Here is a 136,652-nt window from a genome sequence, read left to right on the forward strand (position 1 = left end):
AGGCAAGTGCAGAGCTGGGATTCCAATCTGATTCAGGGGCAAAATGGCAGCGTCCTTCAAGTCTCTGTTGACCCTTCCTCCCAATGACGCCGGCAGAGGCTTCCCCCAGACCTCCCATCTGCTTGAACCTGTGGGGTCCTGAGGCCTCCTGGAGGATGGCAATCCCTCCTCCTAGGCTCTGGGTCTGGCCAGGCAGGACCCCTCCACACTTCATTCCAGAGGCGTTTTCTGTTTACTGTAGCCAGAAGTGCCCTGGCAGGTGTATGAAGCAGAGGTAAGGGGTTGAGATTTGCATGGGAGGGTCGTCTGGCCTCCCCATCAGGCTCCCAGTTTGTGGGGTTTCCCAACAAAGTCTTGGAGACCACCTGCTTCCTCCTCTCCCCCGGTCCATGGACACAGAGGGACCCACAGAGGCAGATGGGCATGCCCAAAGCCACACATGGGGGCCAGGCCTGGAATGGATCCGTGTCAGGGGCCAGGGAGGGTGCTGGGGACACACACACACACACACACACACACACACACACGGATGGGGAGCTGCTTTGCATGTTCTTTGTTTGCTAAACAAAGCCACGCCAATATTAGGAATTTGGCCACTTCTGCAGCAGGGCGGGGGTGAGAAAGAGAAGCCGGGCTCCACGACGACGACGACAGACAGACACACACGTTTCTTCATCCGCGGGGGTTCCGGAGCTCCCTTCCACCGAGCCCCCCGTGGTGTGGGGGCTGGGGGACAGTGGAGGCCGGAACCCCGTTTGCACGTTGCTGAGAAAGGGGGCCAGTGCGGGCAGGTGAAACTTGCTTCCTGTCCCAGGGGAGAGAGATTCAGCCCCGTGTGGAGGGGCCTGGGGGTCGTTGGGGGGTTGGGGGCTGCTCCGCAGATGCGCTGAGCCTAAGAGCCACGCCGCTGCCCCTTCCAAAGTCCGCACCCTCGCACAAGCCCAGGGCTGTGGCAGGCAGGGCCGCGTTCCCCGGAGAAGGCTCAGGAACCAGCACTTTGCCCGCCGTGAGCTCCCCGTCGAAGTCCTGTCTCCTTCGGGACCCGGGCTGCGCTCCTCGCACTGGGCTGGGGGCCGCTCAGCTGGCGCAGGGGGGCACCCCCCTCACCTCCTGTGCCTGCAGGGGAGCTCCCCCCACCCCCCCGGGCCCATCCTCCACCCGCCATCCTCTTCTGCCGCCTACCCGCTCGGAAATTTCCACGCCTGAGTCACAGCGTGTGAACTGGAGGACACTGTCCAGCCCTGTGAAGGCCGCCCACGGCTTCCCTTTGCCACCTACGGGGACAGGAGCCCAGAGAGGGGAGGCCACGGCCCAAGTCTATTAGCCACGATAGCGCACAAAATCCAGCCTAGTGGCCCCCGGGGCTGTGGGATTGATTACACAACCCTAGGGGGGCTCTGTTTACGTAGAATACTGTGCACATCGTGGCCTCTGAAGTTATTTGGTGACCGCTGCCCTGGCCCCGCTGCTGAAAGGCGGGTGGGCGTGGCCGGGGCACGGGACACTTCAGGACGCCCTCAGCAACTCCACACAGAGCGCCGATCTACTCGAAAGTAAGTAACAAAATTAGTGTTAGCATAGTTTACTTTTTTACTTTTTAAATTTTTTAAATGGTTATTTATTTTTCAGAGACAGACAGAGCACAGGTGGGGGAGGAACAGAGAGAGAGGGAGACACAGACTCCGAAGCAGGCTCCAGGCTCCGAGCCGTCAGCACAGAGCCCGACGCGGGGCTCGAACCCACGAACCACGAGATCGACACCCGAGCCGAAGTCGGACGCTTAACCGACGGAGCCCCCCAGGCGCCCCAACGATCTTAAAATATTTTAATATTGAAACAAACCAGCCACGTTAGGGAACAGAATGCAACACCAGGATTAATTTTCGGATAAAATGTCGTGTTAGCGATGGTAACTTCGGGCCACATCTAGCCCCTACGCTGGGCAGTTCCCGTGGACGTGACCACATCCCACACGGCAGCCAGGCCCTGCCAGCCCTGGGACCAGGGCCCCAGAAGGACAAACTGGGAGATGCCCAACGGAGCCCTCCATGGAAATTACTGATAAGGATGTAAATGTGTCTCCCGGGGTCAGCCCAGAATTCTTGTGTGGCTGACTTGGCCCCAACCTGTCCCGGCTGGTCCCCACCTGCCCCCACCCAGGGTGAAGTGCACTGGCCTGGAAGGAACAGATGGGCCAAGGTGAGGAGGCAGGGTGCTGGGGCAGTGGAGAAAGTGGAAGGATCTAGAAGAATAGGACCTATTCCGAACATTCCCAAGAAACCAAAGGGACTTCCCTCCAGCCCCTCAAGAATCAACCCCCAGCCCCTCACCATCATGACCTAGCCTTCGCCGCCCTAGATGGGCTCCCACTCAGTGTGGGCACATACTACCCCAGAGGGAAGGGGCAGGACCAATAAAGGGAAAGGAGTGGGCAGGGAATTGAGGAGACAGGATCAGAGAAAGAAGATCTGGGCTGGCCAGAGGCATATGAAGCCAGCTGGTCACCAGCAGTAGGACAGAGACTGGTGTGGGCTAGGGACAGTGTAAGGGGCCCAAGACCCACAAGAATCTTCTAAAGGCACGGGAGACCTTGACTGCTCAGGAGACCAGGGCAGGAGCTCAAGACAGCTCAGCTGAGCTTTAGAAAGAGGATTCGGTGGGGGGCGCCTGGGTGGCTCAGTCGGTTAAGCATCCGACTTCGGCTCAGGTCATGATCTCGCGGTTTGTGGGTTCGAACCCTGCGTCGGGCTCCATGCTGACAGCTCGGAGCCTGGAGCCTGCTTCCGATTCTGTGTCTCTTTCTCTCTCTGCCCCTTCACCTGCTTGCACTCTCTCTCTCTCTCAAAAATCAATAAACATCAAAAATTAAAAAAAATAAGACGTTCCGGTGGGTGTCTGGTGTGGCCTGGGGAGCTCATCAGTGGGGTGCTGATGCCCAGGCTGGTCAGAGAGGAGAGGGCTCCCCGAGAAGGAGGGAAGGACACACAGAAGAATAGCCAGGTCATTCCAAGCCACCTTCCTGGAATTCTAGACAAGCAGCAAGGTCTTTCCCCCAAAAAGGCCTTTAGAGAATTCTTGACGCCTTGTACACGAGCCTTTGCCCACACCTCTGCCTGGAACACCCACTTCCCTCCCGGGAACTGTCTCTCAGCCTGAAACCTGGCTCAAGTGCATTAAAGCTGTCAGCCACGTGTGCTCACCCCAGGACCTTCCATTTCACTCCCAGGAGTTTATGTTAAAGAAATGGTTGTGGGGGCGCCCGGGGGGCTCAGTCAGTTAAGCGTCCAACTCTTGGTTTGGTCTCACAAGGTTTCCTGGGTTCGAGCCCCACGTCGGGCTCCGCGCTGACAGCCCAGAGCCTGCTTGGGATTCTCTCTCTCCCCCTCTCTCTCTGCCCTGCCCCTGCTCTCTCTCTCTCTCTCTCTCTCTCTCTCTCCAAATAAATAAATAAGCTTTAAAAAATGAAAAAAAAAAAAAAACTAGTTGTGGATGGTCACACAGATTAGCTCCCAGAGCATCTTCTGAAGCCCACTGGTGATAGAAAAGAAAAACAAAGTGAGGTTTCCTTAGTCGGATTAGTCGCAGTGTCCTAATCTCCGACGAGAGGAGATGGGCTAAGTGAGCAGTGGGGCATCCAGACAATGGACGTCGTACGGCCATTAGAAGGAGCCCCCGCATGCCCCGCGAGGCCTGACCAGAAGGGTCCTCGGGGCTGCGGCGGAATGGAAAGCCTGTTCTAGCATAGGCTGCCGGTTCCGTGAAAACAGCACAGCGTGCACCTGCGGCTCCTCAAAGACACGGAGCTGAAGAAAATCCGCCCCACCACTGGTGACAGCTCTTTCTGGGGGCTGGGAAGGACGGCTGGACCGCCCGCCCTCTCGGCGCTGCCTCTAAAAGCAAGGAGACTTGGACTGGTTGTGCGTGTGGACTTTTCCAGCTTGAGGAGGAGATCGATTTTGCGGAATGGAGGTGTCGACACAGGAAGCCGGTCATGATCCCTGAAGTGAGAGAGCGGTTTAAAAATCAGTATGCTCCCTCCGATTCCATTTTGTCCCTCACACGCACGGAAGGAAGCTGGGGAGGAGAGGGGACGGCGTTATCGACAGCCGCTCTTGCTGAGCAAAGGGATCTGTGGATATTTTCTCCCTGTATTTTTCGGCGTGTGTGTTTCATTTCTCGGCAGTGGGCGCGCATGATAACATTATCGCTGCCGTTAAGAAAGGCGCTTCCATCGCTCAAACATCATTTCCCTGCTTTGAGGTTTGCCTTGTTGCACCTCTGCCCCCCACCCTGCTGCCCACCCTGCAGGCTCCCCGTCGCCGGACAGGTCCTTTTCTCCTTTACGAGTGTGGGAGGGCTGGCCCCCGGCTCCGCAGCCCTGGGAGCCCCCTCCCAGCAGGCACTGGGTCCAATCCCTTGCGTCCCGGCCCCCCACAAGGTCTCGACTTGAGGCTCCCCTGTGGCAGGCGGGGTGGGACCCCTAAGGGGAGGCCCCTGGCTTGGGAGTGGTGGGGCGGACCCCGGACGCGCAGCGCTTCCTCTTGGCCTTGGCGATGGGCCGGACCCTCCCACGCGCCTCCCTGGCGTCCAGCTCTGAATGGGCCCCAGCCGGGAGCCAGGCGGGCCCCGGGGGTTTTGACGCTGGGGACCAGCTGCAGGAAAGCAGGAGGAGGGAAATCTGAGGCAGGGGCATGTGCCGAGCGGCCGGGGCTCAGGTTTAGCCTGATAAGTTTATCACGCGGTGCCGGCTGCCAACCGTCGGCTCGGAGCAGGCCAGCGGGCCTGGCTGGGTAGGAGCGCGCTCCCAGCCGATAGCGCCTTCCAAGTGTTATCAAAGGCCCGGTGGCCCAGGGAGCGGGAGAAACGGAGCGGGACGGAGGGAGAAAGAGACCTGCAACCATTTCACCCCAACGACAAGAGCCAGGGAGGGAGAGGGCCCCCGAGGTGCCTTGGCGGGGCGGGGGGCTCGACATCCCAGCTACGCCAGCAAACACAGTTAGGAATTAGCCTCGTGCAGGCTGGACAAGCCCACTTCTCCCTCGTCACGGATGCTGCCGGAGGCCCTTCTGCAAGGCCTCAAGAAAAAGTCTCCTTTTCTGGAAGGTTCTTCACCCCCGAACACGTGAGGGAACCGGGGGTGGTATTTCTCCACCATTCTTGAGAGTGAGAGTCAGACTCAGTCTAGCCCCCCAAACGCCCAGCCTGGGGACCGGTCATCCCCCTGGAACCACCACTCAGGACTCAAATGCCTCATCCTCCCTGCCTCTCGCGAATGAGGAAACGGGGTCTCAGTGAGTGCAGACGAGGGGCAGGGGGACCAGGACTGGGGGACGGGAGGGACGAGAGGCTGAGGCCTGGTGACCCCCCCCACCGCCATGTTGGGAGGGAAGAAACGCTCGTGGCCACTAAGGGGAAGTCGCTCCCCAGCTGGTGCTGCTCCGGGCCACGGCACAGGGGTGCAGACAGACTGACTTCGGCTGTGAAAGCACCTGTCGGGGACCAGGGACACCCCGAGGTCCACAGGGCTATAACTGGGGGGCGGGCGTGGCATCACAGTAGATTTAAAAATTCCCTTTTCTAGGCTTTTTCTTTCTGCGTTTTCCGTGAAAGAAAACAGGGGACAGCTGTGCTCCCGAGAGCCCACATGACAGCCCAGGCCCGTGACCTTCCAGAGGCACATGCTACAGGCCAGGCACCATCTAGGCCGGCGGGGAAGCTGACACAAGGCCCGCCCTCACTGGGGACACGGAGGAGAAACAGAACAGGGAGGCGGGGACATGGGGGTAAGCCGGTTCCCCGGGTGGCCAGGGTGGGCCTCATTGACAGGGCTAATTGTTCCCTTCCTCAAGAGGGAAGTGGGGAAGGAGAGAGCCCCAGACAGAGTCAGGAGGCTGGGGCATCAGTCTGGCCCCTGCTTGGCCAGGTAACTTTCAGGCACTGCCCTCTGGGCCTCTGTTTCTCTTGTCTGTAACAACACCTGTGGTCTTTAGAACTCTCTAGATCCTGTCTGCAGGCTCCAGGGTCCCAGATGTCACATCATCAACTCTTGAATGCCGGGATAGAGAGCTGGGGGTGGTACCCGGCGGCTTGGGGGGCCTGCGGTGTGCACGGACGCAGGGCGAGCGTCCGCACACGGGGCGCGGCTTCAGACGGAGGAGGCCTGGGAAGTGGTTCCTGACACGTTCCTGCGACTTAGGCCTCTGCCGCGAGTGTCTCACACTTACTGAACTCAGAAGTGCAAGCACTTTACAGGAAGGAACCCTTCGAGGGAGGCGTCATCATCCCTGAGTTCCTGGGGAGGAAACAGAGGCGAGGCCGGAGAGGCGAAGCGACGTGCAGGCACCCCGGCCATCACCGGGGCCAGCCCTCGGGGACCCCTCTCAGCCCTGAGCCGCCGCTGTGCACAAATACAGTTGTCGTCCTTGCTGAAGGCTCTGACTTTGGAGCCCGGGCTTCCAGGCTGGCACCCGGGGCCCGGCGTCCTCCCTGCCGTCGCATGGCGGGCTGACCTGGGCTCGCGGGGCCGCCCCTGCGGACAGCTGGAGCCACAGACACCAGAGCGAAGCTCGGAGCTATTTCTGCAAAGGGTGACTTGGGACTTCCTCCCAGATCTCTTAAAAATAAAGGGGTTATCGTGGCCCTCAGGCTCCTTCCTCCACACGAGTGAACCCTGACATGATTTCTGGGGAAGGCCTGAGCCCCCGGGCCTCCCTCGGCCCAGCGAGGACTTATCTCTGAGCTCAGTTGGGCAGCAGGAAGGGAGGGAGGCGACCACCGCGGGCAGCTCTTCCTGCCCCAGAAGCCCCTTTTGGGAGCAGCGGGGGATGTGGCCACTGACTCAGGGGCGTCAATCACCCCTCTGCCCCGGCCTGCGGTTGCCCACCAGACTCTGAGGGGAATCAGAAATCAGGGAGCAGAGAGCATTCTGGGGAAGTTCCAGCACATCCAGCCCGGCCTCTGCTCCAGACCCTCCCACTGCATCCAGCAGGACCCCTGTCTCTGTCTATGGCCCAGCATCAATGCTGGTGGCACATCTGTCTCCACTAGACTGCCAGCCCCTGTGGGCACCTGAAGACCGGCCCCTCCCTGCAGGAAGAGTGAGGGGCAAGGTGGAGGGACCAGGTAGGCCCAGGCTGGGGCCACCTCTCCCTGCCACCGGGTAGGCTGTGCGGCAGAGAGAGGGGCCAGGGGCCCGCCCACACCCTCGGGGGATCTCCTCCCCACTGCCGGTCTCAGACTTTCAGTCCCAATAGAGGGCAACTCTCAGGGTCCTGAGGAGCGAACCCCAAGACTCCGTTCCACAAGCATTTGTAGGGTGTCCACTCCGGGCTGGGCCCTGGTGGGGCAAGAGAAAAGGCAACTAGGGGACGGTCAGAGGCTGAGGGGCCACCAAGCCCAGCCCTGGGGCCAGAGAAGTCTTCTTGGAGGAAGCAGACATGTGAGAGACAAAAGGAATTTGATCTGTCAAAAGTGAAAAGAGCTGCCCCAAGCCAAGGAAACAGTAGTACAAAGGCCCTGGGGAGACAAAGGCCTCGGGTTGGCCCCTAGCGACACTCTCAACCTGCTGGGGGCCACCCAGTGCCCCCCTTGGGCCGCCAGAGGCCAATGCGTAAAGCCAGGGTGACTTAGAGGGTCCCGGGAGCCGTCCTGTGGGGGCTCAGCGCCCAGCCACATTCGCCCTGCCTCACCGTTGGCACTCGTGGTCCCTGACATCCAGTCCCCAGTGGCTCACAGAGTGCCCCCCCCCCCCCCCCCCGCAGCCCAGTCCCCCTCTGGACTCCTTTGGGAGGGAGATTCAGGCTTCCAGAGCTGAGTGTCCCCAAGGCACTCTGCAGAGGCCAACAATCTTAGCTGGAAACCGTCAGGGTTCGGGGTTTCCTCCTGGCCGGCTCCCCAGCGCCCCTCATCTCAGCCTCAGACTTATCACTGCCCTCCAGCTGTCTCGCCCCCAAGCCCCCTCCAACCACCTCCCCCAGATGATTCAGCAAATCTTCCCTCGCTGGGGGGAAAACAAGGGTGAAAAAAATCACAATGTCAGATTACAAAGCCCCAACCGTAGGGCAGGCCCCTGGCAGGGAGATAAGGGTCCCCCACTCCGGCCCTCAAAGCCCCTCGGGTAGATAAACCTTCTAAAGCAGCAGCCGGCTGCTGCAGGTGCCGGGGGCAGAGACCCGGCCTCGGCCTCGAGGAAGTGTGGCTGAGAGAGACAGGTCGCTGGGTGGCCCTGCAGGGCCCAGGGCCCCGGGCCCCGGACAAAGAGGAAGCACCCACGACCGGTGTTGCCATCACGCCCCTCGCCTGGAAGGGAGAAAGAGAAGGGCGGGGGCTTTCTCAGAAAGTTCACTGGGAGGGTACCCACAAATGCCCTCCACCCCGGGTGGCCCTCTGCCAGTGCGGCCTGCAAAACATGCTACATGCAGGGCCCAGCTGTGCTGAGGAAATGGAGGCACCAGGCCTCACGGGAGCCTAGGGCAGCTGGGTTGCCATTGACAGGCCCGGAGCCTCCTCTGGGGAGGGCAGGGCAAGGCCAAAGTCGGCTCAGCCACGTCAGCCTTGGAGACCTCTTCAGGGGCAGTCCTGGCTCTCCAGGCTTGAGTCGGGCCAGACCGGGGCGTCCCTGGGGCCTCAACTCCATATCCAGAGACCTCTGGACGTGGGGAGGAGGCTGGGGAAAGTGAGGCCACCCGGCCTCCCTCCGCCAGCACAGACAGCGGGCTAGACAATGGGTTTGCAGTTAGGCCTTGTGCAGGGCTCTGTCACCCAAGGCAAGTCCCTTCTCGGCTCTGGGCCCATTGCTTGTCTGTAAAATGAGAATGATAATAAAATTCACCGTCAGAGCTGTCCTGGGGAGTCCGTGGGCACACGTCCAGCACGAGTGGCCCCAGCCAGTCTCGGGTCTCTGTTTCCACGGCTGGGGGATCAGCATCTGGTTGGAATAGGAATGACTCGGGGACAAGTGCTCACACGGTGCTTGGCACACAGGGCCAAGTGTCCAGCTATCCAAGCGTCTGGCTACCTCCCCTGCTTTATCTGGGGAAGTTTGCGGAGGTCATTTGTCAGGGGACGGCGAGGCTGGCTAGCGGGCATCTGTGACACAGAGAGCTTTCCAGGTGCAGGCCTGATCCCCAGGGCCCTCTGCCTATTTTTTTTTTTTTTTTAAACGCTTATTGATTTTTGAGAGACAGGAAGAGACAGAGCATGAGCAGGGGAGGAGCAGAGAGAGGGAGACACAGAATCCGAAGCAGGCTCCAGGCTCCGAGCCGTCAGCACAGAGCCCGACGCGGGGCTCGAACCCACAGACCGTGAGATCATGACCTGAGCCGAAGTCGGACGCTCAACCGACTGAGCCACCCAGGGGCCCCCGTTACGTATGTTTTAACGCCAGAAACAAAGCTGGTGGTTGCAGGGTGGCCTTGGTATTTGCTGAACAGAGGCTCGGGAACCAGAGCCCGGCCCCAAATGGCTCGCAGTCCGTGGAGAGGCCCCTCCAGGCGGGCCAACAGAGCAAGGGGGCCCTGCTCTGGGCTGGAGCAGGGAGGGAGCTGCGGGGAGACCAGCTTCTCTTGGGGGTCAGCAGCTGAGTACTGAGCAGGGAGCAGCACCGGAGTCCCCGCGTCCTTCTCCTCTTTCTGCCAGACTGGCTTTGCCTGCCTCTGGGCCTCCTGGAGCGCTGTTCCCGCTGCCCGGGAGGGGGTCCCCTCAGTTCTTCACCAGACTCGCGCTTTCTTCATTCCACCCCCATTGTACCCTGTGAGAGACATGCCTCATAGTTACAGACACCCAGCAATGGCCCCATCTGGATGCCGATCACAACTGTCACTAAATAGCTACGCGTGCCACTGACCGAGCACAGTCTATGCGGTCTCGTAGCGTCCCAGCACTTAGCGAAGAAATACTTTCAGTGGGTGGGTGGATGGGTGGGCAAGCAAATTCATGGGCCTGGCCCTCCACCCCCCCCCCCCCCAACCAAAGGGGCTGATGCACAATGAGTGCCTCAAAGCTTGAGACAGGTAAGGCTGGGGGTGAAGGGACACTTCCTAATCCTTTGCCCCTCAACCTGAGCCTGTGTGGGTTGTGGACCTATCCCTCCCGCCCCCATGTCAACGAGAGGATACCGAGGACCCAGCCCAGGGCTGCACCTGGAGGGCAGCATCTCCACCCTTGGGGAAGACAGAAGAACCCTCTCAACCCGCCAGCTGATCTGATCGGCCAAACGGCACCCTCTGTCCACGCTAAGCACTTCGCGCGTAGATAGCGTAAGGGGGCCACATATCCCTCCCGGCAGTGGCACTGAGGCACAGGCTTGTCCAAAGTAGAACTTTAAAGAACCTCTTCCCCGTCCTTCTAAGCTGAAGGCAAGCCCTGCCCACGGAATTGAGGGGCGTCCTGATTCTGCTGCTCTCTCCTGGGACGCGCAGGTCTGGCTGTTGTGTCTCCCCCTTCACCTCCCTGCGCCCCCTCGCCCTTTCTTGCCCTGCTCTCCTCGCTCCCCACCTTCTTCCTTCCTCCCTGTATGTATGTGACCGCATGGGTCATCCCTCCCTGCTTCTCAGGGTCCCTGACCCCCTAGACTGGCCAGGCTCGGGGCGGACCCCCTTCACTTGCTGAGGTGTTCCTCTGCTCGTCCTCACCCGATTAGGTGTCTGTCTGCCCGTGAAACTGGCCAAGGAGACCCAGCCCCCAACAGTCAGGCCGGGGTACCGCACGTGGGGGGCTTTTCAAAGTGTGAGGCAGACACCCCTTCTCAGAGGTCACCCCCAGCTGGAGGGGAAGGGAGAGCAAAGGCAAGGAGGCCTGGGGACGGGGGCCAGGAATTGGGGGGTTGGGGTGGGCAAAATGTGTGTGGTTGGAAGGAGGCAGGAGAGCCAGGGGGAGCCGGACCCCCAGACGCTCCATCAATAGGGATCCACGCCAGGTACTGAGGCGGCCGGCGGGGAGGGACTGGATATGCGATCCAGGGGAAACAGCGCCCCCTGGCTTCTGCAGGGAGAAGGTGGTGCCGCCCTGAGGTTGAGGGAGGTGAGGCTGTCCAAGGGGGGGGGGGGTCCCCGCAGCCCCTCAAGATGAAGCTGCCTCCAGGTCTAGGGAACCCTAGCAGGCGGGTGCTGGGGAGTGCCCCGTGACCCGGACACAGCCTCCTGGCCTCACCCGGAGACAGATTACAAAGGGCGCAGGCCCTGATGGGGAGCCATTTGGTGACGTCCCACAAAATCACAGGTGCACGTGCCCTTTGACCCAGCAATCTCTTACGGACCTCCAGCCCGTGTGTGAGAAACGACACACAGCAGTGATTCATTGCTACGCTGTTATTTGCAAAAGGTTGGAAACAACCTAAGTATCCCTCAAAGAGGGTCAGTGGAATAAATCATGGGCCAACCTTACAGTGGAATAGTGGGCGTCTGTTCAGAAAAATGAGGAAGCGCTGTGTGAATTGATGTGGAGTCATTTCCATGATATATTGCCAAGTGAAAAAGGAAGATACGGAGGGGAGTGTAGAGCGAGCTACCATTTGTGGTCAACTAATTTATAGTTGACTTTAACAGATCGAGGAGTCCTATTATCTCTCCAGGGAAGCCAGTAAAAGTATGTGCAACTATTTATTAGGGGGGAAAACAGAACAATAGCCCATTTGTGGGTTAGCTGTTCACATTTTAAAGGGGGTGGAGACTACATATATATATGTATATACATATACACATATGCATATACAATTTTGCTTACAACCATGCAGATTATTTCCAGAGAGATAAACGAGAAACTGATAACATCGGTCACCTCGAGAGAAAAGATGATCTTAGTGATTGGAGAAAGGAGTTGGGAGCTGGCTTTTCCTTGTAGGTTTTGGTGTCTCGGAGTTTGAACGATGCGTATTATTGCCCAACCTCCTGGAGGAAAAATGTCAGGGGCCAGTTAGAAGCTGTTCACAGGGCTAACGCTGAGAGATGATGTGAGCTGAATGGGGTGATAGAAGCGGTGGGAGACGATGGACCCCTGATTTAGGGGATGGAGTGGACCACGTGGCAGCGGACGGACTGGGGGACCAGGGAGCGTGGGGAACCCACGGTGACACCCAAATTGCTGGTGTTTCCATTGCTGAGAAGGGAATCCTGAAGGAGGAAGTTGGGGGGAAAGAGGTTTGTGGAGAGACAGAGGAATCCAATTTGGGTATCATCTGTCTCTTCTCTCCTTGACTGTCCAGGACCCCCTCCGCCTCCTTCGTGGAGAAATTTCCCCCCGTGGGTGGTCTGGGGGGGGGGGGAGGGCAGTTTCGAGCACCACCCTGGGCTTGCCTACCTCCCGGAGCCCTTGGGCCCCGGTCTGGTTTCCCTGCCCCGTTGGTGGGGTGACTCACTACAAAGAGAACCAGAAAATTCTTGGGGTGATTGGAATATTCTCTGTCGCGACTGGGGTGGTGATTGCATTCGCATATTTGTGACTATACTGAACTACTTAAACCGGGTCTGTTTCATTGCATATAAATTATACCCCCAGACAGCTGATTTAGAAGCACGTATGTGTTTTTAATATAGAATACTTACACATTATATATTTTTATATGCAATATATTAAAACTATGTGCATATTACGACAGGATGACAATAGCGTAAAAGGCAAGAGGGGTCTGAATGGGTCTTTGCGTTCCTAAGGCAGTGGGAAAAGTATCAATTTACACTTGGCTTTCATAGAACAAGGATTCACACCACAATCTCTACAGTGACCAGGAAAAGTGTGCCCAACTATTTAATAGAGGGAAAACAGAATAATAAACCATAATGAGTATAAAAGAGGAAGTGAAAGGGGACGGGAAGACACGGAACAGGCAGGACAAATAAAAAAAATAGGAATATAAAAGATGTACACCCAAATTGATCAGCATTGCATTAAATATAAAACCATTAAACACTCCAGTCCAAAGACCAAGGATCCTGGGAGGAAGACCAGAGCTATATCCTGTTTACAAAGACACACAAAATCTAAGCAAGCAGAGAGACCGGAAGTGATAGAAAAGGATATATACCAGGGAAACACTAACCAAAACACATCTCCCGTAGTGATGTCAGTATCACACGATTCAGACCTTCCTAGAGAGGAAGAGAAACATTTCGGGACGGCTGCAGGGCCGTTGCTAAGTTTGTACACACACCGCAGCGCGGACCTCAATTAGAAACAAAATCGGGGCGCCTGGCTGGCTCGGTCAGTTGAGTCCCAGACTCCCGATCTCAGCTCGGGTCTTGATCTCAGAGTTGTGAGTTCTACTCACATGCTGGGTGTGGAGCCTGCTTAAAAAGAATAGAAAAAGAAAGAAACAAAGCAAGATTGACAAATCTGAGAGGAGAATAGGCGAGGTCACGAGTGCAGTGGGAGGTGGTAACACTTCTCTTATAGACTGAGCAGACTCACACACACGTGTGCACGCATGCGCCCCGGGAAGGATCGGGGACATCGTACCTGACACGTTCTTTTTGGATGGACCTGGAACACTTCACAAGGCTGACCATAAAACAAGTCCCAATAAATTTCATTTTAAAAGATTTATTATTTATTCTGGGGAGAAGGGGCAGAGAGAGGGGGAAACAGAGGATCTGAAGTGGAATCCGTGCTGATGGCAGAGAGCCCGATGTGGGGCTCGAACCCATGAACTGTGAGATCATGGCCCGAGCCCAAATCAAAAGTTGGGCGCTTAACCCACTGAGCCACCACCCAGGTGCCCCTGTATTATCACATTTTGATAAAGAACTTCCACTCAAGTGTTGACGAGAACCACCTTCTCTGCCTCCCATCATTTTTAAAATGTGGTGACACGCACATGACATTAAAGTTACCATCTTCACCACTGAAAAAAAAATGTTTTTAAGTTTATTTACTGATTTGCAGAGAGAGAAAGTGCAAGTTGGGGAGGCGCACAGAGAGAGAGAGGGAGAGAGCATCCCGAGCAGTGCTCTACACTGTCAGTGCACAGCCCGATGCGGGGCTCGCACTCAGGAACCATGAGATCACGACCTGAGCTGAAGTTGGACGCTTACCCACCCAGATGCCCCCATCTTAACCATTTTTAAGGGCACAGTTCGGTAGCGTTAAGTACACGCACAGCGTTGTGCAGCCATCACCACCGTCAGAACCTTTTCATCTTGCAAACTGAAACCCTAGATCCATGAAACACTAGCTCCCCACTCGCTCTCCTCCCACAGCCCCTGGCAGCCAATGATCTACTCTCTGGATCTATGAACTCGACTGTTCTAGGTACTTCAGGTCAGTGGAATTAGACAGCTTTGGTCTTTTTGTCACTGGCTTCTTTCACATGGCAGAACATTCCCAGGGTTCGTTGATGTTGTAGCACGTGGCAGAATTTCCTTGCTTTTTTAAGGCTAATGTTCCATCGTAGGGGTGGACCACATTTTGCTCACCCATCATCTGTTGATGGACACTTGGATTGCTTCTGCACTTTGGACGTTTAAAAAGAATTTTTTTTAACATGTATTCATTTTTGAAAGACAGAGAGAGACAGAACGCAAATGGGGGAGGGCTGGACAGAGACGGAGACACAGAATCCGAAGCAGGCTCCAGGCTCCGAGCTGTCAGCACGGAGCCCGATGCGGGACTCGAACCCACAGACCGCGAGATTATGACCTGAGCCAAAGTTGGACGCTCAACCGACTGAGCCACCCAGGAGCCCCTCTGCTTTTTTTTTTTTCTTTAAAGGTTATTTATTTTGAGAGGCAGAGAGCACGAGCAGGGGAGGAACAGAGAGAGAGAGGGAGAGAGAGAATCCCAACCAGGGATTCTGTCAGTGCAGAGCCTGATTCAAGGCTCAAACTCATGAACCGTGAGATCATGACCTAAGCCGAAATCAAGAGGCGGACGGACACTTAACTGACTGAGCCACCCTGGTGCCCCATTCAAGACTCTGCTTTTAATTCCTTTGGGGCCCCTGGATGACTCAGTCACTTAGGCATCTGACTTCAGCTCAGGTCATGATCTCACAGTTCATGAGTTCGAGCCCCACATCAGGCTCTGTGCTGACAACTCAGAGCCTGGAGCCTTCGGATTCTGTGTCTTCCTCTCTCTCTGCCCCTGCCTGCCTCAAAAAGAAATAAAACTTTAAAAAGCTGAATTCCTTCGGATATTTACTCAGAAGTGGGATTGTGGATTATATGGTCATTTGACATTTAATTTTTTGAGACCCTGCCATACTTCCGCCCACAGTGGCTGCACATTTTCCATTCCTCTGCTGGAATCTTCCAGACTGGCTTCTGGCTCTGACTGCTAGACTACCTTTGGCCCTGGACCTTCATATCACAACACACCAGGTAGGTGTCACGTAAGGTGTAGAGTGTGTATGCCTGGAAGCCATTCCTACATAGGACGGCCGGCGACAGATGAACTGTACCCAGATGCGACTACGGACCACACATATGTATTCCAGGCAATCCACACTGAACGTACTCCCAACGGGACTTCCCCTTTGTCAAGTCCCTTAAGTACCTGTGACCATTTCAATGCCTCCCAACACAAGGGCAAGTGGGATGGAGGGCAGGGTAGGTAGAAAGAGACAGTAGTCTTAACCGATTGCAGTTAAAATATCTTACTGTTTTATTTTTTATAAAAACAAACGCCCACGTGAACACAATGATAAGGCACCTCCCCAGAGCCTTGCGAAAAGGTACCTGCAATCGAGGGGCCCTGATGTCTCCCATCCGGGTGCTAACCAGGCCCGACCTTGCTTAGCTTCCAAGATCAGACCTGATCCCGCCCGTTCAGGGTGGTATGGCCATAGACCCTGATATTTAAATTTTATTAGTGTCATTGTAAATTTGCCTCTGCCTGGCACATTTGTGAAACTATTTAACTTGGCAACCTAAACTCCATTTATGAACGACCTTTGAAGTTCAGTCCTGTATTTAATTTTGCTTTGGGATGACAAGCTGCCTAGGGAGGGGAAGGCTCCTGGCGACAGTGGGTCCCACTTTCAGCTGAAAAGAAAACTGAAGCCTCTGAATAAACCCCACTTCCCGGGTCCCCATCGGTTGCAGCGGTGGGATTGCGCCGGGAAATTCCTGGACTGGGGAGCGCGTGCAAGGGTGTAGAAGGGGCGTGGCCTCCCTGCGGTCGGACGTGATCGGAAGCTGCTGACCCCGGCTCAGCACAGGACTCCTGGGAAGCTCTGTTCCCTGCGCTCACAGCCCATCTCCCCTTCTTCCGGGTGTCATGGGCACCGATGACCACCAGGTGGCGACGTTGCCTGAGAGGACGCTCTGTCGCCATCGGGTGGTCAAAAGTGAACACTACTCCTTCTCTCCAATTCTAAGGGCGTAGGGAGAATCCAGCCCCCGCTGGAGAGGAGTTTAAACACCTGTGCGCTTCCCAGACTGACCCAGCGGCCCGGAAAGGAATATTGATTCGGGGGCCCACCGAAAACATTTTCCAAAGCTCTCCATGCCCTTCGCTAACACAGAATCAATAACCTCCCAAGCCCAGGGCTCCCCGTAGAAGGGGCTCCCCAGCCAGGACTCAGTATTGACTCATGGGTACCAAACGCATGGGAGTCTGATATAACACACCAATTTATTGATTTACAATTGTAGGGAGGGGTTCCATCCATATGCCATTTAGCGTCTCCCTTCTGGAAAATGGAACAAACCACCAGAAAACTGCTTGGTGAGCACGGAATGAGAACAAAAGGACGCGAAAACCTTGAAGGAAATTGCATCTCAAGGCGTGAACAAATGTGGAGGATTGTCCCAGCCTCACTGCGCTGAATCTTCTTTGGTGATAGCAAATGCACCAGTTCCTGCCAGAGAGGCAGGTCAGGGCTCTCACATGCAGGGGCCTTTCTTTCATTTTAGGGGACTCCTGGCTGGGTCTTCCAATTATAATATAAGGACATATATTTCACACCCAGCTTACACGTTTTTCTTTTTAAAATACATTTAATGGCCTTTGCAGCCGTTTATGCAGCCTCCTTACATCCTCTAGAGCAATGAAGTAAATCTCCGTTTAAGAATCATTTCAGAAACCTAGGGTACCCACATCCAAGGGGTCCCCTGCCTTTTTTTTTTTTTTTAAATTCCTCCTAATATTCGCGAATCCAGCCCCTTCTTCCCATTCTCACTGCCACTTCCCTGGCCCCGGGCAGCATCTCTTGCCTGGATTATGCAGCGTCTCAGTGGGTTTATCTGAGCGGGCTTCTGCCCTCTCTGATCCATTGTCTACACCACAGCTAGAGTCTTTTACATGCACAAGTCAGATCAAGCCACTCCCGGTATAAAACCCTTCAACGCTTCAACATCGCACTCAGAAAGAGCCGACAGGTTGGACGCACACATTTTTAGGCTCTGTCTGGCATATGTCGACCTCTGACCCCTCCCTCAATGTCCCCCAGTCTGCTCCCTACAGTTTTGTCCTCTGTCACTTCCTGGAATGGGCCATGCCCCTCGCTTCAGGGTCTCCCACAGGGCCGCTCACTTCATGCTCCGCTCTGTTTGGTTCTGAGTAGTTCCCAGCACACGGTAGGCGCTTAATATCTACGAAACGAGGGACTTCACGCCGCTTTCCGACCCGAGCTCCGGGGTTTTTCTGTGCGTGGACGTGAGGAGAGCTTTCAAAGCGCAATGTCTTCACGCTGGCACTTCCAGGTCCACCTCCCCCCGCCGCCGGAGACTCCTCCCCGGAACAGCCGGCAGGAGCGGGCACCGGACCCCACGAAAACCCCTCCGCGCTCGGGTCCGGAAATCTACTCAGCGCAGGGACTGTCCGTCGCCGGAAGGCGGGCCGGAAGTCTGCCTCGGGCCCGCCCCCTAGCCTTCATTGGAAGGAGCCCTAGGAAGGGGCGGGGACCCGGCCCAGTTCTGGCTCTTCATTGGGTGAAACCTAAGAGCTAGTAGAAGGGGCGGAAGCTGGCTTCCCCCTGACGCTTCATTGGCTAAAAGCGAGAACTGGGCGGTGTCTTACAGTCCGAGTCCCTCTTGGGTTGCTGGGAGCGGCAAACCGTCGTCCCGCCCCTCGGGGTACTCTCATCATTTTAAACACAGAATTGAGGACCAGGCGGTCAATCACCCCGAAACCTTGGGGCCTCCCCTCGGGCCTTTGCTCCCAGAGGCCTCGAGTCTCGCTAAGCCCAGGGATGTAGAGAGACGCGAGCAGCGAGGGAACCCGGAACAATTCTTTGGCGGAACCACTGCGAGAGGCCCCTAGGAACGCGTGGAGGGCCGGACCGCGACGAGCCGGACCAGACGTGCAGGGATGGCGGCGGCGGACGCGGGGCCAGGGACCGCGGTCCCCGTGGACCTGCGGCGCGAGCGACGCATGGTGTGCGTGGAGTACCCAGGCGTGGTGCGCGACGTGTCCAAGATGCTGCCGACTCTGGGCGGCGAGGAGGGCGTCTCCCGGGTGAGAAGCTGGGGTGGGAGGGGGAATCGCGCGGGGGGGGGGGGGGGGGGCGGAGTCGCGGGACCTCGGCGGGAGGGACCGCCCAGGGAAGTGTGGTTTCCTTGGTAACGGCGCTTGAGCAGGGCGCTGGGCGGCCAGTGGGCGGGGACTTGCCTTGGAGTGGCGGGAGCGACGGGAGACCCCGAGAGGGGCGGGGTGTCCTTTCCGTCCCCTCCTCCCGGGAGCCGCAGCCTCGGCGGCGCAGCCCGAGCGCAGCTCAGCTGCAGCCCCCGCGGTGTGCTGGGCTGCCCTGTCCTCATTCACAGAGAAGACCCAAGCGTCGCGGATCAAGACCGCTGGCCAACGGGACAGGGGATGAAGTGTGTGGTTAGGGTTAAAGATAGTAATGGCTAGCAACTTCTTCGGTATCAGGCTCAGTTCCAGGTGCTTTACTGACATCTGATCCAAATTAGAACCCTGCCCAGTAGCCACTGACGTCCGCATTTTGCAAGGAAACCGAGGCAATTTGTTCAAGGTCTGCAGGAAAATAAGGGAGCTGGGATGAATTCTTGCCTTGTGCAAGGCTCCGGGGAAGTGCTTTTCCGTGCACCAAATATTGACATGTCTCTTCTGTAGAGAGTCCTTCTCTGCCCTAATTAAAGTGGCCTTAGTAGTTCATACCTGCCTCTTCAATCTGAATTGCAGTCTGAAATTGTGTTTTAACGCGTTTATTGTCCGTCTTGGTCGCTTGGCTCTGAGACTGTAAACTGCATGAGAGCAGGACTTGGTCTCTCTTGTTTACTTCTATAGTCCTAACATCCATAACAGTGCCTTCTTCCAAAATACTTGTCAGATACGTGATTGAATCCTCACAACAATCCAGGGAGTTAGGTACCATCATTCTCACTTTTCAGATAAAGATACCAGGTAAGAAAGGCTGGGTCAAAAAACTCCCGCGTGGTGCAGTGGGGGTTTGAACTCATGCATTTCTGCCCTCTGAAGTCTGAACTCTTACCTTCTGCTTCCTCCTCCTTAATGAATATTGAAAACCTGTCATTAAGCACAGGATGCCATAGAGGCTGTTAGTCACGTTTTGCTGTTTGATCCTGATTTATTGACTTTAGTGTGGTACTGACAGAATCCTTACTGTCAGTGACCTCAGGGATATTTGTACCCAACTACAGTGAGAGCCTTTGAGAAGACACTGGTCATTGGTTCATTCTGTCAGTGCTTCTTGTGCATGTCCTCTGCCAGATCCATGTCTGGGGTTATTCCCAGCCTCGTGGTCTCATAGGCCAGTGTTTGGCGAGAAGGGATTCCTGAGGGTTGGGCCTCCTTTTAACCTTCTTTCCCTCCACGTTTCCTGAGCACCTCCCAAGGGCCAGGCTGTGTCCTTAGTGTTGGGGAGCCAGCAAACTAGCGAGCAGATGCTCTGGGCTCAGTGAGCATCATTGGTGTTTTCACGCGCACACGGCTGACACTACTCTTACCCTCTGTGGGCGACACGTGCCGAGTGGTTACCATGACTTAGCAGACTGAGTGTGCTGCATACGTCTGCATACAGCAGTCCTGCGAGGGGGTGCTGTTAGTACCTCGTTTTAAGGAGAAGGAACCAAGACCTCAAAAGGAGGAGTGATACTTAGCCATACTTGTGCTCGTTCCTAGTTGATTCCATTTCCTTTGGACCTGGAAACATTTGCACGGAAGCCTGAAGAGCAGGACCCTTTGGAGCAGGTAGTTCCTAGAGTAGGAAGGTCAAGACAAGCCACTCCCCCTGCCAACCTCAGTTCCTCCGTGGTAAACTCAGGGATGAGAAGACACCCGCACCCCCCCCCCCCCCCCCCCCCCGCCGCAGTCTTGCTGGGAGAGGTGCATGACTGCCCACACCAAACAGGCATCTGCGAGGTGATGGCTTCACTTAACTGGTAGTTATTATCTCCAACTTTCCAGCCTCTCAGAAGGGAGAGACGATCCTCATTTTCTCTCCTACATAAAAAACAGATACCCGGGTTTGAAAAATGGGTCTTCTGAGAACTAAAAGCTCTGAACGAAACATCAGCCTCCTAGCCCTTCCCTCGTCAGCTGGGTCACCGTCAGGCTTTTGTTGAGACAGGAGCAGCTCCCTGCCAGCTGCTTAGGCGGGCACTGCTTCACTGTCTTCCTTGGCCTTTGCCACAGATCTACGCAGACCCCACCAAGAGGCTGGAGCTGTACTTCCGGCCCAAGGACCCTTACTGCCACCCGGTATGCGCCAACCGCTTCAGTACCAGCAGCCTGCTGCTGCGGATCAGGAGGAAGACGAAGCGACAGAGGGCGGTGCCGGGTCCTGGGGCCCACCCCGAGGTCACATTCGACATAGAGATGCTTGGCATCATCTCCACCATTTATAAATTTCAAGGTAACTGCAGCTTACCGCGTTGGCTTATTTCAGGACCTGTGCCCACACTCCTGCAGGTACTCTGTGGCTCATCCACACAGTGAAGAGGGCCATATATGCTCAGGAATCGGGTGGGGCATGAGCGGAGCGGGACGGTGCAGGCCGTGGACTGTGGGCTCACTGCTGTTCCACCTTCTGCATTCTTAAGAAGAGCTCGATTCTATGAGTAATCCCTTAATCTTTAAGGCCACTGTGTAGGGCCGAATAAAGCTGGTTAGCAGGCCTCCAATTTTTGACGCTCAGGGTTTTGGAAACTTCCCTAAGGCTTGACCCCCTGCCGGTCTTGCCTCTTGTCTGAAGCCTTCCCAGATCACCTCGGCCCCTTGGGACCTCAGGTTCCTTTGAACTCTTGGCCAATTGGGTGTGTCCCGTGGGGCCCTCAATCCGGTTTGCTACCCATAGGGAGCCCCAGTGAGGAGGCAATAAGGGATGGGATGAGGAGGGCAAGTGAGGAACAGCAAGTCTGTTTGGGTGGGTAGCTTGGCTTCCCTCAGCCTCGGGCTCTCGTCCGAACAGTGTGGGGCCCTGGTTCCTTAGGCCCGCGTGGAGGGTCCGGGTCGGGGGCGCCGTGAAGGGGCTGGTTCGTACACACCGGAGGCACTTGGCAGGTTACTAGCCGAGCCTTAGGAACGTGTGGTTGTAGCTGCAGTTCTAGGAGAGAATCTGACCAGAATAAAGATTGAGAAGGAAGAGGGGGCTAGAAAGTGGCAAGAAACGAAACCAGGGCCTGGGACCCCTGCGTTGGGCATTTTGAACGTCAGTCTTTCCGGTGGAACGTGGTAGTCACCGAAGAGGGCCGTCCTTCCTGGGGCAGGGTCTTCCGTGATTCATCTTCTGTCTGTGTACTTGAGCCAGCACCCCTCGGCTCAGTGCGCGTCCCAGACAGCAGCACCGCCCCACCTGGGAGCTCGTGGGAGGCACAGCATCCCGCAGCCTTCGGCAGGGTCCCCCGTGAGGCGTGTGCACGTTACGTTTCAGGAAGCACTGACCCAGACCGTAGCCTCGCGTCCCACATAAGCCCTCAGCCCCTCCGCGTGAGTCCAGGTGCGCGGAGTCAAGTGCACAGAAGTTTCCGGAAGGGTGTCCTTTCGGCCCCCGCCAGCGTTGCCTGGCAACACCCACCGCACGGCTCCCTCGACGCCTGCCGAGAAGACGTGGGTGTGGGTGCGTAGCAGCTGCCAGTTCCTGGGAGGGGGTAAGAGGGTGTCTGCCATCTGGCCCCCTCTCTTTCCAGGAATGTCCGACTTCCAGTACTTGGCTGTGCACACGGAGGCGGGCGGCAGGTGCGTGTCTATGTATGACAAAGTGCTCATGCTAAAGCCTGAGAAGGAGAGTTTCTTCCACCAGGAGCTGCCGCTCTACATCCCCCCGCCCATCTTCTCTCGGCTGGACACCCCGGTGGACTATTTCTACCGACCGGAGACACAGCACCGGTAAGCCCCACCCCCACCCCCACGACGGCATCAGGGTTCAGAGCAAGGGCCCTGCGGTCACAGGGCCTGGGTCTGAGGCTCACCTCTGCCACTCGCGGGTCAGGCAGCCAGCACTGCCGGCTTCGCTCAAGCCCGTGGCTCCAGTGCCTCGAGACACAGAGCAGCCGGTGACCGTGCCCCAGCTGGAGGCCTCGCTCCGAACTCCCCGCACCATGGAGAGTGAATCAGGATGTCACCCTCAGCCTTGAAGTCCCATCCCCAAAAGCATGAAACACTTAGAAGGGTGAGTGCCTGGCAGAGTTTGGTAGAATAAGCAAGCGACCAGTCCATTCGTAGGGAGGTGGCTAATGGAATCACAGCCCTTCTGTGCCAGGGAGCACCACGTGGCCTCAGACAGCAGGCTCGTGGGCTGACGTGGCACTTGCCCAGGGTACCTCGCTCTGTGAAGAAAGCAGGCGTAGGAGCACGTTCTATAGCATGAAAGTAAGCTGTGGTATGATCATAGAAATCTAGAAAGATCTGGAAGATTGGGCCCAGAGCAGTTGTCTCTAGAAGGTGAGAGAAATGTTCTTTCCTCACTAACTCTTGCCATCAACAAGCACTGACTGCCTGTTGTGGCCCGGGGCGCTCCTCGGAGCCTGCGTCGTCAGCCGAGAACAGCACAGCACATAGGAAGGAGGTCCTGTGCTGGGCGGGGCCGGGAGCTGGATGGAACACAAGCAGATGGTGAGCGAGCAAGGGGCCCGTGGCCTGGTGCACGTCTCAGAGGAGATCAAAGGGGTGTGGGTCATAAGGGGCAGTGAGGGGGCTGAGGGCTGGGGGCCCCCAGAGGGGCTGACATTTGAAACAAACCTGGGCGATGACACAGCTGGGTAGGTGAAGATCCGGGGAAAACATTCTAGAACAGAGGATTGGCACATGCAGAGTGGTCGCAGAGTGAGCCTGGACGCGTGGTAGGGGTGAGAGTCTCATGGGCCATGGTAAGGGGCCTAGATTTGGTCCGAAGGAGAAGGTATGTTCTCTGCCTTTAACAAAATACGGAGAGTTCCAGACATAGCCCAAAGTAGTGAGAATTGTCTAGTGGAGGCCGGGCTACGGTAGCAGCTTCAGCGGCTGGCACCGGTCCGCTGCTTGCCCGAGCTCGAGCCCCGGCCCGGCAGCGCGGCCTCGAGAACGCACCCTGCGTGCCTCCTGCGGGGAAGGGCTTGTTTTCTTACACGACCCTGCTGAACCTGCCGCTCTGTCACCAGAGCGAGGAGCCTTCCATGTTCCCCAGCACCTTCCGGCACCGGTCCGCTCGCAGTCTCCCCAGCCAGAAGCGGGCCACGCGGCAGCCTCTTCGCGGCCCTCGGCCTGTTGGATCCGCAGCCCCCACTCCCTCCTGACCGCAGGAGCAAGTGGTGGTTAGATGGGCAAAACGTGACAGAAACGTGGAAGCGGAAAGGGTCAGCCGCGCCCTCCCGGCCCGCAACCCTCCACATGGGATGATGGAGTTTTCCGTGTGTGTGCTCTAGTCGGCTGTCCTCGGCACAGGAGTTTTAGGGGAGAGACCATGTGCATATTTCTGAAATGTTCTGATTATTTTTATCCCACAAGCATTTTACTCTCAGAGTCGGAGACGGACAAAATACACAGAAGGAGAAGATAGGCCCTCTGCACTGCTGGCCCTGGCTGGCAGTGGCTGAGTCACCCTCTGTCCCCTAGGGCCAGTAGGCAGCTGCTCTGAAGCTTCTGACGGGGTGATAAGGGAGGAAGGCTGGCCGCCATGTGGTTTATCGATTTTCCAGCAAATGGAAAGAACCTGCCTTTCTTCCCAGGGCCCCCATCGATCTTCCTGCCCTGCTGGCCCCTCTGTGGGTCCAGGGAGGTCCGGCTTCCTACAGGACGACGGGCAGAGGAAGGCTGGCCTGACGGGGGTCCCTCGTCCTTGAGGAAGTTAGCAGGGAGTCCTTTCCCTGTGCTGACGGGCCCCGGCGGGCAGCCGTTCCTTGCTGTGCTCTGGCGGCGGGCTGCCAGGGCTGGAGTGAGCCGCCACCCGTGCCTTCCCTCTTGGGGGTGGTCGGGGTCTCGAGGGGTAGCCTTGAAAAGCGGGCAGTGTTGTACCTGTTCAGGATGATTCCTAATGGAGTCATGTTACAAAAAAAGGCACAGACTTGCTCCCGTCTTTGTAATTGTGTTTTCCAGTGTGAAAAATCACTCTGTTCCTTGTAAGTATACAGATGGTTTGTACTCGTGTAGAAAATGAAGGTAAAATGGAAACAAATTTAAAAGGTAGTGATCACCTGAATGAAAACCTGTGACGTCCAGGCACACTTTAAAATGCATTTCAGAAGAATCTCGGGGTTTGGGGTGAGGTACGGATGCGATGGCAGTCACTGTTGGAGCTCGTGATGGATTGTGGGGCTTCTGGAGGCTGTTCTCCCTGCTTTCGCCTAGGCCTGACATTCGTGACCTCCCCCTCAGTGACAGCCGGGCCTGGTGCCCAACGAGAGACCTGAGCAGACGTGGCGTCAGAATGCTCACTCGCTTCCAGCCTCTGTGCTGTATGATGGTAGTTCGGTAACGTCCGTCTTCCCTGCACCTGCCTGTTGCAGAGATGCTTCTGGGCCGAACGTGCTCTTTCGGAGGGAGGCAGGACAGGCGTCACCGGGCCCCTGGCCAGCCTCCCCGGGTGGGAGTCCCGGCTCTGTCCGCACGAGCTCTGACTCCAGGCGGCTTTCTGGCTGCTGTCGGTTACCTCGTAGGAAATTGGTTCCTTCCTCGTGGAATTGTTTTGGGGTTAAATAAGCGAATCATAAAAGCGTGGCTGTTGCCTGACAGCTGATCAGCCGTGTCCTGAGTGGCCGCGCCTTTCCCTGACCTCCCTGCTCCGCCTGACGGGCAGGCGGCTGGCGGCTGGCGTCACAGCCCGGGGGGCTCCCTGCCTGGTCCGGTCAGGCCCGTGCCTGGGGTCTCCTCGGCACCCGGGCCCACGCCAGCTCTCTCTGCCCCAGGGAAGGCTACAACAACCCGCCCGTCTCAGGCGAGAACCTGATCGGCCTGAGCAGGGCCCGGCGCCCCCACAATGCCATCTTCGTCAACTTTGAGGAGGACGAGGTGCCCGTGCGGCCCCTGGAGGCTGCGGTGCAGACGTGGAGGAGGATCTCCACCAACCCGGTGGACCGGAAGGTGGAGGAGGAGCTGAGGAAGGTGAGCTCGGGGCGGCCTCTGCATGGACCACCCCCCGGGAACCCGGCCGGGCCCCCCCTCCGTCCCTCATCATTTTGCCTTCGGCTGTGCTGACTTTTTAAAACCGGTTCGTCGGCACGTGGGAGCTTTTCACCTCCAGATGTCACACGTCAAAGCCATGACGGCACAAGCCAGTTCCTTGGGGGCGCTAAGCAATCGGTACCTCGTCTGCTTGTGACTTCACAGTGGAGCCCGGGTTTGGGAAGCTTTCGCTCATGCATCGTTGGAGCAAGAAACCACATGGAGCACCTCCTGTGCTTCATCCCCAGCATGCTGGAGGGGACTGAGTGGCCTTCTGCCCGTCCCCTGGCTGGCAGGTCCTGGGAAAGCCGTGGGGCCTCTCACTCCTGCCTCTACAGGCACAGACGGCAGGTTCTCAGTGAGACCACGTTGCTGCTGGCCGAGGCTCACCTCTTCCCTTGCCGAAGCAGACTGTTCCCTTGGGGTTTTTTTCTTAAAGAGACTGTGTGGACACCTTTCTAGCGGTCACTGGTCGCTGGAGGCGGTACCTGGGGGACCGCTGTCCGAGGCCCTTCCGTGTTCTCTGGACACAGTCCAATCCACAGCCTGGCGTAGGGCGCTTCCGGCCCTGGCCCTGCCATGCACCAGCCACACTGGCCTCCTGCGGTCCTCTCTTGGGCCCGGCCGTCCGCTTCGGCCTTTACGATAGCCCAGCTCAGGCTCCACCCTCTAGGCTGGAGCTGCTTGGGGTCCCAGGACACTGGCGTGTCCCCCTCTTGGCCCTGCCCTGGCTTCTTTGTTCATCTGCCTCCCCCACTGCCCTGTGAGCTGCATGAGGACAGAGACCGTGTCTCTCGTGGTCATTTCCGGACACGGAAGTCTGGAGGTCCTGCAGCCACACCTGACCTGTGCTGGGTGTGCGGGGCTCCACTTGTGAAGGCAGGGACAGTGAGTGGGTGCGGCCGGGCCCAAAGGCTGCCGTGTGCTTGTCAGCAGCCGCTCTCTGCCAGCTCCTCCCCCAAAGGGTCTGCTGGGGGCTAGGCCAGTCCGGAGAGGCAGAGCCGGTGGGGGGGAGGGGCGGGAGGCTGCTGGTGCTCATCCCAGTCTCTGCCTTGACCCCCCCCCCCCCCCCCCCCAGCTGTTTGAAATCCGTCCCATCTGGTCACGTAACGCTGTCAAGGCCAACATCAGCGTCCACCCTGACAAGCTCAAGGTTCTGCTGCCCTTCGTGGCCTATTACATGGTGAGTGTCTGCCCAGCCTGGCACCTTGGGTCCCGCCAGGATTGCCCTGATCTCTGCTGTGACCTCCCAGAGCCACGGCAAAGCTGGCGGCTCGGTCCTGGTGCCCCCGGGAGGCCTGTTACAGCCCCAGGCAGGTCCCCTACAGCCTCCTCAGCAATGCTAGCCGTCCCTCGGCGATTTTAGGATTAGAGAGTAATCGCATAACTTGTGAATAAAGGGATTGTATGCTTTTAAACGATCTCACGTCGAGAACCTTCTAAGGACCAGGCGCTGGGTTAAATGCCGTGTACTTGTTACATCCTTTGTTCCTCCCTGGGGGGTGGCAACAGGAGTCCCTTCTTCCTCTGAGGCAGAGCCAAGGCTCAGAGAGGTGCCTCGATGTGCCAGGGTCCTGTAGCCAGCACGTGACACAGCCACTGGGACCCCAGCCTGTTGGGCTGCAGAGACCAGGCTCCGTAACCGCAGGGCCCCCAGCCTTGGCTCATTCTACCCGGGCAGAGTGGGGTGGGGGTGGGGCAGACCCACCTTGGACTCGGTCCAGGAGGGCACAGAGATGAGGTGTCATTACTGAGGTTGCCAAAGGTGCCGGAGGAAGGCGTCCTACCTGCCGAGGGTCCCCACATGGAGCACTGGGAGGCAAGCCTGAGATGTGACCATAACGGCGATGACAGATGGGGCACAAAGAAGGCTCATCCCTCCTGTGCTTGGACCCCAGACTTCAGAGAGCGGCTGTCTGTCTTTTAGCATAGGCTTTCTAGACATAGGGCTTCAGGAGTACTGTTTGGGGACAGTATATCCTGTCCATTAGGATGGCAGTAACATTTATTGGGCACTTACTATGTGCCAGGCGCCGTGGTGAAGGCTCCCGGGTCATCATCTCATTTAATCCTCACAGAAACAATGGAAAAGGGGGCTCCTGTCCTCTCGAACAGGAAGACCAAGTGGCCTGCCCAAGGTGACAGAGCTGCACCCGGCAGAACAGGGGTGGGGTTCCAGGGCTGTGTCCCCAACTCATGTCCCCCCAGGCCTACATCTCTGAGGGAGCCAGGGACCAGCCTTGGCCCCACCCCACACTCCCGCCTTTTGTCCCCAGATAACAGGCCCCTGGAGAAGCCTGTGGATCCGATACGGGTATGATCCCCGAAAAAACCCAGATGCCAAAATTTATCAAGTCCTTGACTTCCGAATCCGTTGTGGAATGAAATACGGTAAAAATTACTAACGCCTTGGTTTTCTTTCTCTCTCTCAATGTCTTTTTTTCTACAGCATTCTCTTCTGTGATGGGAATGTATCCCTATGGCGAAGATAAAAGAGCCTTTTCCTCCTGGGTGAGATCTCTGCAGAATAGCAGAGAGATGGGGATCCCAGCCTGGGTCCCAGCTCCACCATTGGCCTTCGAGCCGCTAAACTTGTTATTCGTGCACTCGGTCCCTCCACCTGTTCTGGTTCCTGCGGTGGGGGCCGGGCACCCAATACCGCCTGGTCCCCAGGCCTGCAGTGAGGCAGCGCACACAGGGCGCCAGCACGCAGTCCCGTGTGGTTGGTGCCGTAAGGGTGGCCGCTGGGGCCTGGGGCCTGGGGGCCTGGAGTCCCCTTCTCAGGAGCCGGCCCCAGCGAACCCTGGTGCGCGACTAGCGCAAAGCCACTTCTGATGGCCAGGAGGGCCCTGCACCCGCATGCACCCGACACGCCCTTCCTCGTCCGCAGGTTACGCCCCGAGTGATATGCCTGTCAAGGCCAAGCGCAGCACCTACAACTACAGCCTCCCCATCACTGTCAAAAAGATGCGTAAGTGCCCCGGCTCGCCCTGTGGATCAGGCTGATTTGCCCTCACGGAGACGCGGAGGGAGGTGGGCATCAGCATGCCGGGGTGGGGTGGGGTGGGGTACGGTGGGGCTTCCCAAGGGGCCAGCGCTCCGGGCGGGGTGGGGAGAAACGTCCTCCCGGATTCCAAAGTATTGTTGCTGTCCCCTTGCAGCCAGCCAGCTCGTCACCATGCACGACCTGAAGCAGGGCCTGGGCCCGTCAGGGACAGGTGGCACGCGGAAATCGACCTCTAACAAGTACAAGCTCAAGGTGGGTGCCCCTGAGCCCCAAAGGAGAGCATCTGCCTGCCCGGTTGGGGGTGCGGTGGACCGTGGAGAGGAGGCACCCCCCTCGTGCAGGCCAGACGCGCGCACACACCCTCGCACATACGCTCATCTCCCGGGTCGAGGCCACCAGGAGGGGCTTTGACCGAGGCAGCTCTTCCCACTTGGTGCCTCTGCACAGCTCCCAGCTTCCAGGATGGCCTTGGGGAGCACAGTGAGAGCTCAGGGTGTGAGCCGCCCAGCCCCGGGGGCCTCGACCATCTGGGCAAAGAGGCAGTGGCCGGTGTCAGCGGGGAGCGCAACACCGGCAGTGTGCGTGGCTGCCCTTCGTGAGCCTGTGGCCGCCACCTGGACCGGCCCAGCGGGGCGGGTGCCCACACGCACGCGGGGCCACGGCAGACCACCTGGCCCCGCTGTGGGGGGCTCACGGGCTTACGGCGTCCTTGGCTCACCGGACGTGGGATTCCGTGGGCCTCCCGCCCACTCGGGCTGCTGGGAGTTGCACCCCCGGCCTCGGCTCAGCTGTCTCGTAGGGGACACGTGCCAGGGGCATGTGCAGCAGAGGGGGGGAGGGCGGGCAGCGTGCAGGGCAGCAGAACGGGACCGGTTGGTAGGAGGCGGTGAGGGATGAGGGCGCACCGCGAGGGCCCGCGAAGCTGGCACGACAGCCCGCGCCATACCGCGGCCGGCCACGCAGGCGGCTCATGGTCGCGGGGGCCGGGGGACCCCTCCTGGGGAGTCGGAGCCTCTGCGCGCCTACTCCCGGCCTCTGGCCTGTCTGCGCCGCCTGAGTCCAGGGGAAGAGCCGGGCCCGCCGGGTGTGGACTGGCCGGGGCGAGCTCTGACCCACCTTCCCGCCCTGTCCTCTCCCCAGGACTCGGTCTACGTCTTCCGGGAGGGGGCCCTGCCACCCTATCGCCAGATGTTCTACCAGTTATGTGACCTGAATGTGGAAGAGTACGTACGTGAAGGGGCCCTGAGACGCCAGGGTGAGGAGGGCGGGGCTCGGGACCAAGGTGTCCCGAAGCTGTTCCGCTCGGGGCGGTGGGCACCACGGGGCTCCTGCGTCAGCCTGGCGGCCGCCGGGGACCATTTCCGGGGTCCGCCTGGGCCGCACCTCTGAGCTGCGGTGCCGGGCTGGGCGCCAACGTGTCTTGTGGTTGAGTCTTGGGCCTCTCCCTCCTCTGCCCCCGTGGAGGTCTAGGACCCGGTGCCCGATCCTCCCCAGCGGACCAGAATCCCAGGAGCCTTTCACCCAGTTCTTATGGTGTTTAAAGAAGGGGTGGGGGGAGCTGGGATGGGAAGAGACGGGAGCACGTCAGACACGGCCTGAAATCTGGTGAGGGCCGGGGGTTCTCACAGGACAGCATGCGCGGCCGCATCCCGCTTTGTGCGCACCTTGGGGTCGGGGGCCACGCCGGTTAAGGACCTTGGCTGGGAGTGTCCAGCGTCCCATGGGTGTTCGGTCCTGTGCTCACGCCCCCGCGCGGCCGTCCCAGTGCTGTTTTTCCAGGCACGGCCCCACCTCTGCCAAACCCTTAACGGCACCTGTGGGCAGAAAGCCCACCCGAGACGCCGTGTCCTGACCCCCAGGTTACAGAGAATCATTCACCGCAACGACGGGGCCGAGAACTGCTGCACAGAGCGAGATGGCTGGTGCCTCCCCAAGACCAGTGACAACCTGAGGGACACCATGTCCCTCATGATCCGGCAGACCATCCGCTCCAAGAGGCCTGGTGAGAGCCGATCGGGGTAAAGGGATGCCCCGCTCTGGGGACAGAGCAAGTCTCCCTAGCGGACCCATCCCCCAAGAAATTGCACCCGGGTGGAATCGTCCCACCCCCCGCCAGGAGCCGGTCCCCCGGCCTGCCCGCCAGGTCTCCACGGGTGGGAGTCACGGTGCTCAGCCTGGGGGCTAAGGCAGGAGACGGGCCCGGAAGACCGGGCTGGAGCAGGGCTGGTGCTGCCATCGGAGCCACCGCTTTGTGCCCTGACACCACCCTCCCTCTTCCAGCCACGTGTGGGCACATTTGGCCTGTCTTCTTGCACTCGGAGAGCAGGGGCAGTGGGTGTGGGTGGGGGTGAGGAAGAGGAGTGGGCGCTCCTGGTCTGCGGGTGTGATGAGGGGCGGGGGAGAGTGAGCACGGCTTCCTCCCGGACCATCTGTGCTCCACGGAGCTGATGGGAGCAAGGGTCTCAGCCCCGTTTGGGACACGGCCTCTCGGAGAATCCTCCCGAGGCCGCGGACCTTCTTCCCAGAGAAAAGCACTCACACAAAATGTCCTGTGCATTCTCGGGGTCCCTTGGACCCGTGAAGCCACCTAGCCTCCTCCGGGGGGAAGTGGTTTTCAAAGCCGTTGGCCTCGTACTCCCCTGAAGCGCTTGTAAAACCGCAGAGTGCTGGTCCCCCAGCCACCCGCGCCCCCCCAGAGCGGCTTCCCCAGGGCTTGAGCCCAGCCGCCCATAAGTGTCAGTAGGCCTCCAGGAGCCTGATTGCTGGTCTGGAGGTTGGGTCCACCAGTAGCTGGGCTGGGGGACACCGGGGAAGCCTGTGCTGGGACATACACGGCCTTGTCTCCCGGCCCCAGCTCTCTTCTCCAGCCCGACCAAGGCTGATGGTGGGAAAGAACAGCTGACCTACGAGTCTGGGGAAGACGAGGACGAGGAGGAGGAGGAGGAGGACTTCAAGCCATCCGACGGCAGTGAGAACGAGATGGAGACCGAGATTCTGGACTACGTGTGACGTAGACCTACAGCCACGGCTGGGCCTCCTTGATCAGACGAGACTGGTAACGGTGCCAGGACAAGCCGTGGCTCCCCAGTGTTGCCCACAGCAACCAGAATGGCCCTAGGAGACCCCTCAGAGGAAAGCTGGGACCCTGGCACTGGGTGCTATTGACCCTGGTCCTGCCCATCTGCCCCAGACACCTGCTGCTCCGGGATGCCCTCTGGCCCGGGGCGCCTGGGGACACCTCCAGAGCTTGTGACCTGGCTCTGTGCAGCCGTGAGCCAGCCCGGTGTCCAATGGGCTGAGCCGATGGCCACCACCTCTCTATGGCTGAGAACAGCTGGCGGTGGAGACGATGTGGCCTGAAGATGCTGCTCTTGCCTTGGAGGTTATGGCCGATGGCGGTCCTGGCGTGAGGAAGCTATTCTGCGGTCACAGATGGGCGAAGACAGCCCTTGCATTTGGATCCCATCCTCCTGGGGCCCAGCTGGAATCGTCCCGATCAAATACACTTTCCCAAGGAGTCTTGGTGTCTCAGTGGCGGGGGGGCGGATTGGAGCCACGGTGGAATTTCCTCTGGAGATCGGGTGAGCGCGGCTCAAGTACGTATGCGTCAGGCCTGTTCTTGAGAGGCTCGCGAGGAAACCGACCCTGTTGCCTCTGAGCTCCCTGCTGTGTAGCCAGAGGGGGTGCGCGTTCCTGGTGGGGCCGAGGCTGCCCTCCCTGGGGGGCACTCCCACCCGTGCCGTTGGGCGGCCGGGCCACCGTGCTGCAGGGATGCGCCCAGTTGCCCCCTCCACCAGCCTGCAGACCGGGCCACCTGGTGTGACAAGTCCCTAAGTCACTTTGACTCTAAAGTCAGGTGCCTCAGTCTGCTGACCAGGCTCCTGGGCAGTCCCCTCGGATGACAGATCACGAGCCCCAGTGGCTCACAGTTGGCCTAAAGTGGCCAGTCCTGGGAACCTGCCTTCTGGAGGAGAAGCTGGCCAGGCGGACTGCCCCAGAGGGCCCCACTCCCTGCTGCTGGGGACCAGGAGGGGCCCCCTCCCCCCCTCTCGGAATAATTGCCTGTGGAACACGTTCTCGGAATAGCCGGACAAAAGGCACAAGTTAACAAATACGTTTCCTTGTCCTGGGGCAGCACCCGAGCCCTTTGCACCCGTGTCCTCATGCTGCCCAGCTGAAGCCACGCTAGTCCCGGCCTGGCCCGCACAGCCCCTTCCCCGTGTCCCGACTCCTCCCACCTGCAGCTGCCCAACCCCCCCCCCCCCACCTCTCCCCACCCCTCTCCAGCCTGTCGTCCACTCTGCGTCCCAAAAGGTTTGGGTCTGGTGGACAGGCAGGCTTGGTGACAGCAGCAGGCATGATGTCAGGGGGGCCGTGGCCTGTGTCAGAAACACCGGCTCCCGGGCAGCACAGGGCCCGCTGGGGCCCGGTCTGAGGGGCTGTTGGCCTGACAGGGCTCTGGCTGTCCCCTGGCTCCTGAATGGGCCCCCGTCACTGGAGGTGGTTGTGCAGCAGAGCCTGAACATCCTCCGTGAGCAGTGACTCCGCAGGCGGCCAAACTCAGAGGCACAGTCTTCAGGCCTTGTCCATGGTGGCCTTCCCACTTAGTAACCTTCTCTGACTACCGAAGTCCTACATGGTCACAGGAAACGGTAGTGGCTGTGTTTTCTATTGCCACCTACCTCTGCTCTGTTTTCTCCCCCTCCCCGGCTCTCTGATCTGTCCCTTCCCTTGTCCGTCGGTTGGTCTCTGTCTCTGCTTGGCTTTGCTCCAGGGTCTTTGCCTGGCCCATTTCTGGGGCCAGAAAGCCCAGCGTTTCCTTTTCCTTAGGGAAGCCCTCAAGGCTGGGCTGGAGCCCCACTTCCCGCTTCCCGTGGGCCACCTGAGCCTCTGGTCTTCCCGTCCCAGGACTTGTGCTGAACGTGGGGATCCTACCCCAAGGGCAGGATCACCTACGTTGCTCCGGGTCCCCGCCCCCAGTGGGCCTTTGGTGACAAGAGTCAGCCACACCCACCTGTGTCCCAGAAGTCCCATGCCCGGTCCCCTACAAACTCCTGTTGAGCTGGGGCTGGGGGGCAGGCGGGCCGTGGAGACCAAGCATGCCCATTTCTCTGAGGGTAAACCAAGCCCTTGTGAAGAAATGAGCCAGAATGCAGGGCAGTGGGCCCCCAGCCAAGCCGAAGGCCTTGCGGCCGTCTACCCAGTACCACCTGCGTCTGCTCCCAGGTAGGCAGTGACCTGCACAGGTGCGCTGTGGGCACCAGGGCATTCGGAGCAGCCAGCCCTGGGAAAGACAGACTGTCCCTGCACCCGTGTGCGTGCGTGTGTGTGTGTGTGTGTGTGCACGCGCGCGCGCGTGTGTGTCCCCTACTGTGTGACCTTGGCCCAGCCTGAGGCTGGCTGGAAACAACAGCTGTCTCAGCCCCAGGTACGCTGCATGGAGTGTGGCCAGCCTGGAGGGAGGGCCAGAGGTAGGAGGAGGGAGAGGGGCCCTCTGCGGGCAGCTGGCAACTCGGAGGCTGGCTCCAGCCCCATAAATACGCAAGGGGCCAAACCAGGGCCACGCAGAGGCGGGCACACACCATGGGGCGCCTGGAGCTGGTCGTCTTGGGCCTCGCCTGCTGCCTAGCAGCAGCGAGTGCGGCCAAGGTAAGTGAGAGGCCGGCAGAGGGGGCAGGGGCCCCTCAGTCCTCACTAAGCCAGATCTGGAAGCTGGGCACAGGGCACGGTGGAGGGAAGGCAGACGGGCAGAGTCCGCGGCAGAAAGAGCCAGCCTGAGAAAGAGACCTCAACTCTCAAGACAGCATTTCCTGGGCACTTGGTGCTTTGCTTACGCTGCCAGATAAAATCCAGGATGCCAGGTTAAATTTGAGTTTTTTTGGTGCTAAAAGGGGCTTTTATTAAAGCATGGGGACGGGACCCCTGGGCAGGAAGAGCTGCCAAATTTGAGTCTTATATAAAACATGGAGAGTTTATTGTAGGAGTATGTCCTGTACAATATTTGAGATATACTTGTACTCAAAAAAAAAAAAAATCCATCTACGTGCAATTTAAACGTAACTGGGAGCCCTGAAGTTTTGTTTCCGGAGTCTGGGAACCTGACCCACAACGCCCGTCTGGCTCCTTCCTCTCCAGAGAGGGCGCTGTCCCCTTTTTATAGAAGGGGAGATGGGCCCAGAGCAGGTGAGCTATTTGTTCAATGTCACACAGCCACCGGTGGCTGAGCAGAAACCTGGAACCCCACTCTAGTCCCACCCCGAGTATGGTTCCCAACATAACCTCCATCTTCCAAGAGGAAGTTGGGAAAGTCCGGAGATCTCCTTGAGGGGGCGGGGGGGGGGGGGGGGCGCGGGAGGGCTGCCCTCCATAACCGCCCTGCTGCAGCCTGAGGAATGAGGCGGGGAAAGTGCTTCGGGACGAAACCCCACAGACACGCAGCCCCCGTGTCATTCTCACCCCTATCCTGCCCTTCCTCGTCCCCGCTGCCTCGGGACCTGGAGGTTCAGGTGCTGCCCTGAGAGGATGCTGCTGTCTTTTTGGGCGGCGGGGGGGGGGGGGGGGAGGGGCTTGTCTGAGGGCAGAAAGGACCGGGACTGCCCCTCAGCCCTCCAGCAGCCAGCACCACCCTCCCACCTTGCCACCACGGCGAGGGGCCCTGGCCCTCACCCCTCACCCGGGAGCCTCAGGCCAATCTCCGTTCTGAGAAGTGACTTCCCAGTCCCCAGGCACTGACCTGGCCCACCTCGGTGCCCCAGTAGCCCGAAGCCGGCCGGGACAAATGCCTGGAGGCCTGAAACAAGGCTGCTTATGCTGAGATGGAGAGACAGGGCTGGGAGCAGACCTGCACCTGCCTCTGGGTCCCTTACCCCACCCTCGGCACCGGGCAGGAACTCCGGCCTCTGAATGCAGCTCCCGCCTCCCCACCCCCGTTAGCCTAGACCTTACAAGGTGCTGGGTCCCCGCCTGGGCGTGCGGGGCTGCCCCGCCCTCGCCCACCGGGAACCTAGTGCAGGTGAGAGCCAGGAAGCGGAGACCTGCCACCGGACCAGACGGGTGGGGAGGCGGCCCTAGGAGGGGATGAGAGCCCGGCTTTGAGGTCGGACAGCTGTTTCCCTCAGGATGACTTCCAGCAGGAAAGTCTCCGTTTCCTCCTGGGACAACGGGGAGATGAACACCAGTCCCCAGGCCCCCCCCCCCCCCCCCCCCCAGCGAGGATTGGATGCATTGGCCGCGCGGGGGCAGGCTCAGTGCCAGGGCTGGGGACACAGCAGTGGTTCCGATGGCCCGGGGGGCAGAGGTCTTTCCCAGCAGTGAGAACTCGGCACGGGGCCACAGACTCCAGGCCGGCTGGACACGGGGGGGGGGGGGGGGGGGGCACAAGGGGGACTGTGCTGCTGTCTAATCTTAGAGATGGGGAAACGGAGGCTCATGGTCACAGCCAGGTGGCCGGAGCTGGGATCCAAACCCACCACTCCTGGCCTACTCGGAAGGCTTCCCAGGGTGGGAAGACGCCGGTTGAAGCAGCTTCCTCCCAGATCCAGGGAGCGGGACCCCCTCGGGGAACGAGGGCAGGCGGCAGGGGCCTGGGTCTCGGGTACGGACGGGCCCCTCCCCGAAGCTGTCTTCCGGGAGCCTCCGGACACCCTGGGGCGGCTCAGGTGGCCCCCACCCCCACTCGGGAGGGAGAGCGGCCCGAGCCCACCTGAGCCTCGGCCTTCACCCCCAGCTGGGCGCCGTGTACACGGAAGGAGGCTTTGTGGAAGGCGTCAACAAGAAGCTCAGCCTCTTTGGCAACTATGTGGACATCTTCAGAGGCATCCCCTTCGCCGCCGTCCCCAGGCCCCTGGAGAACCCGGAGCGGCACCCCGGCTGGCAAGGTGGGAGCGGGCAGGTGCTGGCGAGGCCCTGCGCCGGGGGTGCCGGTGGGGGCGGCTGCCGTCCTCACGCGGGCCCCGCTGGCCGCCCACAGGAACCCTGAAGGCCAAGGACTTCAAGAAGCGTTGTCTGCAGGCCACCATCACCCAGGACAACACCTACGGGGCGGAGGACTGCCTCTACCTCAACATCTGGGTCCCCCAGGGCAAGAAGGAAGGTGGGCTCGCCCTCCCCGAACCCTGCAGGAGGCCCCCGAGAGCAGCACAGGGCGCGGAGGGGAGCCAGAGGGGGGCACGCGGGGTCACCGGGCCCGCTCTGCTCCGCCTTAGTCTCCAGGAACCTGCCCGTCATGATCTGGATCTACGGGGGCGCCTTCCTCATGGGGGCCGGCCACGGGGCCAACTTCCTCAGCAACTACCTGTACGACGGGGAGGAGATCGCCACTCGGGGCAACGTCATCGTGGTCACCTTCAACTATCGCGTCGGCCCCCTGGGCTTCCTCAGCACCGGGGACGCCAACCTGCCAGGTCTGCTACACGTCTTGGGCACGGGGAGGGGAAGGAAGCGCGCCTGACCCCGCGAGCTCTGAGCCCCGTGGGGACGCCCCTCGACGCCCCTCGTGCTCGAGCAACTCCTGACAGTCCCCCGGGAAATCCGACTTGCAGAGCCAGGGGGCTGGAAACGGGCCGTGAGATACGGGAGCCCCTCGGCAGCTGCAGTGAAAGGAAAGAGACTGCCGGACAGAGAGACAGACAGGCAGGGTGGGACCCGGAGAGGCCCAGAGGAGCCAGGGACACGGAGGCCAGTGGAGACAGAAGAGAGGACATCGAGGTGGCGACACAGAAGCTGCAGGATAGACAGACAGACACGGGGGGTTGTGGCAGGGGGAGAGAGAAGTGAGCAGGCCGGCCCTCCCCCAGCCTGAGCCCCAGCTCTGCCCCAGCACCTGACCCGACCAGCTCCCGGGGGGACCATTCAACATCCTGGGGCTCAGCCAGGGTGTCTGCTGCCGAGGCCGCTCTCATCCCGCCCACGTGGATCGTACACCTCGTGCGGGCCAGGCCCTGGCACCCCCAGCCCCGGCCAAGGGTCCCCGATGAAGGCCCACCCCCCACCCTGCCCCCAGGTAATTATGGCCTCCGGGATCAGCACATGGCCATCGCCTGGGTGAAAAGGAACATCGCAGCCTTCGGAGGGGACCCCGACAACATCACCATCTTTGGAGAGTCAGCTGGAGGTGCTAGCGTTTCCCTGCAGGTCCGGGAGACGCCTGGAGGGGGGACCCGCCCCCCACGGTGTGAGAGGGGGCCTCTGGGGGCAGGGAGGAGGGGGCCGGAACTGATGCGTGGGGCGTCCTTGGCTGAGCCCGGGGTGGGCAGGTGGGTCGAGGCCTCAGTGACAGGGCCTCTGTGTGTTGCAGACCCTCTCTCCTTACAACAAGGGCCTCATCCGGCGAGCCATCAGCCAGAGTGGAGTGGCACTATGCCCCTGGGTCATCCAGAAGAACCCCCTCTTCTGGGCCAAAAGGGTAAAGAGGGGCCGTGGTAGGCAGGGAAGGGGCCTCCCTCCTTCCCACTCCGTCCTGACTCCGTCCTCCTCTGCCTGGAGCACTGGCCTCACATGCCTGCCCGCCCCCCCCCCCCCCCAGATCGCCGAGAAGGTGGGCTGCCCGTTGGACGACACCGCCAGGATGGCCAGATGTCTGAAGGTCACCGACCCCCACGCCCTGACGCTGGCCTATAAGATGCCCCTGGCAGGCATGCAGTGTGAGTGGGGGCTGCTGGGCGGGGGAGGGCAATGCTCCTGGAGAAGAGAGCAACTGCCAGGTCCGAGGCGTGGCCCTGTCACCAGATTGCTGGCATCCCTAGGCAGCTTGCAGCCACCCCTGCAGGCTGGGTGGCCCCGGCTGCAGGAGGAGGCGGCCATGATTTCTTCTTATCCTCCTGGGTCCTGACCCCTTTGAGAAGCTGATGAGCATTTGGGTCCCAGCCCCCACGGTGCACACGGTTTTAGGGGGATGCACAGACCCAAGACCGAGCGCCTCTGTACCAGACGACTGGTTCCTTCCCCGCCCCCCCCCCTTTCAACGCTCAGTGAACCCCCGCGGCACAGCGTCGCCGGAGTGCCGGGGGGCCCCCCAGCCCAGGGGGCTGGCATTCGCTCTCGCGCATCCTTTGATGCTAAGAGGCCCCCTCATTTTTCACCTTTGCTGGACGTGAAATAAAACCGTAAGTGCTAAGCAAACCCGAAAGCCAAGCAAACACGTGGCCCCAAATGCAAACCAGCTGTTTCCTCCGGCACGAACCGGAGGGAAAACAGGCTAGGCTGGGCCTCCTGAAGGCCGGGGCCTCCACCTGCCCCGAGCCGGCTCTCCAGTCCCTTCGGGGCCAGTTCAGGGATCTGGGGGACCATGCGGACCTGGCACCGTTTCTGGCGGGCACACCGGAACCCAGCCCGGAGAGGGGTGCCTCTTTGTCCATCGGTCCCCTCAATTCCAGATCCTCCCCCTTCCTGATTTAGGCCCAGTGAGAAGTGAGGCTCGTGGGAGGACAGCCTTGGCCTCTAGATCAGTGGTTCTCCCTCTGGGTGTTGTGGCCCCAGGGCACGTGCGGCAGAGTCTCGGAGACAGTTTTGGTTGTCACACTGGTATCCCGTGGCTTGGGGTCAGGGATGCTGTTAAACGTCCCGAAGGGCGCTGGCCGCCCCGCCTCCCCGTGACGTAGAACGATCCGGCCCTAAATGCCGGTGGCGCTGGACCCGAGGGAGCCCGGTGTAGATCAGAGGGGGCAGGGGTCTACACCGCAGCCTCGCTGGGATGGAGCTGACTCTGCCCCAGAGGCTGAGGGGAGGGGCCTGTGGGTACCAGAGTTGTGTGATCCTGCCTCTCCCCCTCCAGATCCCATGTTGCATTACCTGGGCTTTCTCCCCGTCGTCGACGGCGACTTCCTCCCCGATGACCCCGTCAACCTGTACGTCAACACGGCCGACATCGACTACCTAGCAGGTACCAACAACATGGACGGCCACGTCTTTGCCAGCATCGACATGCCAGCCATCAACAAGCAGAAACAGGAGGTCACCGAGTAAGCAGTGGGTGTGGGGCCCCCGGGGGGCAGTGCCCAGGGGCCGCCGAGGGAGGCATCAGCAGAGATCAGCGCCGAGCCCAGTAGTGGGGGCGGGGGGGGGGGAGCAGTCCGTGGGGGCACAGATACCCTCCCACCGGCACCGGGTGGCGGTCCAGTGCTGGTGTGGTCCCCGCAGCGAGGATTTCTACAAGCTGGTCAGCGGGCTCACCATCACCAAGGGGCTCAGGGGAGCCAACACCACCTTTGACATCTACACCGAGCCCTGGGCCCTCGACGCGTCCCAGGAGACCAGGAAGAAGACCGTGGTGGACTTCGAGACAGACATCCTCTTCCTGGTGCCCACCAAGATTGCCCTGGCCCAGCACAGAGCCAATGCCAAGTGAGGACCTGGGCAGGGAGGCTCCCTGGGGAGGGCCACCTGGGAATCACGCACCTTCGCCCTGAAGCCTCTCTGCTGGGTGGCTCACGGGTGTCTGTGAGGCCTGGGAAGGCCGTGCCTGCACCACCTCTTTGCCCGGACCCGACAAGAACTGAGAGAGCCCCTCCTCGCCTCCCAGCCTCGGGGGGCTTTACCAAACCCTCCCGCGGTCCTCTGCCCAGCACAGTACTGCGTGCCCTCCCTCACCCCACAGTCCTTCCTGCTAAAAAGTTCTTTGAGTCTCCCCTGCCTCCCTCATGCTGTGGAGAAGGAAAGATCACGGGGCGGTGAGGATCTCTGTTATGGGTTTCAGCTTTACCAACTTTCAAAGTAACTTAAGACTGTGGCCGCATAAAAAAAAAAAACAAAAAAAACAAAAAACCTCCGTAGAATAATAGCCAATGAAAATAAAAAATAAGTGAGGAAGGCTTCAAAACTAAGAAAATATTATACCTAGAATCTAGAACCAAAGCTTTGCAGCAATTAAGCGATAAATGTAGCTCCGAGCTTCCTGGCAGTCAAGGCAAAAAAGGAAAACATCCAAGGGCATACACCTTGTCCAGTTACATAAAGATACAAGTTCACCTGCAGAGAAAAAAAGAAATCTTTCTTGATAGCGAATTACAGGAAGATGCCTCAGTTTGTTTTGTGGAGGTGAATTATAAATACAACCGAAATCGTAGAACCCACGGATCCACGGGTTTGGCCCCCGGCTTTCCCTTCCCCAGGTGTCAGGATTCTTCATGAATCTTGGGGGGACTCCCCAGATCCTTCCCTGCTGCCCCAGCCCCCTGCCCCCAGGCCTCATCTCTGGGCTGACGCTCCGGGTGAGCCCCTTGCAACTCGGCCGGTCTCCCCTCCCTTCCTCAGGAGCGCCAAAACCTACACCTACCTGTTTTCGCACCCCTCTCGGATGCCCACCTACCCCAAGTGGGTAGGGGCTGACCACGCCGATGACATCCAGTACGTCTTTGGGAAGCCCTTTGCCACGCCCCTGGGCTACCGGTCCCAGGACAGGACCGTCTCCAAGGCCATGATCGCCTACTGGACCAACTTTGCCAGAAGCGGGTAAGGAAGGCGGGGTCGGGGCTGAGCCCAGGGCCTCCTGCCCCCTTGCCCTGCAGGCCTGGGGTTCCTGCGCCCTCACTTAACCTCCCCGAGCCTCGGTGCCTCTGTCGTGTGTGTGGATAGAGGTACTGCTAGGCCCCCAGACCTGTGCCTCTTGGGGCTCACGCCCAGACAGTGCCCAGGACGTAGGGATGTACACCCTGATGGTGGGGTGGGTGCAGAGGGTAGAGGACTGTCAGGCAAGCCGGGGCCCAGGTGGGCTAGGGACACAGGTCTCCAGACTCCTGTGAGCCCCCACCCCCCAACCCAGCCTTTCTCCTCCCTGCAGGAACCCCAACATGGGCCACTCAGCTGTGCCCACACACTGGGACCCCTACACTGTGGAAAGTGACAACTACCTGGAGATCAACAGGAAGATTGATGGCAGCTCCATGAAGCAGCACCTGAGGACGAATTACCTGCGCTACTGGACCCTGACCTACCAGGCGCTGCCCACGATGACCGGAGACGGGGCCCCCCCGGCACCCCCCTCCGGGGACTCGGATGCCGCCCCCGCGCCCCCTTCGGGCGACTCTGACACCGCCCCCGCGCCCCCCTCCGGGGACTCCGATGCGGCCCCCGCGCCCCCCTCCGGGGACTCGGATGCGGCCCCCGCGCCCCCCTCCGGGGACTCTGATGCCGCCCCCGCGCCCCCTTCGGGCGACTCTGACACCGCCCCCGCGCCCCCCTCCGGGGACTCCGATGCCGCCCCCGCGCCCCCCTCCGGGGACTCTGAAGGGGTTCAAATGCCTGCAGTCACTGGCTTCTAATGTCTTCGGCCCCGAGAAGCCGTAGGGTGAGACCCCGGCGGCCCACTCCCCTCCAGAGCTCTTCCTGAATAAAGCCTCATCCCTCTCTGGTTATCTTCCTTTGCTCTCTTGGTCCCCACTGCAGGACACAGGGCTCTCAGTTATGTGGTAGCCCCAGGCTCTGGGCCCACCGCGTTTCCCCATGGTCTCCCCCAGTCCTGAAGCCCCAGGAAGTCCGGAGGGCCACCCTCGCTCGAGAGAGGAGGACACGGGTTTGAAGAAGTGAAATGTCAGAGCCAGGACCGGGCTTCAGGCGCGGGTCCCTCTGCCCTGGGCCGCTGGTTCCCAGGGGGCAGGGCCGGCGGTGGCCGCAGCTGAGAGAGGAGCTGGGCTCTGCAGACAGTGCCCCCCCACCCCGGACCGGTGGAGTCCAGCCACACCAAGCCCTCTGGGGCATGGGCAGTTAACCCTGGGTTGTAGCCGGGGTCTGGGGAACTGGCCCGGGGATAGAAACCGGCTCTGCTTCCAGCTGGATGCAAGTCGAGGGGAAGAAAGCATCACACTGGAAGGTCAGAAGGAAGAGGGTGTAAGAGGGTGGCTCTGGCAGAGCTGGTTGGGGACGGGGGGGAGAGGGGGACGGGAGGCAGAGGTCAGGGCCATTCCCACATCTGGGCATCTGGGCCTGGGCATCGTGCCAAGTGCCCAAGAGCTTAAGCAGCCTGACCTCACCATGGCCGCACGAGGTGGGCACCGAGAGGGGGACACGTGCCCCAGGTCATCAAAGACTCAAATCCAGGAACCCCAAAGCTAGTGCTTGAGACGATATTGGGGAGCCTCCCCACCCCTCACCCATTCTTTTCTCTGTGGGGAGGTGGTGAGGGCTCACAGGAGAGCGGATTCTGGAGTCCTGGATGGCTCTGCCTGGTGGGACTGGGGACAGCAGCACACGGGGACCAGCCAGCCACTCTTTCCCTCTCTAGTCACAGATTGAAGACTGAGGCCTGGGCCCCACGTGGCTGAGCTGGACAGGGGGCAAACCTGTGTCCCCCCTCAAGGAGCAGGGGGCACTCGGGCCGGCCTGTGGCCACCTTGGCTACCCTGGGCTTCTGGCTTGGTGGAGGGCTCTCAGGTGTGAAGAGGGGATTCTTCGTCCAAGACTGAGGGGAGCGACCCTCGCAGCCCTGTGGCCTCTACTGGTGACTGTCCCTGCTCTTGGCCAATGGAAACTCAAGAATGCAACAACAACGTGTCTCTCCACCACATTAGCACACACGCAACTTTCCCTACGTGCTTGTACCTGCTGGGTCTGCTCTCAGGAGCCTCCTGACACAGTAGGAGAAACCCATTGGACCCCAGTGCCTTTGACCGGCCCTGGACTGGCCCTGGGATGTGGCACTTCTCACCCTTGTTTGTGGGGGGCGGGGGGAGGGGAAGCATAGTCGTGCCTGCCTGTCATTCAGGAAATCGCATCCCTGAATGGCCAGGCCGTGTCAGAGTGGTGGGGGCACCGGGGTCCAGGTCCGGGCGGAGAAGACCTTTCCGGCAGAGGCCGGCCTTGCGCTATGTCTGGGTGACACCTGCAGTTGTCGGTGACAACTCAAGGTCATCCCACAATTCATCTGGCTTTTGCCTTTACAGGCGGTATCCAGAGGATGAAGTTGAAAATACAGTTGACCCTTGACCAGCGTGGGGGTTAGGGGTGCCGACCCCCCATATAGAACTTTTGACTCCCCCAAAACTTAACAGCCTTACTGTCGACCAGAAGCCTCACCGATAGCGTTAAGTCATCGATTAACACGTATTTTGTATAGGTATTTCAAATGGTCTCCTGGGGTGCCTGGTGGCTCAGTCGGTTGAGCATCTGACTTCAGCTCAGGTCGTGATCCTGCGGTCCGTGAGTTCGAGCCCCGCGTCGGGCTCTGTGCGGACAGCTCGGAGCCCGGAGCCTGCTTCGGATTCTGTGTCTCCCTCTCTCTCTGCCCCTCCCCCGCTCATGTTCCGCCTGTCTCTCAAAAATGAATAAACATTAAAAAAAAAAAAAAAGGAAAATCGTAAAGAAGAGAAAATACGTTCACAGTACTATTGTGTATCGGAAAAAAAAAAAGCTGTGAGGAATTGGGCCCGCACGTTCAGACCCGTGCTATTCAACGGTCAACTATGATTACCGGAAGTGCGGCCCTCTTTCTACTGTCCCCGCAGGAAAGGTTCCAGTGCACCCATCTCCTCCCTGACAAAGCAAAGCACAGACGTGGACAAAGAACCAACCCAGCCATCCAGGGTGCTTCAAGCTCTCAGGGCTCTGGCCTACCTACCGTTTAGGACAATTTGGCATCAACACGACTGAGTCTATCTATATGCTGGCGATGGCCCGATACTGGACCTCAGACCCACATGGCTCCAGAATTCGTCTTGGCCAGGGGTGGGGGGTGTGGTGGTCTTTCACTGGCGGGACGCTTATCCCCACCGGCATTCAGCCGGGAGTCATCAGACCCCAGCCAGGATGGGCAGCCACCGTGAGCCCGGCAGGGAGAGGTGGGGGGTGGGGTGGGGATTTTTAGCGTGTTTCTGGGCAAAATCAGTTATATGTAGGGTTGCAGGGAGGCTGAAAATCCTAGCTCATAGGTAGCGGAAAGGCTTACGGAACAAGGCTCGGCTGTAGCCTTCAGGCGGCATTACAAATCTTTCCCCCAGATTCAAAGCAGGCAGGAGGAGGAAATCGAAGGACAGAGGCGAGGATCCCAGGAAGAATTCAGTCCAGGTAAAGGGCTGACCACGGGCCCCTAGAGAGAGGTGCCTGACCATAGGCCACTGGCTAATACACTCCTATTGCAAATTTTTGATCTGCTTACAACCCCCCCACCCCCCCCCCCTGCCACCGCTTAGCGCTGATGGAATTCAAATTTAACCCTGAAATCCGTAAGTTCCTAACTGGTGGTCAACAGAAACCCCAATAGAACAAGCAGAAAATATTCCCTCTTCCTCCAAAACCGTACAAGGTCAGCCACCGTCCTGGGTCAGGAAGTGGTCTTTGCAAATGTCGTTCTTTGAAAATTGGCATAAAATATATACAACATAAAATATGCCAATTTAACTACTTTTTTTTTTCAACGTTTATTTATTTTTGGGACAGAGAGAGACAGAGCATGAACGGGGGAGGGGCAGAGAGAGAGGGAGACACAGAATCGGAAACAGGCTCCAGGCTCCGAGCCATCAGCCCAGAGCCCGACGCGGGGCTCGAACTCGCGGACCGCGAGATCGTGACCTGGCTGAAGTCGGACGCTTAACCGACTGCGCCACCCAGGCGCCCCTAACTACTTTTAAGAGTACAATTCAGTGATGTTAGGGCCGGTCACACTGTTGTGCAACTGTCACCATATCTAGTTCCAAAACTTTTTCATCACCCCCAACTGAAACTTTGTACCCATTAGTCAATAACACCGTCCTCCCTTCTCTCCTCCCCCACCCGAGAGTCTACTTTCTGTCCCAATTTCTACTTTCTGTCCCAATTTGCCTGTTCTAGATCTTTTCTTTTTTTTTAAGTTTATTTATTTATTTTGAGAGAGAGAGAGAGACTGAGGTAGGGGCAGAGAGAGAAGGAGAGAGGGAATCCCAGGCAGGCTCTACACTGTCAGTTCACAGCCCGACATGGGGCTCGATCTCACGAACCGTGAGATCATGACCCGAGCCGAAATCAAGAGTTGGACACTTAACTGACTGACCCACCCAGACAACCCTGTTCTAGGTAATTTTTTATTTATTTTTAAACGTTTACTTATTTTTGAGAGATAGAGACAGAGCACGAGAGGGGAGGGAGCAGACAGAGAGGGAGACACAGAATCCGAAGCAGGCTCCAGGCTCCGAGCTGTCCGCACAGAGCCCGACGCGGGGCTCGAACCCACAGACCACGAGATCATGACCTGAGCCAAAGTCAGACACTTAACTGACTCAGGCACCACCCCCTTTTTGTATATTTGTGTTCAAAGTGAGTCTCTTTAAATACAGCGTATTGCTACAGCAATTTTTTTTAATGTTTATTTATTTTTGAGAGAGAGAGAGAGAGAGAGGGAGCATGAGCAGGGGAGGAGCAGGGGAGAGGGAGAGAGAGAATTCCAACCAGGGTCCACACTATCAAGGTAGAGCCTGACGTGGGGCTCGATCTCATGAACCATGAGATCATGACCTGAGCCGAAATCAAGAGTCGGATGCTTAACTGAGCCACCCAGGCACCCCTCTTTTCATCTTTTTGAGGGTGCCTTGTCCACGATCAATCGCTTCTTGCTTTCAGGATTGTCTCCTTGTCTCTCAGCAACTTGATTATCACGTATCTCTGCGTGGCTCTCTTGGAGTCTATCTGCTTGGAGTTCAGTGAGCTTCTTTGTGTGTAGATCTGGGTCTTTCGTCAAATCTGGGAAGTTCCCAGCCATTATTGCTTCAAATAATCTCTCTGGTCCCTTCCCTCTTCTTCCTCTGGGACCCCCTGTCTGCCCATGTTGTTATACTTGAGGATGTCACCGCAGTGCCTCTGGGACTGTTCGTTTTTCTTCACTCTTTTTCCTTTCTGCTCTTCGAGGAACACAGTGTCGTCGTCCTGATCTTCAAGTTCACAGATTCTCTCTTCTGCCTGCGCAAGTCTGCCACTGAACCCCTCCAGTGAGTTTGTCAAGTCTCGTACTTTGAACCCCTGAGTTTTTCTGTCTCTGTTAAACTTCCCATTTGTTCTTACATCGTTCTCTTGATTTCCTTTAGGGTTTGTTTGTTTTTTTTTTTTTTGATTTGTTTTTTTTGCTTTTTGTCTGTGGTTTCCTTTAACTCGCTGGGCGTATTTAAGACAGTCGACTGAATGTCTTTGACTAGTAACTTCACCTTCTGGACTCCCTCGGGCACTTTGTCCGGTTCTGTTTTCCTACCTGCAAGCCCCATTTTCCTACTTCTCTGTAAACTTTGTCAATTTGTTGGGAACTGGATATTGGAGATGATGATGTGGTAACTCTGGAAACCAGGGCTTACTTTGGCTGCTGGAGAGCTACGGTCTTCCGTTTCTATAGTGACTTTTCCCAGCTCTGCCGTTCCCTGTATTCCTTGTTGGTCAGGGACCGAAGCTTCTGTCCTGCTGCCTTGGTGGTCAGCGTGAGGTCTGGCAGAGGTGCCTGACCCGCCGACGTCCCGCTGTGCTGCTGGCCATCAAGCATGCCCCTGGCTCTCGTGCTGGATGAGGTCCCGGAGTCCCCGGACTGTTAATTCTGATCGTTATTCCCCCCGGCTGAACGGTCTTCTTGGAGAGGCTGGCCCTGGCATGGCTTCTTCCACGATTTTCTCTCACCAATGGTATTTTTTTAAACTTTTTTTTTTTATTATTCATTTTTGAGAGACAGAGACAAGAGTGTGAGCAGGGGAGGGTCAGAGAGAGAGGGAGACACAGAATCCGAGGCAGGCTCCAGGCTCCGAGCTGTCAGCACAGAGCCCGGCGCGGGGCTCGAACCCACGAACCGTGAGATCATGACCTGAGCCGAAGTCGGACGCTTAACTGACTGAGCCACCCAGGCGCCCCTCACCAATGTTATTTTTAAACACACCCAAGTTTCCAGGCTTGTGGTTATGTCCTGTGAAAGTACCTCCAGCCTCTAATCCCAGGGTTTCTGGGGGGCTCGGTGCCCAGGTGAATGCCACTGAGGTGAGCATCTATGTGCTCCGTGAAAGATGGGCTTGCGTGTTTCCGGAGGGGAGCCGGAGAACGGGGGCTGGCCCCTCTCGCTTCTCCTCCATACAAATAAGCCAGCCATGCAAGATTTCCTATCTGAACACAGAAGGTGAGCGTCTGTAGCTCACTGGATGTGCAAGAACAAAACCACGACTCCCAGGCTATAGTAGAAACTGGATTTTAATAGAATATTCAAGTCTAGCATTTGCTATTTACAACAAATAAATATTGCCCCTCCCCAACTGGTAAACTTTTTCTGTTTTGTTTTGTTTTGTTTTTGCCTTTTATACAAATATTCAACACCCCTCCCCTTCCCCCAAATCCTTCTTTCCCACTAACCCCCGTCTCGTGCGGTCTCGTGAAGCCCAGGGCGTGGGAGTGAGCGGCACCCGCGGTGTCGTGAGGTTCAGTGTCAACGGGACTCGTCTGAGACCGTCCTCACTCACGGGGTGAAGAGTGTGATCTGTGAAGAGGCTTCCCCCCACCCCACCCTCCTGGGGGAGGGCTGGGCGGGGGGTGGGCGAGACTCCTTCACTCTGCTGGCCCCGACGGTGGGATCTTTGGTGCGGCCCGGGAAAGGCTAGTGTGGTGGCCAAGAGGGGCCGGGACCCCAGAAGGGCACGGCCGATGCCCGCGGGCGGAGGAGAGAATTGCAGTGGTCAGACCCAGTGGATGAGCAGGTGCCCTGGGGTGCCCACGGGCACAGGTGGCAGTGACCCACACCTGAGCAGGTGTGAGGGGCAGCGCACAGAGGGCAGTGCCCGGCGGCACGCGGGGCTCTGTGCCCACCGACGGCGCTCCTCGGCCAAAGTCAGCTGGTCCTCCGGTTCCGGAGAGCAGAAGGCACCTAAGGCGGCGAGTGGTCCACAGGAGGCCAGGTCAGCCCGTCAAGGAGCAGGCGTCAATCCCGGCGGCGAGAGACGTTGAGGGTGAAACGAGTCTGGGGGTGGCCTGAGCTGGCGGGTTGGGCAGAGGGTGCCCGCCTGGCCTGGGCCACCGGAGTCCGGAAGTGCTCAGTTACCCAGGCAGCCGGACCCTGCAAGAGGGGTCCCCGTGGCAGGCCAGCACCGGGGACGAGTTAGAAGATGCCCTTGGCGATCCTGAGCCCTTTCTGCTTCATGCGAGGGAGAGTCGAGCTGGCGCCATGCCTGACCTTTGCCCCCTTTGTGAAGGTCCGTTTCTTTAGGACAAAGTCATAGTTGGCAGTAGAGTTCATGGCGTAGAACACGTTGGCGTTGTCCGGGATCTTCAGCTCTGGTGGGGGAGGGGTGGGGGGGGTCAGTGGTGCTGACAGAGACCTCACCTGCCCCCCCCCCCCGCCACCGCCACCGAGGGCAGGCCCGAGCCAAAGGCCTGAGACGCCCAGTCTAAACCCAGGAATACCAAGGACCCCTGGGAAGGACACCTGCCGAGGGTCGACTGCTGGCACTCGTGAAATCCAGTGACTCTTGGTTACAAAGGGACTCGACTCCCTAAGTCCCCGCCTCGGCCTGGAGCCGGAAAAGGGTTATCCGTCCCGCACGCCTGCTGCCTCCACTGACCACCATCCCGAGCCGGAATCTAGAACCCCGAGGGACCCAGCGACGGGCAGGCCCTGCCCCAGGTCTTCCGTGCCCGGGGCCAGGACGCCTCCCTGCTCCGAGTGGCAGATGCCAGGCTTTACTTGAGCCCCTCCTACCCTGTCTGTAGCCCAGCGTTGCGCCCCTGCCTCACTTTCCCTGCCTTGCCTGGGCCTCAGTCCTCCCGCCCTGCAACATGGGGCACGCGCCTGCGCAGTCCCCCTCCCCACGCCACCGAAATGGTGCAAGAAGGTGAGAGAGGGTTTAGAAAACCACTTGTGGGGCCGCTGGGGGTCACTAACGGCCGGCAGCAAACGTGCGGCTCGTGGAGAGAAAACAGGGCGAGGACGGTCCGAACAGGTAACCTGCACAGCACGTGCTTCCAGCTGCGCGTAGGGATTAACCCCTGGCTCGTTCCCCGCTCTCGTGGGGAGGGGGACACAGGCAAAGGCGGCCTAAGGACCTTGCCCGAGCTCTCCGAGCCCCGCAGCCCGGCTCCGAGTCTGTGCTTGCTCTTGGTTCTGTCGCTTTCCCAGCTCTGACCCACTGAGCCACACCCTCGGAGCCTGGTTTTGGCGTCCTCCGGGGGCGCCTCGGGGGTTCAGTCGGTTAAGCGCCTGACTTCGGCCCAGGTCACGATTTCACGTTTCATGAGTTCAAATCCCACGTCAGGCTCTCTGCTGTCAGGACAGAGCCCGCTTTGGATCCTCTGTCCCCCTCTCTCTCTGCCCCACCCCTGCGCGTGCTCTCCCTCAAAAATAAACAAACAACTGGGGGGCTCCATCGGTGAAGCGTCCGATGTCAGCTCAGGTCACGATCTCCCAGTTCACGGGTTTGAGCCCCGCATCGGGCTCTGTGCTGACAGCTCAGAGCCTGGAGCCTGCTTCGGATTCTGTTGTCTCCCTCTCTCTCTGCCCCTCCCCCACTTGTGCTCTGTCCCTCTCTCTCTCTCTCCAAGAGAAACATTAAAAAAATGTTAAAAATCGGGGCGCCTGGGTGGCTCAGTCGGTTGAGCATCCGACTTCAGCTCAGGTCATGATCTCGCGGTCTGTGAGTTCGAGCCCCGCATCGGGCTCTGTGCAGACAGCTCAGAGCCTGGAGCCTGTTTCGGATTCTGTGTCTCCCTCTCTCTCTCTGACCTTCCCCCATTCATGCTCTGTCTCTCTCTGTCTCAAAAAAATAAATAAACGTTTAAAAAAATAAAAAAAGAAAAAAAATATTAAAAATAAATACATACATAAATAAACACTAAAAAAAATTTTTTTTTTCAATTGTTAACGTCTGCTATGGTCAGAATGATCGTGTGTGCCCAAGATTCGTGTGGGAATCCTAATGCCCCAAGCACTGGGGCCTTGGGGCAGTGATGAGGTCAGGATTTTATAATCCCATTCCTGAGGCCCCCACGCCCCTTCTGCCACGTGAGGACACGAGAAGGTGGCCGTCTGCCACCCGGAAGAAGGCCCTCACCAGAACCTGACCCTGCCGGCACCTTGATCTTAGACTTCCAGCCTTTAGAACCGTGAGCAGTACATTTCACTAGTTTAACAGCCCCTCCCCGGCCCGCGGTGTTCTGTCACGGCAGCCTGCACGGGCGAGGACAGGGTCACGCGTGCGTTCATTTTCACATATTTGAGGTTCTTTCGGAAGCACGTTTCCCCTCTCAGCCAGCCTGTCCCTGTGGACGGCCCTCGGGCTTGGCCATCTGGCTGCGGGGCCCCGGGAGAAAAGCCTTTTCTCTTCGCTCCTTGGGGCTGCTAGCTGCAAACTAGGTCTCCCGCGGCCGGTTCCCCCCCCAGGAAGGGGCACACGCCAGGGGCCAGCGAGGAGGCTGCCCCAGGGAGCGCGGGGCCGCGGGCCTGGGCCTGGGGTGTGGTGCTGCCCCCCCCGCAGCCCGCCCGCCTGGCCCCGGACTTACTGCGGTCGTCGGAGATAACCTGCACGAGCTCATATTCGTCGGCCTCATCCTCATCCAGGTTGTGTTTGTCCATGGCCTTGCGGATGACGGCTGGAGCCTTGTCCTGGCTGGTTACCTGGATCAGGGAGGGGGGGGGGCAGCCATGGGGTCGAGGGTCCGGGAGGAGCCCCCACAGAGCACAGCACCAGGGACCCTCGGAGCTGCCTCGCGCTGCGTTCAAAGGCTCAGCTTCTGGCTGGGTCCACGGGCGCCTCACCACCTGGTCCTGCCCCGGGAGGCCCCCCACACTACGATGAGAGTCTTTTCCCCATTGTTCCTGCCTCCCCTCCCCCACCCCCCGTTCTCCTACAAGCCTGCCACCTCCTCCCATGCCACCGTGGGAACCTGCCTGCTCCCGGGGGCTGTTCCCCTGGATCCCGGCTTGGCGGGACAATGGGATCAGTGAACCCAGGGAGGAGAGGGCGTCTAGTCCCAGCCCTGGAGGTAGGAGAGGAGCTGGCCAGATGCCCAGGGGCTGCCTGTAGGCCAGGCCTGCACTGGCTAGAGGCTGCTGTGGTGGCCAGCACAGGCCGCCCGTCTTGCCTCGACCCCAAAGGCCAGAGTGCAGACGGGCCTCAGACGTGGGGTCATACAGGCGGCTCTTTAAGGACAGTCAGGCTAGTTCCTGGCGGGGAGAGCAGCTCAGTACGCGGTGGGTATGTAACGGGCACCCGACCTGTTGTTAACGGCAGCCTGCACGGATGAGGACAGGGTCACGCGTGCGTGCAATTTCACATATTTGAGGTTCTTTCGAAAGCACGTTTCCCCTCTCAGCCAGCCTGTCCCTGTGAACGGCCCTCGGGCTTGGCCGTCTGGCTGCGGGGCCCCGGGAGAAAAGCCTTTTCTCTTCGCTCCTTGGGGCTGCTAGCTGCGAACTAGGTCTCCCGCGGCCGGTTCCCACCCAGGAAGGGGCACACGCCAGGGGCCAACGAGGACGCTGCCCCAGGGAACGTGGGCACTGTGACCAGATGGGGGACCTCCAGAGGGTGCACAGGGCTCGTCTACAGCCTGAGTTCTGGAACGCGAGTCCCTGCCCCCACCAGCAGCACATACAGTGTCTGGAGACAAATCCCCTTGGCCTGATCTCAGGCGCTAAATGACATGTAATGTCTCATACCGCCCATCACCTCCACAGCCACCAGCCTGGTGGCCACCGTTCTCCCCGCCTGACCGCCTCCTGACCGGCCCCTCCGCCTCTCCGGCCACCAGCCCACCCCCGCAGAGAAGCCCTGAGTCACCCGACCCGTCACCCCAGCCAGCAGCGGCTTCTGTCTGCCGCCACGGAGATCCAGGCCCCAAGCCGCGGACCTCAGGCCTCCCCCCGTCCCTCCCTCCCTGCCCGCCTCGGGTGCCTTGTCTGTGAAGCCCTCCCCGGCCCCGGATCTCCACGGAAGCTGCTTTCTTTTTGTCCGCCGACCATCTGTCTTTCCCGACCCCCCCCCCCCCCCCCGAAGGTCGGCTCCAGGACAGCGGGCAGGGGGCGGAGCCCGGCACGCGCGTGCGGCCCGGCAGAGCGCGGGCACGGGGACGCCCGCCCGCGCCGCTCACCAGGATGCTCTTGTACATGTTGCCGTTGTCCACGTCCAGGCTGACGCGGATGATGCAGCAGTCGCCCACCTGCTGGTTGTAGAGGGGCAGTGAGGCGCTGTGGCTGCAGACCCCTGAGACGGAGCGCTTGTGGGTGCGCGTGGCAGCCACGGGCGTGGTGGAGGCCGAGGAGGAGGACGCGCTGCTGGAAGCCGAGCTGATGCCGGAGGTCTCCGGGGACGACTGGGAGGCCGACTCCCAGAACTGTGGGGACGGCACGGTCAGCAGGGCGCCCGGGGCCAGCGGCCGGCTCCGGGGGACCCCGGGCGCTCTGTTCGGGAGCCGGGAGCGCCCCTCGGCCGCTCACGGGTGTGGCGTGGGGGCCCTGGGCCCCGCGAAGGGCCGTCAGGGAGAAGGGGCGGGCGGTCACCTTCTTCTCCTGACCATCGGGGGACTCCGGGACGAAGCTCACGTTGATCTCCTCCACGTCGGAGCTGGAGGAGCCGGCCGAGTGGATGCTGAGTGCGTCGGCGATGTCCCCGCTGCTGAGGTAGGGGCCGCACCTGAGCTGGTCACAGGACTTGGAGTGGGAGCTGCCGCTGCTGCTGAGCTCCGTGCTGGGGGCCTGGCGGCTGCGTGGACGGCTCAGCTTACTCGGGGGGCCTCCCCTGGGACACAACCCACCCCTGCCCCCACCCCCACACTCGGCACTCCGGGCTCTGCGCCAAGGGCTCGGTCAGTCACCAGCACCACGTCTGTCCCTGCTTTGGAAGCGACCGATTTAGGATCGCCCCATTTCACAGAGGAGGAAACTGAGGCCCAGGGAGGGTAGACAAGTGGCCCCAGTCGCGCTCAGCCTGAGGCTTCCGTAAGCCCCGAGGGAGCCCTTCCTGCCAGCCCGGGGCCACTCACTCGCTCCAGCGCTTGACGATGGCCGCGTTCTTCTTGGCCTTGAGGGTGTTGCTGGCCGACTCGGAGGGGGGCTCCAGCTCACACGACAGGTTGTAGCTACGGGACAGAGAGGCAGCTGTGAGGTGAGCAGGAGGCACACTCGGGTCTCCCTCCCAGAACCTGCCCGGCAGTGGGGGTCCAGACGCCCAGCCACCACCCGGCAACAGAGCCCGGTCCTGAGCAGGATCCCACACCGCAGCCCGCCCGCCCCTGCCGTGCCCCACCCGCACCCAGCCAGCCTCACCTCTCCGTCTCGCTGAGTCGCTCCATGGCCCGGAACCAGGCCCCAAAGTGCTCCTCGGGTGTGATGCTATAATTGTTGCAAGCCGACTGGAGCAGCTTGATCTGGGCGATCACTTCGAATTCCTGGGGCCCAGAGGGAAGGACGGGACAGTGATGGGATGGATGCGGTGCTGGGTGTGGCCCGGGGGGCTGCCGGGGAGGTCGTGGGTGGGGGTGCTGGGCGGGGCAGGGGCCCAGGGTCTCTGTGTTCCCTCCTACTCTCTACTCCCGCCCAGGGCCACTCTGTTCTAACAAAACAGCCCCTCCCAGGAAGCTGTCCTTGATTCTGGCCTCCTGTACCCCCCTCCAGTGGGAGAGGTCCCCCCTCCTCTGTGTATCCAACTCTCCCCACAAATATAACAGGAAGCAGGATGCAGCTGAGGCAGGTCTCTGATTTCCACCCCCCCTCCCCCCTGCCAACACATACGGACAGCAGCCGCTCACCTTCCTCCGCTTCTCGAAGTTGATCAGTCTCCCCTGGAAGGCAGACAGCCAGAGAGCATCAGAAGGCGTCCCCTTGCCCATGACCACCCCTCAGCCCCTCTCAGGCTGCACTACTGACAGCATACACCAGGGGGCGGGGTGGACGAACGAACACACACACACACACACACACACACACACACACACACACACCTCTGGGCCTGGGGAGGGGGTGGTCCTAGGATCTAGGGAGTGGTGGGCAGAGGGACAGAGCTTCAAACAACTACTGGCCCAGCCCTCTGAGGACAAAAGGATTGAGGCCTCAGGCAGGAAGGCCCAGCTTGGGGGGCGGGCCTCTCTCCTCCTGTGGTTGCTGCCCAAGGGAGGGCCGTGGGCAGCTGGGCCAGACCCTGGGCAGCTCTAAGCCTCAGCGGCTGGGCACCTAGCTCTGTTTACTCACTGGTGAGCCGGGCAGGAGCCCAGGCACGTGGGGGTGGCTGGGGGCCCTCAGACAAGGTGTGCCCAGCGCTTGAGAGCTCAGGGCTCGGTGAGGGGCGCTTTCCCCTAGGGCTCCAGGACCCCGGCCCCACTCCCGCCCGGCCCCGGCCCCCGGGGCTCACTCACATACAGATAGTCCTTCATCGCGGTGTCCAGCATCACCAGGTCTGTGAGGAAGGTGCCCAGGTAGGGAACGGTGCCCTGGATGACACCCTGTGACGTTGGGGTAGGGCTTATGAGCAACGACCGAGGCCTCCCCCAGCCTCCCACTCGGAGCAGCCCGGGGACCTTTAGCAGTCTCCCCCAGACTCCCTCCCAGTGCCCACAGACCCCAACCTCGCTAAGGTTCTGTGGTCCCTGGACCCTCCCCACCCCTAAGCCCACCGAGCCCAGCTGCCATCGGCACCCTCGAGACCCCCTGCTGGTCAGGGCGCAGCCCTGTCAGGGCCCAGAGGAGCTCAGGTCACTGCAGCGTCAGGGGGGAAGGGCTCGGGGCGACCCCTCCTCTCCTGCCTCGGGCCGGCACCCCCCCCCCATTCGGCCTCGAGTGCACTCACCGTCTCCTTTGGCCGCTTCTGGGCTCTCTTGGGGTTCATCTCCAGGGTGGCAAACTTGGAGGTGCCCTCCTGCCAGGGTTGGGGACGGGATCAGTGTGACACTCCTCTCCTCCCCTTTTTCCCCTCCAGCAGACCTGACCTTGGTACTTGGTCACTGGTCCGAATGCTCTGCTGCCACCAGTGGGGTGCCCTGGCGCTCCCGGGGTGTGGGAACATGGGGCCAGTGGCCTGGCCTCCCCAAGCCTGTTTCCTGGTCTGGAAAGTGCAGGTGAGCAAGACACCCACTCTCGGGAGGTCTCCAAGGACTCAGCAGCCCGTGCCCTCTCCGAGGTGGGGGCCCTGCACAGAACTCTCCCACACTCCTCTTCTCCTGGTACCTCACTGCCTCCCCGTGAGTCGTGAGACTAGAGGGACCCCAGGCTCATCCTTCCTCCGCTCTCCCGCTAAGGAAACTGAGGCCCCGAGAGGGGTAGTGACCTGCCCAAGGTCCCAGAGGGACTCAGAAGTGAGTGGGCTGGAGATCTGTTCCTGCTAACTGGTCATCCGGCTAATTTGAGGCCCTGCAGTGACAGCCTGCAGGATGTCTGGGATCCATTTGTGGCGCCTGCCCCGGGGCGGGGTGAGGAGTCCCCCAGGGCTCCCAGAGCTGTGTCCCAGGACTGCTCATTTGGACCCAAGGTCGAGCAGCCCCTTCGGGACTTAGCCTCTGGCACCCCCTGCGGTACCTTGTCCCCAGGGAGCCAGGGTGTGCCCACCCTGAGCTGCAGCGCCGAGGGAAGGAGCCTCCCACCCCACCCCAGCCGCCCAGCAGCCTGGAGGAAGCAGGAGACCTGCCGATCCAGCCACCCCCCCCCGCTCCCCGCCTTGTAGAACACCTCAGCTGCTCCCACACCATTCCATTATCGGGGACTCCTGTCCCCCAAACTACCCCCCACCGGCCCATGCACCAAAAAGATCCCACTCTCCTCAAAGTCCAGCCCAGACAGGATTGGAACTTTTCAAAGAAACGTCCACCGAGAACCTCCCTCCTCTGCCCAGACTTTACCTTGATGAGCAGCTCTCTGCTCAGTGAGTAGTTGTTCTCATCCGAGAAAATCTCCGACAGCTTCTGGAAGATGCGGAAGCTGTCCCTGGGTGGGGGAAGGGAGGAGAACCATGGGAATGGCAGGGAGGGGTGTGAGTGCCCATCCATTTAGGACCCAAGGACCCAACCGCCCGGACGGGTGGTTTTCACCCAGGGTTCTGCTGGGCCCAGGGCGCTCTGTGGGCCGGGGGAGGCGAGCTCCACGTGTGTGGCTCTGTTTGGATCGGTTTGGATTTCAAGGGGACAGAATGGTGTGGCTGGCAAGGAAACACAGGAAAATCTCCAATGTGGCTCTGTCTAGTGCTTGACAGATAGGGAAACTGAGTCCCAGGGCAGAGGTGCTGGCCTAAGGCCAACGGACACTTGGAGGGGTGCCCCCCAGCCAGGAGGCCGGCCTCAGGATTTGCTGCCTCCTGGCAGGTCCCAGGCTCACAGAGGGGACAATGCTCAGTCGCTTGGGGGGTCCCGGGTCCCTCCAGGTGCAGCTCCTGCAGAGAGAGGTCTCCCCACCTGGAAACTTCTTCCCACGTCTTCTTCAGCCTGTGGATGGAGTTGCTCTGCAGGGCCGACAGGATGGCGTAGAGAGACGAGAAGTTCTTGAGGACACGGCACTCCTGGCAGAGGAACAGAAGGGCCGTGGGGTGCGGGTGCAGTCCCCTGAGCTCTGACCTTCCATCCTGGGTGACACAGACTCCCAGGGAGCCCCAACGAGCACCTGGGCCCCCGTCCGTGACACTCCCAGGGAGGAGGCTCTGAGCTCAACACGAGGGAGGACGTTAAGCGGGCCGGGAGCGTCGAGGCAGTGGGACGTGTGAATCAAGGCCAGCGAGCCGCTGGGAAGGGAGGGCTGGGGTCTCTGCAGGGCCGTGGACCACAGACCACAGCCCTGAGGGCAGACGAAGGCGAGAAAGGGGTTCCCCAGGGCCCCTCCAAGGCATACCCTGGCCACCTCGATCCAGTGCTCCACCACCCTGGCCCTGTCCCGGGCCGTCACAGTCCGGTCCCCCAGGCAGGTGGTGATGACGCAGTTGGCCACACTGTTGAACTGGGTGACCGTGGCGCGGACAGTGGGAGCCAGGTGTTCCTTGCCCTTCTTGTCCCGCTGGGACCAGATGGAGCCCAGGCAGTGGTAGGGCACCACCTTCTTGAACAGCTCCTGGGGGATCATGGGGAGCGTCACCTAGCACTGCCACGGCCCAGCTCCCCAGCTCAGCGTCCCCGGTCTCCCTAGTCCCAGGCAGGGTCCCCGGTCAGGCCTGGAGCTCAGGGAAAGCTGAGGATGTGGCTCGAGCCTCGCAGGCCCGGGGTGGGGGCCGTGCCTCTGGGCTCTGTTCTCCGCCGACCGTGGGCGCCCAGCGCACGAGTGACCCAGATGACGCACGGGCAGCGAAGAGCGTCTGGCATTTTCAGACGCCCACCCTCACTCACTGCAACCACCAGAAGCTGGCTCACAGCTGCGCACGCCAGGCAGCACCTTCGGCTCCCCCATCGTGGCTCAGGTCCCCCCGCCCTGTCCAGATGCACGCTCACCGCGGGCGCTCCACCCACAGGCTTTGTCTGCCGTAAACTCCAGGACACGGCAGGTGCCTCGTAGGTGCCGAGGCCTCCCGAGCAGATGGTGGGGTGACCCACGGAGCTGGACGTACCACGGTGAGCTCCACCCCCCCATCGAATGGGCGGGGCTCCGCCCAGCCTTCTACCGCCCCGTCTCATTTAATCCGTCGTCACTGCACACAGGGATGGGGTGGGGAGGGTCCCATCTCTGCATCCACAGTCCAGAGACCACGCAGGAACGGAGCTGGGATATGCCGGGGAATGGCAGGGAATGCACCAGAGGCTGGAGGAAAGCGCTCCCCTGCCCCGCCCGGCTGAGAAAAACTGCTCACCGCATCCATCAGTGTGAACTGCTCTGCCACCAGGTCGGGAGGGAAGGCCAAGAGGTGAGGCTTCTCATTCAGGCCATTTTCTGCAGCCACAGGTGACGGCCAGGGAGGCTCGGGCACCGGAGCTGCGTCTAGGTCTACAGTTTGCGATAGAGCTGGCTCTAGTTCCGGAGCTGGGGCTGGAGCCGGTTCCAGAGCCGGTTCTAGCTCTGGTTCTGGAGCCGGTGTTGGAGCCGGCTCTAGCTCTGGTTCTGACTCAGGTGCCAAAGCCGGCTCTAGTTCCGGAGCTGGTTTTAGAAGTGGCGCTGGAGCTGGCGACAGAGCTAGAGGAGAGAAGTTTCCAGATGTCTTTGCAGAGACAGAACCCACCAGAGCCTCCCGGGGAAGCCGCGGCCAGGAACCCACACCGGGACCTCTGCCCCCCTGCGGTCCCCTGCCGGGGCTCTCAGTCTCTGCTCCTGGCCCCACATCAGCCCCCAGGGGATCCTCCCTGGGTGGCCCAGCACCGCCCCGTCCCCGTGCACCCCCATCCCCCACCCCCCAGCCTTCTCACCCTCGGGCTCGGCCTCCGTGAGCTCTGCGTGCTCCAGCTGGGCCAGGAGAAGCTGGGCACGGCGCTCTAGGTCAGAACCAGGCATGTTGAGCTGCACATAGGCCACCAGCTGCTTGAGGCAGGGAAAGTCTGGGGGCTGACAGAAGTCCTCCGAGTACTGGTCCAGCCAGGTGCCCAGAATGGAGGAGATGGCACTGGAGGGAGCAGGGGGCAGGCAGCAGAGTCAGCGGCCCGGCCTTTCCTTCCCCACGGCCCCCTGCGGCACCCCTGGGGGTCCTCCAACCAGAGGCCAGGCCCACCTGAGCACCCACCCCCCCCCCACCACTGGCCGTCCAGGCAGGGGCAGGTCCGGTCAGAAGGCGGGGGCCTGGCCGTCCCCACGGGAGGGAGCCCTCCATCGATGGTGTGGGCACCCCTGCCCTCCTCAGGGAGGCCTGCCCCTCCCCTGTCTGTCCGGGGGCCTCCTGGCTACGGCGTAAACTCCAGGACGGCGGAGGGCTGCCGTGTCTGCTCTGTCCCTGCCCTGGCCGCACACAGTAGGTGCTGCGTAAGTGTGTGAGGAGGAGGGAACAGGCAGCGTCCTCCCGCCCAGCCTGCGTGGGCTCTCATGGCCCCTCGTCCCCAGCTCCTGCACCCACGGCTGCCGTACTGCCTCCGAGGCGCCTGGGGGTCTCCTCTCCCCACAGACACTATTCTCAGGAACACTGTTCTCAGTCCGGGCAGCTGGACTCAGGGGACTGACGCGTGAGGTCGATGGGTGAGCAGGTGGCCCCCGCACCTCCGTCCTGGGACCCCGGGTCGGGGCCGGGCAGGAAGGGCTGGGGTGGGCTGTGGGGGGGACCCACTCTCTCAGGGGCCAACCTCAGCCCCCGGCCTCTCTTCTGCTCCCCAGGGCCCAGGACCCCAGCCACGGCTGTCTGACTCCTTTCCTCCTGCAGGAGTGGCCCCCACCCCTCGGCCTTCCAGCAGGAATCACAGCTCGTGTGGGAGCCATGGCTCTGCCCAGCGCCCCCGCCCTAGATGTCCCCCACCTTGGAGACGGGGGTCCTCCCATCAGCTCCCAAGTCCGCTCACTTTTTCAGTTGGTCCTGGGGTCCGCCGTCCTCGTCAGAATAAGGAAGGATGCATCCGTATCTAGAGGAGGCCGTGAGGGCATCACATCTACCGTACCTGCTATGATGTCTAGGGTTACTGGCTGACTTCTGGACGAGAACGGAAGCCCAGGAGGGTAGAGTCTGGTCTGGGGTATGCGAAGCGTCTAGAAGGGGCTCCGTGCCCACTTGTTGAGTGAACGAAGCCCAGCCAGCAACTTACAGACACCTGAGGGGGCTGGGGACCCCTCCCTGGCCACCCCCAGGATGGGTCCCCCATATGGAATCGAGGGCAAGAGCAGCTTTGCCCTAGGCACGGGACACCCAGGCTGGAGGCAGAGAGGAAGCACGGCAGCCCCAGGCAACCCCCTCCACGGGCCGGGCACAGGGTGGGGGACTTGTCCCAACAGTGGGACACGACCCCATGTGGGGTGGTCCTCCTGACACCCAGGGTTCCCACGAGACACCTGAGGCTCAAAAAGGTGCCAGGAGGGGGTGGGGAGCCGCTGTGCTGTGCGGGGGCCGTGCTCACCTTTTGAACAGCAGGTCCAGCACCTGCTGGGTGGTGGTGAAGGCTCGGTACGTGCACAGGAAGATGGTGACGTAGGAGAGGTCGCTGCCCTGGAAGGCGGGCACCAGGTGCTCCACCAGCTTCTCCAGCGTGCCGGCCTTCACCGTCCGCACCTTGCAGGTCTCATACAGGTTCAGGGCTGACTCATTTTCACACTGGGGTGGGACACAGGGGCTCAGATGAACTCCCAAGTGCTCAGTGACATGTGGCAAGGGCGCAGACATGCGTGCCCCCAGCAGAAAAAGGTTCTCAGCTTAAGAAGTGGAATCGGAAGGGGCACCTGGGTGGCTCAGTCGGTTAGGCATCCGACTTCAGCTCAAGTCATGATCTCGCAGTCCGCGGGTTTGAGCCCCGCGTCGGGCTCCGTGCTGACAGCTCAGAGCCTGGAGCCTGCTTCCGATTCTGTCTCCCTTTTTCTGCCCAACGCCCCCCACTACTGTTCGCACTCTGCCTGTCTCTCTCTCTCTCTCTCTCAAAAATAAAATAAAGCATTGGAAAAAAAAGTGGAATTGGAGATGGGGAGGGCTAAAAAATACTAACCCAACACTTTCTGGCCATTCTGTTAGGGGAACTTAAAACGACCGCCCCTCCTTGTATTAGGAGCATCACTCCCGTGAGCCCTGGCAAAACCTGCCCATTCTAGAGACGAGAACACAGAGGCTTATTCTGGGGTGAGAAGAGATACGGCATGTTCAGTGCAGCCCCGGGGAAAGCTGTGGGAAGGAATCAAGACCAGGTCCTAGAGCATGAAAGGGTGAATCACCGTGACGACCGGGCCTCCCCTTTGGAATGTCGTGCTGCTGAGTCCGGCCCTACCTCTGACCTGGAGGGGTCACAGGGCTGTGCCCCAGGAGACCACAAGTTATATAGTAGCCTCAGCCTCCGCCCCTTTTGGGTCAAACTAGCCCTTCTAAGCGAGGTGATGCGGAAGGGCTTGAGGGTCTGCAAGGGTGGGCTCACGGCCCCTGACACAACCGGGGGTAGGAATTAAAACGAGAAAAACTGGGGCAACGTACAAAATCACTTGCAGCCTAACGTGAAGTAAAAAAAGCAGGGAAGTGCCTTTGCTGTGTTTTTCGAAAAGGGTCTTTTTGGGGGGGCGCCTGGGTGGCTCTGTCAGTTGAGCATCCGACTTTGACTCAGGTCATGATCTCACGGTTTGTGGGTTCGAGCCCCGCGTCGGGCTCTGTGCTGACAGCTCAGAACCTGGAGCCTGCTTCCAATTCTCTGTCTCCTTCTCTCTCTGCCCCTCCCCCCCGCACAAGTGCGTGTGCGCCCTCTCTCTTTCTCATAAATAAACATTAAAAATATATTTTTTAAATATAAATGTTTTACCAAAGAGTGTCTTTTTTCATATTCATCAAATACGTGCAGAGGGATGCTCCCGGCCGAGCCCAGGACCAGACAGTGGGGGGGGGGGGGGGGGGGGGCACGAAAGCCCTGGGAGGGAACCCAACAGAGTCGCCGAGCGGCGTCTGGCCCCCGGGCCTCCGCAGGGTCCCGGCGGTGGGGGCCCCCTTGCCCGCACTCACCCCGAGCCAGCGTTGGCCCTTGTTGGCGCCGTGGTGTGCCTGCACCTTCCGCAGGGAGATGGAATGGATGACCCCGTTGACCAGCTCCTCGCCGATCTCCTGCGTGCAGCTCTGTGGAGACAGTGCCCGGCCACCAGGCGGGGGCGTCAGGGGCTGCCTCATGAACCTCGGGTCCGCAGCTGAGGCCCGGTGTCCACACAGATCCCCAGGCCAGGACTAAATGGGCCGACGGCTCGAGGGCTCTCAGGAGTAGTATCGGGGCAGGTGGACACCACCCCCAGCCTCGCCCCCTTCCCACTCCACCAGCCACAAGCTGGGTACGAGCGAGACAAGTCCCCAGGCTCCCAAACCCCCAGCCACCTGCTCGTGCCACCCGGAAGGTGCCTCCCCCACGGTCTGGGGCCCCAGGCCCTCGTCATGTCTCCCCAGCTCATCATCATGCCCCCCCCCCCACACACCCCTCGGCTGACCCAGCAGCTCCTATGGACCCAGCCCCGGAGTCAGCATCACGGGTCTGGGGCAGGTGCTGGGCATCCCCGAAGGCCACATCCGACGCCACTTCCTTCCCTTTCTGCTCATTCAAGCCCGGGTGCTTTCTTGGGTAACAGAGGAGTTCCCCTTCCCTGTCCGTAATCACGTGCATGGGGATGGGGTGAAAATGATGACGGTGCAGGCATCTGGGCAGAGGACTGGGCTTTCACGGGACCCAAAATCACAGGGCTGTAGAAAGGGGGATCATCTGGCTGCTCCCTGGACCAGGACCAGAGAGGAAATGCCCTGGTTTTAGGGGGCAGCCACCCCTTCCACGGAACAGGCTGGCCTGGGGGGCCGTGACCATCAAGCCCTGGCTAAGGCCACTTAGTCGCGTCAGCCCGGGCCTCACAGCCCTGTCTCCCACCTGCCCCTGTCCAGGGAAGGGCAAGCCCGCAGTGGGAAGGGGACCTCTGAGAGTTGAGGGAGGAGCCGGGAGGTGCCAGCTGGCACAGGGCCACACTGCCAGTCCTCACCCGCAGCTGGGAGTGTGGGTCACTGCCCCGACCCGAGGTGGGCTGCAGCTTACAGAAGACCCAGGCGAAAGTGCCCTCCCTGAAGCCCTTGGCCTAAGCTGGGCCCCATTGCGCCCCTGGGGGCAGCGATGGGGTGCCTGGGCCTCTCGCCTCCTGCCCACCCTTGAGGGCCCTGGGGGGGCTGCCCTCGGGAAGGCCACTTCCTTTGGCCTGTGGCTGCCCTCCCACACTGGGCACCATGCCAACGGGGAAGCCACTGCGATCACATTCTCTCCAGAGAGAGGGCCAGCCGGCTTCTGGGAAGCCAGGGGGAACCACAGGCAGAGGTCACCCCAACCCCGAGCGGCACCTCCCACGCCCACGCCCGTCAAATAGCCGGGACACGTGGAGGTCCGGCCTTTCCACTGAGGAAGGGAGATTCCTGAAGCAGAAAAGCTGAGCCATAGGCTCACTTTCCCTTTCCCTGCCTGGAAGAGGCCTCAGAGAAGACAGGCTTCGGGGACCAGCTGTCCCCCTGCCGGACTGGGGACCCACCACCCAGGCACGTTCTCAGGGGTCAGAATGCTTCCTGCAAAGGCCGAGGCTCGAGTGGAAGCACCTGCCCTTCTCCAGGGTTTCTGAGCCACACTTGGCCCAGCTGGGAACCAGTCCGTGTCCAAAACACCCAGGTTGGTGGCAGCGATTTGGAGGTCCCCGTGCAGGACCCACCCGCCAGAGGGCACTGCACTTGAACTCCACATAGCACCTGGCTCCCAGCGGGGCTCCGTCAAGGCCGGCCCTAGCAGGGGCCTCGCCAGGCAGTCCCCCCCCCCCCCCCCCCCCGCAGGGCCAGAGAGCAGGCCCTGCACTCAGCCACCCGCCTCGCTGGCAGAGCAGCTGGCCTGCGTGTCACATGGTTCCTGAGCCCCTCCCCCACCCCCTGGGGCCCCCTTCTGAAGCCAGTGGGGGGTGGGGGGCAGGGGCGGACACTGAGAGGGACAGACCGGGAGTCGCTACCCTGTCACACAGACGCGGGGCTGCTCTGGCCCCTTCATGCAGCAGCCGCTACAGACACAAAACCAGACGCTCAGAGCAATGCCGAGTGCAGGCGCCATTGAAACCATCTACTAAGAGACAGAGGGCCAGGTTCTCAGGCAAACTTCCCTGGAGCCTGGGCAGAAACTGGCAGACGGTGGGGGGGGGGGGGGGTGGCATTTGTTTCCGGCTCCTACTCCCTTCCAGGGACAGAGAAGGAAAGCAGCCAAGCCTGGCATCTGCCCCCCACCCCCGACCCTCTAGGGCAGGAAAAGCAGGGCCCTGGCACCTGTGGGTGACCCTGGACCACCCTGTTGGCAGTGTGCACAGCATGCAGGCCCAGGAGCAGGCAGCCCGAGAGGGCAGGTCTGTGGCGAGGGACTGGGGGGCTCCTGGGGGAGAATGGGAGCTGCCCAGCAAACAGCAGATGTCCTGAGGGGAGGCTTCTGTAGGGAAAAGAATGCCACAGGGATGGCTGTGTCCTTGGGGGGCCAGTGTCCCCAGGTCCCCGAGACCCAATTGGCAGCCATGCCCCACACACTGTCTGACCTTCCACGGCTTGGCTCAAGTGGGGAGAGGGGGGAGGGTACCCCCAGGCTCCGGGAAGCGGAGGCTGGAAGCATGGCACCTCTGTGCCTCACCCTCTGCTGTCCCTCTGAGTACAGCTCAGAGCCCCAGGGACAAGGAGAAATGGCCTGGGTGGCATCTGGTCGTGTGTCACCTGATCAGCCTTCTTAGGGTGACAGGCCAGCAGGATGCCTGTCCCCAGCTGACTTCAGGCCAGGCCCCATTTGCTCAAAGGAGAAAAATGGGGTCGCCCGCCCCTCCTCCTTTGGGATGGACCTGAGGGGACCTATTGGTCTTTCCCCAGCCCTGCCATCTGTCCCACAAGGCGGCCGGGGCCCACACATCTGGAGACATCACAGCACCTTCATTCCAATCGCCCCTCTGCCCTCCTTGGGTATACATTTCCCGTGGAAGCCACAATGAGGGGCCATAAGGGGCCTCCAGACCCACAGGGGCCTCCACCTCGGACTGGATGCTCCTAAGAGACCTGGTTGAGGGCTGGGGCGGACAAAGAAGGGCCCGAGCTTGTACCACAGTGTCCTCCTGTCTCCTCTTCAGGCTACACATGGAGACCCGGTCACACTCAGGCAGGGTGGGGGCCGCTGCCCAGGGCCACTGACTCACAGAGTTTACCCCAGGCCCTCACTGGACACTGACCGGCACCCTGCAGCCCTGGGCACAGGAGGCACCCACCAGACCCCAGGGCACTGCCTCTCGTGAAAGGCTCTGACTTGCAGCTCTGCTGAGCCTCTCTGGCCCTGGCCTCAGTGAGCTCATCTGTGAAATGGGAAAAAGAGCAGCAACTTCCTACAGGGCAAGAGTGGGTGTTAAGAAAATGGACGCAGCATGCCCAGCTTGGCGCCTGGCCCGTGAAAGCTCCCAGGAAGCAGGGACAGGTGGCGCCCCGGAAGCGGGGACAGGTGGCGCCCCGGAAGCGGGGACAGGTGGCGCCCAGGAAGGGGGACAGGTGGCGCCCAGGAAGGGGGGACAGGTGGCACCCAGGAAGGGGGGACAGGTGGCGCCCAGGAAGGGGGACAGGTGGCGCCCCGGAAGCGGGGACAGGTGGCGCCCCGGAAGCGGGGACAGGTGGCGCCCAGGAAGGGGGGACAGGTGGCGCCCCGGAAGGGGGACAGGTGGCGCCCAGGAAGGGGCACAGGTGGTGCCCCGGAAGTGGGGACAGGTGGCGCCCAGGAAGGGGGGACAGGTGGCGCCCCGGAAGGGGGGACAGGTGGCGCCCAGGAAGGGGGGACAGGTGGCGCCCAGGAAGGGGGACAGGTGGCGCCCCGGAAGGGGGACAGGTGGCACCCAGGAAGGGGCACAGGTGGCGCCCCGGAAGCGGGGACAGGTGGCGCCCAGGAAGGGGGGACAGGTGGCGCCCCGGAAGCGGGGACAGGTGGCGCCCAGGAAGGGGGACAGGTGGCGCCCCGGAAGGGGGGACAGGTGGCGCCCAGGAAGGGGGACAGGTGGCGCCCCGGAAGGGGGGACAGGTGGCGCCCTGGAAGGGGGGACAGGTGGCGCCCAGGAAGCGGGGACAGGTGGCGCCCAGGAAGGGGGACAGGTGGCGCCCAGGAAGGGGGGACAGGTGGCGCTCAGGAAGGGGGGACAGGTGGCGCCCAGGAAGGGGGGACAGGTGGCGCCCCGGAAGGGGGACAGGTGGCGCCCCGGAAGGGGGACAGGTGGCGCCCAGGAAGGGGGGACAGGTGGCGCCCCGGAAGGGGGGACAGGTGGCGCCCAGGAAGGGGGGACAGGTGGCGCCCAGGAAGGGGGGACAGGTGGTGCCCCGGAAGGGGGACAGGTGGCGCCCAGGAAGGGGGGACAGGTGGCGCCCATGAAGGGGGACAGGTGGCGCCCAGGAAGGGGGGACAGGTGGCGCCCGGAAGGGGGGACAGGTGGCGCCCAGGAAGGGGGACAGGTGGCGCCCCGGAAGGGGGACAGGTGGCGCCCAGGAAGGGGCACAGGTGGTGCCCCGGAAGCGGGGACAGGTGGCGCCCAGGAAGGGGGACAGGTGGCGCCCCGGAAGGGGGGACAGGTGGCGCCCTGGAAGCGGGGACAGGTGGCGCCCAGGAAGGGGGGACAGGTGGCGCCCAGGAAGCGGGGACAGGTGGCGCCCAGGAAGCGGGGACAGGTGGCGCCCAGGAAGGGGGACAGGTGGCGCCCCAGAAGGGGGGACAGGTGGCGCCCAGGAAGGGGGGACAGGTGGCGCCTAGGAAGCGGGGACAGGTGGCGCCCAGGAAGGGGGGACAGGTGGCGCCCAGGAAGGGGGACAGGTGGCGCCCCGGAAGGGGGATAGGTGGCACCCAGGAAGGGGGGACAGGTGGCGCCCTGGAAGGGGGGACAGGTGGCGCCCAGGAAGCGGGGACAGGTGGCGCCCAGGAAGCGGGGACAGGTGGCGCCCAGGAAGGGGAGACAGGTGGCGCCCAGGAAGGGGGGACAGGTGGCGCCCCGGAAGCGGGGACAGGTGGCGCACATGAAGGGGGACAGGTGGTGCCCCGGAAGCGGGGACAGGTGGCGCCCATGAAGGGGGACAGGTGGCGCCCCGGAAGGGGGGACAGGTGGCGCTCTGGAAGCGGGGACAGGTGGCACCCAGGAAGGGGGGACAGGTGGCGCCCAGGAAGGGGGACAGGTGGCGCCCAGGAAGGGGGGACAGGTGGCACCCAGGAAGGGGGGACAGGTGGCGCCCAGGAAGGGGGACAGGTGGCGCCCCGGAAGGGGGGACAGGTGGCGCTCTGGAAGCGGGGACAGGTGGCGCCCAGGAAGGGGAGACAGGTGGCGCCCAGGAAGGGGGAAGAGGTGGTGCCCAGGAAGCGGGACAGGTGGCGTCCAGGAAAGGGGGACAGGTGGCACCCAGGAAGGGGGACAGGTGGCGCCCAGGAAGGGGGGACAGGTGGCGTCCAGGAAGGGGGGACAGGTGGCGCCCAGGAAGGGGGGACAGGTGGCGCCCAGGAAGGGGGGACAGGTCGCGCTCTGGAAGCGGGGACAGGTGGCACCCAGGAAGGGGGGACAGGTGGCGCCCAGGAAGGGGGGACAGGTGGCATCCAGGAAAGGGGGACAGGTGGCGCCCAGGAAGCGGGACAGGTGGTGCCCAGGAAAGGGGGACAGGGCGCTGTTGCTACTGGGCAGTACCCAACAACCAGAGCCCCCAGGAGCTGCCGACAGACATTTAGCAGGAAAACCCTGAGGGCACCTAGGGAAACCTGGAGGAGAGCCAGTTTGGAGAGGGCAGGTGTCCTAAAACTGCCCGAGCCAGCCCTGCAGCCTTCGGACTTTTTGGCATTTTGCTCAAATGCAGGAACCACAGCGGGAGACAGATCAGAGGGCCTGATCAGCCCTCCTGGGATCCAAGTCTCCTGGGACAGTTTAAACGCGGCACCCCACACCCATTCAGAGTGGAAACTGAGGATCTGGGCTGAAAAGAAACAGGGACTTCTCAAGTTCAAGTCCTGGTTCATCTCTTAGACCATAAGCTCTAAAAACTGGGGGAGAAGAAAAAGGCTGCTGTGTGCGGCAGGGCTCCGCCTTCAAGCTCTGGGTGGGTGTCCTGCACCCTGAGTCTGAGGGCACAGACAGGACTGAGTGGGGGACCAGAGGTCAGCCCTGGACAGGGGCGAGCCACACTCCTGCCCCCCCCCCCCGCCACTGCAGCCGTAGAGGCAAGGGGACCTTTGCTGGGGACCATGCAAGGTGCCTGGTTGCCAGGGCAACCGGGGAGCTTGGGGACCCCAGAAGCTGGAGTTTGGGGACCAGCCTCGTGGAGCCCCCAAAGAGGCTGTCCCCAAGAACCCTTGCCATCAGCCTGAGTCCAAGTTACTCATCAGCATTTAAAGAGGAGAAAGTTTGGGGCGCCTGGGTGGTGCTCAGTCAGTTAAGCATTGGACTTCGGCTCAGGTCATGATCTCCCGGTTCGTGGGTTTGAGCCCCGTGTCGGGCTCTGTGCTGAGAGCTCAGAGCCTGGAGCCTGCTTCGGATTCTGTGTTTCCGTCTCTCTCTCTGCCCCTCCCCTACTCATGCTCTGTCTCCCTCTCTCTCAAAAATAATAAAAAACAATAAAAAAAATTTTTAGGAGGAGGAAATGTGCCTTGAGCGGGGAGGGGTGAGGGCGCCCCCAGGCTGGCCCTGCCCACCACCCATCCTTCTGTCCATCCAGGGCCAGCTCCTGATTGTCAGGTCAGCAGGCCACCACAGACCAGGCCTTTGAGGGAGTGTCACTGGTGACAGCTGAGGAGGAGGGTGGTCTGGTCCCGAAGGGGGTGCAGGGCAGGGCCGGCTGAAGGTCCAGTCCCAGAGCAACACCACCAACCACAGCGCCCAATGTCTGCGGGCACTTGCTGGGTGCCGGGCTTTGCACACACTCTTCACGTTTAGACCCCGCAACGCCTCACCTGACGCGTGAGGGAAGAGCTGGGCAGGGAACTCACTCAGGTCAGCAGCCAGGACGCGGCGGCCGGCTGGGGCAGGGATTTCAACCTTGGCCTATGACCCTCCTGGCCGGGCCTGGCCACCACCCTGATCCACTGTGGCTGCTGCAGTCACAGCCTCAGAGCAGAGTCCAGAGAGGGGAAGGCCTTCTTTAGAGGGCGCAGCCCGTCAGGGATGGCGGGGCCCGGCGCCCACACCTTTCCACGGAGCGGGTGGTTGGTTGGGGCTCCTGCCGCGGGGCCCTGAGGTCAGCTCCAGGACCCAGGCCTGAGAAGCACCACGCCAGCTGCATCAGACAGCCGTGTGGCCCAGTCCAGGGCCCGGGCACTCCCCTGGCACCTTGTCAGACCACACGACCGTGGCAGTCATGACCTGCCTGGCTCTGACACTGCATCAGGCACCGTGGGGACTGCTTACCAGGTCGCCTCTCTCAGTCTCCACCTGAACCCTAGGGGAGGAACCGGTGTCAGGTCCATTTTCTAGATGGGCAACCAAGGCTCAGGGATGGGGAGCAGGTCTAGGGTTTCGAGGGGTCAAGCTGGCACTGCCCGCAGCTCTCTTCCCTAGAGACCCAGCTCTGGACCAGCACGCACGATGCTGTCCCCCGGTTCAAAAGGACATTCTGCCTCCAGGTGTGACTGGCCAACCAACAGTTCCCCAGGGCGGAGAGGGAAATGCCGAGGCAACACCCACGCCCGAGAGCTCCCCAAACGCGGGCCCTTGAGCCTTATGTCCTGGCCCCGCTCACCAAGCAGTCTCCCAGCCATTCATCTGCTCGCTCCCAGCCAGGGGATGCAGGCCCGGGACAGCTCAAAGTTCTGCTTCTCCTGCCCGAGGCTGCAGATTTCTACTCCCATCCCCTGAGAAGCAGAGTGGGGAGTCGCTTCGCTAGAGCTGTGTGTCCAGGAACATGGTGTCTCGGAGCCCGGGAGGCCGGAAGCCCGAGCCCGGGACAGGGTGGCCACAGCATGGTACTGAGCCATGGGAGCTATCCGGGTGGCCACTCAGCAGCCCCGGGAGCCAGTCCTCGACTGCCTGGGGCCAGCGCGGAATTACTCCAACCCCTTCTAGCAGCCGTGAAGGCTGGGCCTAGAAACACACGTCCGACTTCTAGGTTGAGGACGGAACGGAGCCCCGCCGGTGAGCAGTCTCACCTCGGCTGCCCCAGGGAGGCAGGCAGCTTGGCAGAAGGCACGAGGACCCGGTACCAGCCAGCCTGGGCCCCCCCTTCCTCCTCTCCTGGGGTTCATGGGGGCCCAGCAGGTGGCAGTCAGTCCCCTCCTGAACTTGATTCGGCCAACAGCCTGGAGCCTGCTCCCTCCGAGTTAGCTAAGGAGCCCTCCTCAAAGATTGCAGTGTGCAGATAGAGACTCCCTCCCACCCAAGGCTATGCCTCTAGGGCCTCCGGTGTCAAAGGCAAATGAGCCCTGGGGGTGAAACTGAAGAGCTGCACAAAGCTGATCAGGAGACCAGACAACTGGGAAGGAGGCAGGAGACTGGGGGTGGGGACTCCCCTATTTATTTCTACCAGAACAGAGAAGCCCTCCGCACTCCATTCCATCCAGACTGTGCTCAGGCCTTATTGTCACATGCTGTGGGTCAGAATCCCACCTCTGCCACTCACTAGCTTGGGGCGTTTGTGCAGTCTAACTTCTAGGGCCTCAGCTGTTTCATCTGTGAAATGGGCAATCCGATGATCCTGGCAGCAAAGAGAAATGCTGCCTGTGTGTTACTTAGCACAGGGCCTCCCACAAAGCGCTGGCTGGCTCGTATGAGCTATGACTTTAAACCTTTGGGGTCCAGCTGTGGGCTCGCTCCTTCCTAAAAGCCCTCCCCGGTGTCCTCTGGCCCAAAGGACTTTTGCCTTCTCTGGTCTAGAAGCATTGCTACCCCTCGCTTGCCCAGGGGCTTCTGAGCTGCCTGGACGTGGTTCTGTTCCCCTGACAGCTCCACTGCCCTCCCCATGAACTTATAATTGCCTCAGCAGTGAGCTCTGCCCTATCCTTCTCTGATCCTTGCGGTGGGCTCTCAAATACAGCAGGCCCCCAATAAACAACAGCCCACATTCAAATCCTGGCTGCGCGTCCTCGGCTGGGTGTACGTTAAAATCAGGGACCTCATTTCTCTGCCTCCCTTTATCTGCTATAAAGTGGGGCTGGTCAAAGCCAGCTGGAGAGAGGGGTGGTGCCTGCAGCCAGTACGTGCTGCACCCTGAAAACTCCTCCCTGCCTGGCCAATGTAGTGGCCTGCCCAGAGACGAGGGCATGGGCCAGGTGACCTCCAGAAAGCACAGAACTCCTCAGGCCAAGCTGGGTCAGCAGTGACTTGGCTTTCTCGATCACGATGACGAGTGGATGCCCAGATGTGCAAGGACATCTGGCAGCCCAGAGAGGGAGGGCCTGGGTGGAGGCGTGGTGGGGAAATGGGGGTTGGGGGGGGTTGGGAGGGGGCAAGACAGAAACTGCCTGGTGGTTTCCAGACAGGACAGGGCCACGAGCAGGGCCGCTTCAGCTCTGGCTCGCTACAGAGACCAGGAAACCAGCCCCAGGATGGTGGGGGGGGGGGGCACTGTGTTGGCAGGAGGGACAGGGACTTCCCTGGCCCCCCTCCCTTCGGCCCATGGTAAATGGTCATTGTGTTTGGTTTCCGGCAGTGGCCTCCTCTTCTGCCAGGACCCTGGTTTTCCTGCCCCAGCCAGAAGCTTCCCCTTTGATTTCTAAACAGCGGCCATGGCCTGGATCTCAGCGCTGAGGCCGGGTGAGGGAGAGTAGCAGCTAAAGAGGGAGACAGAAAGGGGGAGGGGAAGCAGGGAGATGGAGGGAAGGCAGACCCTGGGCAGGAGTAAGGGCTCAGATCTGCCTCTCCCTCGGTTCCTCGACCCTCCAGGATGCAGATGGACAGGGAGGGAAGCATAGAAGCCACAAAGGCCCGCCCCACCCAGGCCAGGAACCTGCCCGGCCCCTGTGCGCGCGCACGCCGGACCCTCCCAGCACACAAAGCCGGAGCCACTGCCAGACATAATGAAAGTCAGATGAGCACTGGGCTGGTGTCAGGCCTCCCATCCCCACCCTCCCTGGGGGGTTGCTCCAGCCGCCAAAGAAGACTGGAGCTGTGGGTGGATGAGGGTTGGAGGACTCGCCTGGCCCCGCCATCCGCCAAGCTCAGGAGGAGTCTCCCAGACCCACAGTCCCCTCAGCAAGAGCTCCCCGCCCCATCTTTCCCCCATGCGGGGCACGGAGACATGCTTTATCCTCGGGCAAATACCTATCTAGGCCCCGTCTAGGCACTGGGGATGCAGAGGCACAAGACCCAGGCTGGCAATCTCCAGCAATGACAAGGTACTGTGGCCCTAAATGATGGAAGGGGAGGGGGCGCCAAGGGGGAGGGGCTCTAACCAGCAGGGGGCTCAAACTTCACTCTTAAGGCTCTGGCTTGGCCTAAATGTGCCCTGAGCCCCGGGACCCAGGGACAGCCTCTGTCCAGGCCCCACGCTCAGGCAGAACGGGGCGAGGGGGCCCATCCCTGGATTCTGCCAGACTCCGCTGCAGAGTCAGGTGGGAGGTGGAGACCCCACTGAGCCTCACTGCCCAGAGCACACCGGAAACGAGGAACCCAGCCCTCACCTAGGTATCCCCAGCCCCCTTCGTGGCAGGCACATGCCCCTTCTCTGAGCCCTCCTAAATCCTTATGAATTCAGGGTGTCGGTATATTTTCTCGTCAACCAGAAACGAGTCACCCCTTCGGCCTGAAAGGCCCTTCTCCCAACCTCCCTGCCTGGACACCTAGAGGCACAGGCGGGAGGCCTGCCTGTCTGCCCTCCACCTTGCTTCTCGGGGCAGCTCTGAACCTCGGATCCCTGTCTGCCCCCAAGGGGTGTTGTCTGGAAGGCCCTTGTGGTCCCAACTGCCTGGGAGGACTCTGTCATCCTAACCACTCGTTCACCTCCTGCACCGCCGAGCCTAACCGCCGGTGCAGGCCCAGCCCCTGCTGTCAGAAGTTCGCAGACGTAAACAGTGACAGCGCGCGGGAACAGATCTACCTGGGCTGCAGGGGGCGCGGGACTGGAACACCTAGAAGCTCGGTGGGGCCAGGTCCCGGGACAGATGGTGGCGGTGGGGGGAGGGGGGAACCACGAAGTCTCGGCTCTGGCCCCCAAAGCGTTGGACCTTTTGTGCGGCAGCCCCCACGCCCCCCTCGCCGCCCCGGGTTTTGTGCGGAAGGCCCCTCCCCGGCCCGCTCACCCACCTCCAGGCGCGGCAGGTCCGGGTCGAGCTGCGTGAAGCTGTGCAGCACCACCGGGCAGCTGTCGGGGCCGCCCACCTCTAGGCGCACTGCGTCCCACACGCTGCGGCTCCGCCGGGAGCCCGGAAACAGCGGCTCGGCGCCGCCCGCAGGCCCGGCCGCCTCGGCCCACATGCGCTGCACCATGAACGGCTCGCGGGCGCGCGGCCGGCCGGCCGGGCCGCGAGACCCGGGGCGGCGCGGGCGCGGGGCCGGCCCGGCGCGCGGTGGCGGCGGCGGCGGCGGCGGCCCGCGCGGCTCGGCGCAGCCTGCGCTCTGCGCCGGCGGTCCGGCCCCGCGGAGGTCAGGCCGGGGGCGGGGCCTCAGGGCGGGGCCGGCAGCGCGGGGGGGCGGGGCCGGCGATGCCGGGGGCGTGTGTATGTGTGTGCGCGCGCGCGCGCGCCCTCGCGAGCCTGCCCTAAGCGTGGCCCGGAGTGCACGTGCTGTGCGTGCCGTGGGCCCGCGGTTAGGCGCCCTGCGTGGGCTCGTGCGCTGGTGCAGTGCCAGCGTTGTGTGGGCGTTGAGACGTGGTCGAGAGGCCCTGGTGTCAGACCTGCCTCCCACGAATTCCAGTTAAGCCTAGCTCTGTGGCCTCGGACAAATTGCTAAACCTCTCTGAGCTTGTTTCTGCTTCGGGAAGGATCGCAGCGGGGAAGTCATGCACAGCCCTCAGCCGCTGCCTGAGCCTGGCTCTGTGCTCCTGAGTCCTGAAATGGTAACTGTGCCTTCGGTACACCCGTGCGTAAAGTCCTCAGTGCTGTGTGTGTGTGTGTGTGTGTGTGTGTGTGTGTGTGTGTGGTGTGTGGGGACAAGCCGTGTCCTTGCGGGGGCCTTTGCTGCACTATCACCTGTCAGCCCTGGCAATGCTACCGACCTCCCCAGAACCGGTCTCCCACCGCCGGGCCTCGCTTTCTCTATTTGTAAGACGAGAGGGAAGGCCAGACTGCACATTCCGTAAGCGTATCGTGTGTACCCACTGTGTGCCAAGCCTCAGCTATCCACGGATAGTGGGGCCCCCGGCATGCCCCACCCACACGGCAGCTTGAACACCGTCCAACCCTGAAGCAAGGCCTCGACAAGGACTGGCAGAAAACCATCCGGCAGTTTCTATGAAGGGTATTTAAAAAAATGCTCATGCCCTTTGATTCAATGATCCACTAGTAGGAATTCACCCGAAGGAAGCAATCAGGGGGAGGGACGTGGGTCTCTGTCAATACAAGCTTATTTATGGAAACGTCGATTACAGCTGTGCCGAACTGGGGCACCTGGGTGGCTGAGTCGGTTAGGCATCCGACTCTCTATTTCAGCTCAGGTCATGATCTCATGGCTCGTGGGTTTGAGCCCCGCATCTGGCTCTGTGCTGACAGCATGAAGCCTGCTTGGGATTCTCTGTCTCCCTCTCTCAGAAATAAATAAACAAACAAACATACATTTTTAAAAACCTAGGGGCTCCCGGGTGGCTCATTCGGTTAAGTGCCCGACTCTTACTTTCAGCTCAGGTTCTGATCTCACGGTTTCGCGAGTTGGAGCCCCACATGGGGCTCTGTGCACTGATTGAGCAGAGTCTGCTAGAGTCTCTCCGCCCCCCTTGCCCCTCCCCCGCGCGCATGCACACTTGCGTGCGCGCTCTCTAAATAAATTTAAATTTTTTTTTTAAGTTAAAAATAAATAAAGCAAGATGGGTAGATTTAGTTTGGGGTGGAGATCCCTAGGAGGCTGTTTAGGAAGCTTCTGGGCTCTGCCACCAGGGAGGGCGAGAGGTGGGTGGTGCGCATTTAGAGGAAGGAGGGCCTCAAAGAGCAACAGAAGGGTGACCTGCTCACTGGCCCCTGCCCTCTGACTAGCAACTCCTCTTCACACTCCTTCCCCTGGGGCCACGCTCTCGAGGCGAGGCGCTGCTGGGAATTCCGGGCTAATCCAGCAGGAGCCTGCCCTCACTTATCTCTCTGCTCTCTTTATGTCCTTCTCCCAGGGAGGGGCCTGGAAAGCAGCTCAAGCCCAATTTACAGCTGGAAAGGGGCCCGTGCAGGCCTAGTGACTCAAGGGGGTTGGGGGATTCCACCTGCTCCCAGCACGTCTCCAACCTTGAAGGTCCAGGTGCTGGGGTTGGGGCCCAGGTAGGTTGGAGAGGTGAGGAGGGGGGGGATTCCATCCCGATACCACCTGCCCCCAGCACGGCTGGAGGGGGGGGGGGGTGGGGGGTGCGCTTCACTCAACCAATCTCTCTGGTTCACATCTGTCTGTTTTTACAAAGTCCCCTTCCCTGCCTTGCTCACCCCCACTTTGGGGCTCCCCTCAGGGGTCCTGGCCAACCTGCCCACTGCTCCAGCTGCACGCACTTGAGTGTGAACACAGGCACGTGCACACACGCCTTAGCTCCCAGGGTGCTGGTGGAGCACAGAGGGCAGGTTCAGACGCTGAAATAACCTGGGTTTGAAGCCCAGCTCCACTTTTCTCTTCCTAAGTGACTCCTTTACCTGTGGGCAAATCACCTCCCCTCCAACGCAGTTTTCTCCCCTGCAAAGGGGGCATAACTAATGAGACAGCACAGGTGAAGCACCTCACAGAGGTGCTTGGTGCCCCCGAGTCAAACGGGCCAGAGACTCTCTGCCCCACACGGTCAGTGACGGGGGCCGCGAGTCACGGCACACCTCCCGCATGCAAGACCCTCTCCTGAGCCCCGACGCGCCTCCCTTCCTAATCCTGCCCCAAAGCGGGGAGGTGCTGCCTGATAGAAGAACAGAGCCATCCACAAAGTGTTCCTGGCAAAAACTAAACACGCATCCAACCAGGCTTGTGTGTGTAACTACCGTTTTGGGGAATTACAGGGGACAGGGGACCACGTTAAACACAACCCTTGAGGATGCAATCCACAAACTCCAGACTGTGGGAATCTCGACGGGACAAACCACCCAGTTTCTTCAACAAATGCATTTCGGGGGGGAAAAGTAATGGGAAAACCACAGATTAAAAGAAAGGTAAGAGACATCACCAAATGCAACATGTGGGTTTTGTTTAGTAGGGCAACTATTATAAAAAAAAACAAAAAACAAAACCTAAGGGACCACTGAGATTATGTGAACCCTGTTGGATATTTGATGATATTCCGTATCATTTTCTGGGTGCGATCACGGTATTGCAGTTGCTATTAGAGTAACATACTGGGATTTTTACGGATAGAACGACGTGCCCGGGACTTGCACAAGCCTTGTCCGCTGCGGGGGACGGTAGGGCACGGGGGTGGTGAGCGGAAACAAGAGAGTCCCCGCCTGGAGTTGTTAGAGCTGGGGATGCGTTTATGCACTTTGTCCATTTTTGTGTCTGTTTGGAATCTGCCATCGTAAAAGTTAAAAAGAAAAAGGACAGAGTTTGAGACTCACCCTCAATGCATGCGCCTAGGCTCTCAGCAGCTATCAAGGGAGGGCAACAGTCTTCAGACCCCCCGTCATGGCAGTGACACATGGCCAGCCCCGCCGTCTTCCATGTTTATCTATCACTCGCCCCAGGCCCACAGGCGCTCCCAGCGTCCTTAACATCAAAAGAGGCCGGGGGGCCTCACTTTGGGGGGCACGGCAGTGGGCGGCTGGGAAACCGAGTCATACTGGGCACACGGGGCTCATGGCAGCCCAGTGACCTTGGGTGGGTAAAGACCAAGGTTATAACCCCTGCCCTTGGAGGGTCTGCTGGGAGAAACAGAAAGGGCACTGTAGAAAGCGGGGTGGGGGGGATGTTAGAATCGGGGCCCTCCTTTCATCCCTCATCCCGCTCACAGCTCACCCCACCTCCTGCAGTCCCAGCTTCCCAACCTTTCCCTGGGGAGCGCACCTGCCCTTCCCCGGGGGTCACAAGCAGCCCCGAGAACAACCGTATGCTGTTCAGACCGTTCCACCGCCAGGATGCTCCCCACAGAGGAAGCTTACAAGACGGGCAGAGAACTGGCAGTCAGGGGCTGGAGGCAGGCCACATCGGCCCACACGTGTGTTTTGTTTGGCTTGCAAAGTATTTTTACATTTTTGAGCCAACAGTAAAAGGTCAGGTGATTTCATATGAAAATCCGCAGTTCTGGCTTCTCCCGTAACTTCAGACAATCTGGCCACATGGGGTCTGTGTTCCTGGGCAACCGGAGGCTGGGTGGGGGCTGGTGGGCAGCTGTCCCCTTTGGGCAGGCCCTGTGCTTGTGGGTTTGCCACAGACCCCACCGGGCCTTCCATTGCTCCCTGGCTTGGAGAACCCCTGGACAGCCAGCCGCCCCCAGTTGAAGGGATAGGGGTCCAGAGGCCAAATCTCTGGGGCACTTTTTCCTTCCCGCTGGTCTTGACCCTTCAAAAGTGCCCCTGCTGCCCTCGGGGCAAGCCAGGCTCACACAGGACCGCTACGTCCCCGGCGCCTCAAGCCATCCCCTGTGGGCCGCCTGGCCCTGCTTCCTACCCACTGCCCACCCCTTGCCCTCCCTGTACATGGAAGGGGATTCATCAGTGCTGCTCCGGTGGTCGTTCAAATCAAGACCCGGCCCTGCCTCTGCACAGGGTCTCGGGGAATGGGGTTGGGGTCTAGCTGCTGCTCTGGGGAGGTCTCGGCGCGAGAATTGGGCTCCAGGCCACGTCCAGGCGGCCACGCAGGCCTTGCCCGTCACCGCCTCCAACGTGGGCTCAGCCAAGGCCACAGAGGGCGCTGGTGGCCTAGTGAGAAATAGCAGCCAGGTACCCGGACTTGGGCCGGCCCTCAGTGGAAGAAGACCTTTCACCTCTTTCTGAGCAGGTGACCACCTGTGTTTTGAGGTCTATATTTAGAGCCTGAGGAGGACACGAAGAGGGTGTAGCCTGGCCAGGCTCCTGGGTCATTTCCCGACATCAACGTCACCATTCCTGGCCTGCCTGGCTCCCGGGTTGGCCCTCTGTGGGCGGGTGAGCACGCACCTTGGCAGGAGGTGACGCACCTTGGCAGGAGGTGATGCACCTGGGCTAAGAGCGTAGGCTTAGCCCCACCTCCTCCGTCACTGGGTTCCTGGGAACCTCCAGGGGCCTCCTTCTCGTCCTCCAAGTCCTCCTCCTCCTCCTCAGGGGGAGGGGGTTTCCCACAGGCTGGAGGCTGAGCTCCGGGTTGGTCAGGAGGCGGAAAATGAAGCATCCAAACCTCCCGGAGACCATCCTGGGTGGAGGGGTGTGATATCACTGTCACCCCCAGTCTCTGACCTCACAGGGCGTTACTGTCCCGGGGCAACTAGAACAAAATACATCAACGCCTGGAGCCATGGAAACGGCCCAGGAGGGGCAGGCCGAGGGTTCCAGACCAGCCTGGAGCTTGCTGTGGGGCCTCCCCGGCCTCCCCAGGAAGTGGGCTCTCGCCGCCCCTGACACTGACTCCCAGGGTGTCGGGGGGAGGGGGGTCACTCAGAGGAGCACAGGGCAGCCGGCTCACCCTGATAAACAGCACCCACACCGGTGGGAGCCAGGGGCCACTCTGACAACGGTCCCCCATGCCTGGAGCGTTGGGGGCCCACCACCCCAGGGGTCGCTGACCCCTGACCCTTCTGAAGGCCACCCAGCCACCCTGCGACGGCTGGAGGTGAAGGGAGGAAGGAGGAAGAGGCAGAAAGAGACACAAGTAGATGGAAATGCAAACAGAGACTGCAGGGGAGGCCGCAACACAGAGAATCACGGAGAGGGGAGCCCTGGGAAAGGAAACGGAGTCGGAGGCCAGGTCCCGACCCTCGCAGAGCCCGCGCACACACGGCCGAGGGGGAGCCCCGTAGGTCTGGGAGACTCTCTCTTGAGATCTGGAGCCTAGAGTTGTGCTCGTCCCTGCTCTGCACCTTCCCGGCCTCAGTTTCTCCATCAGTAGGATGGGGTGATAATAATAACACCACCACCGGGCCCTCAGGAGAGCGGATGATAAAACAATGCCCAGGAGCCCTTGGTAATCTGAGAAGCACAAGAGGAACAGGAGACGCTGGACGCACGGCTCCCCGGCAGCGGCCGCCCAGGCAGGGGGCGGGGGGACAGGTCGGCCTGGTGGGGCGCACATGGCCACCGCCGAGTGCGCCCCCTCCTCTCAGACACGGATGGCAACGCCCGCTGGCTTCCGGCCAGACTCCTTCAACCAGTTCTGAGGGGGGGCGTCGGGCCCTGGCCGTGACCCACCCGGCCTCCCGGCAGCGGCCCCGGTTGCCCTGGAGACTCACCTCGGTGGCTGGAGCTGGCACAGGTGCCGGCCAAGGTGCGGGGCTTCGGAGCGTGGCGCGGCGGGCGATGGCCCAGCGCCTGGCAGTCACCACAGAGACACAGGCAAAGAACACCCAGCCCTTCCGCACCCTGGGCGCAGCGGGCCTGGCTTCCCGGGCCATGGCGGCACGGGAGCCAGGCAGGGGCTGGGCTCCCAAGGAGGCCCTCTGCCAGTCTGCCAGTCTGCCTGGCTGCCCCGGTGGAGTCCAGCACCCGAGTGCCTAGGCCTGGTGTCACCTGCGTGGCTGTCATACCTGCTCCCATGATGGGCAGGGCCAGGAATTCCCGCTTGTCCCAGGCCGTGGGCCAGCCGAGGCTGTGTGAGCAGCTCCAGCCAGATCGGCCCCTCCAGGCTGGGCCCCGCCGTCCCCTCCAAAACCCACCCCAAGGCCCCGTCCCCATTCCCCAGAGTTACAACAGTGGCAGGTATAAGTCACCGAGATCAAAACAGGGCTCAGCTGGCGGGGCCAGCAGGCAGGTGTGAGCCTGGCCAGGCGGCGTTGGAGGGAGCACAGGACACCCTCACTTATTCAAAGCCACCGCCTCATTCCTGAAGCTTCCCTGCACCCTGCCCTCAAGCTCCTCGGCTGTGGCCCCCAGATACAAGACTTCACTTTAATGTTTATTTATTTTCGAGAGAGAAAAAGAGAGAGAGAGCATGAGCAGGGGAGGGGCAGAGAGAGAGGGAGACAGAATCCGAAGCAGGCTCCAAGCTGTCAGCACAGAGCCCGACGCGCCAGGGCTCGAACTCAGGAACCACGAGATCAGGACCTGAACCGAAGTCAGTCGCTCAACCAACTGAACCACCCAGGCGCTCCCTACAAGACTTCATTTTAAACTGCAAGACGAACCGAGGGTTGACAAGTATTTACTTTGCCAAGTAGCGTAGAAAAAAAAAAAAATACCATCGTTCCAAAAAAGATGCCACCAAAAATAACTAGGAGACACCATCAGAAAAGAGGGCAGTTATTAAACGAGTGCATTTGGCTTTAAGAAAAGCGCACAACCCTGTGCCCACTTGTCTCATTTTGCTGCAAACCAGCCATCGGAAAGCACTGAACGAGTCCAATACACCCATTTGACGAATGGGGAAACCGAGGCCCGGGGGGAGCAGGGGCTTGCCCGAAATCTCACAGGGAGAATTCAGGACTTGTGTCTGTCTGAAGCTCTGCAGAGCCCACAGATGCTCCTTCCATCAGTGCTCAGAGCCCAGATCCCCAAACCCAGAGGTCCCAGGGCAAAGAGAGAGGTTGAGAGGCGGGGCTGCTTCCTTACCCTGCAGGCCCCTGGCCGGGTGGACGTCCTGCCCCTGGCTGCAAGGGGGCTGACAGGGGCTGGGAGCAGAGAGGGCTGCGCAGGGGCTCTGGAGCCGGTCTGCACGCACATCGGGTCCCCTGGCTGTGGTGGGGTGGCGAGGGCCCAGTATGCTGCCCTGACACAGAGCCACACCAGCACTCACTCTGCCTGAGTTTCACATCCTCTTCCGGTGGTTTTGTGAGGCGCAGGGGACCCGGCTGAGCAGGCTGCTCGAAGCCCAGGGGCTGAGACCTGGTTCCTGTCCCCGCCTAGCACTGCCTCCCTGTGGGACCTGCATGTTCCTCTTCTCTTTGAGCCTCGGTTTCCTGATCTGTCATGGATGTGGGGGTGGGAGGGGCAGACACAGAGGTTTTCACACTTGAACCCTCCCACCCCCTGTGCCCCTTGCACCTCTTGGCCTCGAGTTCTCATTGCTGGGCTCCAGAGGAAAATTTCTTTCAGGCGCAAAAGAATCCCTGTGAGCACAAGTTAGGAATCCGTTGGGCCGCCTGGGTGGCTCAGTCGTTAACGTGTCCCACTTCAGCTCGGGTCATGATCTTCATGATCTCACAGTTGGTGAGTTCGAGCCTCATGTCGGGCTCCGTGCTGACAGCTCAGAGCCTGGAGCCTGCTTCCGATTCTGTGTCTCCCCTCTTCTCTCTGCCCCTCCCCTGCTTGCGCTCTGTCTCTCTCTCTCAAAAATAATAAACATTAAAAAAAAATAGGAATCCCTGGGGAAGTGGGCATCCAGGAGTGGGGGGCTGGGCGGGCATCGGAGAAACAGAGCTGGAAGTCCCAGGTGGAACCTGCCTCCCGTGCCACCCTCGTGCCCACCGTGACCTTTGAGAAACGGCACAGGCGACGGGGCTCTGAATCAGCCAGTGCTGAGACCCTGGGCCAGTGACTTAGCGTCACTTACTGCCTCAGTTTCCTCATCTGAGGATTTGGCAAGACCTCAGCAGGGGCCTGCTGGTGGCCGGCACCCAAGGTATGTGCATTCTGATCCTCTCCCACAGTCGTAAGCCTGCTCCCGTGCTGGGCTCATAATAAACACCCAAGGGATGTTGGCGGGTGCTGTTGCCTGGCTCCCATCTCCGAGGGCCAGCTCCAAATGGCAATCTGGGGTCTGTCCAGTGCTAGCATGGGCCCCGCAACTGGATCCCAGTGGATAACCCAGGAACGTCTGCTGTCTACAAGCAGCAAAGAGGCCCGGAGCGCCGGTGGAGGCGCCAGGCCCCCGGGAGTCAGTAGAGCTCCAGGGGGCAGACAGCCCTGGGGTGCGCAGGCTGTTCAGATCCTCGGCCGCTCAGCCCCCCGTGCTGCCGGCTGCCTGGCTGTGGGACCTCGGGCGTTGCCTGATGCAGCCTGGCTGTCCTCCATGCATCCCGGGGAGCTCTCCTGAGCCTTTGGGGGCCTTAGCTGAACTGAGGGGGTGGGGAGTGCCTTTCCCGAGACCTGGCCTCCTCATCCCGGTGCTGTGGAAGGAGTCAGTGGAGGGGAAAGTGCTTCCGACTGGGCGAACGTGTTTGGGGGCGGGGGAGAGCTTCAAGAGGCCCTTGGAGGAAGTGGGGGTGGGTGGTGGGAACCACGGGGGTACAGGCTACCCCTTAGGTGCATCCGTGTGTTAATGCCTCTGATTCCACGAGCATTTACCGAGCCCTTCCCAGGTACCAGGCCCCTTGCAAGGCACCACATCTCCCTTCCGTAGTTCCTGAGTGTCACACAAGGGTCCCCGTGATCTTCTCCAGCGACCCCCCCGGACATCTCGGGCTACTGCCTTTGGAGCCAGGCCGCCAGGACAGGGCTCACCGGGAAGGCCCAGGCTGGGGAGACCAGCTGCGGGCAAGAAAAAAACGGGAGCCCTGGGAAGGCGGGGCAGGGGAGGGGAGGGGCAGGGCGCATCCACCCCTCCTCCCACCCGGGAGGGGGAGAGCAGAGGCGCCTTTGTTCCCTGCCAGTCTGGTGTCACCACATGGTGCGCCATATCACTGTCACTGCCTGGAACGAAAGACAGGCTGCGGAGAGCCAGGGCTCTGGGGGCTGGGGACAGTTAGGGGCACTTCACCTGCACCCCCACCCCTTTGCCACCTTCGGGGGCTGGGCCTCCTGAGGACTGAGGCGCACGCAAGCATTTCCTATGCACGCCCACTGTGCACGGAGCTCTGCGTGAACTCGGCACCCGGGGACACTCACGCCAGCCCTGAGATGCTTGTCCCAGGACCCGAGGTCACGTGACCTGCCAACAGTCCTGTGCTCTGCCCACCACACCAGATGGCTCTGGGTTGACGCACCTGGCCGGCCACACACAAGCCCAGACGCAGCAAAACCCCACTCCCGAGCACACATGCATGCACAGACGCGCCAACGCTCCCTGCCACCCAGACCTAAGCCCTTTGGCAGGGGAGGGACTCCTGGGTGGGCCCCTGCTACATCCCACATCTGGGGGGGTTCCTCTCACGCTTTGCGGGCTCCTGGGGGGCAGGCCCTGGTGGGTGCAAAGCACATTGTTTATAAACATGTGTGGCTGTCGCTAGGAGCTGTGACTCAGAGCCCGAGCGAGCCGTGACTCTTCTCGAAGCTGTTTACTCGGCACAACATCCTGTCCAGGAAGCAGATAGGAGAGGCCTGGCTGGCTTTGGCTCCTCTTTCGGCAGCCTCCTGACCCGACTCGGGGTCCTGCTGGGGGAGCGGGACAGCCCAGTTCCCCTCCCCCTCATCTCTGGGAACCTGCAGCCCCATCATCACACGGTCACTGCCAAATTGCTAGGTCAGAGCCATTGCCAGACTGCTAGGTCAGGTGACGCTGCAGCCTTGCGTGTGAGGGACCAGCCTTCGGAGCCAGGAACAGGGCTCAGAACCAGGGTGCATCTCCTCTGGCTTCCCCTCCCTCTTCAGCTCTGAGAGAGGCCCCTGGCCCGGGACACTGCAAACACTGCCACCCTGCAGCCAAAGGCAAAAGCTGGCCTGCACTTAGAAGCCTTGGAGGCCGGAGCGGCTCCTGATGCCTCCTGGGCACCCAGGGCCCAGCCCAGCTCCGCCTTTGTCCCTCCTCCCTCCTCTCTGGGGACAGAGGACTTTTCCACGCAGCATCTGCGAAACAGACACAGCCGCAGTGATCATCTCTGCCGTAAAACTAAGATCAAGACCCAGAGAGGGCAAACAACTTGCCCAAGGATGCACAGTGGGTCACTACCAAGGCCAGGTACATACCCTGGCCTGTCTGGCCCCCAAGGCAGCTCAAGTTCCTCCACTCCGTGCCGGGTCAAAGACCACACGTGGGGCCGCCGGGTCCCTGTCACAGGTGGGTGGTCTGTTCCCTGTATGAGGCCCAGCTCGGGATTCTGACTTCAGTTTCCCCCGCCCCTCTGCCCCCCCCCCCCCCCCCCCCCCCAGTGTGTAAGCTGGACTCAATGACCCGCCGCCCTAGATGTTTCTACCATTCACTGATGTGCCGCTGTGGATATAACATGTCCCCATATGTGAAGCAGATTTACAGGTGGGTTCGGGGACAGAAGCTTGGAGACCCATCAGATTCAAAGTCACGCGGCAGTCTGGCTTTGAGGCTGCTGATACTATTCTCCTGGTGCCCTTCTGTGAGCAGAGGACCCCCCTCCTTTATAGAAAGGGGCCAGAGGAAGGCCATGGACGCAAATGGGGCAGCCCTTTCCTCTGCTCCAGGCTGGGGAGACCTGGGGACCCCCTGGAACGGTGGGGCAGAGCTGGGAGGCAGAAAGGCGAGGAGGGCCTCGTTACTTCGGCAGCTGAGGCTCAGCCCCGCCCCACGCAGAACAGTAACCCGGCGGTAGGGAGGTAGGTCGCTGGACCTCTCCAGCTGCTGACTCACCTGCCCAGGACTCCCCTGTGCTGGCTGCCCGCCCGCCTGCCTGCCTGCCTGCCTGCCGGCCCTTTATACCGGCCCACTGAGTCACCCAGGTTGCCAAGAAGCTGAGGATACGAGAATCCGGGCCCTGCCCCAGCTGCTGCTGCTGGCTTCATGCCTGGCAGGCTCCAGCCCCGCCAAGGGGACCACAAGACCCCCTCTCACGGCAGCCGAGGACACAGCCCCCTGCCCCTCTGGGCCTGCTCCTTGTGCCCGTCTTGCCAACGAGCCCAACGTCTAACTTTAAGGATCAGAGTGGCAGCTACGAGCTGGGGGCCCTGGGTAGACGGAATCCAGGTTCAAACCCGCAGCCTGTCACTTGCTGAGACTTGTCCGGCCCTACACAAGGAGACGGCTTCTGTCTCCAACGGATGGGGGCGCTTGGGAAGAGGGCCTGGCATAGGCCCCGTGGTCAAAAAAACATTACCCCAAGGTGGCCCGGGACGTGCCAAGTCAGGGACAACTGATACTTCATAAGATGCCACAGAAAGTCCTCCTAGCAGAGTCCAGCTGCCGTAAAAATCTCCAAACAAGTTCACCCCACCCCACGTCCCCGAGGACCAGCAGTAGTTTCGAGGACATCATCGTAGACCCGCCCTGGGGAGTCTACAGGGCACCTGCCAGGGAGGGACCAGGCCATGTGCAAGTGCCAAAAACACACGAGGGAACCAAACGGGTCAAAGTCACCTTCTGGTCGGGGGTACGAGAAGTAAAATACGGCGTTGGGGGGGTGGGTGTGCTGGAGAAGCAAAACCAGAAGAGGGTTAAGAGGGGTGGAGCATCACCGCAGCCTTTGATAGGGTGGGGGAGCCAGGAAGTACCCTGTGGGGGAAGACTCACAGAACAATTCATCCACTGTGGGGTGGCTTCTTACCCCCTCTCCCACCCAGCCCCCGGGCTCCCAGCTCTTCATACCCAAGTGCCCAGAAGGATGCCTGGCCCGTGGTGCTTTCTCGTAACTGCCAACAGGTAGGTGGGTGGCCATGCCACTCATGTATGCACACGCCACCCCTGGGCGTCCCACGTGTTTTCAGTTCTTCCCTCTTTTTAACACTGGAAGGGGCGTAAGCCCTGGGAAGGGCAGGGACTCTGTCCCCGCTGACGTACCAATGCCTAGGGCAGCTCCAGGCACACGGTGGGCTCTCAACCAACACCTGGATGGTCCACCCAGTCTCTCCAGTCTCAAGTTCCTGGACTCGAAAAATCTTCGGGGTTCAGGGCCAAAGGGTTCCTTGTGGGGAGACCGCCAGAAAAGCTTCCTGGAGGAGCCAGCAGGGCTGGAGAGGAGCCCGAGGGATGCCAAAGAGCACAGGAAGGGCAAGGCCCTCTCTGCCAGCCTGTCATGACAGCGCCTTCCGGAGAGCGAGGCTGGAGGCGAGCCAGGCTTTCTGGGAAGCAGGAGCCAGGAGGTTCCCAGAAGCCAGCCTGCCGTGGGATGTCAGGGCGGGGAGGCAGGCAGTCGGCTCAGCTCTGGTTCAACCTGGGGTTTTTTTCTCCTTCTGCAATTCCTGGGGAATGGGTCTCCGCTGATCGGGTAAGTAGAGGTTTGGCCTGCGCTAAGGAGCCTCTCCCTGAAGTACAGGCAGGGCTTGCTAAAGGTTGGGTGGGTGGGGGGAGCGGAGCCCACAGTCAGGCCGCTGTGCCCGGCAGGGCCTGGTCACTTGGGGCCTCAGGGCCAGGGGAGTTGGGACAAACGGGCCGTTGTGGTGAGGAGGGTGCCCGCCGTGCCAGGGACACTGTGTGCCCGGTGCTGCCACCCGCCTGCTGTCTGCATGCGGGGGCCCAGGGCCTGGGAAGCAGGGCTACCCTTTCAGAGGGGGGCCTCCTGAGCTGCCCTGGCCTCTGGAAGGGACCCGGGGCTCCAGCTGGCTGCCGGGAGGTGCGAGGGGGGGGGGGGTGTGCTGGTGCCTTTCCCACAGTCTTCCGGCAAGGAAGTTTCCCCAGGTGCGGAGGGGGCAGGAGAGGATGGAGGCAATGCCTTGGGTTCCCAGGGCCTTGGGGCTGACAGCTTCGGAGACACAGCCTGTGTCCCAGCCTCCTCCTGCCACCCACGGTCCCTCTGCCAGTCCCAGGACTTGGCTCCTTCCTTGGTTTCTCCTCCTTGGCAAGGTTCCAGGGACTCTCCTCCCTGCCTCCACCTGCTCGTACATGGGATATGTGCTGAGCTCTGCAAGGCACCGGGTGGACCTCCCCCTGCCGGGCACCCGCCAAGAGCGGTGCAGATCTCCGGACGCCAGCAGGCAACAGAGCGGCTCTGTGCGCCGGGCACAGGGCTGAGTACTTTAAAGCCACCCAGCCTTGTAAGCTTTTGTACATTTATTAACCCCTTTAACAGATGAGGCACGTGGGGCGCCTGGTGGCTCAGTCGGTTAAGCGTCCGACTCTTGATTTCAGCTCAGGTCATGGTCTCAAAGTTGGTGAGACCGAGCCCTGTATCAGGCTCTGCGCTGGCAGCACTGAGCCTGCTTGGGATTCTCTCCCCCGTTCCTCTCTGTCTCTCAAAATAAACTTAAAAAAAAAACAACAAAAAACCCAATCAAACAAACAAACAAAACCCATGAGAAACTGACACTGAGAAGTTGAGGGGGTAGGAACACTCAGGGTTCCTCATGGTCAAGACCCGGGGGGCTGGCGCCTTGAAAATGCAAGATGCAAACACACGCGCGTGTGCGCGCGGATGCACAAACACACGCGTGAACTCGTGCCGCACACGCACCCCCGTAACCAGTCGTGTTTCCACACGAGCCCCCTCACACAAGCCCCCTCACACTCGTGCTCACTCAGCCACCGCTGGGCTTGTCGTGCACACCGGGGGCACACGACGAGGCACGTGGATACAGATGCACTCAAATGTGCCGGCACCCAAAGGCATGGGGCTCCTCCCAAGTCACGCGCACCCACACTCCCACGCTCAGGTGCAGGACCGCACAGACAACCCCAAAAGCCCCCACACATCTGCCAGCCAGTGACGGCCACCTGGTGTCCCCAAACCCTGAGCGTGTGCCCTCGGGGCCCACCCCGCACCTGCTTCTGGCTTGGGGAGAAGGGAAGGAGCCCCGTGTGCTGCACAAGGGTCTCCCGGCCCCACGTGGCTGCGAAGAAGATTCCTTGACATAATGGAGAACCACTGTCCCCTGCTGCAGCGAGGGGGGCAGGCGGGGGCAGCTCAGCCTGTCCAGACGGGGCACTGCCTGCCTACCTTTCTGCTCCCCGCTTTTGGGAGCCCACAGCTGTCACCTCTCCGGCCGCCCAGGGCCTCAGGCCAGGAGGACTGCCTCACCCTTTTCAACCCTATCAACTAGAGGGCCAAAGGGCACCCCCGGGCAACTTCCTGGTCAGCACACCCCGCGGGGGGAGGGGGGCAGGGCGGGGACCTAGAACTCTGGCCTCAGGGAGGAAGGCGATCCAGGTGGGGCTCACCCTCTGGCCTGGGCAATCTACTCAACTTCTCTGGCCCCCACGCCATCTGCCTACCTTGGAAGAGACCTTTCCTGTCACCTGCGGAGGGCTTACTGGTGCCAGTACCTGGTTCCCCAGGCACATTCACACACCTTGACATCCACAGGTGAGGCAGCCAAGGCACAGAGGAGTCAAGGAAAGCACCTGCCGGGGGTCCAGCAAGCCCCAGCCAGGGCTCCCACCCGGCCTTCCCAGACCTCTCTCTCCCCGTTGACCTCCAGACAGACTTGACCTCGCTGAGAGGTCCGTGCTGAGAGCAGCGGACAGAGATAACCAGGGCTGGGCTCCTTATGCTCCCGCCTCGGCCCAGCCGCAGTGGCTGCAGCAAGAATCAGGCAGAGAGATTCAGTTCGGGTGGCGGCAGCCCCCAGGGCCCGCACACTCCGGTCCTCCCCACACACGCTCCCCCGCCCAGTTTTGACCCGCATGGTTCCAGGGAAAGGAGCTCCTGGAAGGAAGGCCTGCGCCCGCTCGCCCAGATCTCAAGAAGGGAGGGGAGGGGGGGGCCGGGGCAGGTTTCTGGCCTCAGCCCCTCACTGGCCCGGGCCACGCCCTCCCTACCCCAGCGCGGACCCACAGGGCAGGTGGGCACACTTGGAACCTCAGGCGGGGTCCAGAGAAGATGCCTTTTCCCTTCCCCAAGGGAGCCCACTCCGGATCCCAACCTAGAAAAGGGGGGGGGGACCCGAGGTGGAGCGCGCCCGCCTCAGTCGTGGGGGCGGGGCAGCGCTCCGGCCTCTGGGCTCCCGCCACCTTGCGGCCCCTGCCCCTCCTCCCCCGGCAGCCCGCGGGGCTGGGGCTCACCTCGTCCGCCCGCACGCTCGGCGGGACCACCAGCATGAACGCGGGCAGGGGCCGCACCCCGCCTGGGGCCGAGGGCTGGAGCGCGCCGCCCGCGGTCGCCGGGCGCCCGGCTCGCAGCGTCCCGCCCCGCTCCGGGCACCGTCGTCGCCACCCGGGCCCGGGCCATTGTCTGCGCCGCCCTCGCCCCGCCCCCTCCTCCCGCCGCGCACGAGTGAGGGGCGGCGGGGCACAGCGGGCAGAGGCGCGGGAGCCACGGGAACCGCCGCCCCCGCCCCCGCGCCGAACGTGCGTGCCGGGCACTGGGCAGAGGAGGCCACCACGCCTCCTCCCAACGCCAGAGGTGGGCACGCCCCCTCCCCTTTGGGAGGCCAGGGAGGCTCAGAGAGTGGGATTATACTCGAAGGTCACAGAATGAGTTGAATGGTCAAGGTCAGACTAGAATCCAGGCTCCCTGAGGGCACCCGGGACCCCTCACCGACGAGACCACCCATCACCGCCCTCCCCAGCGGGCACCTGGGCTTCACGACCTTCCCAGCTCCAAAATCTACGACCCACCCCAGGGCAGTCTGGCTCTCAGAGGCCCTCTCTCCTCCATCCCAAGGCATGGCAGGGGCTCCGGGGCTTTGCCCCCTCCCGCACAGCCCCGGCCGGTGCGCTCACTGATAGGTACAGGGTCAGCACCCACGAGGGAAAGCAGCCCCTAACAGCCCGCAGGGCCAGACTTCCTTCCATTCCCATATTTTGCTCACAGCTGGAGGAAAAGCAAGGGGTTTGGTGACCATTCTAGGCCATTCAGTAACAAGCATTGTGCTGGGATATAGACACAGGTTCCAGTTCCAAAGCCAATGGCCTTAACCGTGAGGCCGCCTGCCTCCCCCCAGCACCCTGATGGAATCAGGCCAGCGGATGAGCAAGCCCAGAGGCCCCTCCCTGCCCCACCCCCAAAGCCCCAGTAGGTGACATGATTTACAGGGCAGTGTTCGTGCACTGAATGGTGAACACACAGGCACAGGGGAAGAAGGGGCCACAGATGGGGAAACTGAGGCTGGTGAGATGGGACCTGCCAAGGTCACAAAGCTAGTCTCAGCTGGCTCAGACCAGAACCACAGCCCCCTATTGCAGGGGCTCTACCCACCCCACCCTCCCAGCCACTGCACCACCCTGTCCCCAGGCCCAGGTCACTCGTGGCTGCTGTGGGTACAAAGTACAGGGCACCAAGCCCAGCTCTCCTTACTCTGGCTGGCGCCTGGCCCCATCTACGGTGCTCTCTGACCCTACATTTTCTGACGTTGTGCCACCATCAACTGTCACTCAGGTATCCAGGAAATAGCCTCTGTTGCTAGGGGACCGGCCTGATACAGGGTGGCCGGCTGGCAGGGTGGAGCTACAGGGAGGGAGGAACAGACCAGGGTTTCCCTCAGGAAGGATCCAGGGTGGGGGCTGCTGGGCGGGGGCGGGGTGGACCAGACTCCACAGCTAGCGTCTACACACAGGCCATCGGAAAGCCCCAGCCCTGAGCCTTCCCGCTGGCAAGTATTTTGGGGGCCTGTAGTTGCCAAGCAACCCCTCTAGGTTACCATGGGAACTCTCCCTCCTTCTGGGACTTGTCATTTTTAGGGGGATGCCCTCTCTTTTCCACCCCCTCACCCTGGCTTGGCCGCCCTGGAGGGAGATATCCAGGCTCCCTAAGTTCATTCCCCAGCCCCCACGGAGACACAGCCGGCAGTGACCCTAAGTGAAGAATCTGAGCATCAAACACCCAGAACTCCGAGAAAATGCAGAGCCCAGAGCCCAAGGCCTTCATTAGAGCCAGGGGAGGGGGCGTGGGGGCTGAGGAGGAGGAAGGGGCTCATTAACTCTGTTTATGTCTCCACTCCCACTGTTAACCATCACCTTGGGGCCTGCCCAGCCCAGACTTCGGAAGCTTATTGTAATTGCAAGGAATTTGGTCCCAGCACCTACGCCCAGCCCCTCCCAGGCGTGTCTGCACGCAGGGACACGTCCCCACCGGCCCTGCCACTACCTAGTCGGGGAGCCCGTTCACCTTCCAGTGCCTTAGTTTCCCCTGCTGTAAATAAAGATGGCTGTGGTACCTATCTTGTGGATACAATGAGACAGTGCAGGCCAAGGCCAGGGCCAGGGCGGCGGGGGGGGGGGGGATGTGTGTGTGTGGGGGGGTGGCGTCCATACCACCCAGCAGCAGTGTGGGACGGTCCGGGGGTTATTCTGCAGAGCACAGTCCAATGGCTGGTGTGCAGGTCCCCGGGGTCCCAATGCCTTCTCCCAGGATCTGCGGTCGGTCCTACACCCCTTTTCCTGTATTTCTTCTCTACGGTCTCATCCTCCCAGAGTGAAGCCCAGGCACGATGCTCAGAGGCCCTTGGGTAAGTACCTCTCGTAGAAATCAGCGAATGACCCACTGTCGAGGGCTGGCGACTTGAGCCTTGTGGGACCCAGAAGTGCCCAGGGGGCCACAGTAAGAAATGGCCTCTCTTCTGGGGCCAGGCCACCCTGGGCACTTTGCTTCATTTCACTGATGCCCCTAGGAGCCTACTCGCCCGTGGGGAGTCCAGGGCCCCTGTTCCTCAGCCCCAGATGGCCCTCTCCGGTTTGTATGAGGACAGGGCAGAACCCCAGCAGGTGAGCAGTGGGGGGACCCTTTGGGCAGGGTCTCTGGGGACAGGGACCCCTCAATCTCGACAGCCCACCCATCCAGACGGCTGCCTTCTGCGTGCTCCTCAGACACAGCCACCCTGCCCTTCGGTAACGGTAACGGGGGAGCTACCCAGAAACCACAGAGCGTAATCATAGCTGCAGGGCCCTTGAAAAATGGCTGAGTAGGGCCGGCTCAACTCGCAGGTGTAGGAGGAAACGCAGACTCTTGACCTCGGAAGGCCTGTTCCTGCTAGGTTCCCTGGCCTCCTGTCCAAGGTGTCACCGGCTCACCATCCCATGGCCCCACCTTGTTTGATTTTGATGGTACGTGTCACCCCTGAAATGACGGTGCTTCTGGTGTTTACAGTTGAGTGTTGTCTCCTCGCAACTGAGAGGTGAGATCTTTGTCTGCTCTAGCCCCACTCCAAGCCTCCGAGCCCTGCTAGGGCGGCAGTAAGGAGGTCACAGCGCCACCTGCTGTTGGTGACAGCACACCCTCAGGCTCCCCTCACACCCACAAACTGGGGGCAGAGTCCCCGAGACCTCCGCAGACACCAACTGTGCCCCCTATCCCCGTGGGCACCTGGGTACCTGACCTTCGGAGGGGGAGGGAGAATCACTCCAACGCCCCTTGTTGTGGGTTGAACTGTGTCCCCAAGAAGCTATGCTGAAGTCCTAACCCAGCACCTGTGCATAAACCTTACTTGGAAAGAGGGTCTTTGCCTATGTCATCAAGTTAAGATGAGGGCACGCCGGATCTGGGTGGGCCCTAATCAAACGACCGGTGTCCTTACACAAGCAGGGGATAACCGGACACAGACGCGCGGAGAAGACCGTGTGAAATGGACGCAGAGTTTGGAGCAATGCATCCCTGAGTCGAGGAACACTACAGCTTGCTGGAGCCACCAGAAGCTGGAAGAGGTAGGAAGGATCCCCTCCTAGAGCTTTCAGACAGAGCACGGAACTGCCGACTCAAAGTCCTGCTGATTCTGGACTTCTGGCCTCCAGAACTGACAGAGAATACATTTCTGTTGTTTTGAGCCACCCAGCTTGTGGTCCTTTGTGACAGTGGCAACAAAAAATGAATATCACCCCTCCCCCAGGAGCATCTCCCACCGCTGCTACCCTAGCCTAGTGCAGGCAAGCCAGTGTCCCAAGCAGAGCCCCAGGAACCTGATGGCAATGCAGGAGGTGACCTAGGCAGCGAGGACAGAGTGCATGTGAGCACACAATAGACAGAGGCCCCAATTATCACCCTCATCTTCAGCCTCCCTGCCTTGAATCAATCCTGACCACAGGATACTTCCTTCTGGAATATCTCTCTGCCCACACCCGTTGCCCAGATGAATCCTGCCAAGAGCATGTACATGGTCGTGGTCTTGGAGGCAGACCCTGCCCCAGTCGAGCCTCAGCTGAGCCTGCAGCACTGGCCTCCTGGGTGACCGTGGGGCTGAGGCTCCCAGCCGAGCAGAGCCAGGAGACTGGTACAGAAAGTGTGAGGTGGTCCAAGTAAGGTGAATGTGTCCCCCAGCACAGACAACAGTCCATCCTCCAGGCTGGGGGCTGGGCCCGCCCTCCTCCCTCCTGAGCTCTCTCTGGCCACACTGGCTCCTCTTCAGCTCCTCTCCAGAAAAACCCTCTGTGCCTCCGAGTCTCTGCAGCTTTGCTCGTCCCCGCAGCACACTGCTTGCAGACATGTGTGGGACTGGCTCCTCTTGTCCTTCGGGGTCCCAGCATCAGGGCCACCCTGGAGGCCTGTGAGACCCCACCCAGGGGCCCCTGGCCGCCCTCCTTCACCCTGCTTCATTTCCCGACAGTGTTTTGTCTTTCCTTTCACACGGATTCGCTCTTATGCCTTGACCCACCTCCCCCTCTGGACTGTGAGCTCCTGGAGGGCTGGGACCTCGCGGGACCTTTGACTCCAGCCCCCAGGCCCAACACATCCCCTGCTCAGGGTGAGAGGCACAGGAGCTGAATGTGTCCAGAGAGGATCTCAGAGTCCCTACCTGCCTCTGAGCAGCTCACGCTGTGCACATGCAGACTAATAGTAAGAGGTACATGTTGGGTTGGGGGCAGGGGACGCCCAGCATGACCCCTGAGCTTCCCTTCCTGCTCCAGAGGCTTCACTGAGCACAGTGGACACAGCCTGCCCCCTGGTGGTCAGCACCGGCATGACAGCCCCAGGCAGGGAAACCAGAAAACAAAACACACACCTTTGTTTGGATGTAGTCAAGGCAGCAGCCCTCCCTGGCCCTAGAGGGGCACAGGGGCAGGACCTGCAGGCTCCAGGGGCGATGTGAGGACTTCAGAAGCCTCCCTTGTCCCCCGTTCCACCTCTCCCATCCTGGTGCCCCGTTCACTCCTAAGGCTTCCTCACCCCAGCCAGGGCACTGCCTCTGGAAACCCTTCCTAATGAGGCCCCGGGGCTCCGACAAGGAGGGTCTTGACCTCGGTGTCCGCACCAGGGTCCATGCTCCGCCACGTGCTGCCCACCCAGGTCCTCGGTCCTCCAAGTCCCCAGGCTGCCCTCCGCTCAGAAGGACCTTGAGGGAGGAGAAAGCATTTTCCCAGGGCCAGGAGCATCTTGGGGCAGGGGTGGAGGCCCAGGGCCAGCAGACAAGCCTGTGGGACCCTTGGGACACCACGTCTATACAGCCCAATTTACACAGGAGTAAGCTGAAGCCTGTCCCGTAGCCCCCTCCCACTAGGGGGGTGTCTCCTTCTAGCTCCAGGCTGGTGGTAGACACAAGACCCCAGACCCCGACTTCTCTGGGTGCCCCGGGGAAGTGCCCAGCCCAGGCAGCCCCCTGGGTACCCTGGAGACCCCCTGGCCATCAGGCTGGCACGTCTCCCCACCCCACGTATGAGCCCTGGTCATGCTGCCAGCCCACTGGGCGCCCCTGCCCCGTGGCAGAGCTGCCTCCAGTCCCCTTCTTCTTGCCCCCTTGTCACCTCCCCAGTGTCCACTCCTCCTCTGACCCCATCCCATGGTCCCCATGTGTGAAGTCAATGTGTGTATGTACTGCGGGCTCGTTGGGATGTCGAGAGGAAAGGGCCCCACATGGTAAGGTGTGGACGGAGTCCCTCAGGATCTTAGGGGCTCTTGTTTTCATTGGAAATCGTATGGGAGGGTGGAGCCGTGGCCCCGGAGCCGGGACCCTCCCTTCTCCTCTGGACTCTGCTCACCTCACGGCTCCGGGCAAGTCCCCGCCTCTCCTGCTCTCAGTTTCCCAGTTGTACCAAGAGGGGTCGGACGCGGAATTGCGTCAGCGCGCGCTCCGCGTGGACCGGGTGCCGTGCACCCTCCTCGCCGGATGGGGTGTGGGCCGGGGACATGTGGTCCTCCTTCCACCCCCGCCGGCCTGGAGGGCGGCCGGGGCCGGGCGGGGGCACTCACCTGGCAATCTACCATCATCCTCGGCCCTGGCAGCGCATCGCCGGCCCCAGGGCGGGGCCCGGGGCTCGCAGAGGCCGCTCGCCTCGGCCCGCGCGCGGCCCAGGGGGGCGCCCGGCTGCGGGGCTCATGGCGCGGCCTCCCGTCCTCGCCGGGCCCGGGACTCCGCGACCACCGCCGCCCGCGTCGCCGCCGCCGCCGCCGCCGCCGCCGCCCGCGCCGCTCCCATTGTCTGCACCGCCCTGCGCCGCCGGCCGCTCGGGCCCCGCTGCTCGGTTCCGCCCGGGCTCCCGGGCTCCGGCCGGGTGGGCGGGGACAGCCGCGGCCCCGCCCCGCCGCGCCCCGCCCGCCCGCCGCAGGTGTGAGGGGTGGGCCGCGCTCGCGCGCGCGCGCGCTCGGGGGCGCGCTCGGCCTCCCTCCCGCCGGCGAGGGTGGGGGGACCCTGCCGAGGCTCCCGGGCCTCGTCCACTGTCGCACGCGCACGGGGCCCGTGCGGGCCCGCGGACAGCGCGTGCACGGGCGCCGCGCCTCGCCGCAGCACAGCGAGGGTTCAGCGCGCGGCGGGTCCCACGCGTCGCTCACGCCCGCTGGGACCTCGTGCCACACCGAACCCAAGCGGGCGGGGGCCGTCGGGCGCTGGGCCGGGTTGGCGCGGAGACCTGGAGACTTGGGAGTCTCTGAATATACAGCACTGTCCTTCTGTGCTGGTCCCCACATGTAGCCTGCAGTGGCCAGTGGGTGCATGGCTGGGCCAGGGGACCTGGAGGCGGCGGTCGACACGGAGCACGGGCAAGAAGGTCAGTGCGCCCCTTCCCCCTCCTCCTCTACGCTTCTTCCCCTAATCTCTCTGGCGGGACCCCGGGACACGCGATGCAGCGTAGACCTGGCTGCAGCCCTGGTTGGGGTCAGGGGTGTGGGAGGGAGCCCAGGGAGGAGGGGGCCCTCCTCGGGGGTGCCGGAGGGATGGTCCGAGTGTTGCAAAGGACTTCCCTGGGCAATCGGTGATTTCCTCCTCCTTTTTTAAACAACCAAAAAAAGTGTATTTATTTTGAGAGAGAGAGAGAGTGCAGGAGGAGGGGCAGAGAGAGGAGAGAAACAGAATCCCAAGCAGGCTCTGCCCTGTTAGCGCCACCCCGTGGTGGCAGGGCTGGAACGCACCAACGGTGAGATGGTGACCCCCACAGAAATCAAGAATGGATGCCTGACTGACTGAGCCTGATTTTTAAAAAAAAAATTTTTTTTTCAACGTTTATTTATTTTTGGGACAGAGAGAGACAGAGCATGAACGGGGGAGGGGCAGAGAGAGAGGGAGACACAGAATCGGAAACAGGCTCCAGGCTCTGAGCCATCAGCCCAGAGCCCGACGCGGGGCTCGAACTCACGGACCGCGAGATCGTGACCTGGCTGAAGTCGGACGCTTAACCGACTGCGCCACCCAGGCGCCGCATCACCCCTTTTTATACATGAGCAGTGCCTCCAAGGGATCAAGGTCACTTGGCTCTGGGTGACCAAGTCCAGCCGTGAACATGAACAGGGGGTTCAGAGTTGTCTGCACCCTCACTGAGCCCTGCACTAACCATCACAGGCGTTGTCCTGGGTTAGGGCTCCCCCTGTGCCTCCAGGTCACTCTTCTGGGGTCGGGGCCACAGACCCCATTTTCAATGAGGCTCTGAGAAGCCACCACAGGAGCTTGTTGGTCACAGGGCTTTGTGTGACAGAGCCCCACTGTGGGTTTGAACTCAAGTCAATCTGACCCAAAGGTTGTGGCCTCTGATCCCAGCCTTGGATGTGAGGATGTCCTGGGTGGGAGCCATGGAGAGGGGCACTGGTGGCAAGGGGCTCTGAGGGGCGGGCTTCCTGGGGGAGGAAGGCTCTAGGGAGGCTGGAGTAGGGTGACGGGTGCACACTGGGGAGGGCGTCTGGACCAGTTGATGCAATGCTCTGGATATCAGGTAAGGAGTCGGGGGTCATCGCAGGTTGGGGAGGGAAGGGGACACAATTCAGGCAACCTTTTTGGTTTTTTTTAAGTTTATTTATTTTGAGAGAGCGAGAGAGCGTGTGTGATCAGGGAAGGGCAGAGAGAGCAGGAGAGAGAATCCCAAGCAGCCTCCACGCTGACAGCTTGGGGCTTGAACTCACGAACTGTGAGATCATGCTCTGAGCCAGTATCGGGAGTTGGATGCTTAACGTACTGAGCTACCCAGGCGCCCCCGGGCAGTCTTATAAGAGCCACAGCATCCTTGATTTGGAGGGAGTTTGGTGGGTGTGTTATTTGGCCCCACTCAAGCATGGATCCCCAAAACCAACCAGGGAGGAGGAAGCTGCCTCAGTTTCCTCCTGTGTAATGGGGGCTCTGGGGGTCATCTGCTGTCTCCTTCCAGGGTGGGGGCACGCTGCTTGGAGGGCCCAGACCTAGCCACGTCTCAGAAGCCACATCTCACCAACTGCCCAAGAGGAGTGGGTGTCCCAGCCATAATCTCATTTGGCCCTCACCCCAGGGCCTCAGATGACCTGTCCAACATCCCACAGGTGCTGTCTCCCCTCCCACAGTCATTCAACATTTATAGGACGCCCCCCTGGGTTCCAGCTACCAGGGGAATCTGGACCGCCCCATTCTATCCCCCCTTAGAGTTTACCAGCTGGGGCGAGGGGTGCACATAGGCAGACGTCGTAAGTGACACAGGGTTGCGGAGGGTTCGTGGAAACACTGAAAGGCACCCACTCTGGAGGGGGGCACAAATCAAGGCAGACTTCCCGGCGGTGATGTCAGGCACGAGTCCCCAGAAATCAGCCGGGTGATGGGACTGGCAGACCCGAGTGGTGGGTAGTGTGAGCAGAGGTGTGGGGGCCAGGCCCGATGGCCGAGTGATAGCGCGGGGAGGAAGCTGCTGGCCGTGAAGGGACAGGAAGCCTAAGTTTCAGGGGCCTCCATGGCAGACATTTTGTATTTGGGCTATTGTCTGTTTCTTAAAGAAGTACCTTTGCAATTGAGAAAACTTCGAAGCCCCCCAGACTGATGGGCCCTGACAACGTTGGTGCCTGGGGCTCAGACCCCATCCTGCCAGTCAGGGGCTGAGGACCGCTGGGACTGTCTCTGAGCCCTCTCACCTCTGTCTGCCAGGTCAGGCCCCGTCCCCGTCCCCCCTGCACCCCCGCCAGGCCCCTCACTTTTCCTCACCCGTGGAGCAGCTGTGGCTCTAAGCCCTCAGCCCTTCTTTGGCAAGTAGCTTGGACCCTGGTTGGGGTCTAAGAGTTGGGTCCTGTCACTCCCTTGTGTCTGAGAGCTGGGTCCTGCGATGGCGGTGTCAGCCGTACTCCTTGGGGGCTCGGGCCGCGGCTGGGAAGGTCCGTCAGCTGGGGCCAGGAGGGGCCGGGCTGGGAGCGAGGCAGGGGCTCCCCACCGGAACACGTGGACTGTGGGCCCACCCTGGCCCTTCTGCCCTGCAGGCACCTCAGCGCCTTTCCCTGACCTGCCCTCCCCTCTGCTCATTTTCTAGTAATCTGTCCTTGCCCGCTGGACAGACTGCAGGCCACAGGAGTGCGCCTTGGGCTGACCCCCAGCTTTGGAGGGGGGCCATGTGGCTGGGTGCCTGTTCCTCCCTACGTGGCCAGAACGTACCCCTCTGTGCCCCGCTTGGCAAAGGTGATGCTGCCCCCAGAGGGGACACTGGGCCACCAAACCCTGAACCCTCCCTCCCCCCCATCTCCATCCTGCCAGGCAGACACGGCCACCGAAGGAGCTCTGAAGTCCCTCTGCGGCTGCCACGCTGGTGAGGCTGCCCTCCCGCGCCCACTAATCCTGGGCCTGCACCATAGCTGTGGAGCCCGACACCCGCAGGTGGCCTCACAGGGCTGAGGCTGCCCCAGGGTCAGGAGGTGCCGGCAGAGGGCCGACATCAGGGGCCATGCATCAGGGGCTGAGAGGCCACCGTGGTGTCCAGCTGATGAGCTCTGCCCCCCTCGTGGTCGGGGGGTATGGCTCGCTCTCACCTCACCCCTCTCCCAGGAGAACAGGAACAGAATCTCGTCTGCTGCGGCGGCCGCTGTAATGCAGGCTTTCTAGAAGACCGGACCCTCCCTCCTCCACCCCCACAGGCTGACTGTATGTGGAATCCAGGCTGCCCGGATCCCCGGTGGCTGGCCGCGCAGACGCTCGGATGCGTAGGTGAAAACACCCCGGTGAGGACTTCGTGCACGCCACCTTTATTAAAAACTGCCCAAACCCCCTTACAAAGGTGGGGCGGGTGCCATAGAGTGTGGTCCGCCGTGGGGTGCGGGCTAGACTCAACACCAGAGAGGGCCAGGCCTGTTCTGTTGCAAAGACTCACTCCAGGGCCGAGCGCTGTGTGGCTGGGGGCCGTCCCAGCACCCGAGACCCCTACAGCCAGAGAAGAGGCGTCTGGATGCCTTTCACACCGGGGTCTGAGAAGTGCAACTTTAGGGGCAAATAGGCAACAGAAGTGGGGCAGAGGCGGGGTTTCAGGCACTGAGTAGGGCTGACTCCGGAGCCTGCCCCGAAGGCACGTCTGCTGGGCCAGGCCTGCGGCTCTGTCTCCTTCACCTCTTCCCGCCTGACCATTCTCGGGCCACGCTGCTGTGTGATCTTGGTGTTTCGCTCATGTGGGCGCAGCCCTTCACAGTTTACAAAGGCCCTTCCACATCCATTTCCCAGGTGAACTTCTGCTAATAGACGGAGGTAGGCAGGACCGGATGGATCTCACCTGAGGCCTGAGAAGGGGGGGGCACTGGTAAAGGGTGCTCTGCTGGGACAAGCTGGGGTGCTCCGCCGGGGGCGAGCGGGGTGCTTGCTGGGGACGAGCCGGGTGCTCTGCCGGGGCGAGCTGGCTGCAGGGCTTGGGGTCCCCATGCACAGCAGCCTGGCTCAGCCATCAGCTCCTCAGCCAGCTGCTGTCCTTGTCCAGCGTAGAAAAACGGATCAGCTTCAGGCTCGGTGGCTGGGGCTTCCTGTCATCCCAGAGGTACTCAGGGGACAGCACTCTGGAGGGCTTGTAGGAGATGAAACGACGGTTCAGGTGGCTCTCCTCCTGCCAGGCGGCCATGATGCCATTGGCCTTGTCCGCCAGGATGGCCATGTGGCAGCCTCTGGTAAACTCGTACACCCTGGCCACCCGCCCCCCAAAGACCGCCCCACCATAATAGAAGTCCCCCTCGTCGTCTGCCACAAAGGCGGTGGAAGCATGCCTGCGCTCGTAGGGAAAGTGCTGGCGGGGCACAGCATAGTAGCCCGGGTGAATGGCCGCCACCAGGTCCCCCAGGGTCTCAGGGCCCCACGGGTTCCGGAACACCATGTCCACGTCGAGGCAGAAGATGTAGTCCACCTCCCGGTGCGCCCTCTCGGCGATGTGCCGGCTGATGGTCTCCATCCGGCGCATGGAGATCTCCTCCCAGCGCGAGTGCCTCTGGATGAGGACGATGCTGAGGAGGCGGCCGGGGCCCAGTGGGACCCGAGGAATGGCTGTGGGGTCGTTGGTAAAAACATAGTAGTGCACCCGGTGACCCTGCATAAAGAACTGCTCGGCTGACTCCAGGAAATGCTGGACGAAGCGGGTGTACCTGGCAGGAAGAACCCCGTCATCCACCCCGGCCCCATGGGGCCGCTGCCTATTGAGGGCGTGGGGCTTGGGGTCCACCTCCCAGCTCCCCACCTTGAGAAGCCACGCAGGTGTGACCCTCGGGGCCCTTCTCTGTCAAAGCCCCACAACTGCAGTGTCAATCTCTTTAAATTTTTTTTTTTTTAATTTTAGAGAGAGAGAGAGAGAGAGAGGGAGAGGGAGAATCTTAAGCAGGCTCCACACTCAGCATGGAGCCCCATGTGGGGCTCAATCCCACGACCCGGGGATCATGACCGGAGCTGAAATCAAGAGTCGGATGTTCAACTGACCGAGCCCCCCGGGCGCCCTGCAGCACCAGCCTCTTACAGCCCTTGTAGGAATGATACCTCCCGAGGATTCCTAAAATCCGCAAACTCGCAAACTAAGCTGACTTAGTTTACGGAGTACCTCCTACGTGTCAGGCAGAGTTTCAAGGGATTCTTAGCTCCTTTGAGCCTCTTAAACTCCCTGAAAGCAGGCACCGTACTCCCCATTGTAATGTTAATTTTTTTCAGGCTCCACCAACTGAGCCAGCCAGTGCCTCCCCCATAATCCCCCTTTTAGAGGCAGAGACACTGAGGCTCAGAGAGAGGAAAGTGATCACATGGCCCATATGTGCTGCCTCAAGGCCAGGTGAGTGGTGCTGGGGGCTTGGGGCTCTTGAGGTCCCAGCTGGAGGAACCCACAGGGCCGCACCCCCCAGGTCGAAGCTGATTGGACCAGAGGGTCACCTGACATGCCCCCCCACCCCACCCCACCAGCACTTTAGGTACTGGGGCCCCACTGGTTTCTCTCTCAGGAGTCCCAGCGAGAGCCCCGGGGGGAAGCTGTCAGGTGGTATCCCCTAAAGGAAAGGCCAGGTGGGGTGAGGGACAGGAGAGGAAAACAGGGGGGAGGCCCAGAGTGGGAGAGGGGAGAGGGCCCTGAGGGCAGGCCTTGACCTGCCTGTAGCCTGACCATGGACCCCCAGTTATGTTATGGTCTTGAGGGATTCTGTTCCTTCCTACCTGCCCAGACCGTTCAGGGGAAGCAGAGAGGGGTAAGGAGGCAAGGGGGTGTCGTCACAAAGTCTCCTGCTGCTCCGTCACCGGGGCTGGCTCCCCGCTTCCATGCCAGGGCCAGGTCCCCTCTTCCAGGAAGCCCTCCCATCATCACCCTCTACCCCCTATCTTCCCTGCGCCCCCCCCCCCCCCCCCCCCCCCCCCACACACGGTGCCTGGTTCAGGGCGTCCCTGCCGTCCAGGCAGGGTCCTGTGTCCAGGTCCTGTCTCTTCCCAGACCGGCAGCTCCCGTGGCTCAGTGAGAACCACCCACCCGGCCCACTACTCACTTGCCCACGGCAAACACTGTGAGCCCAATGGTCAGGTTCAGCGGCTGGTAGATGTGTTGCAGCAGCTCGGGGTTGAAGGTTCCCTCCGAGACAATGGGCGCCAACCAGGGCGTGAGGGTCAGCAGCTCTGCAGGCCTGGCAGTGGGGGAGGCCGTGGGCACGGAGGCCCTTTCCCTGTGAAAGCCTCAGCCTCTCCCCGGCCAGGCCTCCTATGCTGTGTGACCTTGGGCAGCTTCATCCCTGTCTCTGGGCCTCACTATCCTCATGTGGAAGGCGGGGTTAGGAACAGTTCCTTCCCAGCACGGTTGAGAGGACCGGGAGTTAATGCACACCGAGTGTCTAAGGGGGCCCAGCATCTCAGGTGCCTGCTAAGTGCCGAATACATGAGGGGTGTAGACTGGGCACCTGCTATGGAGCTGTGCTTCTGCAAACACCGTCCCATCATCCGGTCCTCCAAGCTGCTAGGAGGTGGCTCTTATTAGCCACTTGCATAGAAAGAAGCCCAGAGCTGTTGAGTAATCTGCCCAAGGTCACACAGCCAGTGGCAGAACCGGGCTGGACCCCAGGGCCACCTGATACCCCCACCACCCCAACTTATAAATCAGAGCTCTGCCCACCCCAGCCTCCCTCCCCACACCAGATCTCCCCGTCCCCAGGCCATGCCCAACACCTACCTTTGCTCCAGAAGCTTGGGCTGAGGGTACAGTGACCTGTGACCAAAAAGGGCCAGTGGTGAGGGGAGGCAGCCCCCAACCCCCCGGGGCCACAAAGGGGGAAATGACGGTCTGCTTACTGTGTCACAGGCTGAAATGGCTTCTGCCCCTTATACTGCAGTTTCATGTTGCTGGTGGCAGAGGACAGAGAGAGCTGTTAGTGCCAGGGCTGGGGACAGACGTATTCGGGGCGGGAAGGACAGAGTGGAGAATAACCAACCACCCGCCCCCCCCCCCCCCCCGCAAGGGCAGGCACCCTTCCAGGTTCCGTGCAGACTCCCTCTGCGCGCCCTTCCCCACTGCGTGCCCACTCTGCTAGGGGTGGGGGGCTGGGCTCCTACAGAAGCAGCCTGTCCAGGGTCACTAAGTGGCAAGGCCGTGATGGGTACCCGGTGCCGGCTGTCTCCCAAGCTGATGCTGTCTCACACACGTCACTCTGGAGGGGCCTGGCAGCGGACAAGTCTTGAGAAGCTGCAAAGGCCTGGTGAGCGCCATTCTGTTGCTTTCTAGCCTGGGGACCTTGGGCGAGTCCCTTTACCTGAGCCCGCGGTTATTGTAACCAGTTACACCAACACCAATCACCAATCGAGGGAGGCCTCGCGGTGATGGTGCATGGTGGGTGTGATTAACATCTACACCCGCTGCCCTTAGGTAAAGATTATCCCAGGGCGCCTGGGTGGCTCCCTCGGTTCAATGTCCACCTTCGGCTCAGGTCAAGGTCTCGCGGTTTGTGAGTTCGAGCTCCACGTCGGGCTCGCTGCTGTCAGCATGGAGCCTGCTTAGGATCCTCTGTCCCCCTCTCCCTGCCACAACCCCGCTTGTGCTCTCTCAAAAATAAATAAAACATTAAAAACAAAAAAGATATTCCACATGGCCTGGATGGGGTTGGTACAGCCAGGTGAAAGGCGTTGAGAACAGAGCTGAGGTTTCCGTGATGAGATTCGGTCAGTGTCCACTCCCGGGGTCCAGCCTGCTCCGCGGAGTCCAGACTGGCTTAGCCTAGTGGGTCAATCTTTCTCCCTCCCGCCTCCGCTGTTTCTTTAGTGGAACCCTGACTGATGCCCCCACTTTTCCTCATCTGTAAAATGGGTAGCCATCCTTCACCCTGAGAGCTGCCTTGAGAATTAAACAAGGTGTGTGCCCAGGCCCAGCACAGAGCAAACGCTTGTTAAGACCAGGCGTCTTGTCCCCTTCTTAGCAAGTGGTCTGGGTGGCCAGCCTCCGCCAGCAACAGCCAGGGTTAGCCTGGGTGGGCAAGTAAGAAGGAGGTCCCTACGGACGGAGGCTGCAGGGTGCAGAGAGCCTCTGGGTCTGCCATTAACTGGCTGGAGATACCTGGGGCCAGACATTTGACTCCTCGGGCTCTAGAGTCCTCCTGATAAAGTCCTCCCCCGAGGGTAGAAGTGAGGCCCAGAGAAGGCAAACCCCTGCCTGAGGACCTTTGGAGTGGATCAGCTCCTGAAGACGCCTGAAGTTGGCTGTAAGGGGCAGACCACCTGAGGGGATGGTGACTGCCGCTCGCTAAAGAATTTTCTTTTTGTTTTTTAAATGTTTATTTATTTATTTTGGAGAGAGGGAGAGCATGCGTGAGCTGGTGGGGGGTAGGGAGAGAGAGAGAGAGAGAGAGAGAGAGAAAGAGAGAGAGAGACAGAATCCCAAGCAGGCTCCAGGCTATCAGCACAGAGCTGGACGCAGTCCTCGATCCCACAAACTGTGAGGTCAAGACCTGAGCTGAAGTCCAGAGTCAGACGCTTAACCGACTGAGCCCCCCCAAGAGCCCCGAGAATTTTCAATATGGCATATTTGAGAGGATAGCTTAAGCCTTCTTGAGCTTTCCTTCCAATGTTTAGTCTATGCTTCTGCTTCTGCTTTTTTTGTTTGTTTTTGGTGGTAAAATGCACAAAACAAAGATTTACTACTTTAACCATTGTTAAGCGTGCCCTTCAGGGGCATTAGGCACATTCGCACTACTGTGCAGCCATCCCCGCCATCCATCTCCAGAACTTTCTCATCTTCCCCAACCCAAACCGTGTCCCCTCTCAACACCGACCCCCCTCTGCCCCATCTGCCAGGGCCCTGGTAACCATTATTCGAGAGCTCTGACTGTTCTGGAGATCTCTTACAAGTGGAATCCTGTAACAGTTGTCTTTCTGTGATTACTTTGACCTCTTGAATCAACAGTTTTTAGAAGTTAGTCCATCAAATTGGCCGCCCGTGCCCGCAGACAAGCACGCTTCAGGTCCCTGTTCAGAAAGTGACGGCGTTCTGGGAAGGCGGGAAGTGAACAGGAAAAGGGCCCACAGCCCTGGCGGCTGGACCCCCACCCCCGCCTCCAAGCCCAGCCACGCTCCAGCCGCCTTAAAGAGCACGGTCAGTCGTAAGAACACCGAAGCCACATGTGAGCCAGAGCGAAGAAAAAAAATCAGCTTCATGCTTTCACACTGGAAGGTAGGAAAACTAAAAGTGGAGATATCCAGAAAGCAGGGAAGGTGTGACCATTTAACACCAACCAAAATCTCCACCTTCAATCCGTTAAAGAAAAAAAGAGCCAAGTCGAACCCAACGATAGACGAGCTAGAAGGGAAAAAACATAGCAAATGCTTTTGGCCAAGGGTGATGCTTAGAGAAGCCGCAGACGGACCAAGGGGAGAGGCCAGTGGAGCAGGTGCATCAGGGGAAGAGGAAGTCCAGCTCGTGGGAGGCGGGTGGGAGAAACGAGGCCCTCGGTAGGAATCGAGGAAATGAAACTGAAACCCAACAGCTAGCATTCCCGGTCTCTCGAACCAGCAGGGTGCTTTGGTTTTTGCTTTTTGCAACACCTAGCGCTCCCCCCAGCACAGGCCCGCGAGAGGCATCTCTGTGAAGGTCACACTGAGAGCGTGGTCCTTTTGGAAAGCAACAGACAAAATGGACCAAGACTCTCTCCATGGCCTCTGGCCCAGGGAGGGAACGTACCAATGAGAGGATTTTTATTGTTTTTAATCTAAAAAAATTTTTTAACGTGTATTTGATTTATTTTGAGAGAGAGAAAACACACGCGAGCAGGGGAGGGGCAGTGAGAGGGAGAGAGAGAATCCCAAGCAGCCTCCGTGCTGTTAGCGCAGAGCCCGACATGGGGCTCAAACTCATGAACCGTGAGATCATGACCTGAACCGAAATTCAAGAGTCATACGCTCAACCGACTGAGCCACCCACGCACCCCATGAAAGGATTTTTGATAAGGAAAAAGCTTTATATCCAAAGCTGCTCATTATAAACTAATTTAGGACACCGGGGAATTGGACGCAACGAAAATACCCGCCCCGGTTGTTGGAGGGAGAGGGGCAGGGGTTCAAGAATTAGGACCCAGTTCCTGGGGGCGGCAAAATGATGGTGGCCATGAAGAGTACACATATGCCAATTCTGGGAAAACAGGATAAAGATTGCAAAAACATTATGATCATAGCTTTTTTTTTTTTTTTAACGTTTATATATTTATTTTTGAGAGAGAGCGCGTGAGTGGGGACGGTTGCAGAGACAGAGACAGAGTGACGCCAGGCTCGAACTCACGAACCGCGAGATCATGACCGAAGCCGAAACCAAGACTAACCGACTGAGGCCCCCAGGCGCCCCAATCACGGCTCTTTTCAACAGCAAGCAGGCTTTCTGCTCTTAGCACCAAGTAAGAGGCACCGTCTGTTCAATTGGAAAGTAGAGCAGCCAACAAGTTGACAAGGAACTTTGGAAGCAAAGTATAACTCAGACCCGTAGGACACAAGAGCGTTTTGTTTTTGTCTTTTCTGCTTTCTAGCTTCCTAATTTTCCATACTCTGTGTTTCTAACCGCAAAACCCGCCTATTGTTAATTAGCAAGCAGTCTAGGATCCGGATTTTAAACATCCCTTTAGCTATCATGAAGACACCCCCTTGAGACTGTACCAACCTGTTTTTCCACTCTAAACTGTCAAAGCATCAGGTTCCTTATGTGGGGGAAGACTGGTCACATGTTCATTTGTTCCTTGTATCCTCACTGAACACAAAATTTAGCCAAAAGGTCAGGTCCTAAGAGCACTGTTTCCTGAGCACCTCCTATGTGCCACCTGCTACAGGAGGCTATACAGACGTCCTCACACTGCATGCTCCAGACGGCCAGGAGCAACACCTCTATCAGCCCATTTCACAGATGAAGCAAGTGAGACTCAGCCGTGTGGCAGGATCAAGGTCAAACCACGGAGGGGGCGCTCAAAGACACTGGAGAACTGAAATAGGAACTTTACTCCATATTTGTGGCAGCCCATAAATTACCCAAATACTTCTCAAACTGATCGGAATCATGAGCTTAGGAACTAATAATCTGCAAACTGACCGTAAAACTCTCCCACTGGGGCACCTGGGTGGCGCAGTCGGTTGAGCGCCCGACTTCAGCCAGGTCACGATCTCGCGGTCCGGGAGTTCGAGCCCCACGTCGGGCTCTGGGCTGATGGCTCAGAGCCTGGAGCCTGTTTCCGATTCTGTGTCTCCCTCTCTCTCTGCCCCTCCCCCGTTCATGCTCTGTCTCTCTCTGTCCCAAAAAAAATAAATAAACGTTGAAAAAAAAAAAAATTTAAAAAAAAAAAACTCTCCCACTGCCTCCACTCCAGACAGCCCACAGGGCCCCAAATTCTCCCAGCCCCATACTTACAAGATCTCTGGGCAGGGGAGATAATAGGGAACATAGGAGACCCGCAGCCAGTTCTCAAAATACATCCTGGGAAGGAAAAACAACCCACCTGTTGACTGTGCACACGCTTGGTGCACGTTAAGGGAGTGGAGGCCTGCAGTGCAGAGCATCTGGGGATCCCCCCACTCCTTGGGCCTGGCTGACCTTGGAGGTCAAAGCCTCCTGGTCTTCTGCAGTGCAGTCTTTCATTTCCCAGGGAAGGAATGTTTTTAATGCCAGCCCCCCCCCCCCCCCCCCCGTCCCGTCCCCACAAGAGCGTGGTGGTGAGTGGGGCGGGGGTGGTGGGGCTTCAGAGAAGGAACACATGAGGTGCATTTTGGGGTGTGGACACGAGTGCTTCATTAACGTGGCTAGAAGAATGGTCCAGGCAGAGGAAGAAGCAAGTGCCAAGGCCAGGAGGCCAGTGCAAAGCAAAATCCAGAAGCCAAAACCAGTTTGGTCTTACTGGGGCTGGGGTTGGGGGACAGGTGTGCCGAGAGGTGGATGGGACCTGGGAATCCATAAAGGGGTCAAGGTTTGGGGGTTGCAAGGCCAAGAAAGGGAGGAGTCAGGGGTGAGGGGTGGGCTGCATGGGGCACGCTCACCACAGCGAGCAGAGAGCAGTGCCCAACAGCAGGCAGAATCCTAGGCCCAGGGCCAGTCTGTGGCCGCGCATTGCTGGGTACAGCATTGGAGCCCGGGCTCTTGCAGAGACTGAGCGTGCCTCGGTGAGTCAGTCCACCTCTCCCGGGGCTGGCAGGCTCTAAAACCCGTGTCACCTGCAAAGGAATGCGCCCTATTCAGGGGAGAGCGGCCCCATCCTTGCTGCCCTGCCCTCCCCTGGGTGGCTCCAGCTAGGATAGCTGCTCTCGGATCTGCCTCCCAACCGCCGCCCTCCGCGGGACGCCGCCCTTGGCGGGCCAAGGGACCCGCAGCAGCGAAGGGCAGGGCGCTTGGGCGGGGCTGGGAGAAGGATGCCCGCGGGCAACAGCGGGGACACCGGAAGTCGAGTCCCGAGTCAGCCCGGCGGGGACACACCCGGCCTGGATGGGGGCTGCGCGGAGAGGGGCGGCCGTGATGCCCCCGGGGTGGGGTGGGGGCAGCCGTGTCCTCCTCCGGGAGGCCGAGCCAGGGCTCTCCAGGGGGCGGCGGGAACGCGCTTCCGCTCTCAATGGCCCGGTACCCTAGGACAAGTCACTTTACTCCCCCTCGGCCGGTCTCGGTGTCCTCCTCGGCCAAAGCGGTCCGCACCCCGCGCCTGGGGCCGAGACGCTCAGCCGACTTCCGCCGGCCACTGCGGGCGCGGGGCGCTCGGGTGCGGCGCGGGGAGGAGGAAGCGCGACTGTCCCCGAGGGCTGTAGACTCACCCCTTGCCGCCAGACCAGCTTGAGGACGGCGGGTCGCGCCGAGGCCGGGAGAGCAGGGACTCGGCTCGCCAGGGCCCCGGCGATGCCCGGCGGCCGCGCGGCGCTGACCCTTGGGGCAGGGCCGGCTTCCCGGCGAGCGGTCTCCGGCTGGGGGCGGGGCCCGCGGGGGGAAGGGAACCGCGCGCCCCTCCCCCTCCGCTGCCCCGCCCCCGCCCCGCGAGCCCAGCCTGCAAGCCGAGCCCACCCGCCCCTCGAGCCCTGTCCCCCGCCCCGGGGTCCTAGGGAGCGGAGTGTCCCCTGGGCTCTGCCGTCCCGTGGCCCTCTGGGCGGCAGCCGCTGGCGCAGCGGGCCCAGCTCCGGGCGAGAAGAGCCGATCCGGGAACTCGGGGTGGGGGTGAGGGCCTGAGAAGTTAGAAACACTTTCGTGTGTTTAGAACAGCGTCGAAACAATCACAGGAAGGCAAAACCAGCTGAACGGTGCGCGTATTCCGCGGTTTAGGCATTCCCCCTTTGCTCAGGGCCTAGCTGCCGGCACGCTGGCCTCGGGCTCCCGGTGCGTTCCCGAATCTCCCTGAGCCTGTTTCCTCCCCTGGAAAAGGAGTCGAAATAGTTTCCTCCCAGGCTTGTTGGGGTACCATTGCCCTTTGTTCACCGCAGAGACTCTAGAGCCCCATGGGGACCCTCTTACGTGTCACCAAGGGCTGGAGGGCCTGGAAAGGAGAGAGGCCTTTGCTTAGGTCTGGATGAGGGAGGGGTCATAAAGAGGGACAAAAAAGGAAGGCACCCTAATGGTAAGTAAAGGAGTAGCAACAAGGGAGAAACAGAGAAACAGCAGGGGAAAGTAAGGACCCATGCAGCTCAGAGAGGTTACAGGTTTGCTCAAGGTCACAAGGAAGCCACTTGAAGTTGTAACTCTTCCTGGACCCTGGGCATAGCCTCTCAGGTCCTTTGGAGGTGTCCCCGTGTCCTTAGGGTTTCCCTTGACGACCGTAGGTTTCCGTCAGGTGGGGCTAGTGTCCCCAGAATACGTAGGAGCCTGGCACATGACTGGGGAAGCTGGTAAGTGCCCGCAGAAAGGTCATGCTTCCATTTTTAGCTGCAAACACTGCTTCCCTGGGACCTGGTCTGGGACTGAGTGGTTTTTTTTTTCTTTGTTTTGTTTTTTTCTTTTTTTTTTTAATGTTTATTTTTTATTTTTGACAGAGAGAGACAGAGCATGAATGGGGGAGGGGGAGACACACACACACACACACACACACACACACACGCACAGTATCTGAAACAGGCTCCGAGCTGTCAGCAGAGAGCCTGACGCGGGGCTTGAACTCATGGTCAGCAAGATCATGACCTGAGCTGAGGTCAGACGCTCAACGGACTGAGCCACTCAGTCGAGTGTGTTGTTTTTTTTCTTAAGTAAGCTCTGCCCTAAAAGTGGGGCTTTGAAGACCCTCACATCAAGAGTCGCATGCTTTACTGATTCTTGACAATATTTTGCTGATTCTATTGCAACTGTATTGCCAAGACACATAGCCCAGAAATAGTCTAAGGGCCTCCAGACTGAGGCTCAGGAATCACCATAGTCTGTCAGCGGAACCAGAGTGAACTGTCGAGACGGGGACAGCCCTGTGCCTCCAGGAAGCCAGGCACAAGCCACTCTCCGAACCTGAGTGGTTTTTCCTCAATCAGTTTTCCTGGTGCGCATTCAGGACAAGGATGCCACCCAGTAAGAAACAGGAGAGCCGGGTGGGGCTCACCCAGCCCGGGGGCCCTGGCAGACAAGCCAGCACTTGGCCTGTGGGCCACGGCCCTCTCCTGCCCCCACCGGCACCGTCTGCCCTCTGTCCCCTGACCCCCACCTCACAGGAGACAAACCAGCCCGAGGGCAGCCTCGGGGCCGGCCTGGGAAGAGCTGGGTGGAAGGACAGGTGAGGGAAGACACAAGGGGTGTTCTCGACTCCCAAATCTGACGACCGAAGTCTGGGAGGCGAGAGGAAGATGGGAGGAAATGCAGGGTGTGCATTTGCACGTCTTCCTAAGAGGAGACGTGAGTGGGTGACCCAGGACTCGGGCGGAGACCTGACGCCTTCAGGGGAGCCAGGAGAAGGATCCGAGAGAACCAGAGCAAACCCACAAAAGCACAGGGGCGGCGGGAGGTGCCGGAGACATACGTGTGCGGGTCCTCCAGGGCCCCCACCCTTCGCTCTATGTGTGTGTGTGTGTGTGTGTGTGTGTGTGTGTGTGTGTACCGTGGTTAAAAACCTTGGTGAATATGGCTTACGTGTCTTCTTAGGGGGAGGAGGGCTATGGGGACGGTGCTCCCCCTTACTGGCTGCGGGTGAGAGGCCGTACCACCTCCTGGGTGGGGTCCAGGGCTTGCTTTTGGGATCCAGGTGCGTGCACACAGCGGGGAGCAGACAGGGTGCTGAGGGCAGGCATGGACGCATCCACAGAGGAACAAGGACAGAAGCGGTTTCTGTCAATGACAGCACCTTACGCATATCAATTCACCTGGTTATTCGAGAGAAGGTAAACGTCCACTACACTGCGGGAAGGTTCTGGGGACTTGGACTTAGAGCAATGAGCCACCCTAGTTCCTGCTCGCATGGAGCTGACTGGAGAAGGGACGGGTTCACTGAGGAATTCTGGTGACAGCCGTGTGGTCTCGCTGGGATCAGCGGGCTCGTCCAGCAGCTTAGGACCAAGCCAAGTGAGGCCCGCGGTGGAGGGGCTATGTCCCAGCTACCCCGGAGAAGCAAGCCTCCGTTCCCTTGGCCTGTCCTTAGATTTCCCATCTGTCATATGGGTGTGTAGGGAAACTCGCCCCTCGATTTGTCCGTGAACGTGGTCTCGACTCTTCCGGGCAGAAGAGGAAGAACTTCCTGGTGGTCGGTCTCCCCACTGGTAACTCCAGGAGAGGGGTTGACGTCACCAAGGGGATGGGGTGGCACCCCCGGGGGAATGGCTAGGGATCCTTTTCTGGTTAGCAGCCAAGCTGGACCGGGAGCCCTGGCCTCCAAACTCCGTCCTCAACCTCCCTACCGCCCAGATCCTCCCGCCTGATCCCTTGCTGTGACCTCCGCCTGAGATCCCGGAGGAGGCCCAGGAATGTCTCCCAGGAAGGAGGGGCTATGTGGTCGCGCATGTCTTAGAACCCTGGAAGGAGCAGGAAGACAGGGCTCCCCAGACCTTAATCTCCAAGGGCAGGTGGGGGCAGGGCCTCTAGCCCAGTGAGTGCATGCACCTCCCTTTTCTTACTGGAGGGCAGAACCTTCTGTCTGGAGCAAGGGCCAGCGTTTTCCCGGGAGCCCAGCAGACGGCTCTGGAAAGCTCAGGGTAGACCCAGACATCCATGTCAGGCCCCGCGGGGCCTCGGTACCGGGACCGGGCGACAACAGGAGACGTGTCTCTGTGGACAGATGCCAGGTCTCAGGCCACCTGCCACGGGCTCTGCCCTCGATGTTCTGGGTAACCTTGGACAAAACCTCAGTGTTGCCTGCTATAAAAAGAAGCGATGGGTTCCTCACGGGCTCGTCAAGCTGTGCTTCTGGGATTGGGGGTCGGGCCTCTAGGGGGCCGTGGACGTTCGGGGAGTCCACGCCTCATGCCGGTGTCACCCTGAGCAGCTCTGTCCTGTGTTTGCCACACAGGGCTTCTGCCTCAGGTACCGTCGGGACAGCATACGCCCGCCCCCATATAGGTGAGGTTTGAAACCGTAAGGGCAGGTGAGCGCTGGGCCAAGCCTGTCCCTCCGGGTCTCTGCTTCTCTGTTCCGTGTTGTCCGGTGCGCTCAGGGGGCACCGGTGGGTATGTAGTCTGGTGGCTCAGGCTTCGGGAGTCCAGCTGAACCGGCAGGTCATTCTTTTACCAAATCCCATCGTCCCACACTCGCTAGGGCCTGGCCTCGACCCACAGACCCCATCCTGTCCCTGATCCCACGCTGGTCACGGGGAGCAAATCTGCAAGCTCTTCTGAGACCAGCAGGCCGGGACCCCAGGAGCAGACCCAGGGAGAGGAGAGGGCTCCTCCTGCATCCGGCAGAGGAGCTGAGGGTGGGGCAAGGGGCCCAGACCCACATGTGAACGAGGGCATGTTCGGAGGGGTCTGTGTGTCCAGCAGGCTCACCCTGGGCTAGAGAGAAGGCCTTGCACTTTGGAGAAGGCTGGGAAGGACGAAGGTCCAGCCTCCCTCATCCACTGTGCGGGTTGGGACCGCCTTGCCATTCAGGCTCCACAAGGTGGGAACTGGGGCAGGTGGTCTGGACCTTCTGGACTCATGCTTCCTTGCAGGGACATGTGCAGCGGCCTCCCTCGCAGACTCGCCAGAGGGGACACAGCGCAGGAAGATTCAGACCCTGCAAAGGAAAATGCCACGTGGGGGACCCCGTAGGGTCATGCTCACTGAAGAGGTCACAGTGCTCAGCATCTGAGATCCCCGGCTGAATTAGGGAAGGAGGGAGGGAGTGAAACCACAGTAGCAGGGTCCACACCAGGCCAGGTCAGAGGGTGTCACAGCTCGGGCCCTGGAAGGGGGCACGGGACACGTCTGTCTGTCCCTCCAGCACTGACCTTCCTCCACATGGGCCCTGCTGACCTCCTGGATCATGTCTACCTCCTCCGCAAACAACGCTGAGTGTTCTCAGACGGGGGAGAGCAGGCAGGGGCCAAGGACGGGCTTCTGGAATCCTGTGTCCTGGGGGACTCTGGGACAGCCTTCCAGGTGGCCCTTTGTGTCCTGCAGGCACCAGGCCACGATTCCACCTCATCTCTCAGGGAATGCGACAACCCATCTACAAGGCCCGTTACGTCCCCATGTCACAGATGGGGACACCGAGGCTAATAGCACAGCCTGGGTCACTAGACAAGCTGGGTCAGGAAGCCCATCTCCCTGACTTTGGATTGTCCTACCAGCAGGCATGAATCTTGGCGTCCTGGGGCTCGAGTCCCGCCTCCTGGGGGATCCCACCACCAGCCGAGGCCCCCCCCACCCACTGAACTCAGGGGAGCAGTGCTGACCAACCTGCCTGGGGCCAGGCATGGGTCTGGGGAAGGGCTGACTGGGGCTCTGTGGGCTCTCCCAGTACTGGGCCAGCCGGTCCCCTGCAGGATGAGGACTTCTCGCTGGGGATCGGCTGGGGCCTCTGCTTCCTCACATTGTCACCTGGGCTGCCGGTCCCTAGACCAGAAACCTGCCCGTCTGAAGGTGACCACCGCTGCCTCCCTTGGGTTTCATTTGCCTGAGGCCCTCCCCGGGACGACCCGCATCTCTGACGCCTGCTCCCGTGGGGGTCGCCTCCCCTTGGACTGGGACGGGTCTAGCCTCCATCCCGGGGAACGCACTGGCTTTGGCGCATTATTTGGCCCAGAGGCCTGTGAACCTTCTGGCCCTGGGTCGTGAGGGATGCTCTCCCCTCTGTGGTGTGACCGTCCGGCCTTCTGCATCTCCCGGTTTCTGTTTGGGCCACGGGAGGACCAGCCGTGTCCTCTCTGGCGTCAGGCTATGGAGTCACGGCACAAACAGGGGTCTCCACACCGAGACCATTGTCACCGAAGGGGCCTCCGTTTTTCCCCCTAATCTTTAATCCATCATGATTTCAATATCAAAGGAGAAAAAGTCTATTTCAAACGACCACAAAGTACAAAAATGAATCTGTCCCATCTGAAAACACGATGCGGACCCAAAGGTATCTCTTACAAGATTCCACTTAAAGGAAACCTCCAGACTAGGTAAGGAAACACGGAGAGAAAGCAGACTGGGGGTTCCCAGGGGCTGGAGGGGGCACGAAAGGGGAGTGAGGGCTCTGGGTACACGGTGACCCTTGGGGATCGAGATATTCTGCAGCAAAATTCTGTGGCGTGGTTCACAGCGTTGTGAGCGTACCCAGTGCTCAGGAATTGAACAACGTAAAATAAATAAAACATTTTATTGAAGATTAATATAGATTATAACTAATGAACAAGTAACATAACAGCTAAAAAATAGAAGAGAAAAAGGATAAGGGAGAAGAGGAAGAGACATTTTGGTGGGGGGTCGGGGTCAGGGATTGGAGAATGCATTGAAATAAAATATAATAAACAAAAAATGAAATAAGATAAAAAAAGCACCCTGTATAGGTCTTCAACCCCTTGATTTTTGGGCCGACATCCATGTGGGATCAAGGGCAGTGGCAGGGGCGGGGAGAAGGGCGATGGCAGGAGCAGTGTTGGGAGCAACAGCGGGAACAGTGGAACCAGCAGAAGCAGGACCCAGCTGACTCTGCTCAGGTGCCCGCTGTCCCCGCACAGGTCCCAGGTCACCTGCTGGCTCCCGGGCCCCTGCAGGAGTCGCTCCAGATACCTCGCCTGCCTGCAGATACGCCGAGGCCCCTGATGCCTTTGGGCCGGGCTCTGGAGCCGACCCGGCTTTTGCTCCTGCACCGGACTCTTGAGAAGAAAACAGAGTGATGGTAGCAGCGGCTCCAAGGCTTCAGGGTGAGAGGAGGGAGGGTCCCCCACCCCACCCAGCGCCAGCCTCACCAGGGTCCTTTGCAGAGACCAAACTCACCCCGGAGCCTCCCCGAGCATCCATGGCCAGGAACCCACACGAGGACCTCTGCACCCTGCAGTCCTCAGCCCCGGGCTCTCAGTCCGTTACCGGCCCCACACCAGCCCGCGGGGGCTCCTCCCAGGGTGGCCCAGCACCACCCGGGCCCTGTGCACCCCCATCACCCACCCCCAGCCTTCTCACCCTCGGGCTCTGACTCCGGGGACTCCAAGTACTGGTCCCAGGACCGGTGAACGAAGACCTTACGGTGGGGCCGGGGCGCTGGAGGAGGCCTTCCCAGGCCAACTCCAGGCTCTGCTTCCCAAAACCTCAGTGCAGCCACTCTCTCCACGGGTCCAGGGTGGCCCTCCTGGGCGACGGGGCACACACACAACTCTGTAGGGCGGGCGAATCCAGATTCCGCCAATCGTTTCCCGATTTCATCGGTTGATATCTGTAAAGACAGTGACCCGCGGACGGCCCGGAGACATCACAGCCCCGTCCGGCCACCTCAGTGTCCTTCCACCCTCTCCCCCTGCAGCTCTCAGATCGGACACAGACCTGAGTGTGCACAGCCCTGGGCCTGTGACACAGTGACATCCACCTACAGGGCTCGGGATGAACGTTGGGGACAAGAGGGCCACCCCAGCACACCCTGTCCCTCCTAGCCAGCCTTGACCGGGGTGTGAGCATGACCCACCCACCAGGCATCTGACCCCTTCATCAGCCAGCACCTGCTCAGGTGGGCCCTCCAAACACGACCCCTCCTTCCACACACACACACACACACACACACACACGGGAAGGGACGTGGGGCTGCACAGGTCAGATCAGAGCGGTGTCGGGCTGGACTGGATGTCTCTGGGTCTCCTGTGTAACCTTTGGGTCCCTGCGAGCCTGAGACCTGAGGCGTCCTGTGCACAACCTGACCCACTGTCTCCAGGGTCGGGAAGCATCGCGGCCACGGGCTCCCCCGAGCTGGCAGCCGCGGGACACGGGCACACAACAGGAGAACATGTTCGTCAGGCGAAGGTGTCCCAACGAATGAGCCCAGTCGGGCGCTGTCTCCAGAAAGTGGATGCCTGGTGACCCGGGTTCTGAGTTCAATTGGGCTCTGTGACCAGAGAGGTGAGGTCACTTCCTGGGGTCCCCTTACCCGGCTTCCTGCTCCTACAAGAGCCCCTCCCAGGCTGCAAAGGGGCTCTCCTCCGCCCCATGCCCTGTCCCTACAGTGACAGCAACACAGCCCAGACGCGTCCCCGGGAGGCCTGGTGCAGCCGGGGCCGCGGCTTTGGGGCCACAGAGCTGGGTTCAGACCTGGGTTTTCCCCCTGACCAGTGCTGGGACCCTGCATTGTGCCTCGCGGGGCCCCCAGTCACCCGTCTGCACAGTGGGGTCCTTGTGGCATCTACTTGTAGGGGCGCCATCAGGGAGCCACCTGTAGACACGTCCCATGCCTGCTATCCCATGAGGCTCGTGGGCACACGTGATCGTGGAAGGATGAGGAAGGGGTGGGCCTGGCACGGAACACACTCACGCTGGCCTGGGTCTGCTCTGGGTCCAGGCACAGCCACCCCTCCTGCCTGGGTCCCAGGCCCAGGGGAAGGTGGAGGTGAACTCGTTCAGACCCTGTGCCCACTGGACACGCACTCCAGGGGCTCCATTGCATTTGGGCTCGGGTCCCAGCGCCTGGTCTGGGTCCACGTGCCTGGCAGTCCCCACTGTGTCTCCCCACCTTCCCGATTCCTGGTCCCACGTGCCTCTGTCACCCCCTCCCCTCCCAGGTGGACGTCCCATGTGACCGGGTTCTAAGAGCTAGAATATGATGACCGGGTGTCATTTCTGGGCCGATTCATGGAATTTCTGGTTTCCTCTCTCGTGGGTCCATTCTCTGTCTCTGCCTCGGACTCTGTCTGTCTCTGTGTGCCTCGCGGTAGCAGGGCCTGTGTGCTCCAGGGTCCAGGTGACAACCCTCAGAAGCCTCCCTTGTGGCCCGTGTCCCTCCCCAGGCCTAGTGCTCAGTTCCCTCATGAGGCCTCCTCGGCCCAGCCAGGGCACTGCCTGTGGAACTACTTCCTAATGAGGGCCCGAGGCTCCATCAAGGATGTCTTGACCTCGGTCCCCACACCAGGGGCTGCTGCTCGGCCACGTGCTACAAACCCAGGTCCTCGGTCCTCCAAGCCCCCAGGCTGCCCTCTGCTCAGAAAGACCTTGAGGAAGTAGGAAGCATTTTCCCAGGAGGGGAGAACAGAGGGCCAGGGATGAAGATCCCAGGACACAGACTCATCTATGAGCCTGTGGGACCCTTGGGACACTGTCGACGCAGCCCAGTTTAGGAGGAGGAAGCTGAGTCCTTCTGTGCCGTAGCCCTGTCCACACTTCCTAGTTCCATGGGCTCAGCGTCGTGGACACAGGACCCCAGACCCTGTTCTACCCTAGTTCCTGTCAATCCCCCCGGACACTTGTGGACCCCCTGACCCTCAGCCGGCACATATCCCCTCCCTATGTGGTGGGTCCCGGGCTATTGCCAGGAATCCTGATGTCCCTGCCCCATGGCCCCACTGCCTCCAGCCTTTCTCTTCTTTCCCCCTATTACCCACCCCCTCCCAGTGTGGACTCCCCTCTGATCTCCAGTTGGACAGTCAGAATGTGTGTGTGTGTGCACGCACGCGCCTTTCTGGAGATGCCCAGAGGTCACAGCCTCACAGGGACGGGGTGGATACGGACCCCAGAGCATCTTAGGGGCTCTCATTCCCAGGGGGAACCCCATGGGGGGTAGAGGCTGGCCTAGGACTGGAGACCAGCCCTGCTCCTTGGACCCTGCACACCTCACTTGTGCTGGGCCAGTCCTTGCCTCTCCTCAGGGTCCCTCTGTCCCTGGGGGTCAGACAGAGAAGTGCATCAGTGTAGCCAAGGCCCAGGCTCGCCCCAGGGGTAGGTGGAGGGGAGGTGCCCCAGGTACACAGGCCTCCCTCCACAGGGCCGGATGGGTCGTGCGGAGGCCAGGTGTGGCCAGGGACCCGCACTCAGCACCTGTAGATGATCCAGACGGACCGGTGATGTGCATGAATCCAACCGCTCCCCACCTGGCTGGTCACCCATAGTGCCACCTCTGCCAACTGCTCTGGGAACCAAACCTCTCCTGAGCCTCAGAACCACGCTCGCCCTTGCCAGGCAGGCCTCAGGGTGCGAGGCAAGGTGGGTTGGACATCTGGGGACACGATGGCCAGTGACTACACCTGCCCCACCCAGCTGGCCTGGACTGCAGACTCCACCCGGGGGTCCAGGTGCATGGACCCTGGGGCATGGCTGGGCCAGGGCTCCTGGAGGCAGCAGTGGAGGCCGACTAGGGCAGGGAGAAGTCGGTCCGCCCCTTGCCTTTCTCCTTCCTCCTTCCGCCTTGTCTTCCTTGCAGGACGTTGGACACGGTTCCAGCCTGTGCCTGGCTGCAGCCCTGTGAGGAGTCAGAGGGTGGCAAGCTGCCTGGAGAGGCTGGGGGCCACCTCCAGGATGACCAAGTGTCGGGGGCTACTGTAACTCGGCATCCCCCGGGCACTCAGTGATTTCAGCCCTTTGTATACATGAGCCGTGACCCCCGGGACCGGGTATCAGCCCATTCCTCACCCCAAGAGGCACGTATCGTCCCCAGCCGAGGCCCCGTCGGTGTCCGGCCCTCCCTCCAGCCCCAAGAGGTCCAGCTGCTCCACAGGCTCTACATCTTTTGCCGCTGGAGCCCGAGCAGCCATCAGGGGCCTGAATCCGGGCCCTGGAGACCCTCAGGGAGGACAGGTGAGACTGGGCAGGAGCCAGCAGAGGGCTGAGTGGAGTCTCCTTGAGGTCATGGCCTCCTGCTCAGCCCAGACTCGCTTGTGTGCCGACCCCTATGACACCTGGACCCCGGCTGCCAGGCAGGCTTGGGGACAGAGACCACAATGTGGCTCCTGGTAGCTCACAGGTGTCCCTGTGTCCTGTAGCTAGACCTGTCCTACCAGCTGGACTCCCTCCTGGTCGGCCAGCAATATCTGTGGCCAAGAGGAACAGGCCAGTGTCAAGGTCTGGGAAGAATGAGTGGCCAGGCAGAAGGCGAATGCTCGTCCTCGGCTTGGGGGTCCCTGCCGGGCTGGCGGGGGCTCCGGAGGTGGTATTCCAGCTCTCTCTGACCAGCCCTGTGCCCAGAAACACCTGCCTCCCTTCTCTGGGCCTCACTCTCTTGCTCTGTGAAATGGGTGATGCAGAGCAATCACTCCCATGGCAGGAACAAGGCGGGTACCGGTGACGGATGGAGCACCCGTACAGGAACCGGATCGCAGACCACAGTGGGGAAGCGGGGAGGGGATGCCATTGAGGCCCCGCCCCCAAAGCCATCCAGCCTTTCCATGCAGCCACCAGGGCCTGGCATGGCCCCAGGAGCGGTGGCCGACCAGAATCCTGACACAGGTCCCTGTGGCCTCTTTCTCAGCAGTGGGGACCCGGGGGCGGGGACACCCAGGGTGCAGGGGTGCTCGGGGCAGCTCCTCCCTTGGAGGGAAAGAGAACAATGGAGACATTCTCTGGGGTCCCCCCAGGCCAGGAGAAATGGGAGGAGCGCTCCCCCAGCCCAGAGAGCTCTTCCCTGTGACTATTTCCCTGGCGGGGGTATGGGGTCAGCGGGTTATACTGGCTGTAAACAGTGAGTCTACACCTGAATGTGTGAGCCCCCGAATTCACCGTATACACTGAAAGGCGGTTTCACTGAAAATTCGGCAGGAACTTGCTTCGGCAGCTTATGAGTCTCAATTTGGAGCCCTGTCCGTCCCAGAGACCCCAGGACCCGGGCTGTCCTCCCAGACCCTGCCGGAGACCCCAGGGCCCGGGCTGTCCTCCCAGTCCCTGACGGAGACCCCAGGGCCCGGGCTGTGCTCCCAGTCCCCCCCAGATACCCCAGGGCCCGTGCTGTCCTCCCAGTCCCCCCCAGAGACCCCAGGGCCCAGGTTGTCCTCCCAATCCCTCCCAGGGACCCCAGGCCTGGGCTGTCCTCCTGCTCCCTCCCAGGGACCCAGGACCCAGACTGTTTCCAGGTCCCCTCAGGGGCCCCAGGGCCTGGGGTGTCTCCTGGTTCCTCCAAGGGACCCCAGAGCCAGGGATGCCCTCCCAGTCCCTCCCGGAGACTCCAGGTCCTGGGCTGTCCTCCCGGTCCCTCCTGGAGAGTCCAATGCCCTGGGTGACCTCCCGGTCCCGCCAGGGACCCCAAGGACCAGACTGTCTTTCCGGTCACCCCCTGGAGACCCCAGGGCCCAAGCTGTACTCCCAGTCCCTCCCGGAGACCCAAGGGCCCGGGCTGTCCTCCCAGTCCTTCCCAGAGACCTCATGCGTCAGCTCAGCCTCAGCCTCCACACGCCCCGGGGCAGCCTTGGGCGCTCACGAGCTCTGTCTCTCAGGGTCCGCAAGCACAGCTCCTCACTGCCCCTGTCCCCCAGCCGGCGGGTGACACCGCATCACCGGTGCCGGCCTGGACGTGAGGATCAGCAGCTTGGACGAGAGCATCCGCCGAGCTGGCAGGGGGCATGTCCCTTGGTCCCCTCTCTGAGACCTCTCCGGGTACAGACCTCACTTGAACAACTCCTCTGACAGGAGACCATCTATGGACCTGCCGGGGAATCCAGCCCCGGGAGGAGGCGACGACCTGCTCTGCTCTACAGAGGAGGAGACTGAGGCAACATCATCCTCCAAGGCCGGTGCCTGGAAATCCATGCTTATCTGGGGGCCAATACTAAGCCCGCGAGCTCCCTCCACATCTAGGATGCCGTGGCTCTGACGACACTGCCTGGTCACGTCCCCTGCACCTGGCAAGCTGCGGCGGTGACCCCCGACTCCTTACCTGACATCCAAGCCCCGAGTGAACTGGGCCAGATGCCCTCCCAGGGTGTTCCCCTCCCCCCTCCCTAGTATTTTCCTCCCCCAGGGAGCCCACCATCCCTGCCCCTCGAGCCCCCTGCTACCACCGCCCCGCTCCATGGCTCCCATCCAGAACACCCGCATCTCTAAAGCTGGCTTTAGAGGTCACCTCCTTGGGGTCCTGAGAAAGCCCAGGCTTCAGGTCAGAGCGACCCGGGTTCACACCCACAGCGGGGCCACGTCAGAGTCCTGTGATATGCAAGGTCTATGCCAGCTTCTGGGACCTCGGTGCTCTTTTTTGAAGATGGGGTCGGCGGCTCCCACCTCCGGTGGGTGTGTGGGGGATGAAAGCAGGGAGGTGAAGGTGTCCGAAGTGGGGGAGCTTGTGGGGGGAGGGGGCTCTCGGGAAGGCAGGGGGAGGGGATGGGGAGGAGGGAAAGGTGGCCTGACCTGCCCCCTTAGACTGGTGTCCACCTCCCCCTCCCCCTGCTCAGCCAGGCGCCCGGATGAACAGTGGAGTGGAGTGTGGGGGCCAGGTCAGCAGGGTGGGGGTCTGTCTCGTTTCCCTCTTGACCCGGGTCTCCATACCCGCTGTGTCCAGCCGCCCTGCCTGGGTGGAGTGGCCGTGGCCCCAGGCCTAAGAGGATGTGAGGGTCACTGAGTGGGCGGTGGAGATCGGATACGTGCGACCCCAGGTGTCTGTGGGCTCCTGCCGCGAGGGGGTCCCGTGTGCGCAGTCCCATGGTCCCGGTGCAACTGTGCAGGCTCCACCTGCCTCGACCTTTGCTGGGAGCACCTCCCCTCCCACAAGTCTCCCGTGTCACATCCTGCCTGAAGGAGGGAGGCAGGGGCCACTCTAGCCGGACTGGTGAAGCTCCTCCTCCAAGCGCTTGTGGAACAGTCGGGAAACTGAGGCCAGGAGAGACAGGGACTGGCCGGGGACCCACCAGGTGAGCAGAGCCTAGAGGGGCTGGGGGAGGTTTCGGGCTCTTAGGCCAGGGCTTCACTTTCCCGGGGGGTTTTCGAGGGAATGAGAGCCTCTAAGATCCTGGAGGACCACTGAACCCATCCCTTGTGGGGTCCTTTCCTCTGGGCATCCCCGAGTGAGCACAGGTCCACGCAATTGAATGGAAACACAGTCCCCCGCCCCCCAGTAACTAACCACCCGTGTGGGGGTCAAAGGATGTGTGGACCCTGGAGGTGACATGGGTTGGGGGAGAGAAGAGGTGTGGGGCGGGGACATTGTCTCCAGGGAACATGCCCATGAAGGGAGCCACGCCAGGCCGATGGCCAGGGGATCCCCAAATGCCCCCGTGTGTATCACAGGCACCCCCATTCTAGAGAAGCACCCCACTCAGCTCCTGTGGTTGGAGACCTTCAAATGCGCAACGTGTTCTCATGCTGTGTCCTGATAAATCGAGGCTGTGGTCTCAGGAAAGCCCCCAGGGAGAGCCTTTTCCCACTTGCAGACGGTGGGTCCGGTCTCACCCCCGAAGACTCTGGTCACGGGCCCGGAGGGACGCAAAGGTGACACCGGGAGGCCAAGGCCTGGCCGGTCTAGCCTGACACGGCCCTGATCCGACTTGTGAGTCGCACGAGCCTCCCTGTGTCTGTGAGTGTGTGTGAGGCTGTGTGTGCTTGTAAGGATGGGACCTGTGGGGGAACCTGCCCAGAGCAGGAGCAGACTGATGGGAGGGTCATGTCCACACCCCAGGTCAAGGGTGACTGGGAGGGACAGGGTGAGTTGTGTAGAGCTACAGGACACAGGGACACACTCTGGTCTCTGTCCCCGAGCCCGGCCGGAAGCTGGGGTCCAGGTGCCCTAGTGGTCGGCACACACCAGGGTCTGGGCTGAGCAGGAAGCCATGACCTCAGGAGACTCCACTCTGCCCTCTCCTGTGTTCCGTGCCAGGCCCTCTCCTTCCTCATCCTCCACGGCCACGTGTGCCCACGAACCTCATGGGATAGCAGGCACGGGACGTGTCTACAGGTGGCTCCCTGTTGGTGCCCCTACAAGTAGATGCCACAAGGACCCCACTGTGCAGACGGGGAGACCAGGGGGCCCCGGGAGGCACAGGGACTATGCGGGGTCCCAGCACTGGTCAGGAGGAAAACGCAGGTCTGAACCCAGCTCTGAGGCCCCAAAGCCGCGGCCCCGGCTGCACCAGGCCTCGCGGGGACATGTCTGGGCTGTGTTGGTGTCACTGTAGGGACAGGGCATGGGATGGAGGGGAGCCCTTTGCAGCCTGGGAGGGGCTCTTGTAGGAGCAGGAAGCCAGGTAAGGGGACCCCAGGAAGTGACCTCACCTCCCTGGTCACAGAGCCCAACAGAACTCGGAACCCGGGTCACCAGGCACCCACATTCTGGAGACAGCGCCCGACTGGGCTCATTTGTTGGGATACCTTCGCCTGACGAACATGTTCTCCTGTTGTGTGCCCGTGTCCCGCGGCTGCCGGCTCGGGGGAGCCCGTGGCCGCGATGCTTCCCGACCCTGGAGACAGTATGTCAGGTCGTGCACAGGACGCCTCAGGTCTCTAGCTCGCAGGGACCCAAAGGTAACACAGGGAGACCCAGAGACATCCAGTCCAGCCCGACACCGCTCTGATCTGACCTGTGCAGCCCCACGTCCCTCCCGTGTGTGTGTGTGTGTGTGTGTGTGTGGAAGGAGGGGTTGTGTGTGGAGGGCCCACCTTAGCAAGTGCAGACTGATGAAGGGGTCAGATGCCTGGTGGGCAGGTCAGGCTCACACCCCAGGTCAAGGCTGGCTAGGAGGGACAGGGTGTGCTGGGGTGGCCCTCTTGTCCCCAACGTTCATCCCCAGCCCTGTAGGTGGATGTCACTGTGCTCCGGGTGCAGGTCTGTGCACACTCAGGTCTGTGTCTGATCTGAGAGCTGCAGGGGGAGAGGGCGGAAGGACACTGAGGTGGCCAGGCGGGGCTGTGATGTCTCCGGGCCGTCTGCGGGTCACTGTCTTTACAGAAATCAACCGATGAAATCGGGAAACGATTGGCGGAATCTGGATTCGCCTGCCCTACAGAGTTGTGTGTGTGCCCCGTCGCCCAGGAGGGCCACCCTGGACCCGTGGAGAGAGTGGCTGCACTGAGGTTTTGGGAAGCAGAGCCTGGAGTTGGCCTGGGAAGGCCTCCTCCAGCGCCCCGGCCCCGCCGTAAGGTCTTCGTTCACCGGTCCTGGGACCAGTACTTGTAGTCCCCGGAGTCAGAGCCCAAGGGTGAGAAGGCTGGGGGTGGGCGATGGGGGTGCACGGGGCCCGGGTGGTGCTGGGCCACCCTGGGAGGAGCCCCCGCGGGCTGGTGTGGGGCCAGGAGCGGACTGAGAGCCCCGGGCTGCGGACTGCAGGGTGCAGAGGTCCTCGTGTGGGTTCCTGGCCGCGGCTTCTCAGGGAGGCTCCGGGGTGAGTTGTGTCTCTGCAAAGGCCCCTGGAGAGGCCGGCGGTGGGTGGGGTGGGGGACCTTCTTTCCTCTCACCCTGAGGCCTCGGAGCCGCTGCAACCATCACTCTGTTTCCTTCTCAAGAGTCCGGGGCAGGAGCAAAAGCCGGGTCGGCTCCAGAGCCCGGCCCAAAGGCATCAGGGGCCTCGGCGTATCTGCAGGCAGGCGAGGTATCTGGAGCGACTCCTGCAGGGGCCCGGGAGCCAGCAGGTGACCTGGGACCTGTGCGGGGACAGCGGGCACCTGAGCAGAGTCAGCTGGGTCCTGCTTCTGCTGGCTCCACTGTTCCCGCTGTTGCTCCCAACACTGCTCCTGCCATCGCCTTTCTCCCCGCCCCTGCCACTGCCCTTGATCCCACATGGATGTCAGCCCAAAATCAAGGGGTTGAAGACCTATACAGGGTGCTTTTTTTATCTTATTTCATTTTTTGTTTATTATATTTTATTTCAAATGCATTCTCCAATCCCTGACCCCGACCCCCCACCAAAATGTCTCTTCCTCTTCTCCCTTATCCTTTTTCTCTTCTATTTTTTAGCTGTTATGTTATTTGTTCATTAGTTATAATCTATATTAATCTTCAATAAAATGTTTTATTTATTTTACGTTGTTCAATTCCTCAGCACTGGGTACGCTCACAACGCTGTGAACCACGCCACAGAATTTTGCTGCAGAATATTTCGATCCCCAAGGGTCACCGTGTACCCAGAAACCTCACTCCCCTTTCGTGCCCCTCCAGCCCCTGGGAACCCCCAGTCTGCTTTCTCTCCGTGTTCCGTTACCTAGTCTGGAGGTTTCCTTCAAGTGGAATCTCGCCAGAGATATCTTTGGGTCTGCACTGACTTTCTAAGATTGGACAGATTCATTTTTGTAGTTTGTGGTTGTTGGAAATAGACGTTTACCATTTGATATTGAAATCACAATGGATTAAAGGTAAGGTGGGAAAAAAGAGTCCCTCTCACCCACAGCCAGCAAGGGGGAGCGCCGTCCCCATGGCCCTTCTCACCCTAAGAAGACACATAAGCCATATTCACCAAGGTTTTTAACCATCATACACACACACACACACACACACGCACGCACACACATAGAGCGAAGGGTGGGGGCCCTGGAGGACCCGCACACGTATGTCTCCGGCACCTACCGCCACCCCTGTGCTTTTGTGGGTTTGCTCTGGTTCTCTCGGAAACTTCTCCCGGCTCCCTTGAAGGTGTCAGGTCTCCGCCCGAGTCCCTGGGTCACCCACCTACCTCTCCTCTTAGGAAGACGTGCAAATGCACACCCTGCATTTCCTCCCATCTTCCTCTCGCCTCCCAGACTTCGGTCGTCAGTTGGGAGTCGCGAACACCCCTTGTGTCTTCCCTCAACTGTCCTTCCACCCAGCTCTTTCCAGGCCGGCCCCGAGGCGGTCCTCGGGCTGGATTCGTCTCCTGGAAGGTGGGGTAAGGGGACAGAGGGCAGACGATGCCGGTGGGGGCAGGAGAGGGCCGTGGCCCACAGGCCAAGTGCTGGCTTGTCTGCCAGGGCCCCCGGGCTGGGTGAGCCCCGCCGGCTCTCCTCTTTCTTCGCGGGAGGCATCCTTGTCCTGAACGGGCACCAGGGAACCTCAGTGAAGAGACCACTTGGCTTTGAGACGAGGGGCGGAGTGGCAAGGGCTGCAGAGGACGTTGGCCTTGGATGGGGAAAGCGAGGCCGGCCACGCACCGCTGTCCCGTTCATGTCCGTCTGGCACCTGGGTGCACCTGCAGCCGGAGGGGCTGGTTCCCGGCAGGCTGGCCGCATCCCCTGGAGCCCCCGGTCCCTCCTCTCTGCCTGAGGACGCTCTCCCAGAGACGCGAGCCCGTCACAGCTCTCTCTGGGGACTGTGCTTCCTCACCTTGTCACCTGGGCGGCCGGTCCCCAGACCAGAAACCTGCCCGTCTGAAGCGACCACCGCTGCCTCCCTCGGGTCTCACTTGCCTGAGTCCCACCGGAGGGCGTCCTGCATCTCAGACGCCTACTCCCGTGGGGGCCACCTCCCTTGGACAGCGACGGGTCTGGTCTCCACCCCGGAGAAAGCACTGGCTTTGGTGCAAAATTTGGCCCAGAGGCCTGTGAACCTTTCTGGCCCTGGGCCGTGAGGGATGCTCTCCCCTCTGTGGTGTGACCGTCTGGTCTTCTGCATCTCCCGGTTTCTCATTGGGCCACGAGAGGACCGGCTGTGTCCTGGCTGGCGTCAGACTGTGGCGTCACAGCACGCACAAGGGTCTCTGTCTCTGACATGTGCCCTCTTTACTAACACAGCCTCTTGTATCCTCGTGACATCTCCTCCCCTCCCCGGTGGAAGGACCGTGTGAGCGGTTCTGAGGGAGAGAATATAACGATGGGTGTCGCTTCCAAGGTGGTTCATGAAAGCCTGTGGTTTCTCCAGGTTCCTTTTCTCCCGGGTCCATTCTCTGGCTCTGTGTCAGTCTGTATGTCTGTGTGTGTGTCTCTCTCTGACGAAGCAAGAGTAGATAATATGAGCTGCCCCAGGAGGCCCAGTGCCAAGAACCTGCAGAGGCTCCGGGCTGAGACACAGAAGTCCTGAGACTTCCCAGGCCCAGCCGAATCCTGCCAAGAGCACGTGCCCGGTCGCAGTCCTGGAGGCGGACCCTACCCCAGTCGAGCCTCAGCTGAGGCTGCAGCCCTGGCCTCCTGGGTGACGGTGGGGCTGAGGCTCCCAGCGAAGCCCAGCCGGGAGACTGGCACAGAAAGTGTCAGGTGGTCCAAGTAAGGTGAATGTGTCCCCCAGCACAGACAACAGTCCATCCTCCAGGCTGGGGCCCGGGCCCGCCCTCCTCCCTCCCGAGCTCTCTCTGGCCACACTGGCCCCTCCTCAGCTCCTCTCCGGACAAACCCTCTGTGCCTCCGAGTCTCTGCAGCTTTGCTCGTCCCCGCAGCACACTGCTTGCAGACGTGTGTGGGACTGGCTCCTCTTGTCCTTCTGGGTCCCAGCATCAGGGCCACCCTGGAGGCCTGTGAGACCCTCCCCCACCCAGGGGCCCCTGGCTGCCCTCCTTCACCCTGCTTCACTTCCCGACAGTGCTGGTCTTTCCTTTCACACAGATTCACTCTTGTGCTTTGACCCACCTCCCCCTCTGGGCTGTGAGCTCCTGGAGGGCTGGGACCTCGCGGGACCTTTGACTCCAGCCCCCAGGCCCAACACATCCCCTGCTCAGGGTGAGAGGCACAGGAGCTGAATGCGTTCAGAGAGGATCTCAGAGTCCCTACCTGCCTCTGAGCAGCTCACGCTGTGCACATGCAGACTAATAGTAAGAGGTACATGTTGGGTTGGGGGCAGGGGACGCCCAGCATGACCCCTGAGCTTCCCTTCCGGCTCCAGAGGCTTCACTGAGCACCGTGGACACAGCCTGCCCCCTGGTGGTCAGCACCGGCATGACAGACCCAGGCAGGGAAACCAGAAAACAAAACACACACCTTTGTTTGGGTGTAGTCAAGGCAGCAGCCCTCCCTGGCCCTAGGGGGGCACAGGGGCAGGACCTGCGGGCTCCAGGGGCGATGTGAGGACTTCAGAAGCCTCCCTTGTCCCCCGTCCCACCTCTCCCGTCCCGGTGCCCCGTTCATTCTTAAGGCTTCCTCACCCCAGCCACGGCACTACCTCTGGGAGCCCTTCCTAATGAGGGCCCGGGGCTCCGACAACGAGGGTCTTGACCTCGGTCCCCACACCAGGGTCCGCTGCTCGGCCACGTGCTGCCCACCCAGGTCCTCGGTCCTCCAAACCCCCAGGCTGCGCTCTGCTCATAAAGACCTTGAAGGGGTAGGGAGCATTTTCCCAGGAGGGGAGAACAGAGGGCCAGGGATGAAGATCCCAGGACACAGAGTCATCTATGAGCCTGTGGGACACTTGGGACACTGTCTACACAGCACAGTTTAGGAGAAGGAAGCTGAGTCCTTCGGTGCTGTAGCCCCGTCCACACTTCCGAGTTCCAGGGGCCCAGCGTGGTAGACACAGGACCCCTGACCCCGTCTTCCCTAGTTCCTGCCAATCCTCCTGGACACCTTGGAGACCCTCTGACCTTAGCTGGCATGTCTCCCTCCCTATGTGGTGGGTCCCGGGCTATTGCCAAGAATCCTGATGTCCCTGCCCCATGGCCCCACTGCCTCCAGCCTTTCTCTTCTTTCCCCCGTATTACCCACCCCCTCCCAGTGTGGACTCCCCTCTGATCTCCAGTGGGACACTCAGAATATGTGTGTGTGTGTCTGTGTGTGTGTGTGTGTGTGTGTATGTGTTTGTGTGTGTGTACACGCGCCATTCTGGAGATGCCCAGAGGTCACAGCCTCACAGGACGGGTTGGATAGGGACCCCCGAGCATCTTAGGGGCTCTCATTCCCAGGGGAATCCCTATGGGGGGTAGAGGCTGGCCTAGGACTGGAGACCATCCCTGCTCCTTGGACCCTGCACACCTCACTTGTCCTGGGCCAGTCCTTGCCTCTCCTCAGGGTCCCTCTGTCCCTGGGGGTCAGACGGGGAAATGCATCAGTGTGGCCACGGCCCAGGCTCGCCCCAGGGGTAGGTGGAGGGGAGGTGCCCCGGGTACCTAGGCCTCCCTCCCCAGGGCCGGCTGGGTCGTGGGGTGGCCAGGTGTGCCCAGGGACCTGCACCCAGCACCCGTAGATGATCCAGACGGTCTGGTGATGTGCATGAATCCAACCACTCCCCACCTGGCTGGTCACCCACGTTCCCACCTCTGCCAACTGCTCTGGGAACCAAACCTCTCCTGAGCCTCAGAACCACGCCCGCCCTTGCCAGGCAGGCCTCAGGGTGCGAGGCAAGGTGGGTTGGGTTGGACATCTGGGGACACGATGGCCAGTGACTATACCCACCCCACCCAGCTGGCCTGGACTGCAGACTCCACCCGGGGGTCCAGGTGCATGGACCCTGGGGCATGGCTGGGCCAGGCCTCCTGGAGGCAGCAGTGGAGGCCGACTCAGGGCCGGGAGAAGTTGGTCCGCCCCTGCCCTTCTCCTTGCCTCCTTCCGCCTTGTCTTCCTGGCAGGACGTTGGACACGGTTCCAGCCTGTGCCTGGCTGCAGCCCTGTGAGGAGTCACAGGGTGGCAAGCTGCCCGGGGAGGCCGGGGGCCAACTCCAGGATGACCAAGTGTCAGGGAGCTACTGTAACTGGGCATCCCCCGGGCACTCAGTGATTTCAGCCCTTTGTATACATGAGCCGTGACCCCCGGGACCAGGTATCAGCCCATTCCTCACCCCAAGAGGCACGTATCGTCCCCAGCCGAGGCCCCGTCGGTGTCCGGCCCTCCCTCCAGCCCCAAGAGGTCCAGCTGCTCCACAGGCTCTACATCTTTTGCCGCTGGAGCCCGAGCAGCCATCAGGGGCCTGGATCCGGGCCCTGGAGCCCCTCAGGGAGGACAGGTGAGACCGGGCAGGAGCCAGGAGAGGGCCGAGTGGAGTCTCCTTGAGGTCATGGCCTCCTGCTCAGCCCAGAGCCTCTTGTATGCCGACCCCTATGGCACCTGGACCCCAGCTGCCAGGGAGGCTCGGGGACAGAGACCACAATGTGGCTCCTGGTAGCTCATAGGTGTCCCTGTGTCCTGTAGCTAGACCTGTCCTACCAGCTGGACTCCCTCCTGGTCGGCAGGCAATACCCATGGCCAAAAGGAACAGGCTACTGTCAAGGTCTGGGAAGAATGAGTGGCCAGGCAGAAGGCGAATGCTCGTCCTCGGCTTGGGGGTCCCTGCCCGGGCTGGCGGGGGCTCCGGAGGTGGTATTCCAGCTCTCTGCTGACCAGCCCTGTGCCCAGAAACAGCTGCCTCCCTTCTCTGGGCCTCACTCTCCTGCTCTGTGAAATGGGTGATGCAGAGCGATCACTCCCATGGCAGGAACAAGGCGGGTACCGGTGATGATGGAGCACCCCTACACGACCCGGATCACAGACCGCAGTGGGAAGGGGAGAGGGGACGCCATTGTGGCCCCGCCCCCAAAGCCATCCAGCCTTTCCATGTAGCCACCAGGGCCTGGCATGGCCCCAGGAGCTGTGGCCGACCAGAATCCTGACACAGGTCCCTGTGGCCACTTTCTCAGCAGTGGGGACCCAGGGGCGGGGACACCCAGGGTGCAGGGGTGCTCGGGGCAGCTCCTCCCTTGGAGGGAAAGAGAACAATGGAGACATTCTCTGGGGTCCCCCCAGGCCAGGAGAAATGGGAGGAGCGCTCCCCCAGCCCAGAGAGCTCTTCCCTGTGACTATTTCCCTGGCGGGGGTAGGGGGTCAGCGGGTTATACTGGCTGTGACTCTGCACTTGAATGTGTGAGCCCCCAAATTCACCATATACACTGAGAGGAGGTTTCACTGAAAACTCGGCAGGAACTTTCTTCGGCAGCTTGTGAGTCTCAGTTTGGAACCCTGTCCTTCTCAGAGACCTCAGGGCCTGGACTGTCCTCCTGGTCCCCCCCCTCCCAGAGAACCCAGGGCCCGGGCTGTCCTCCAGGTCCCCCCAGGAGCCCCAGGTCCCAGGATGTCCTCCGAGTCCCTCCCGGAGACTCGAGGGCCTGGGTTGTCCTCCCGGTCCCTCCTGGAGACCCCAATGCCCTGGCTGACCTCCCGGTACCCCCAGAGACCCCAGGGCCTGCGCTGTCCTCCCATTCACCCCCAGAGGCCCCAGGGCCCAGGCTGTCCTCCCAGTTCCTCCAAGGGACCCCAGGGCCCCGGAGGCCCTCCCAGTCCCTCCTGGAGACCCCAACGCCCAGGCTGTCCTCCCGGTCCCCCCCAGGGACCCCAGGGCCTGGACTGTCCTCCCGGTCCCCCCCGGAGCCTCCTGGGCCCGGGATGTCCTCCTGGTACCCCCCAGAGACCCCAGGGCCCGCACTGTCCTCCCATTCACCCCCAGAGACCCCAGGGACGAGGATGTCCTCCCGGTCCCTCCCGGAGACACCAGGTCCCTGGCTGTCCTCCCGGTCCCTCCCGGAGACCCCAGGGCCCTGGCTGTCCTCCCCGTCCCTCCCGGAGACCCCCGGGGCCCTGGCTGTCCTCTCGGTCCCTCCCGGAGACCCCAGGGCCCTGGCTGTCCTCCCGGTCCTTCCCAGAGACATCAGGCGTCAGCTCAGCCTCAGCCTCCACACGCCCCGGGGCAGCCTTGGGCGCTCACGAGCTCTGTCTCTCAGGGTCCGCAAGCACAGCTCCTCACTGCCCCTGTCCCCCCAGCCGGCGGGCGACACCGCATCACCGGTGCCGGCCTGGACGTGAGGATCAGCAGCTTGGACGAGAGTATCCGCCGAGCTGGCAGGGGGCATGTCCCTTGGTCCCCTCTCCGAGACCTCTCCGGGTACAGACCTCACTTGAACAACTCCTCTGACAGGAGACCATCTGTAGACCTGCCGGGAATCCAGACCCGGGAGGAGGCGACGACCTGCTCTGCTCTACAGAGGAGGAGACTGAGGCAGCATCATCCTCCCAGGCCAGTGCTTGGGAATCCATGCTTGCCTGGGGGCAAATACCAAGCCCGCAAGCTCCCTCCTCATCTAGGATGCCGTGGCTCTGACGACACTGCCTGGTCACGTCCCCTGCACCTGGCAAGCTGCGGTGACCCCCGACTCCTTACCTGACATCCGAGCCCCGAGTGAACTGGGCCAGATGCCCTCCCCAGGGTGTTCCCCTCCCCCCTCCCTAGTGTTTTCCTCCCCCAGGGAGCCCACCATCCCTGCCCCTCGAGCCCCCTGCTACCACCGCCCCTCTCCATGGCTCCCATCCAGAACATCCTCATCTCTAAGGCTGGCTTCAGAGGTCACCTCCTCGGGGTCCTGAGAAAGCCCAGGCTTCAGGTCAGAGCGACCCGGGTTCACACTCACAACGGGGCCACGTCAGAGTCCTGTGACACGCAAGCTCTATGCCAGCTTCTGGGACCTCGGTGCTCTTTTTTGAAGATGGGGTCGGTGGCTCCCACCTCCGGTGGGTGTGTGGGGGATGAAAGCAGGGAGGTGAAGGTGTCCGAAGTGGGGGAGCTTATGGGGGGAGGGGGCTCTCGGGAAGGCAGGGGGAGGGGATGGAGAGGAGGGAAAGTCGGCCTGACCTCTCCCTGCCCAGACTGGTGTCCACCTCCCCCTGCCCCTGCTCAGCCAGGCGCCCGGATGAACAGTGGAGTGGAGTGTGGGGGCCAGGTCAGCAGGGTGGGGGTCTGTCTCACTTCCCTCTTGCCCCCATGTCTCCATACCCACTGCGTCCAGCCGCCCTGCCTGGGTGGAGTGGCCGTGGCCCCAGGCCTAAGAGGATATGAGGGTCACTGAGTGGGCGGTGGAGATCGGATACGTGCGACCCCAGGTGTCTGTGGGCTCCTGCCGTGAGGTGGTCCCGTGTGTGCAGTCCCATGGTCCCGGTGCACCTCTGCAGGCTCCACCTGCCTCCACCTCTGCTGGGAGCACCTCCCCGCCCACAAGGCTCCCGCGTCACATCCTGCCCGAAGGTGGGAGCCAGGGGCCACCCTAGCCGGACTGGTGAAGCTCCTCCTCCAAGTGCTCATGGAAGAGTCGGGAAACTGAGGCCAGGAGAGGCAGGGACTGGCCATGGACCCACCAGGTGAGCAGAGCCTAGAGGGGCTGGGGGAGGTTTCGGGCTTCTAGGCCAAGGCTTCACTTTCCCATGGGGTTTTCGAGGGAATGAGAGCCTCTAAGATCCTGAAGGACCACTGAACCCATCCCGTGTGGGGTCCTTTCCTCTGGGCATCCCCGAGTGTGCACAGGTCCACGCAATTGCATGGAAACACAGTCCCCCGCCCCCCAGTAACTAACCACCCGTGTGGGGGTCAAAGGATGAGTGGACGTTGGAGGTGACAGGGGTTGGGGGAGAAAAGAGGTGTGGGGCGGGGACATTGTCTCCCGGGAACATGCCCATGAGGGGAGCCACGCCAGGCCGATGGCCAGGGGATCCTCAAATGCCCCCGTGTGCATCACAGGCACCCCCATTCTAGAGAAGCACCCCACTCAGCTCCTGTGGTTGGAGACCTTCGAATGCGCAACGTGTTCTCATGCTATGTCCTATTATCTCGAGGCTGTGGTCTCAGGAAAGCCCACAGGGAGAGCCTTTTCCCACTTGCAGACGGTGGGTCCGGTCTCACCCCTGAAGCCTCTGGTCATGTGCCCGGAGGGACGCAAAGGTGACACCGGGAGGCCAAGGCCTGGCCGGTCTAGCCTGACCCGGCCCTGATCCGACTTGTGAGCCGCACGAGCCTCCCTGTGTCTGTGAGTGTGTGTGAGGCTGTGTGTGCTTGTAAGGATGGGACGTGGGGGGGAAACCACCCAGAGCAGCAGCAGGCTGATGGGAGGGTCATGTCCACACCCCAGGTCAAGGGTGACTGGGAGGGACAGGGTGAGTTGTGTGGAGCTACAGGACACAGGGACACACTCTGGTCTCTGTTCCCGAGCCCGGCCGGAAGCTGGGGTCCAGGTGCCCTAGTGGTCGGCACACACCAGGGTCTGGGCTGAGCAGGAAGCCATGACCTCAGGAGACTCCACTCTGCCCTCTCCTGTGTTCCGTGCCAGGCCCTCTCCTTCCTCATCCTCCACGGCCACGTGTGCCCACGAGCCTCATGGGATAGCAGGCACAGGACGTGTCTATAGGTGGCTCCCTGATGGCACCCCTACAAGTAGATGCCACAAGGACCCCACTGTGCAGATGGGGAGATCGGGGGCCCCAGAAGGCATGGGGTCTGTGCAGGGTCCCAGCACTGGTCAGGTGGAAAGCCCAGGTCTGAACCCAGCTCTGTGGCCCCAAAGCCGTGGCACCGGCCACACCAGGACTCGCGGGGACGTGTCTGGTCTGTGTTGGTATCACTGTAGGGACAGGGCATGGGGTGGAGGGGAGCCCTTTGCAGCCTGGGAGGGGCTCTTGTAGGAGCAGGAAGCCGGGTAAGGAGACCCCAGGAAGTGACCTCACCTCCCTGGTCACAGAGCCCAATTGAACTCAGAACCCGGGTCACCAGGCACCCACGTTCTGGAGACAGCGCCCGACTGGGCTCATTCGTTGGGATACCTTTGCCTGACGAACATGTTCTCCTGTTGTGTGCCCGTGTCCCGTGGCTGCAGGCTCAGGGGAGCCCGTGGCTGCGACCCTTCCCGACCCTGGAGACAGTGGGTCAGGTCGTGTACAGGACGCCTCAGGTCTCTAGCTCGCAGGGACCCAAAGGTAACACAGGGAGACCCAGAGACATACAGTCCAGACTGACACCACTCTGATCTGACCTGTGCGGCTCCATGTGCCCTCCCACCCCCCCGTGTGTGTGTGTGTGTTTGTGTGGAAGGAGGGGTCGTGTGTGGAGGGCCCACCCAAGCAGGTGCAGGCTGATGAAGGGGTCAGATGCCTGGTGGGCGGGTCAGGCTCACATTCCGTCAAGGCTGGTTGGGAGGGACAGGGTGTGCTGGGGTGGTCCTCTTGTCCCCGATGTTCATCCCGAGCCCTGCTGGTGGATGTCACTGTGTCCCAGGTGCAGGTCTGTGCACATTCAGGTCTGTGTCCAATCTGGGAGCCACAGGTGGAGAGGGTGGAAGGACTCTGAGGGTGGCCGGGCACGGCTGTGATGTCTCCGGGACGGCCACGGGTCACTTTTTTACAGAAATCAACCGATGAAATCGGGAAACGTCTGGCCGAATCCCGATACACCTGCCCTACAGAGTTGTGCGTGTGCCCCGTCGCCCAGGAGGGCCACCCTGGACCGAGGGAGAGAGTGGCTGCAGGGAGGTCTTGGGAAGCAGAGCCTGGAGATGACCTGGGAAGGCCTCCTTCACTGCCCCGGCACCCCCACAGGGTCCTGGTTCACAGTTCCTGGGATCAGGATCCGGAGCCCCCCGAGCCAGAGCCCGAGGGTGAGAAGGCTGGGGGTGGGTGATGGGATGCTCGGGCAGGGCGGTGCTGGGCCACCCAGGAGGAGCCCCCGGAGGCTGGTGTGGGGCCAGGAGCAGAGACTGAGAGCCCCGGGCTGTGGCCTGCAGGGGGCAGAGGTCCTGGTGTGGGTTCCTAGCCGTGGCTTCTCAGGGAGGCTCTGGGGTGAGTTGTGTCTCTGCAAAGGCCCCTGGAGAGGTCTTCGCTGGGTGGGGTGGAGGGTGGGGGACCGTCTCTCCTCTCACCCTGAGGCCTTGGAGCCGCTGTAACCATCACTCTGTTTCCTTCTCAAGAGTCCGGGGCAGGAGCAGAAGCCGGTGCGGCTCCAGAGCCCGACCCAAGGGCATCGGGGTCCTCGGCGTCTCTGCAGGCAGGGGTGGAGTCTGGGGCGACTCCTGCAGGGGCCGGAGAGCCAGCAGGTGACCTGGGACCTGTGCTGGGACAGCGGGCACCTGAGCAGAGTCAGCTGGTTCCTGCTTCTGCTCCCGACACCGTTCCTGCCACCGCCCTTGTTCCCCTATGGATTCCGGCCACAAATCAAGGGCCCAAAGGCCTTCGAGGGGTGTTTATTGTATTTCTAATTGTTGCTCCAGTCCCAGTCCCCGACCCGTCCACCAGAATGACTCTTCCTCTTCTCCCTTTTCCTTTCTCTCCTCTACTTTTTAGCTGGTACATTATTTGTTCATGGTATGTTTAAAATCCACATTAATCTTCAATAAAAACTTATTTATTTTACGTTGTGCAATTCTTGAGCACGGGGCACGCTCACGATGCTGTGAACCTCGCCACAGAATTTTGCTGCAGAATATCTCGATCCCCAAGGGTCACCGTGTACCCAGAGACCTCACTTCCCTTTCGTGCCCCCTCCAGCCCCTGGGAACCCCCAGTCTGCTTTCTCTCCGTGTTCCGTTACCTAATCTGGAGGTTTCCTTCAACTGGAATCTTGTAAGAGATACCTTTGGGTTCGCACCGACTTTTCAGATGGGACAGATTCATTTTTGTAATTTGTGGTCGTTTGAAATAGACTTTTTCTCCTTTGATATTGAAATCACAATGGATTAAAGATTAGGGGGGAAAAAGGAGGCCCCTTCGGTGACAATGGTCTCCGGGTGGAGACCCCTGTTTGTGCCGTGACTCCATAGCCTGACGCCAGAGAGGACACGGCTGGTCCTCCCGTGGCCCAAACAGAAACCGGGAGATGCAGAAGGCCGGACGGTCACACCACAGAGGGGAGAGCATCCCTCACGACCCAGGGCCAGAAGGTTCACAGGCCTCTGGGCCAAATAATGCGCCAAAGCCAGTGCGTTCCCCGGGATGGAGGTCAGACACGTCCCAGTCCAAGGGGAGGCGACCCCCACGGGA

At 60.9% G+C, this 136,652-nt stretch overlaps 4 protein-coding genes across 12 annotated transcripts; 2 read left to right on the top strand and 2 right to left on the bottom strand.

Moving 5' to 3' along the window:
• The first annotated feature begins 17,964 nt into the window (after positions 1-17,964).
• GTF3C5 (general transcription factor IIIC subunit 5) lies at positions 17,965-32,009 on the top strand. Of its 3 annotated transcripts, none has more exons than XR_007146360.1 (11): positions 17,965-18,387; positions 20,545-20,764; positions 22,038-22,236; positions 25,230-25,425; positions 26,564-26,668; positions 27,762-27,876; positions 28,376-28,456; positions 28,647-28,744; positions 29,633-29,719; positions 30,352-30,494; positions 31,347-31,484. XR_007146360.1 is itself a non-coding variant. In XM_047830500.1 (11 exons), exons 1-11 carry the CDS (start codon positions 18,241-18,243, stop codon positions 31,499-31,501), a joined length of 1,542 nt encoding a protein of 513 aa, XP_047686456.1. In that variant the 5' UTR covers positions 17,968-18,240; the 3' UTR covers positions 31,502-32,009. The 3 variants fall into 3 exon arrangements, 2 of the variants coding, with proteins under 2 accessions (XP_047686456.1, XP_047686457.1); XM_047830500.1 differs by having other exon boundaries at positions 17,968-18,387; positions 29,633-29,715; positions 31,347-32,009; XM_047830501.1 differs by lacking the exons at positions 17,965-18,387; positions 20,545-20,764; positions 22,038-22,236 and adding an exon at positions 22,251-22,519 and having other exon boundaries at positions 29,633-29,715; positions 31,347-32,009.
• Positions 32,010-32,139: 130 nt separating this feature from the next.
• CEL (carboxyl ester lipase) lies at positions 32,140-41,824 on the top strand. The gene is made up of 11 exons (XM_047830503.1): positions 32,140-34,141; positions 36,219-36,369; positions 36,462-36,584; positions 36,697-36,894; positions 37,494-37,624; positions 37,788-37,895; positions 38,016-38,133; positions 39,264-39,450; positions 39,629-39,832; positions 40,742-40,939; positions 41,268-41,824. Exons 1-11 carry the CDS (start codon positions 34,076-34,078, stop codon positions 41,746-41,748), a joined length of 1,965 nt encoding a protein of 654 aa, XP_047686459.1. The 5' UTR covers positions 32,140-34,075; the 3' UTR covers positions 41,749-41,824.
• Positions 41,825-47,587: 5,763 nt separating this feature from the next.
• Positions 47,588-95,040, bottom strand: RALGDS (ral guanine nucleotide dissociation stimulator). 5 transcript variants are annotated; one of them, XM_047830404.1, is made up of 18 exons: positions 94,888-95,040; positions 61,891-62,001; positions 60,320-60,513; positions 59,771-59,869; positions 58,697-58,890; positions 58,147-58,466; positions 57,201-57,416; positions 56,771-56,874; positions 56,222-56,306; positions 55,177-55,245; positions 54,746-54,832; positions 54,143-54,175; positions 53,661-53,782; positions 53,378-53,473; positions 52,896-53,097; positions 52,487-52,729; positions 50,900-51,014; positions 47,588-48,679 (listed from the first exon to the last, which is right to left on the bottom strand). In XM_047830404.1, exons 1-18 carry the CDS (start codon positions 94,903-94,905, stop codon positions 48,504-48,506), a joined length of 2,484 nt encoding a protein of 827 aa, XP_047686360.1. In that variant the 5' UTR covers positions 94,906-95,040; the 3' UTR covers positions 47,588-48,503. The 5 variants fall into 5 exon arrangements, with proteins under 5 accessions (XP_047686360.1, XP_047686359.1, XP_047686358.1 ...); XM_047830403.1 differs by lacking the exon at positions 94,888-95,040 and adding an exon at positions 80,672-80,849; XM_047830402.1 differs by lacking the exon at positions 94,888-95,040 and adding an exon at positions 73,140-73,348 and having other exon boundaries at positions 59,771-59,830.
• Positions 95,041-99,071: 4,031 nt separating this feature from the next.
• GBGT1 (globoside alpha-1,3-N-acetylgalactosaminyltransferase 1 (FORS blood group)) lies at positions 99,072-108,738 on the bottom strand. Of its 3 annotated transcripts, XM_047831250.1 has the most exons (7): positions 108,584-108,738; positions 107,822-107,995; positions 107,199-107,264; positions 102,620-102,670; positions 102,501-102,536; positions 101,827-101,961; positions 99,072-100,458 (listed from the first exon to the last, which is right to left on the bottom strand). In XM_047831250.1, exons 2-7 carry the CDS (start codon positions 107,905-107,907, stop codon positions 99,774-99,776), a joined length of 1,059 nt encoding a protein of 352 aa, XP_047687206.1. In that variant the 5' UTR covers positions 107,908-107,995; positions 108,584-108,738; the 3' UTR covers positions 99,072-99,773. The 3 variants fall into 3 exon arrangements, with proteins under 3 accessions (XP_047687206.1, XP_047687207.1, XP_047687208.1); XM_047831251.1 differs by lacking the exons at positions 107,199-107,264; positions 107,822-107,995; positions 108,584-108,738 and adding an exon at positions 106,884-106,924; XM_047831252.1 differs by lacking the exons at positions 107,199-107,264; positions 107,822-107,995; positions 108,584-108,738 and adding an exon at positions 106,461-106,860.
• Between the last annotated feature and the right edge of the window lie 27,914 nt (positions 108,739-136,652).

This window comes from Prionailurus viverrinus, chromosome D4 (assembly GCF_022837055.1).
Source record: "Prionailurus viverrinus isolate Anna chromosome D4, UM_Priviv_1.0, whole genome shotgun sequence".
NCBI lineage: Eukaryota > Metazoa > Chordata > Mammalia > Carnivora > Felidae > Prionailurus > Prionailurus viverrinus.

Coding starts and splice junctions, on each gene's coding strand:
- GTF3C5 (XM_047830500.1), top strand. CDS start 18,241: ATGGCGGCGGCGGACGCGGGGCCAGGGACCGCGGTCCCCGTGGACCTG. Junction 26,669..27,761: donor CCTTCGTGGCCTATTACATG/GTGAGTGTCTGC, acceptor TTTTGTCCCCAG/ATAACAGGCCCCTGGAGAAG. Junction 30,495..31,346: donor CATCCGCTCCAAGAGGCCTG/GTGAGAGCCGAT, acceptor TCCCGGCCCCAG/CTCTCTTCTCCAGCCCGACC.
- CEL (XM_047830503.1), top strand. CDS start 34,076: ATGGGGCGCCTGGAGCTGGTCGTCTTGGGCCTCGCCTGCTGCCTAGCA. Junction 34,142..36,218: donor CAGCAGCGAGTGCGGCCAAG/GTAAGTGAGAGG, acceptor CTTCACCCCCAG/CTGGGCGCCGTGTACACGGA. Junction 36,895..37,493: donor CGGGGACGCCAACCTGCCAG/GTCTGCTACACG, acceptor CCCTGCCCCCAG/GTAATTATGGCCTCCGGGAT.
- RALGDS (XM_047830399.1), bottom strand. CDS start 73,322: ATGGTGCAGCGCATGTGGGCCGAGGCGGCCGGGCCTGCGGGCGGCGCC. Junction 60,514..61,890: donor AGGGCCAACGCTGGCTCGGG/GTGAGTGCGGGC, acceptor GTCCCACCCCAG/TGTGAAAATGAGTCAGCCCT. Junction 48,680..50,899: donor GGTTATCTCCGACGACCGCA/GTAAGTCCGGGG, acceptor CTCCCCCACCAG/AGCTGAAGATCCCGGACAAC.
- GBGT1 (XM_047831250.1), bottom strand. CDS start 107,907: ATGCTGTACCCAGCAATGCGCGGCCACAGACTGGCCCTGGGCCTAGGA. Junction 102,671..107,198: donor CTCCCCTGCCCAGAGATCTT/GTAAGTATGGGG, acceptor CTCTGCCACCAG/CAACATGAAACTGCAGTATA. Junction 100,459..101,826: donor ACAGTGTTTGCCGTGGGCAA/GTGAGTAGTGGG, acceptor TCTTCCTGCCAG/GTACACCCGCTTCGTCCAGC.